General features: G+C 41.2%; 1 protein-coding gene across 4 annotated transcripts; it reads right to left on the bottom strand.

The window, feature by feature from the left end:
- Nucleotides 1-41,595: 41,595 nt before the first annotated feature.
- On the bottom strand, nt 41,596-123,146 carry PIK3R1 (phosphoinositide-3-kinase regulatory subunit 1). 4 transcript variants are annotated; one of them, XM_061189322.1, is made up of 16 exons: nt 122,947-123,135; nt 111,334-112,053; nt 66,755-66,847; nt 66,241-66,315; nt 60,557-60,688; nt 59,576-59,777; nt 59,288-59,367; nt 47,768-47,870; nt 47,097-47,195; nt 46,801-46,981; nt 46,421-46,546; nt 45,549-45,691; nt 45,163-45,339; nt 44,996-45,064; nt 44,103-44,273; nt 41,596-42,941 (listed from the first exon to the last, which is right to left on the bottom strand). In XM_061189322.1, the coding sequence occupies exons 2-16, from the start codon at nt 111,665-111,667 to the stop codon at nt 42,752-42,754; spliced, it is 2,175 nt and encodes a 724-aa protein (XP_061045305.1). In that variant the 5' UTR covers nt 111,668-112,053; nt 122,947-123,135; the 3' UTR covers nt 41,596-42,751. The 4 variants fall into 4 exon arrangements, with proteins under 4 accessions (XP_061045305.1, XP_061045307.1, XP_061045308.1 ...); XM_061189324.1 differs by lacking the exon at nt 111,334-112,053 and having other exon boundaries at nt 122,947-123,146; XM_061189325.1 differs by lacking the exons at nt 59,288-59,367; nt 59,576-59,777; nt 60,557-60,688; ... (2 more) ...; nt 111,334-112,053; nt 122,947-123,135 and adding an exon at nt 49,314-49,464 and having other exon boundaries at nt 41,598-42,941.
- Between the last annotated feature and the right edge of the window lie 21,033 nt (nt 123,147-144,179).

The raw sequence follows: 144,179 nt of genomic DNA, 5'->3' as shown, positions 1-144,179 counted from the left end.
CATCAGGATGAATTTGTATGACTTTTCCTCCTGCAGATCGTCCTTGATGTTATTCACTGTAACTGGAATTTATCTCAATAATAACAATAGAAAAAGATGAAGGCATTCATGTAATATAATGGGTCCTGGGTCCTGCAATCCCACAGGAGTGGCCTTGGACACGTGATTTTCTTTTGGGGGCCAGGATAAAACCAGGAGTGGGCCGATTCATGACATTGTAATGAGGGAGTTGTGAGAACTTTTGCTCTAATGAGGGCAACTTATTCCTGTGCGTTGCCAACAACTTAATTCCATACATATTCTATCTTCCTTCTCATATTGGGGAAAGATATACTGGCATCACTTCATAAATGTGACCTTACTCATTATCATAATATGCTTTCCCAAAAGCTAGAGAGGGCAAAAATACCTCACTGGGACTTGTGACTATTGATGTAACATTATCACATTCTATTAGAAACATGAAGACATTATACTGACACTTCATACTATTTTGGGCTGAGGAATGTAAATAGACAATGTTTCAAATAGAAACTTTCTGATATCAAAAATAACTTTACAACAGGCCATATATCTGGGGGTTCTGGTAACAAAGGATTTCAGAGTGGAATCTCAAACCACAGTGATGAAACATGGAGTCAAAATAACAGAGTTTCAGCTATTTTTGGTATATTTTATCCCAAGGAGGTCAACGTAATGAAGACCTTTGGTCATCTTCCCAAGCTGGGCTCTCTTTGAGAAGGTAGTGTAGGCAGGCCTGGGTCAGAGAATGGGTGGGAAAATCAACAATTAATTGATGAGCAAATATTTATTGAGTGACTCTTGTGTGCAGGGCATAGCATAGTGGCTAAGCACATAGGGTATTGGGTCTACCGGCTCCACCACTTACTAACCTCCTTTACCTCTTTCTGTCCCAGTTCCCTAATCTAATGTGGGGCTAATAATAGGACCTGCCTCATATGTTTGCTATAAAAATTAGCAATTAATTTTAGACATTAATTAAGTTAATTAGACATTTATAAAGTAAGTGGCACAAAGCAAACACCCAAATGTTATAGTAAGGGGAAATAACATATCTGCACATAAAAATACAACTGCCAATAGAAGGCAGCATATAATAAATATAGAATGGTAACTACAGCAAATTGAGAGAGGGAAGATCTCTGTGAATTAGAATGGAGGAATTCCTCCTGGAGGACGTAGGGTTTTACTGGAGTCTTGACACATATGTAGGAGAGGAGGTCATGGGGTGTATCTCGGCAAGACCAAGATACAAGTGTCCCGTATTCAGGGGAGAAGAGGATGCAATAAATAGGCCATTCTGGCTGGAGCAGGGGGTTCATGCAGGGGAGACATGGGAGGAAAAGTGGTAGAGGTGGTTCAGGGTTAGTTTAGAAGAAGCTTAGGTTTGGGCCAATAAAGGCTTTTATTGCCTTGGTGCAAGTGGTGCTGTTAGAAACATCATGGGACAGGGGCTGGCTTGCTGGCATGGAGGATGGGGATCCACTAACCTGAGGCTTTTGCAGTACAACAGTGGTCAAGTGTGAGGGTCTGAAGTGGGGTAAGGCAGCCGAAAAAGTAACTCCCCTGTGGATTCCGTCAGATATGAGGAGCCTCTGCTTAATTGGTGCTAACTGACCCCAAGGGCCTTCTGGTGCTCAGGGCAGGACAAAAGCCAATGTCCAGCCTATGTTGCTAGAAAGAAGAGGTCTTAATTAAATGACCTCTTAATGAAATGACTGGCGCTCGTACTTTCTTTTTTGTATTGGATTGTATAGCCTGAGCCTTTAGGCTTGACAAAATTATCCCAATTCCTAGGCCTTCAAGACATCAATTGACCACAGAGGTAATAACGAACTGGCTTTGTGGGACATTTATTGAGTAAAGAGCATTGATCATCTTATGATCCAGCCTTGCCCGATACCAACTCTGTAAGACAGCCAGTGATGAAGAGACATGGGGCTTAACAAGAGCAGGATAACAATAGCCCATTCCCTTCTTAAAACCCATCCCCTTAATAACAAGAATCACAGGAAACAGCAACACTGCCTTCCATGATACTAGAAGCCAAATGAAACCCTGAAACATGAGATATGGAGATAAAATCAGATGGAAGTTTGGTAAATGACTTAGCAAAACAGTTCAAGGTCAAAACTCAGGGTCTATAAAGGAAGAACTAAATTTAGCCAATTTACCTGCAGGACTCTGGAAAGGCATCAAAATTGGAGACACCAAATATTGCAAAATATGGGAAGAGATTGGGTGGGGGAGACTGAAAAAGATGAAGGGGGTAATTAAAAGCTACATAAAAGTTATTTGGACTATGCTGCCACTTTTTCAGGAAACTATGGAAGGATATACTGACCAAAACAGGGTATAAACGAATAAAGAGGAAGACGGGGGTTTTAGGAAACAGGAGATCCATGCAGGAAAGAGGTAAAGGGAATTCCCTGGATGATGGTAAAGGGAAGTTCCCGAACCACAGCTGTGTGGCAAGAATATAGAACACCAGCCCAAAGGGGAAAAGGAGAAAAGAGGATGCTGGGAAAAATGCCTCCAGAGAGATGTCGAAACTTAGTCATCTGATGGGCTTGAAGATGAGAAAAATTTTATTAAAAGCCATGGTACATAGCTATAGGAAGATATGGAAAGATTTTTGCCATTGATTAAAAAAAAAAACCCTAAGCAAATAAAAAATTAGGTAATAATTAACTACAGGAAAAACAAAAAGTTATACAACATAAGGAATGTAAATAGTGTACATTACTTGGCTTAGAAGTGAACAGTAGTCAAAAATAAAACACTGAATATGGATTTAACCAAAAACTATAATTATAATTATATTGAAAATATAAAAGAGCTAAAATGCTCATCTGCCATAATAAGAATTAAAGAGATTATAGCAAAATTATAAACCAAGAGATGTAAGTATATGAATATTATTTAGAACTACAGTGGTAGTTTTGGGTATACCCAAAGATACACTGCAGAGTTAAAAGTAGATGCCTCTCAGGAGTGGGACAGTGAGAGTTGTGTGTGTGTGTGTGTGTGTGTGTGTGTGTGTGTGTGTGTGTGTTTTAGGAATCTGGTGCTTTTAGTTTTGAAGACTCTAAACTTTTATTATAAACCTTCTTGAAGCAGAATACCATAATGTTAAATGTGTTGATTCTAGAGAAAAACTGTCAGAGTTCAAATTTTAATGCCACTACTTAGCAGCATCATGACCTTGGGAAAGTTACTGATGATACACCAACCTCAGTTTTAACATCAGTACAATGGGGATGACATAGTCATGGGGTGTGTTGAGAATTAAATGAGATAATCCTTGTAAAAACCTAATATGGTGTCTGGCCTATCGGAAGTCTTCAATAAATCTCATCCATTATCATTTCATTTTAAAACTTATATTCATGTATTACTTTGATAAGAAAATAATAATACTTTTTAAAAAAGCAGGTAGGACAAACAAATCCCTATCAAGGGAGATTTTGAGAGGCTTTCTATCCACACCAACCAGGAACCACATCCTAGTTCCTCATTCCCCTAAAAGGAGAAAGAGAGAGAGAGAGAGAGAGAGAGAGAGAGAGGGAGAGAGAGAATATGATGCTTCCTGGTTAATGTATCTATTAAAAATAGGTGTTTTCTACAAATATTTTGTCATTAGCCTTCCTCTCTAAGTCTTCAAGGTGTAGAAATAGCCCCCCTCCTAGGTCTGTTTCTTAGAACGTAGGAAAGAGAATAGTCTGGAGATTTCTCCTGATGAAATAGCTCAGGCCCTGGCACAGCCCTGCTATTTCCTTGTGATGGGGGTGCCTAATTCACAGGCTTGGGACGGTGGGGATTCATGCAGCCATGCCTCTCCACTTGCCTGGCAGGGGAAAATGACAAGTTAAGATGGGAACTCTGAGTTGTTTTCCTGAGTGCTGCTACATCACAACAGCTAACTGGTACCTTTTCCAGCTCACTCTAGGTGCAATTGGCTGAAAATCAACCATAATAGCTGATGGGGCTGGAACTTGATTTCGTTTCTCCTGGAGAGGTCTGTCTGCAGGGCTCTTATTAGGAGTGAATAGTGTCTGCTGACTCACTCTACTCTGAAGCTTTTCAGGCCAGTGCCCCCCTAAAGGCTGTTCTCCCTGGGAACCTATTGAACTGCAGGTATCTGGAGAAGAGCTTCTCTTACTCATTACCCCCTGCAAAGAGGTTCATTGACATCCATGAAACCCACGAAAGCTCTTCCCAGCACTGACCGCTGGAATGTAGTGGCTTCTCACTTCTTCCTGCCTGGGCTTGGACCTCATGGGCCCTCCCAACCTCCCTCCCCACCCCAGTCACTCCTCCCCCTTTGTGCACTTACCCTTGACCTAAATGGGTAAATTCTTCTTTGTCTATTCACCATCTCATGTTTAGGTTAAGTGGCTATCTTGTCCATGTCTTAACTCGTGAACACCCAAGGGTCAAGGAGTGCGTCTCTTTGCTGTTCTCTTGGTTCAGCATTTGATACAGCAGGTAGGGGCTTCCATAGCTGCTTTTGTAAGTGAGGAAGAATTCTAAAGTTCAAAGCATGTTTAGAAGAGTAAGAGAAAGACCAGGATTTTGGATAAGAGAACAAGAAGACCAAGTTCAGGGATCAGGAGGCATTTTTGCAGCTCATCCCTTTGCAGTGTGAAGGGCATGTTGAGAGTACCTCGTTGGAGAAGGAGTCAGGCCAGAGCTGCTGAGCCCCTTGGGAGGATGAGGGAGGCCCAGCCACTTACTTGCTGGCCCTCAGTGAGTCACCCATGCCATGGTCCTCAGTATTCTCAGTGAAGATTGACAAGAATAAGAGTAAATTACAGAGCGCTGAGATGAGGCTGAGGAATGCTTCTGAGAGCCCCCAAGAACTGAGGATTTAAACTTCAGTAGTATCATTTTTGGTAAGTCTGAGTGAGAGGGGAAAGAAGAGGTAATTGACTCAAAGGTCATTAGAAGTGGGGTGGCATTTACTGGTTCAGCCAGGGAAGCTGGAACACCAAACTGGAGGGAAGGTTAGAGGGAGTGTAAGTCAAACCTTCTCCTTTCAGCCATGGAGAGCCAGAGGCAGGAGCACAGCATGAGGCATCATTGCTTGTCAAAGCAAACAGCAAACACTCCCATGTGACTCGTGCCCTTTAAAGGGAACTGGAAGTAGCCTTCTGATCACTACTGTATTAGTTTCCCATTGCTGCTATAACAAATTATAACAATACAAATGTATTATCTTACAGATCTAGAGGTCAAAAGTCCAAAACATGTCGTAAGGGCTGCAATCAAGGTGGAGCTGCATTCCTTCAAGAAGCTCTGGGGAAGAATCCACTTCCTTGCCTTTTCCAGTCTCTAGAGACACCCTGCATCTTTGGCTTGTGGTCCCTATCGCTCATCACTTGAAACTCTGTTTTTGTCATCATATCTCCTCTCTGACGTGATCCTTCTGTGTCTCTCTTATAAGGACTATTGTGACTACATTGCCCTCCCCACCAAATAATCCAGGATAATCTTTCCATCTCAAGATTCTTAATTTAATCACATCTGTAAAATCCCTTTTACCAGGGAAGGTAACATATTCAGAGGTCTTCAGGATTAGGGAGTGGACATCTCTGGGAGCCGTTATTCAGCCTATCACAACTATGCAGTGAAGTTCATTCCCTTTGCTAAAGGCTATTTTTTCCCCAGTGGTAAAGCCATAACCCTCTACAGATACAAAATAAAATCAACACGTCAAAGATTTTATTTAACACACCAATTAATTAAGGAACTGGTAAAATGGCACAACTGTTTCAAAGGTTAATTAAGAACCCACATACATACATAGGCCATCGGGAATGCTGAAATGAATTTATAGATGGATATAAAATTGGTCCATATCTATAGGACAAAACTTGAGTACATCTCCACATAATTTGCATTTCTATGAAAAAATGGTTTCTATTACATTCTATCAATATTCTACAACTTACGGAGTTGTGGTTTCATTTGAAAGACAAAGATAACCCAAGGGGCTATCCTAGGCACCCAGTAACCTTTGTTGCCCATTTCAGCCTTTCACAATGTTTCCTGACACCTCTTACAATTGAAAAATTCCCTTTGATCATCAAAGAAACACTAGGCAACTCCAAAGTCTTGTAACAAACACAGTCAGGCATCAGCACTTCCAGCTTCCTGACTCTAGTTCTTCTAGAGTCTTTCCTCCCTTCTTAATGCCTCAAGTTCTCTCTGCCCTTATATCACTAGACCAACGACCTCACTGATATACATTTACAATGATCGGGTGCTTAAGATGCATATACAGGCATACCCTGTTTTACTGCATTTAAGTTTTATTGCACTTTGCAAATATTGTATTTTTTACAAATTGAAGGTTTGTGGCAACGTTGCGTTGAGCAAGTCTATCGGCACCATTTTTCCAACAGCATTTGCTCACTTCATGTGTCTGTGTAATATTTTGGTAATTCTCACAATAGTTCATACTTTTTCATTATTATTATATTTGTGATCCTTGATATTACTGCAAAAAGATTACAACTTGCTGAAGGCTCAGGTGATGGTTAGCATTTTTTAGCAATAAAGTTTTTTTGTTGTTAAGGTATAGTTGATTTTCAATGTTATATAAGTTTTAGGTATACAGTATAGTGATTTACAATTTTTAAAGGTTATATTCCGTTTATAGTTGTTATAAAATATTGGCTATATTCCCTGTGTTGTCCTTGTAGCTTATTTATTTAATACATAGTAGATAGTACCTCTTGATTCCCTACCCCTATCTTGCTCCTCCCCCCCCACACTTTCCCCACTGAGCCACCAGTTTGTTCTCTATATCTGTGAGCCTGTTTCTCTTTTGTTATATTCACTAGTTTGTTTTATTTTTTTAGATTCCACATATACATGATATCATACAGTATTTGTTTTTCTCTGACTTATTTCACTTAGCATAATACCCTCCAAGTGTTGTTGCAAATGGCAAATTTTCATTCTTTTTTATGACTGAGTAGTATTCCATTGTGTGTGTGTGTGTGTGTGTGTGTGTGTGTGTGTGTATACACACACACTGCATCTTCTTTATCCATTCATCTGGTGATGGACGCTTAGGTTGTTTCCAAATCTTGGCAATTGTAAATAATGCTGCTATGAACATTGGGGTGCAGGTATCTTTTCAAATTAGTGTTTTTTGGGTAAATACCCAGCAGTGAAATTGCTGGATCAAACGGAAGTCCTATTTTTAGCTTTTTGAGAAACCTCCATATTGTTTTCCACAGTGGCTGCACCAATTTACATTCCCATCAACAGTGTACGAGGGTTCCCTTTTCTCTGCATCCTCACCAACATTTGTTATTTCTGGTCTTTTTGATGATAGCCATTCTGACAGGTGAGAGGTGATATCTCATTGTAGTTTAATTTGCATTTCTCTGATGATTAATGATGTTGGGCATCTTTTCATGTACTTGGCCATCTGTATGTCTTCTTTAGAAAAAATGTCTATTTAGTTCTTCTGACCATTTTTTAATTGGGTTGTTTGTTTTTTTGATGTTGACAGGTATGAGCTGTTTATATATTTTGGATCTTAACCCCTTATCAGTCATATCATTTATTTTCTCCCATTCTGTAGGTTGTCTTTTTGTTTTGTTGATGGTTTCCTTTGAGCAATAAAGTGTTTTTAAATTAATGTATGTAAGCTGTTTTCTTAGACATGATGCTATTTTACACTTAGTAGACTACAGTATCATATAAACATAACCTTTACATGCACTGGAAAACCAAAAAATTCATGTGACTCACTTTATTTCATTATTCGCTTTATTGTAGTGGTCTGGAACTGAACCCACAATATCTCGGAGGTCTGCCTGTGCTCCTCAGTGAGTATTACACAAACAGGAATCAAAGTATTGTTAACTGAATGCAATAAAGCTGAAAGTGTAGGCAGCAGTTTTCACCCTGGTGAGAGGAACCTGGGGAGGTTTATTTAAAATGCCGGGGCTGGGGTACAACCTTAAACCATTTGAATTAGCATTTCTGGCGATGGGGCTCAAACATTGATAGTCTAAAAAATCCCCTCAGTTGATTCTCATGTGAATTCTTATGTGAATCACTGATGTGGAGCTTTGCTACTCAAAGTGTGGTCTGGAGACCAGAACATAAGCAACACCTCGAGCTCAGTAGATGTGTGGAGTACCAAGACTTGCTAAATCAAATCCTGAAGATTAACACAATCTTAAGTGCTTTGTGTGTACATTAACATTTAAGGAGCAGTGGTGTGGAGCAGTGATTCTCAGATTTTGCCAAGCATCAGGATCACGCAAGTGGCTTGTTATAAATTGCTGAATTCCTGATTTGGTAGGTCTCAGTAAGGTCCAAGAATTTTACTTTCTTACAAGTTCCCAGGGAATCACACTTTGAGAACCACTTATATAGAACATTGGAGAGTGTAAGGAAATTCTAAGGAAGCATCATTTCTTTCAGGCAAACCACACCATCCTACAGGCTTACCTATTCCACTGAGCTGATTGGTCCTCCAAGGAAATAACTAGACTCACATACCCTAAACTCTTCAGGGCAACCCTAAAAATAGTTACAAAGCCAGACAGGGGAATTATCTTGAGAGCAAGAATGTGCAGAATTCACCTTGGGCAGAATCAAATCACCTTTCCCTCTAAAGTCCCTCAGGAGCCCCTCACTCTTTGGAAAGCTTTCTTGGGAAGAGAAAGCCAATGTCTTCTTTCTCCTGAGGCTGGAGAGTGGGAATGAAGCCTGCTTATATGTGGAATTACCTTAGCCTTTAAAAAATTTCCCTCTTGTCTCTCTCTCTCTCCCTCTTTCTCTCCCTCTTTCTCTCTCCCCTTTCTCCTCCCATCCACCTCTTTGTCTCTTTCTCCTCTCTTTTTCTTTTTTTGTCCATCAGAGAGATTCATCAGATGAATCAGGATGGCTTGCAATTAGCTGACACCTGTCATCCCGAGGCAATTTCTTTTAACAGTTCACTGATCCATACCCCCTCCCTGGAATAACAGCAGGGGAGATTCCAATTGACTTCATTTTATGGATGTGGCATCTGCAGCTAAGTTACCTACCCAAAGTTTCTTAGCAAGTTGGTGCTAAGATCTGGTCACTACCCACAAATACCCCTAGGGCTTTCCAACAAATAAGCCATACATTCAGGCTTGCTTGCTCCTCTGTCCTCCTGGAAGAAGATGCTACTGAAGTGAGTGGAAGTGGGCAAGCCTGGAGTGTGACTCACAGGAGGGGTGAGGAAGAATGGGTCTCTGCGTCCTCCCAGGCCGAGCCACAGCTGCACCTGGGGGTCATCCAGCAGCCTTGTGGAAGGGGGTGTGGTGAATGCTAAGGCCCAGGGAGAAGAGAGTGGGGAATCCCAGGGCCTGAGCACCTGAGGGTGTACTCAGCCCTAGGTCTGCTTTACCGAGAGCCTAGTAAGAGGCGGGAAGCCCAGATTTCACTGCCGTCACTCTTGTGTGTTTCCTTCATCCCTTCCTGGTTTCTCGGACAGCTGACCTAGCGCCGCCTTCTCAGAATGGTTAGGAGGATAAAGGCTTTTCTCAGCTGCACAAGAGAGATAACTGGACCTGGCTCTCCCTTTCTCCCCCCCACCCCTGCCCTTTCATTGTGTCTACATCCATTCTCCCATATGCTGGCTGCTTCCCCAGATCCTCCCCTTACCGTGACCTCTATTCCCCCCCTTGGCCTGATCTGGCCTTTTTGTAATATTGTGTGGCCAGAACAACTTTTGATAAGTGCTCCACTTCTGACTGAAGGAACCCGCTTCCTCCATGGTGAGTCTTTACTACTCCGTAGAGATGTCTTGTTTCTGTGATTGTTTCTTTCTGATGGCTAACATTTATTGGGAGTTTTCTGCATGCCAGGCACTGAGCGAAGTTCTTTACGTAGTTTTTTTCCCTCATTTAATTCTCCCAACATCCTACGAAACAAATATTATTCTTGTACCCATTTTGTAGATGAAGAAACTGAGTCACAGAGAGGTTAAGTGAAAGTTTGTAGTATATGTGTTACGTGAAGGCCATAGCTGATTCCCATTGAGGAGGTCCCAAGGGTAGGTTACTCCCAAACCCGTGATATAGTCAATTCCTAAACTGTGAGCTTCAGGTACAGGGATGGCAGAAGAAGAACTCTTCTGAATTATCTCTTAGCAAGGTGAGTAGGTTATGGGTGAGGCTGAGCAATGTGTGATGAAGGAATACAAGACATAGAGCTACAATCCTGACCATGGTTAACCCCAGGTGCCTCTCATTATCCTTTCGCCCTTCATCTCTTAGCCTATAAAATGCAATGGTTGAGCTATATTACTTCCAAGAACATTTCCAACCATGAGAGCCTATAATTATACAAAAGCAATGTGTTTTAGAAAACAGAAGTCCCATGTGACCCTAGACATCTGCTCCCTGTCTGTGTTTGTAAACACGGAGCCAAGCCTTCCTGTTGGACAAGTGGACCCATGGGGGATGTGATCTGGGGTAGCCCAGAGGCTTTGGCTGGACCTTCCCAGCCACGATGGGAGAACTCAACTGCAGGAAGGAAAATTTTAGCTGAAATGGTTTGCTCACACCCATATGCCCAAATTTCTGTTTTATTTTCCTGCAGACAGGGATTGCTTAAAGCTCATATTTCCATGCTCCTTCTCTCTTTGTTGTGGTCTGTGTTGGGATAACATGTTCTACATCTGAAGCCTTGAGAGCTGCCCTCCAACCAGGGATTTCTAAATTGTGGGCCTGACTCAGTGGCCAAGTGCTATTTCCTACATCCTGAAACCAGGGATCTTCTGGAAATGGAGGTGGTATTGGAAAGAAGCTATGATGGGGAGAATATGGAAGGAGAAGTCATGGAAGGCATGGGGGTTACTTCTCTACCCAAAACTTTACTCCAAATAGTTGGGAAGCTCTTGACTCTTGTGAGAATGACATGCCACTAATATAACTGTGAGCTGAGACCAAGCGTCTACAGTCAAGATCTTCCCGTCGTAACTTCAAAACCCTCTTTGGAGAGAAACAAAGATGGCCAGAGGAAGACTGAGGCTTAAAAAGGGAGGAGGAAAAGAAATTAAATTTGGAGAGACCATGTGCATTTCCTCATGTACCTCTCCCAGCACAGGTAGCAAGGCTCCTGAGCTTGGGAAGCCCATGGCAGTAAGGTGACTATCTTTGATCCCAGTGAGAGGTTGGAGATCTAAGCTGATGTCAACTTGATTACAATTCAGGCTAGCAGTTCTGCTATGATGCATTACTCTGGGACAGGGAATGAAATGAGGACTCTCTTGTCACTTTCCTGAAACCCCACTGGTATAGCAGAGGGCTGAGGTAGAAAATATCCCGCACTAGAAATCGGACGATCAGGGTCCTTGGCCAGGCCCCAACGTGTATCAGCAATGTGAGACTGGCCACATTGCTCCATCTTGCTGAGCCTGTGCCCTCTCATCTGTGAAATGGAGATTGTTATACCTGTTCTTCCTTCTCTTATATAGGGTGGTTATGTGAATCAAATGAGAGTTAAATACTGAGAGAACGAATATATTAGTCTTAAAATTAGTGGCTTCCAAAAACAATAAACATTTATTATGTCACACAGTTGCAGTAGGGTCAGAAATTTGGGGGTAGTTCAGCAGAGTGGCTCAGGTTTGAGGATGCCCATGAAGTTGCAGTCAAAATAGCTGCCAGGACTGCGTCATCTGAAGGTGTGACTGGGGCTTGAGGCTCTGTTTCTCAGATGATACATTCACATGGCTGGCAAGTTGATGTTGACTTTTGGCAGGAGGCCTTTAGTTCTTTACCACGTGGACCTCTTGGTAGGACTGCTTGAGTGTTCTCATGACATCCAGCAGGCTTCCCTCAGCACAGGCTTTCTCTTGGTTATATAGGTCAGCTCTATTCAATGTGGAAGGGACTATATAGAAACACGAATACCAGGGGTCAAGACTCACTGGAGCCATCCTAGAAGCCATTTGATAAGCTGGATACTGCAGATGTCATCAGATGTATTGTTCTATCTGAGAATATTGCTGTAAGTTGCAACTACTTCTAGTTTAAGTGATGACCTTGGCTAAAATTCAGGCTTCCTCTCAGCCCAGCACCTCCTTCTGTTCTCTGAATTTTAGACTCCAAAATGCACTTCTTCTTCCCAAAGACCATTTGGGAGAGCAGGCTGGGTAAGGAGGTAGTGCAGATGATCAGAAAGAGAAGGCAAGGAAGTGTCATGGATACATAAAAAGAGCAGTGAATAAGGGTGGGTTGAGAGGCTCAGAAAAGCTTCAGGAACACTGAGCCTTGTCTTGCTCGGCTCCCGTTGTGCCTGTTGCAGGACAGAAGAGTAACAGAGTCAACTTTAACCAATAGTTTCAAATTTCCACCCCAGCAGAACTTTCATCCGTCCTGCCAACAAAAAGCAAATATAAGCTTGACTTCCTGTGCTGTTTCCTGCTCAGCCTCTGTAAGGGGGTTGGCCTGCACAGAAATGGTCAGAAAAGGGGCCAAAACAGAAAGCATTAGGTTCAGCTACCTCCCTTCTGCTCTGAGCATTGCATTTTTTGGTCACAACGATGAAATACAATCAAATCTTCACAGAATTGCTCAAAGGTTTTCTTTCTCTTTTGTGCGTCTTGATCTAGATTCTATGAAATTTAAAAAAGAATACCCCTTGTATTTCTAGGTATGCATTTTATACTTAATAAATTCAATTTTACAGGTATTTATATAATACCAACAGTGTGCCCCAGAACTTTGCAAGATAATGGTGAGAGTGGGGAGGGGACACAGTGAAAAAAGAACTAATTTTAAAAACTCTGCCCTCAAGAATCTTATGGTCCTTTTGGAGTGACAAAGCATTAAAGAAAAAGAGCTGAAAGAAACTACAAAGCCACAGTGGTAGACACCATTGACTGGCTCACCCAGCAGCCATTTCAGTACCTTCTCCTTGCCCCCCTTGCACAGTAGATGGAGGAGTGAGGTACTTGCTTTCCTGGACTTGCTTTCCTGGAAGCTAGGAGTGGCCACATAGCCCAGACCTGGCCAAAGAGGCATAAGGTCTGCTGGAGGCATTTGGGAAAATTTTCTTTCCTTATAAAAGAGACAGGTGTGAGGAGAGGTCTCATTAGCACTGCCCCTTCATCTCCTTCTTGCCTTGAATGTGAATGTGATGGCTAGAGTAGGGCAGTTATCTTGTGACCATGAAGCAACAAACATGAGGCCAGAAAACCCATATGCAGAGCAAAGCATGAAGGGAAACTTGGTCATGGATGGCACTGTTGTCTTTCCAAACTTCCACCAACTCCCTACCTCCAGACTTCTAGTAATATTCATTAAAGCCACTTGTGGGTGGCTTTTCTCTTGTTTTCAGATTCTTTCTAAGTGATATGAAAGAGAGAAGTCCAAATGAGAGTGTTAGAAAGTAAATGCACTGAAAGATCAGTGAGAGGTGAATTCAGTGAAAGCTGGGAGGTAAGAGAGGGCTGGTTGGAGGAATCAGGGTCACTGGGGCATGCTTGGATAGATGGAATGTAGCAGATGAAAGGAAGAATGGCATTCTACAGGGGATGCACCAAGAATCTCCACTTGTGGTTGTCACTGAATCCGTATCTCTAAAGCCAAGATTGTGTTGGTCCCTGTTCCCTAAGATGTGACAAGGCTAGGGACATCTTGTGTCATTGGAGGCAGTACAGTGTATGTGTCTAAGCAAGGGTTCTGGCATTAGGCAGACCTGAGTTTGAGCCCCAGCTCCACCTCAAATTAGCTGCATGACTCAGCACGTTACATAACCATGTTAAACTTCGGCTTCCTCATCTGTACACTCAGAGCAGTAAAAATTAACCAAATAATGTATGTAAAGCACATAGATAGTACTCAGTACATAGTAAACACTCAATAACATGAGTGGTAGTTATTATTATCATCATTATTGTGATCAGATATTATTTTGTACATCTTTACAAGCCACCATAGGGATGCTTGCTTAACCCCCTAGAACCCAATTGTTCCATCTATCATATGGGAATGTCATTTCTCAAAGGTGTTTTAAACGTTAATGAAGGTCCTTATGAAATCATGTTTCTTTGAAGCAAATTTGCTTTGAGTATATAAATAGCATATTTCATTTTATTATTTTTAAGCCTTTTAAATAGACTTTTAAGCTAAAATTCACCATGTGATTTTTTTCCCCAGCAGAAGATACAAGAAATATGTAAGGCAAGAAGATCAAAACTTTCAACAGTGACCTTTAGATTCTGTGATGGTTTCAGAGTTGCCATAGTCTGGAGTAAACTGGCTGAGACTAATAACGGACTTTAATAAAACTGAAACATCTACAAAAGATACCTGAAGTAACTGCTAAATCAAACTGCTGATATATTATTTCTTGACTTATTTTTAATTTTAAATGGAACATTAAGCAATTCGGAAGGATAAACTTCAGTTTTAAAGATTTTTCTCCAGCTTTATTGAGGTATAATCGACACATTGTATAAATTTAAGGTGTACAACGAGATAGTTTGATGTAAGTATAGTAAAACCATTACCACAATTAGGTCAGTTAACACACCCATTACCTCACACACTTACCTATTTTTTCCCCTTGTGGTAAGAACTTGTAAGATCTACTTTCTTAGTATACAATATGGTATCGTTAACTATAGTCACCGTGCTGTACATTATATCCTCAGAACTTACTCATCTTATAATTGGGAATTTGTACCCTTTGACCACTTTCACCCATTTCCCCCAACTGCTCATCCCTGGAAACTTCCAATCTGCTTTCCATTTATATGAGTTTGGGTAGATTCCACATATAAGTGATATCAGATTATATAACTTTTTAATTGCTGATGGTTTCCTTCTGATCTATACTATACTTTTATTCAACAAATTATTGTTCATTCAGATGAATTACAACATTTACCATTAAAAGGAATACATCAATAAGCATCCTTACTCATATATAAATACACACTTGTTCAGTTATCCATTCCCTCCCCCAACTCTCAGGATTATTGGAACAATTTCAACTTTTACATCCATATTGTTCTTTTTCATCTTAATTTACTTTTACATTACATATGTTCCTTATTCAATAATTATTTTGTCATTTTCATTATTTTTCAGAGATGTGTTAACAACAATTTGAATAATAGTGTTTTTATTGCTGTCATTGTTGTCTACCATTTTTTAAAGACAATTTTCCATGTAGTGTTCTTTCTTTTGCTTTCCTTTTCATTTGGCTAGAGGGTTTTTTGAGTAATTTTTTTTCAGAAAAGGTAAACAGTGGTCACTCTTGGGCATTATTTGTCTTGAATTTCTCTTGCCTTCAAACATGAACAATCATTTGGTGGTCATATGGCTATTATGTCACAATCCTTTTTCCTCAAACACTGTAAATATTCTTCCACTGTTTTCTGTCATTAAGTGGTAGAAGGAAAGTCATTATTAACCTTATTTTAAAAAATATTTTATTAGCATAGTCTGTCATTTTTGTTTGGCTACTTGTAAAATGTTTTTTTTTTTTTTCTTCTCTTGAGTCTTAAAAAGAACTACCAGCAGTTTGAGGCTCTTAATTATTTTATGCTACTCAGTGGGTCCTTTATATGTGTAGGCTCAATCCTTATTCAACTCAAGGAAATTTCCTTCTAACAATTCTTTCATTAGTATTTCTCTGCCTGCCCTGCTCTCCTGAAATTCCTAGTACAGTTGACCCTTGAACAAGGTGGGGGTTAGGAGTGCCTACCCTCCATGCAGTGGAAAATCCTCATATAACCTATAGTCAGCCCTCTATATAGGTGATTCTTCCAGTATGCATGATTCCACATCCTTGAATTCAACCAACCATGGTCTGTGTAGTACTGTAGTATTTACTATTGAAAAAAAAATCCACTTATAAGTGAACCCACACAGTTCAAACCCATGCTGTTCAAGGGTCAACTGTATAAATGTATTAGATCTCCTCAGTCTATTCACTAGGTCTTCTCTCTTTTCACTTACCTTGGTCATCTCTTTTCTCTCTTTCTCTGTATTCTGAGAGGATACCTTGTATTATTCCTCTAGTTCACTAGTATAAGTTTCTGTTGCATCCAATGTGTTTTCTACTGACAGCCCTCCATTTTATACTTTGCTAATAGTGTTTTTCATCTGATAGCAGTTAGACCTGATCTCAAATTATTTCCTTTTCACATAATGCAATGTTTTATCAAATTTCACTGAGAAAATAATCTGATTTTTTTGTTTTGTTTCCTATAATCAATTTTTCTACATGGAAGATGTTTGCTCTAACCCTCCGGAAATATCCCCTTTGTTTTAATTACTAAAACTTTTCATGGGCCCAGAGATTGGCTGTGAAATTTCTGCAGCAGGAAGACTGGGTGGCTTAGCACTGAGAACACATATGGATTCTGCCTGAAATTGTGGGGGATAGAGGGAGTTACCTACATGTTTTTGAACATTTTAAAGCTTTTAATTTAAAAAAAATAATTATAAAAATTTTAATAATCTAAAAATTTCTATTTTTCTAGACTAGGGGATCATTGTTTTGTGATGAAATAAGGCAGAACTCCTGAATAAAAATAGTCATTGCTCCAATTTGTTTTCCATGTTATTGTAAACATATTGTATTGTAGCCCTAAATTAGCCAGGACACAGTTCAGTCTACCTAACTGATATTGTTAGGAACCTACTATGGGGATCCTTCTGCTTTTCTTAGCAACCATCCTTCCAAGCAGAAGCTGAACCTGAGGTCCACAGCCAATTGGTGTATGTAGGCACCTGATGCATCGCCCAAAGTGCCCTTAAATTTAAGAGCAGTCCCTTCCTACTGCGAGGGGTGTGCTGGAGCTGACACAAAAATCCACTGGCTATGTTTTCTGGTATTTTACAACTTGGTTGTTATACACAGCTATTATTAAAAAGTAAATGATACTAACTGAAAATCATACAAATTATAATTACAGGTATCATTACAAGTTAAATCATATAAACTTACCATCAAATATACATTCAAAACTCATCACTTCCTAATTGTTTTACAACATTTTATTATCTGTGCTCTTGAGGGTATTTTTTATCTATTGTATCCATATGGTGGCAATGCTATGTATCAGTGTGCTCCTCTGTATCACGTCCCAACTCCATATTCAGTGACATGAGGGAGAGCTGATGGTTGACCATTTTCTACCACACGCCTGCTGGTCCACCCTTACCTCTAGCATCAATTTCTCTGAACTAAGGGGAGAGGGAGGTGTGCTATGGAGTTCTGAAGATTTACAGCTCCTTACTTCCCAGAGATGCCTATCCTTCTAATGCCTTTAATCATAGGCTGATCAGAACTTCCTTCCATCTTGTCCTGCGCTCACAAATGTTTGCAGAAATTTTTCAAAAGTTCTATGTGTTGATGAAAACTCTTCCTCTCGGGAAAAGTCCAGAAAACTTGGACTCGCAAAGATTCATGGGTGTTATTTTAGCTGAAATGTATCATTGAAATTGATCTTTGAGAGATGAAGTTAAAAAGAAAATGAACAGTAAAAATGAACTGAACTAGTATATCCTGTGAGAGAATGATGAACAGGATGTAGTGCCACATGAAGTTGGGCTCCAGACCAGATCAAGCTGATGTGCAGGTAAGAGATGGAAGCGTCTGGTTCCCCACACCTTTGAGATCTGGCACTGCCAGAGATGTCATAAGGACTTCTTGAAAAGTTGCATTAGCTTTCATCTTGCATTAACTTTTATTATCCATGTGCCAGAATGAACATTAAGTGGCAAGAGAGATTTACCACTGAGCTTCTGGCCTGCAACAGTCTAGCATGTAAGTTGTGGTCTGCAATTTTGTTGGCCTTTCCTCTGAAGAACTTGCAGATCAGCTTTATCAGGCATGCTGAAGTGAGTGCAGCCCATGGAAGGCTAGGAAATGGACACGTTGCACCATGGCTTTAGAGCTAAGCCACAGAACCCCCTTTTGAGAACAATATTTAGCTTCTGCCACAGGGTGAATAAGAAAGTACTATACAGGGAATATCTATGAAACAGTTTTTTAACATCAAGAACACTGTGTAAGAGGCACTATCATTTACAAAGTCCACTCTGACAGATTCCTCTCAAGTATCAGGGCAAGGGAAATGTTTATCTCACAATGAACTAACAAGTTCCTCCTATTGGAGAGTTAGGACTATGAAACCATTGTGTGGTCCTTTTTTTGCCTGACTAATAGGAAGCTCCATTTTCCTTCAATTATTGGAAATTTCCTTAAACTTAATTTTATTTTCAATAACTTCTCCCTTCCCCTTGCCCTTCACTACTTGTTTTGTGTCTATTTTATGCTGGTCCTTTTTTATTTTCCTCTTGTCATACTCGTAATTAATAAAATGTTATACAATATGTTTATCAGAATAAATACCTAAATAGAACAGCCAACCATATGTGGATTAGTGACTTTAGTGTGTTAGGTTATGAGTAATCCAATGCTGTGTACCACTGATCCAGTATAACAATGAAATATTTTCTGAAGTTGGTAAAGGTAAATATTTTAGAAGTTAAGTAAATACATTTCGAGTGGTCTACCAAATGTTCAGTCCTAGGCTAAAAACTACATGAAATCAAAAGTTATAAATATAGTTTCTTGAGAGCCTAATCTTATTGGATAGGGAAATCTTTCCAACAACCATAATTACTGCTTCCATTTATTAGATGGCAGCCATGTTACAGGTGCATTCTGTATATTATCTTATTTAATCCTCACCCCCTCGACACCAATTCAGTGGGTCAGGTTTCCTATTAAATTGCTACCCAGGTGATTCTAACATGCAGCCTGGGCTGAGAATTCCTAATTCAGAATAGAAGGAATAGGTGCGACTGCAGGCAGTTCACATCCAATGCCAAGGCAGAGCCAAATGACACCCTGGCATCTGGTCATGCATGGGGAGGACAGCAGCCTGCCTGGAGCAGAGGGTGTGATGTCAGCTGCTGAAACCACCTGCAGCACAGGAACCACAGATGCAGACGTTCAATTCTGGAGAACTTGCGATGGAGGTAATGCCTATGACAGTGCTTAAAAAAAAAAAAGAAAAAGTAAAAACAAACTACGTCTGAAAAGTGATTGTATTCAAGAGGTGCAGTGGCCTAGCCTTGACAGTAGTAGCTCTCATGAAGGCTGCGGAGGAGTTATCAGAGTAATGTTTCTTTTCCTCCAAATTCATCTGCTGAAGGCCTATCCCCCAGTGTGATGGTATTTGGAGGTGAGGCCTTTGGGAGGTAATTAAGGTTAGATGAAGTAACGAGTGTGGGACCCTCATGATGGGATTAATGCCCTTCTAAGAAGACACACCTGAGTGCCTGCCCCCGCCCACATGCACGCATGCGCTGCACGCACGCACAGAGGGCACGTGAGCAGACAGCTGCAGCCTATATGCCAAAAGAAGAAGCCTTAGAGTGAAGCCTGCCTTACCAACGCCTTGCTCCTCGACTTCCCAGCCTCCAGAATGGTGAGAAATACGTTTCTGTTTTTCCTTGTCTATAAGCTATGGTATTTTTGTGATGGTTGTCCAAGCTAAGACAGGGAGCAGCCAGGAGGAGGGTTGGTTTTTCTAAACTAGGTAACATTTTAAGATATTTCCTCTCTGAAGCTTTACCTAACTCGTTCTCCCTCTGGCCTCCTGAGGCTTACTGTTCATTCCTCTCTGCTGTATCTCTTATCACGATAGATGGCGGTTGTTTAAGAGTTTGCCTTACCCAGAGGACCGAGGTCTTTGAAGGCAGCCACCTGTCTTCTTTATCATTGGACTGCCTGAGGGACGCGTAATATCACGCACCTAATAGGTGCTTAATAAGGCTTTGTCGAATGAATCAATAAGCCATTATAGACATCTCATCCTCACTGGTCTGGGGGAAACAGAGCATCCCCTCTGTCAAGGAAACTAAAGTCCCAGATCATGTGGCACAGGGCCTCCCTTAAGATGACAGTAAACTATGAATTAAAGTGACCAGCACGTTTTCTCCATTGTGGTGAAGTTATCCATATTTTTTGGTTTGTCAGGGCTTGGACTATAAATCATTGAGCTCTGAAATGAGAGCTCCATAAATAAATTGATTCCAGTAGGTTAGTCATAGAACGTATGGTGTATTTCCCAGTCAAAACCATAATTCTAATGCGCAGTCTTGGTGATGAATGGACCTATCCTGTAACTTTGCTCTTAATGTGATAAATGGTGGTGGTTGGAGGTTGACTGTCCTAGTCTTGTCTTACAGACCAAACCTTTACACATGTCAAGCCAGGTACAGCTTTAGAAGTTTTTATTTAAGAGAAAGTTAAACCTGAGGTCATGCTTCAGACAGCTGTGATTGAGTGCTACACAGAGCAGGGAATTTCTGAATTTCCTTCTGGAAAGTAAATGCAGATAAGCATGTTGGTGGTTCCTGGTTTATCCCCTGCCCCTCCCTTTTACTTTCTCCCAAAAGCATCTCAGCAGTTTTCTGTTGAGCTGATTTATGACATCAGTACCAAGCTGGAGGTAGAAAAACTGCTATCTTTTGAGAAGATTATCTGAAGCTTGGGTGGTTAACAATCAATTATATATCTATTTAAGATAGCACAACAGGATTCTTGCTATTTTTTCTAATTTTATTGAGATATAATTGACTTACAGTGGTGTATAAGTTTACAGTATACAGCATAATAATTTGACTTATATATATTGTGAAATAATTACCACAGTAAGTTAACATCCATCATCTCATATAGATACAAAAAGAAAAAGAAAAAAATGGTTTTTGTGATGACAGTGCTTAGGGTTTACTCTGTTAACAGCTTTCAAATATACCACACAGCATTAGCTATAGCCATCATGTTGTACATTACATCCCTCATCCTTACTTACCTTATAACTGGAAGCTTGTACCATTGACCGCCTTTAATACCCACCACCCCCTTTCTTGTAACCACAAATATGATCTCTTGTTCTATGAGTTTTGCTTTTTCTTTTGTTTTTTGTTTATTGTTTGTTTAGATTCCATATATACATGAGCTCATACAGGGTTTATCTCTCTCTGACTTATTTCACTTAGCATCATGCCCTCAAAGTCCATCCATGTTATGACAGATGGCAGGATTTCCTTCTTTTTTTATGGCTGAATAATATTCCAGTGTGTGTGTGTATGTGTGTACTGTGACAATGGGGTTGCAGATATCTCTTTGACACAGTGTTTTTGTTTCCTCTGGATGTATTCCCAGAAGGACGACTGCTAGACCATATGGTAGTTCTATTTTGAATTTTTTGAAGAACTTCCGTACTGCTCTCTGTAGTGGCTGCACCAGTTTTCATTCCCACCAACAATGCACCAGGCTTCCCTTTTCTCCTCATCCTCCCCAGCTCTTGTTATTTCTTACCTTTTTGATAATGGCCATTTTTTTTCCTATAAATTTATTTATTTATTTCATTTTTGGCTGCGTTGGGTCTTCGTTGCTGTGTGCAGGCTTTCTCTAGTTGCAGCGAGTGGGGGCTACTCCTCATTGTGGTGTGTGGGCTTCTCATTCCGGTTGCTTCTCTTGTTGTGGAGCATGGGCCGTAGGCACACGGGCTTCAGTAGTTGTGGCACGTGGGCTCAGTAGTTGTGGCTCGCGGGCTCTAGAGCGCAGGCTCAGTAGTTGTGACGCACCGCGGCATGTGGGATCTTCCCAGACCAGGGCTCAAACCCATGCCCCCTGAATTGGCAGGCGGATTCTTAACCACTGCACCACCAGGGAAGCTCAGTAATGGCCATTCTTTTTTCCCCCAGTTTTATCAAGATGTAACAGACATACCTCACTGTATAAGTTTAAAGCGTACAGCATAATGGCCTGACTTACATATAATGTGAAATGATTACTGCAATAAGTTTAGTTAGTATCCATCATCACATATAGATAAAATAAAAAGGAAATGAAAAAAATTTTTTTCCCAGGTGATGAGAACTCTTGGGATTTATGCTCTTAACTTTCATACATATCATACAGCAGTGTTAACTATAGTCATCATGTTGTACATTAATCATCTTATTCATCTATTACTGGAAGTTTGTACATTTTGACCACCTTCCTCCAATTCTACCTACCCCTACCCTTCACCTCTGGTAACCACAAATATGATCTTTTTCTGTGAGTTTGTTTTTTTCTTTTTTTTACTATTAGATTCCACATATAAGTGAGATCATACAGGATTTGTCTCTCTCTGTCTGACTTGCTTCACTTAGTATGATGCCCTCCAGGTCCATCCCTGTTGTCACAAATGCCAGGATTTCCTTTTTTTTTTTAATGGATGAAAATATTCCATTGTGTGTGTGTGTGTGTGTCTGTGTGTGCAACTTCTTCATTCATCCATCAATGCCATCAATGGACACAGGTGGTTTCTCTGTCTTGGCTATTGTAAATAATGCTGCTATGAAGTGTGGGTGCAGATATCTTTTTGAGTTCGTGTTTTCATTTAGTTTGGATATATTCCCAGAACTGGAATTGCTGGATCATATGGTAGTTCTAGTTTTAATTTTTTGAGGATCCTACATCCTGTTTTCCATAGTGGCTGCACCAGTTTATAATCCCACCAACAGTGCATGTTCTTGACAGCATTTGTTCTCACTTTTCTTTTTGAGGATGGCTGTTCTAATAGGTACGAAGTGATATCTCATTTGTGTTTTTTAAATTTCCTATGGAAGTATAGTTGATTTACAATGCTTTGTTAGTTTCAGGTATACAGCAAAGTGATTCAATTATACATACATATATATCCATTTTTTTCAGATTCTTTTCCCTTAAGTTATTAAAAAATATTGAGTAGAGTTCCCTGTGCTATACAGTAGGTCCTTGTTGGTTATCTATTTTATATATAGTAGTGTGTATGTGTTAATCCCAAACTCCTAATTTAGCCCCCCCCTCCTTTCCTCTTTGGTAGCAATAAGTTTGTTTTCTATGTCTGTGGGTCTATTTCTGTTTTGTAGATAAGTTCATTTGTATAATTTTTTTTAGATTCCACATATAAGCAATATCATATGATATTTGTCTTTTCCTGTCTGGCTTACTTCACTTAGTAAGGTAATCAGTAGGTCCATCCATGTTGCTGCAAATGGCATTATTTCATTCTTTTTAATGGCTGAAAATATTTCATAGTGTATATGTACCAAATCTTCTTTATTCATTCGTCTGTTGATGGACATCTAGGTTGCTTCCATGTTTTGGCTATTGTAAATAGTGCTGCAATGAACATTGGGGTGCATGTATCCTTTCGAACCCTGGTTTTCTCCAGATATATGCCCAGGAGTGGGATTGTTGGATCATATGGTAGCTCTATTTTTACTTTTTAAGGAAGCTCCATACTGTTCTTCACAATGGTTGTACCAATTTACATTCCCACCAACATTGTAGGAGGGTTCTCTTTTCTCCACAGCGTCTGCAGCATTTATTGTTTGTAGATTTTTGATGATGGCCGTCCTGACTGGTGTGAGGTGATACCTCATTGTAGATTTGATTTGCATTTCTCTAATAATTAGTGATGTTGAGCATATTTTCATATGTATTTTGGCCATCTGTATGTCTTCCTTGCAGAAATGTCTATATAGATCTTTTGCCCATATTTTGTTTGGGTTGTTTGTCTCTGACATTGAGCTGCATGAGCTGTTTGTATATTTTGGAGATTAATCCCTTGTTGGTCACTTCAAAACTATGGACTTTCAAAACTATGTTGAATAAAAGTGGCGAGAGTGGACATCCTTGTCTTGTTCCTGAACTTAGAGGAAATGCTTTCAGCTTTTCACCGTTGAATATGATGTTAGCTGTAGGTTTGTCATATATGGTGTTTATTATGTTGAGTTATGTTCCCTCTATGCCCACTTTCTGGAGAGTTCTTATCATAAATGGGTGTTGAATTTTGTCAAAGCTTTTTCTGCATCTATTGAGGTGATCATATGGTTTTTATTCTTCAATTTGTTAATATGATATATCACATTGATTGATTTGCATATATTGAAGAATCCTTGCATCCCTTGCTAATATTTTGTTGAGGATTTTTGAATCTATGTTCATCAGTGATATTGGCCTGTAATTTTCTTGTGGCATCTTTGTCTGGTTTTGGTACCAGGGTGATGGTGGCCTCATAGAATGAGTGGGAGTGTTCCTTTCTCTGCAATGTTTTGGAATAGTTTCAGAAGGATAGGCGTTAACTCTTCTCTAAATGTTTGATAGAATTTGCTTAGGAAGCCATCTGGTCCTGGATTTTGTTTGTTGGGAATTTTTAAATCACAGTTTCAATTTCAGTACTTGTGATTGGTCTGTTCATATTTTCTATTTCTTCCCGGTTCAGTCTTAGGAGATTGTACCTATCTAAGAATTTGTCCATTTCTTCTAGGTTGTCCATTTAATTGGCATATAGTTGCTTGTAGTAGTCTCTTATGATCCTTTGTATTTCTACAGTGTCAGTTGTAACTTCTCCTTTTTCATTTCTAATTTTATTGATTTGAGTCCTCTCCCTTTTTTTTCTTGATGTGTCTGACCAAAGGTTTATCAATTTTACTTATCTTTTCAAAGAAACAGCTTTTAGTTTTATTGATCTTTTTTATTGTTTTCATCTCTATTTCATTTATTTCTGCTCTGATCTTTATGATTTCTTTCCTTCTGCTCACTTTGGGTTTTGTTTGTTCTTCTTTCTCTGATTGCTTTAGGTGTAATGTTAGGTTGTTGAGATTTTTCTTGTTTCCTGAGGTAAGATTGTATTGCTATAAACTTCCCTCTTAGAACTGCTTGTATTAATTTTCTGTCTGCATGGTCTGTTTATTGATGAAAGTGGGGTGTTAAAGTCCCCCACTATTATTGTGTTACTGTTAATTTCTCCTTTTATGGCTGTTAGTATTTGTCTTATGTATTGAGGTGCTCCTATGTTGGGTGCATATACATTTACAACTGTTATATCTTCTTCTTGGATTGATCCCTTGATCATTATGTAGTATCCTTCTTTGTCGCTTCTAACAGTCTCTGTTTTAAAGTCTATTATGTCTGATGTAAGTATTGCTACTCCAGCTTTCTTTTGACTTCCATTTGCATGGAATGCCTTTTTCCATCCCCTCACTTTCAGTCTATATGTGTTTCTAGATCTGAAGTGGGTCTCTTGTAGACAGCATATACATGGGTCTTGTTTTTGTATCCATTCAGCCCGTCTATGTCTTTTGGCTGGAGCATTTAGTCCAGTTATATTTATTGTAATTATCGATATGTATGTTCTGATTGCCATTTTGTTAATTGTTTTGGGTTTGTTTTTGTACGTCTCTTTTCTCCCCTTCCTCTTTTGTTCTCTTGTGACTTGACGACTAAATTTAATGTTGGTGTTTGAATTCCTTCTTCTTTTTTGTGTGTGTATCTACTGTGGATTTTCTGTTTGCAGTTACCATGAGGTTTTGATATAGCAGTCTGTATATATACAAGATTGTTTTAAGTTGCTGGTTTTTAAATTTCAAATGCATTTCCAATATCCTGAATTTGTACTCTCTTCTCACAATTTCTCATTTTCATATCGTATTTGTGTGTGGATGATTTCCTGTGTTTATTGTATGTTTGCCTTTACTGGTGAGCTTCTCCATTTGTAATTTTCTTGTTTCTAGTTGTGGCCTTTTTTTTTCCTAGAGAAGTTCCTTTAGCATTTGTTGCAAAGCTGGTCTGGTGGTGCTGAATTCTCTTAGCTTTTGCTTGTCTGTAAAGCTTTTGATTTCCCTGTCAAATCTGAATGAGAGACTTTCTGGGTAGAGTACTGTTGGTTGTAGCTTCTTCCCTTTCATCACTTTAAATATATTGTGCCACTGCCTTCTGGCTTGCAGAGTTTCTGCTGAGAAATCAGGTGATAACCTTATGGGAGTTCCCTTGTATGTTTTTGTTGCTTTTTCCTTGTTGCTTTTTAAAAAATAATTAATTAATTAATTTTTATGGCTGTGTTGGGTCTTCGTTGCTGCATGCAGGCTTTCTCTAGTTGTGGTGAGTTGGGGCTAGCTGCTCTTCGTCGTGGTGAATGGGCTTCTCATTGCAGTGGCTTCTCTTGTTGTGGAGCATGGGCTCTAGGCATGAGGGCTTCAGTAGTTGTGGCACGTGGGCTCTAGAGCGCAGGCTCAGTAGTTGTGGAGTACGGGCTTAGTTGCTCTGTGGCATGTGGGATCTTCCCGGACCAGGGCTCAAACCTGTGTCCCCTGCATTGGCAGGTGGCTTCTTAACCACTGCACCACCAGGGAAGTCCCTTCCTTGTTGCTTTTAATATCTTCTCTTTGTCTTTAATTTTTGTCAGTTTAACTACTGGGTGTCTAGGTGTGTTCCTCCTTGGGTTTGTCCTTCCTGGGACTCTTTGCGCTTCCTGGAATTGGGTGACTGTTTTCTTTCCCATGTTAGGGAATTTTTCAGTTATTGTCTCTTCAAATATTTTCTCAGGTCCTTTCTCTTTCTCTTCTCCTTCTGGGACCGCTATAATGCGAATGTTGGTGTATTTAATGTTGTCCCAGAAGTCTCTTTAGACTGTCCTCATTTCTTTTTCATTCTTTTTTCTTTATTCTGTTCCTCGGCAGTGATTTCTAACATTCTGTCTTCCAACTCGCTTACCTATTCTTCTGTCTCAGTTAGTCTGCTATTGATTCCTTCTAGTTTGTTTTTCATTTCAGTTATTTATTGTTCATCTCTGTTTGTTTGTTCTTTAGATCTTCTAGCTCTTTGTTAAATATTTCTTGTTTCTTCTTGGTCTGTGCCTCCATTCTTTTTCTGAGCTCTTGGATCATCTTTTTTTTTTTTTTTTTTTTTTTTTTTTTTTTTAAACATCTTTATTGAAGTATAATTGCTTTACAATGGTGTGCTAGCTTCTGCTTTACAACAAAGTGAATCAGTTACACATATACATATGTTGCCATATCTCTTCCCTCTTGCATCTCCCTCCCTCCCACCCTCCCTATCCCACCCCTCTAGGTGGTCACAAAGCACCGAGCTGATCTCCCTGTGCTATGCGGCTGCTTCCCACTAGTTATCTATTTTACATTTGGTAGTGTATATATGTCCATGACACTCTCTCACCCTGTCACATCTCACCCCTCCCCCTCCCCATATCCTCAAGTCCATTCTCTAGTAGGTCTGTGTCTTTATTCCCATCTTGCCACTAGGTTCTTCATGACCTCTTTTTTTTTTTTTTTTTTCCCTTAGATTCCATATATATGTGTTAGCATACTGTATTTGTTTTTCTCTTTCTGACTTACTTCACTCTGTATGACAGACTCTAACTCCATCCACCTCATTACAAACACCTCCATTTCATTTCTTTTTATGGCTGAGTAATATTCCATTGTATATATGTGCCACATCTTCTTTATCCATTCATCCGATGATGGACACCTAGGTTGCTTCCATGTCCTGGCTATTGTAAACAGAGCTGCAATGAATATTTTGGTACATGACTCTTTCTGAATTATGGTTTTCTCAGGGTATATGCCCAGTAGTGGGATTGCTGGGTCATATGGTAGTTCTATTTTTAGTTTTTTAAGGAACCTCCATACTGTTCTCCATAGTGGCTGTATCAATTTACATTCCCACCAACAGTGCAAGAGTGTTCCCTTTTCTCCACACCCTCTCCAGCATTTATTGTTTCTAGATTTTTTGATGATGGCCATTCTGACCGGTGTGAGATGATACCTCATTGTAGTTTTGATTTGCATTTCTCTAATGATTAATGATGTTGAGCATTCTTTCATGTGTCTGTTGGCAATCTGTATCTCTTCTTTGGAGAAATGTCTCTTTAGGTCTTCTGCCCATTTTTGGATTGGGTTGTTTGTTTTTTTGTTATTGAGCTGCATGAGCTGCTTGTAAATCTTGGAGATTAATCCTTTGTCCGTTGCTTCATTTGCAAATATTTTCTCCCATTCTGAGGGTTGTCTTTTGGTCTTGTTTATGGTTTCCTTTGCTGTGCAAAAGCTTTTAAGTTTCATTAGGTCCCATTTGTTTATTTGTGTTTTTATTTCCATTTCTCTAGGACCTGGGTCAAAAAGGATCTTGCTGTGACTTATGTCATACAGTGTTCTGCCTATGTTTTCCTCTAAGAGTTTGATAGTGTCTGGCCTTACACTTAGGTCTTTAATCCATTTTGAGTTTATTTTTGTGTATGGTGTCAGGGAGTGTTCTAATTTCATACTTTTACATGTACCTGTCCAATTTTCCCAGCACCACTTATTGAAGAGGCTGTCTTTTCTCCACTGTATATGCTTGCCTCCTTTATCAAAGATAAGGTGACCATATGTGCGTGGGCTTATCTCTGGGCTTTCTATCCTGTTCCATTGATCTATATTTCTGTTTTTGTGCCAGTACCAAACTGTCTTGATTACTGTAGCTTTGTAATATAGTCTGAAGTCAGGGAGCCTGATTCCTCCAGCTCCATTTTTCGTTCTCAAGATTGCTTTGGCTATTCGGGGTCTTTTGTGTTTCCATACAAATTGTGAAATTTTTTGTTCTAGTTCTGTGAAAAATGCCAGTGGTAGTTTGATAGGGATTGCATTGAATCTGTAGATTGCTTTGGGTAGCAGAGTCATTTTCACAATGTTGATTCTTCCAATCCAAGAACATGGTATATCTCTCCATCTATTTGTATCATCTTTAATTTCTTTCATCAGTGTCCTATAATTTTCTGCATACAGGTCTTTTGTCTCCTTAGGTAGGTTTATTCCTAGGTATTTTATTCTTTTTGTTGCAATGGTAAACGGGAGTGTTTTCTTAATTTCACTTTCAGATTTTTCATCATTAGTATACAGGAATGCAAGAGATTTCTGTGCATTAATTTTGTATCCTGCTACTTTACCAAATTCATTGATTAGCTCTAGTAGTTTTCTGGTAGCATCTTTTGGATTCTCTATGTATAGTATCATGTCATCTGCAAACAGTGACAGCTTTACTTCTTCTTTTCCGATTTGGATTCCTTTTATTTCTTTTTCGTCTCTGATTGCTGTGGCTAACACTTCCAAAACTATGTTGAATAATAGTGGTGAGAGTGGGCAGCCTTGTCTTGTTCCTGATCTTAGTGGAAATGGTTTTAGTTTTTCACCATTGAGGACAATGTTGGCTGTGGGTTTGTCATATACGGCCTTTATTATGTTGAGGAAAGTTCCCTCTATGCCTGCTTTCTGCAGGACTTTTATCATAAATCGGTGTTGAATTTTGTCGAAAGCTTTCTCTGCATCTATTGAGATGATCATATGGTTTTTCTCCTTCAATTTGTTAATATGATGTATCACGTTGATTGATTTGCGTATATTGAAGAATCCTTGCATTCCTGGAATAAACCCCACTTGATCATGGTGTATGATCCTTTTAATGTGCTGTTGGATTCTGTTTCTAGTATTTTGTTGAGGATTTTTGCATCTATGTTCATCAGTGATATTGGCCTGTAGTTTTCTTTCTTTGTGACATCTTTGCCTGGTTTTGGTATCAGGGTGATGGTGGCCTCGTAGAATGAGTTGGGGAGTGTTCCTCCCTCTGCAATATTTTGGAAGAGTTTGAGAAGGATAGGTGTTAGCTCTTCTCTAAATGTTTGATAGAATTCGCCTGTGAAGCCATCTGGTCCTGGGCTTTTGTGTGTTGGAAGATTTTTAATCACAGTTTCAATTTCAGTGCTTGTGATTGGTCTGTTCATATTTTCTATTTCTTCCTGGTTCAGTCTCGGCAGGTTGTGCATTTCTAAGAATCTGTCCATTTCTTCCAGGTTGTCCATTTTATTAGCATAGAGTTGCTTGTAGTAATCTCTTATGATCGTTTGTATTTCTGCAGTGTCAGTGGTTACTTCTCCTTTTTCATTTCTAATTCTATTAATTTGAGTCTTCTCCTTTTTTCTCTTGATGAGTCTGGCTAATGGTTTATCAATTTTGTTTATCTTCTCAAAGAACCAGCTTTTAGTTTCATTGATTTTTGCTATTGTTTCCTTCATTTCTTTTTCATTTATTTCTGATCTGATCTTTATGATTTCTTTCCTTCTGCTAGCTTTGGGGTTTTTTTGTTCTTCTTTCTCTAATTGCTTTAGGTGCAAGGTTAGGTTGTTTATTCGAGATGTTTCCTGTTTCTTGAGGTAGGCTTGTATTGCTATAAACTTCCCTCTTAGAACTGCTTTTGCTGCATCCCATAGGTTTTGGATCGTCGTGTCTCCATTGTCATTTGTTTCTAGGTATTTTTTGATTTCCCCTTTGATTTGTTCAGTGATCACTTCGTTATTAAGTAGTGTATTGTGTAGCCTCCATGTGTTTGTATTTTTTACAGATCTTTTCCTGTAATTGATATCTAGTCTCATAGCGTTGTGGTCGGAAAAGATACTTGATACGATTTCAATTTTTTTAAATTTACCAAGGCTTGATTTGTGACCCAAGATATGATCTATCCTGGAGAATGTTCCATGAGCACTTGAGAAAAATGTGTATTCTGTTGTTTTTGGGTGGAATGTCCTATAAATATCAATTAAGTCCATCTTGTTTAATGTATCATTTAAAGCTTGTGTTTCCTTATTTATTTTCATTTTGGATGATCTGTCCATTGGTGAAAGTGGGGTGTTAAAGTCCCCTACTATGATTGTGTTACTGTCGATTTCCCCTTTTATGGCTGTTGGTATTTGCCTTATGTATTGAGGTGCTCCTATGTTGGGTGCATAAATATTTACAATTGTTATACCTTCCTCTTGGATCGATCCCTTGATCATTATATAGTGTCCGTCTTTGTCTCTTGTAATTGTCTTTATTTTAAAGTCTATTTTGTCTGATATGAGAATTGCTACTCCAGCTTTCTTTTGATTTCCATTTGCATGGAATATCTTTTTCCATCCCCTCACTTTCAGTCTGTATGTGTCTCTAGGTCTGAAGTGGGTCTCTTGTAGACAGCATATATATGGGTCTTGTTTTTGTATCCATTCAGCCAGTCTGTGTCTTTTGGTGGGAGCATTTAATCCATTTACATTTAAGGTAATTATCGATATGTATGTTCCTATTCCCATTTTCTAAAATGTTTTGGGTTTGTTATTGTAGGTGTTTTCCTTCTCTTGTGTTTCTTGCCTAGAGAAGTTCCTTTAGCATTTGTTGTAAAGCTGGTTTGTTGGTGCTGAACTCTCTCAGCTTTTGCTTGTCTGTAAAGGTTTTAATTTCTCCATCAAATCTGAATGAGATCCTTGCTGGGTAGAGTAATCTTGGTTGTAGGTTTTTCTCCTTCATCACTTTAAGTATATCCTGCCACTCCCTTCTGGCTTGCAGCGTTTCTGCTGAAAGATCAGCTGTTAACCTTATGGGGATGCCCTTGTGTGTTATCTGTTGTTTTTCCCTTGCTGCTTTTAATGTGTTTTCTTTATATTTAATTTTTGATAGTTTGATTAATATGTGTCTTGGTGTGTTTCTCCTTGGATTTATCCTGTATGGGACTCTCTGTGCTTCCAGGACTTGATTAACTATTTCCTTTCCCATATTAGGGAAGTTTTCAACTATAATCTCTTCAAATATTTTCTCAGTCCCTTTCTTTTTCTCTTCTTCTTCTGGGACCCCTATAATTCGAATGTTGGTGCGTTTAATGTTGTCCCAGAGGTCTCTGAGACTGTCCTCAGTTCTTTTCATTCTTTTTTCTTTATTCTGGTCTGCAGTAGTTATTTCCACCATTTTATCTTCCAGGTCACTTATCCGTTCTTCTGCCTCAGTTATTCTGCTATTGATCCCATCTAGAGTATTTTTAATTTCATTTATTGTGCTTGTCATCGTTTCTTGGTTCCTCTTTAGTTCTTCTACGTCCTTGTTAAATGTTTCTTGCATTTTGTCTATTCTATTTCCAAGACTTTGGATCATCCTTACTATCATTATTCTGAATTCTTTTTCAGGTAGACTACCTATTTCCTCTTCATTTGTTAGGTCTGGTGTGTTTTGACCCTGCTCCTTCATCTGCTGTGTGTTTTTCTGTCTTCTCATTTTGCTTATCTTACTGTGTTTGGGGTCTCCTTTTCACAGGCTGCAGGTTCGTAGTTCCCGTTGTTTTTGGTATCTGTCCCCAGTGGCTAAGGTTGGTTCAGTGGGTTGTGTAGGTTTCCTGGTGGAGGGAACTAGTGCCTGTGTTCTGGTGGATGAGGCTGGATGTTGTCTTTCTGGTGGGTTCGTCCACGTCTGGTGGTGTGTTTTGGGGTGTCTGTGGCCTTATTATGATTTTAGGCAGCCTCTCTGTTAATGGATGGGGCTGTGTTGCTCTCTTGCTAGTTGTTTGGCATAGGGTGTCCAGCACTGTAGCTTGCTGGTCGTTGAGTGAAGCTGGGTCTTGATGTTGAGATGGAGATCTGTGAGAGATTTTCGCCGTTTTGTATTACGTGGAGCTGGGAGGTCTCTTGTGGACCAGTGTCCTGAAGTTGGCTCTCCCACCTCAGAGGCACAGCCCTGATGCCTGGCTGGAGCACCAAGAGCCTTTCATCCACACGGCCAAGTACGTGGGGACTTTCTTGCCTTTTGGGAGGTCTGACGTCTTCTGCCAGTGTTCAGTGGGTGTTCTGTAGGAGCAGTTCCACGTGTAGATGTATTTCTCATGTATCTGTGGGGAGGAAGGTGATCTCCGCGTCTTACTCTTCCACCATCTTGCCCCTCCCTCTCTTGGATCATCTTTATTCTCATTACTCTGAAATCTTTTTGGGGCAGATTGCCTATCTCCACTTCATTTAGTTGTTCTTCTGGGGTTTTATCTTGTTCCTTCATCTGAGGCATGTTCCTCTGCCATCTCATTTTGTCTAACTTTCTGTGATTGTGGTTTTCATTCTGCAAGTAGCTGCGTTGTAGTTCTTGCTTCTGCTGTCTACCCCCTGATGGATGAGGCTGGTCTAAGGGCTTGTGCAGGCTTCCTGGTGGGAGGGACTGGTTTCTGCCTACTGGTGGGTGGAGCTGGGTCTTGTCCCTCTGGTGGGCAGAGCCATGCTCTGAGGTCTCCTTCTTCTGATGCCAGACCCCTATGCTGGGGAGCCTGATGTGGGGCTCAGAACTTTCACTCCTGTGGGAGAACCTCTGTGATATAATTATTTTCCAGTTTGTGGGTTGCCTACCCGGTGGGTATGGGATTTGATTTTATTGCAGTTACATCCCTCCTACCATCTCGTTGTGGCTTCTTCTTTGTCTTTGGATGTAGGATATCTTTTTTAGTAGGTTCCAGTGTTTTTTGGTTGATGTTTGTTCAGCAGTTAGTTGTGATTTTGGTGATTTCATGCAAGGAGGTGAGCTCACATCTTTGTACTCTGCCATGTTGTCTCCCAATCCTGTTTTTATTATGTTAATTAGCATTCTTCTATCCACTCAACGAACTCCCTTTATCATTTCTTAGAAGTCAGGTCTGGTGGTAATGAACTCCCTTAACTTTTGTCTGTTTGGGAAAGTCTTTTTTCCTCCTTTGTTTCTGAAGGATGGCTTCACCAGGTGTAGAATTCTTGGTTGATAGTTATTTTCTTTCAGTGTGTTGGATATGTTATCCCATTTTCTCCTGGCCTGAAAAGTTTCTGTTGATAACACTGTTGATAGTCTTATGGGGATTCCCTTTTATGTAATTTCTCTCTTTTCTCTTGCTGCTCATAAAATTCTTTGTCTTTTGATAATTTAATTATAATGTGTCTCTGTGCAGTCCTGTGCAGGTTCAATGTATTCGGGGTCCTTTGGGCCTTTTGGATCTGGATATCTATTTCTGTTTTGGGAACTTTTCAGCCATTATTGCTTTAGTTTTACTTTGTCCCTTTCTCTTTCTCTTCTTCTGGAATTCCCACAATATGAATATTGTTTCTTTTTATTGTGTCCCATAAGTCCTGTAGGCTTTCTTCTCTGTCATTTTTTTTTTTTTTGTCTTTTTGCTCCTCTGACTGGTTAATTACAAACATCTTATCTTCTAGGTCACTGATGTTTTCTTCTGTGGGGTTGAGTTTATTTTTGAAGCTCTCTGTTGAATTCTCAGTTCAGTTATTTTATTTTTCAGCTCTAGGATGTCTTTTTTTTTTTTTTTTTTAATGGTTTCTGTTTCTTTATTGAACTTCATGTTTTGGTCATGCAGATGTCCTAATTTCATTTAGCTGTTTGGCTTTGTGTTCTTGTAGTTCACTAAACTTCTTTAAGAGGACTATTCTGAAATTTTTGACAGTTCATAGATTTCCATTTCTTTAGGGTTAGCTATTAGCACTTTATTAGTTTCCTTTGGTGGTATGATATTTACCTGATGTTTTTGTGATCCTTGATTCCTTAAACTGGTATCTGTGCATTTGAGTATGTGGTCTCCTCTTCCAGACTTTGCATGTTTACTTTGGCAGAGACAGTTCTTCACCAGTTAGTTCAGTTTGGGTTTCTGGACATGTCTCCTAGTAATGTTCTTGGGCAGGTTGAGCCTGCTATTAGCGTTTATTTTGGGGTGAGGCAGCTGTTCAAGCTGAGGTCAGGGGTGGGGGTGTATGCCACTAGCTGAGAACAGCTGGAAAGGACTGCTGGCTTGGTTCCTTGCCCATGTGAGGCTATAGGATGGGCTCCACAGTTGCCTTGATTCTCTGGTCAGGCTTACTAGATGGCAGGGACTGGGTAATATACTCAAGAGTAGGTGGGGCTATGAATTAGCTTCCCTGCCCTGTTAGGACAGCAGGATGGGACCCAGAGCCTGCACAACTCATTGTTTGGGGACCTGAATCAGGCAACAGTGTGCACTGAATATTCTGGTCAGGTGAGGCCACCAGTTTTGCTCTGCAGACAGGGAAAGCATGGGCTATGCTCTGTTGAAGTTCCAATGTAAGCAGGACTGTTGGATGGGCTGTGCAGCTTCCTGTGTGCTCTGGTTAGGTTCCCTGGTCAGGCAGGCTGAAGGCTGTATTCAGCAATGAGCGGGGCTATGAATTCATTTCCCTGCCTGGGCACAGTGAGAAAAGCAGCTCCAAAACCACTAAGGCTCTTTGTTTGTGGTCCTGACTCAAGTAGACCCATGCCCCAAGTTCCCTGGCTGAACAGGGCCACTCGCTTTACTCTGGGGGCGATCAGCTCTGTCCACCTGCCTCTCAGCTCAAGTGTTGCTGGGTTACACAGCTTCCAGATGTTCTCACCAGCCCTTCCTGTCAGATGGGGATGGGAGCCATGTTCTGCAGCTGGTAGGGCTGTGACTCAGCTTTTCTGCCTGGGAGTGGTCAGACCAGGCTCCAGGACCAGCAAAACTCCTCCACTGGGGACTTGAATCAGATAGACCTGTACCCTGCCAAGTACCCTAGTCAGACTGGGCCATAGACTTGGTTCTACAGATGAGCAAAGCCACTGGTTGGGACTACTACTGAAGCACAGGGGGGTGCTTTAGCCTCACTCCCTTGTTCTAGGATTCTCTTAGTTGTGTCTTGTCCATGAATTGTTGTTAATTGTTCCTCTTGTGAGGGGGAGTGAAGTCAGGAATGACCTATGTCACCATTTGGGACATGTCACTTATCAATAATAGCCATTCTGTGGTGTTAGCTCATTTTGCATTTCCCTGATGATTAGTGATGTTGAGCATCTTTTTCATGTACCTGTTGGCCTTTTCAGTATCTTTAAAAAGAAAGCCTATTCAGGTCCTTTGCTCATTTTGGATTATTTGTGTGTTTTTTGCTATTGAGTTTCATGAGTGTTTTACATATTTTGGATATTAACCCCTTATCAAATATGTGGTTTGCAAATATTTTTTTCCCATTCTGTTCATTGTATTTTCATTTTGTAGATTGTTTCTTTGGCTGTGCAGAAGCTGTTTAGTTTGATTCAGTCCCTCCTGTTTATTTTTGATTTTGTTGCTTGTGCTTCAGGTGTCATATCCAAAAAATCATAGCCAAGACCTATATAAGGAGCTTTTTCCCTATGTTTTCTTCTAGGAGTTTCATGGTTTCAGTTCTTACATTTAAGTCTTTACAGGATTCTTATTTTTAGATATATTTTTTTAAGGGACAAGTTCAGAAAAAAATTTTTGAGTTGACACAGTATCAAGCAGTATCAGGTCTTTTTTAAATTAATTAATTAATTTTTGGCTGCGTTGGGTCTTTGTTCCTGCACGCGGGCTTTCTCTAGTTGCAGCAAGCGGGGGCTACTCTTTGTTGCGGTGTGCGGACTTCTCTTTGCGGTGGTTTCTCTTGTTGCGGAGCATGGGCTCTAGGCATGCGGGCTTCAGTAGTTGTGGCACGCGGGCTCAGTAGCTGTGGCTCGTAGGCTCTAGAGCGCAGGCTCAGTAGTTGTGGCGCACAGGCTTAGTTGCTCTGTGACATGTGGGATCTTCCTGGACCAGGGCTCAAACCCGTGTCCCCTGCATTGGCAGGAGGATTCTTAACCACTGCACCACCAGGGAAGTCCCTAAAGTCTTAATGTACTATACTTACCTCACTCCCACCATGTCCCAGAGGATTTGGTAGGCCAAGTTCTCTGACTCCGTGCCTCGTGCTTTAGATAGGTGGACAAAGTGTCATTTCCAACGTACTCCACATTATCGAGAACTTGGCTTACCATTTTGATTCTCCTGAAGTGTACCTTTAAGACATCAGCAAGATAAGGGGACTCTAATTTGGCTAATGCTTCTTGGCCATTGTCACTGATAAAGGGCCGGTACTACAACTTCAGTGGTCTGTAGTCACAAGTCACGTTGTGGGTTATCATTTTGGCCAAATTAGAAGTGGAGAACTGGGGGATTGAGTTGTTTCATTCAGTACACCAGACCACAGTATATGCTCTAGGAGTCCTGAAGACTTTCTGGACTCATAACCTTCACAGGTACTTCACAGGTACGGAGTTGGAGGTCTAGACAGGTAAACGGAGTTGGTCAAATTCCCATCACTGGTTAAAGAAAGAGCTAAGACCCAGCTAGGCCTTCCTAAGCTGTAAATGGGTCTATTATCTTTCCTGTATAGAATCTATACTGTGAGCACAAATTATATCATAAAGTAAAATATATATCACTCATTAATAGTAGTGGCTTTTAATTAAAATACTAGAAGTAATATTTCAACAATCTGGTGATATTAGTGATTCTCAAATTTTAGTGTACATTTAAAATCGCCCAGAGAACTTGCTGCAACAGATGGTCTCACTCTGAGTTAGTAGATGGGGCCCTCGAGTAGGCCTTTATAACAGGTTTCCAAGTGGTCCTGATGGTAATGCTGTTAGCCTGGAGACCACACTTTGGGAACCTAGGTGGTCTAAAGCAAACCCATGCCATTTCCTGCTATTTGTTATGTGCCACTTGTATACTGTCCACCAATTGACAGCCACAGGGTTAGATCCCCTAGCAGGAAGAGCAACTAGTGAACTTTTCTCTGACCCTTCCTAGTGCCTTTTCCAGCACTTGCTTAGGGGTGGAGAGCTCTGGCTTGAGTCAAACGGCCTAGGTGCTCTATTCTGTGTTCTAATGGCTGCATGATCTTGGATAAGTCGCTTAGCCTCAGTGCTTCAGTTTCCCGATTTGTAGAACGGAGATATTGTCTTCTAACTCATAATTGTGGAAGGATTAAATCAGATAACACATACAAAGAGTTTAAATGAACAATAATCACTTGGTCTATCAATCAGAGACCAGTCAGGAAAAAAGAAATGACTCTAGCTCTTAAAGAAAGACCTGAATAAAGAGGATTGGTTACTCAGGTAATGGAAGGACTCAGAAACCAAACTGGGGGTGGTGAGAGAAACCAGAGGTTTAGCAACAACAGAAAACTGCAAGTACCCTTTGGCTTAGAATAAAAATGGGAGGCGGCACTGTTGCCAGAGGAACAGAGAGGGAGAGAGGAGCATAGTAGGGCTGCTCAGATTCCAAAGGGTCTTTCTGGCAGGAACTGGAGCCACAGGGGAGATTCACTACCTAGAAGCCAGAGGGCAAGAGACCCTGAGTATATAGTTCTCTGTGATACAGAACAGAGCAGGGGAAAAGCAGGAAATGAATCTCAAGAGTTACTGCTATACACGGTATATTAGTCATTGTTGCCATGACTATAATTACTTATGTGCCCCTCTCATCGCCATCACTAGACCATGCCTTCATGTCTAGGACCCTCACTGTGCTTAGGTGTTGAGTGCCATGTACATGCAAAGTGGCCTCATTATAAATTCATTCAGCAATCAAAACAAATGGGAAAGTTATTTTAGATTAAGAATGGTTTGCATATATTGACTAGATGCTAGAGTGTGAAACCAGAATCTGTAGTGAATCTTTGTTCCCTGTCTAGAACCCCATGTCACACCTCTGCCTGCTACACAGTGCCTCACAGTGTCCCTGCACTGTGCCTGTTTCAAACACGCAGCCTGTAGAACAGAGAGACAAAGCCAGATACCTTCACTAACCATAGTTTGTAGAGAACAATTCTGAAGGTTTGGGGATGGATGGTGAAGGGGAGGGATTGAGGGACAGTGGATATCACATTTTCTTGGAGCAAGAACATGCCTTGCAATGACATCACCTAGAGCTACTTCTTTTCATCATTAAGGATATAGTGAAATGATGTAAATGACACTGAGCCATCATTCATGTGTTCTTCTCACTTGACAAAAATGAGACAATGTAATGACAGTGAAAGGGGGTGGGTGGGAGACTACAGAAGGAGAAGCAACATTATTAACCGAGAGAGCAAGAGAACGTATGTCTTCGGTGATCACTGAAATTTCAAACCGTAACCTAAGTTTCAAAACAAACTTTATTCTGTTTGAAGACCTAATACAATGCATTAAAGCAACTTATAACAACAAGACATAGCTCCATTGAATCTATAGCTTGAACAAATGTCAAGGAGGCACAGTCCCCCCGCCCCCCGCCCCAGGTGCCTTGTAAAGGCAAAATTACAACTGACCATGACATCCTCCCTCTCGTCAAAAGACCAACTTTATTTTAACAATGTCATAGAAACAGATTTGTAAAAACATCGAAGAGATCGTAGCTTTAAAAAATACACACATATAAATGAGTTTTTTTTGTTTGTTTTGCCTTTTTTTTTTTTTTTTTCTTTTTTTAAATAGCAGCATCCTGGGCAGCTAATGCTATCTCATGGTGACAAGTTCAATGTTAAGTTGGTTAGTGTTTCCAATGAACCCAATTTTGTTCATAATACTAGTAATTTATATAACGAGATTTCTAAAAAATAAGAATTTGGCATTTCAGAACTTTGTCCCCTGTGAGGCATTGTGCTATAAACCGCCCCTTTCTTAAATGACCCTGAACTCAAATTTCAGGGTCTGCTCTCCAACTGACTTGGATACCATGCATAGCAAAAGCACAGTTGTTAGAACCAGCAGAATTTTTCTCCCAAAAAGGAACATCAGTAGGACTTCCCAAACACGTTACTAGTTCATAACCAGCTATATGACAAAGCAATTGGTTCCCCACAGTGACAGCTCACATAAACACATTTTGACTTGACACACTGAAAACGAGGATTTCCAAGTTCAGCGAGTCACACAGACCAGCTACCCAAAAGGAGTAACTTTTAAACAACAGAAACAAGCCAAAGAATTATGAACTTCTTCTCACTTCACTTGCAAACACTTTTCACCTTTATAAGACAAAACAAAGCAACTTCAAAGGAAAAAAAAAACCCATACACACATACAGGAATTGTACTAGACATTGGCTTGTTGTGTACTTGAACTCAACGACTGTGGATCTGTTTTGGCTGAAAGGTGTACTGGAAACACAGTCCATGCACATATACATATATACACATATCAAGGGCCGTGAAGTTGTCAGATGTTGCAGACACAGCCTTTTTGCCTTTTCAACATGGTTATGATTTTTCCCTTGTGTATTATATCAGATTCCAGTGCTCCCAGTTCTAGAGCCCCATCACAGCCTCTCTGCAGCTTAGCTTCTGGCTTTTATCTTCAGGATGCCGCGTTGGGTGGGGAAAATCAATGCATGGATGTAAGCATGTATCAGGAGGGGCTCTGCTGTATCCATCCCTAATCATAAGCCGCTCAGTGTGGTTAGGAGATGAATGATTGGACTCAGAGCCCTGCTGGTCAAACATCTACAAGGACAGATGTGATGGCATGCCACACGCTGTCAGAAGGGTACTGGGCACAGGCGAAGCATCATAGGTAAGTTGTGACTCATGGTGACAGGAAACAATGAATCCTGCCTTTGCTGGTCAAAGAAAAACCTATTGCATTTCTGCTCGTGAGATAAAGAAATAAGGCAAGTGCCTAAATACCATGCCATCTTGTGAAGTGTTGAAGCAAAAACATGAACAGAATGGTAGCTTTTTAATGCAATATTCCATCTCAGATCTTATATTTTAGAAATTAAAGTTCCTTAATAGCATACATGGATGTGCTACTAAAAAAAAAAACCACAAAACCTAGTTGATAAACTACTATTAACTAATGGTTGGGCTTCTGTATGACGTGGAAGGATAGTTGTAAAGGAGACACTCGGAGAATAAAACCAGGGGAATCATCAACTGTCTGGAGATGTGAGGGAGATGGTCAGGTCAGTACAGTCAAGTTTGAGGGCTGACAGTCCGGCTGTAAGACTGACTATTGCTACTGATATGAGTAGCTTCATGTAAAAAGGAAAAAAAAAAAAAAATACATTCTACAGTTGATTAAGTCAGCCACTAGACTGATTCTTTCAAAAGAATTTTAAAAGGAACATTTAAAGAACAAAACAAAACCCCCTTACCGCTCCCCCCACCCCCAGTAGTTGAAGGAAAGAGGAATAAAGCTGTGGTGAATCTAATATTGAGCAAGGAAAACTGAAGTTGTTAAGAGTCCATTTTAATCTTCCCTTTATTCCTCCCACCACAGGTACAGTTCCCACTGAACCCAAAGGCTTTTGCATATGTAAATTGGGGAGAGAGATCTCTTGCTGTTGCCTTCAGTGGAAAGAATACTCTAACAACTCCTTCCTTTTCCCCACAGTGAAGTGTAACACATACAATTATCTGGGTGAATGAATGAGGACTGTTACTATGATTCCTACAATGGCCATGACTTGAACAAGCTCCCCACAATCAGGGCAGGAACGGTTATGACCATGTCTGTTTGCTTTCTGATCTAAGAAGTTGAATGGAAAGCTAGGAAAATAGCAGATATCCAGATAAAAATATCATCTTTTCAGATCATGCTTTTTCTACAATGGATGTTGGTTGGTTTTTAACGGGTAGTCTAAAGTTAAAGAGAGACAGACAGGTTTTCTAAATGCAGCAATGATACTTTGAAATCAGTGTTTCCAACAAGGGTGAACACTGCTCCAGGACCCTGCCTGCCTGCCTTCCTAAGAAAGACCTAGCATTCCGGTAGGTTTGTAACTGTCATGAGGGTATAGTAAGTAAAGTAGCAGATCAAAGTGGGAAAAGACTTCACTTTGCAGTGATCCACTTCTCTGTAATCACAAGAAAGAGAAAGTGCATGCCATCCTGCCACCCCTCCCCCCCCCACCTGTACATCCCTTTGCTACATTCCCCTCCCTAGATTCAAGAAGTTCACAATTCTTTATGAAACAAACATTGCCAGGTACCGTATCTTAAGTCTTGAAACAACATTGTTGAACTCAGCCATACTTTACTTTGTCATATTCATATATCTTTCTCTTTTTTTTATTGAATAAAGCAGCTTTGAAGCTTATCAGGCACTGCCCAACAAAACATTTAGTCCAAAAAAAAAAATCTGTTATGAACTTTTTAACCTTGGGCTAACAGCCAAGTACTCTGTACAAGAAAAACTGTAAAATATTTAATAGTTTTAAATCTGAAGCCATTTTTTTTTTTAAACTGGCATCCTGTACATTTCGTCTTTAAAAAAAAAAAAGGTAACAAGTAACAAAATGAATATTAACAAAAAAAAAAATCAGGGACAGTATTTTCAAGCAACAAAAATTGGGGCAGGGGAAGCTTATTCTGAAGGTACGTTTAAAACAGGTAACAACGATGAAAATTAAGAATTGCATAGCACTGTGAATTTAGCCTTCAGCACAACAAAACAGAAGCTATTTGGTATTGATACAAATCCATCTATTTGATAGTTAGTCAGTCATTCAATATTATGTACATATTTTATATACTAAATGTCATTTTGAAGTCCTATTTTCCAAGCTCCATTTTTCCGTTGGTGGGTTTTCTTGGTTTGTAGAGTTTTAACGAAACACTTTCTGGCACTTTGCTACAACAAACAGAATTTCCTCTGAACGTACATGAGCGGACGTTCCCCAAAGTGTCTGTCCCCTGTGAGCGGAAGTGCCTTTCTGCTACATATCGGTTCATTTCGTTAGAAAATGAAATAATCCACAGTGCGATGTGTCTGGGGCCACCGTGCACGGCACCACCCAGGCTGGACCGAGCGACCCCAGGCCAGGGCTCGTCAGCCCATCCCCGCTCCGGTCTCCAAGGTCCCAACTCTTGAGCTGGTAAAGCTTCTGAAAGCACGAACAAGCACCATGGTTAAAGGCCTCTTTGTCCCTGCACGCAGAGATTTTTGCATTTCTTTTTCTCTTGGTGTCGTGTGTGGTTGTGACTTCTTTAAATTAATCCAAAAAACAAAACCAAAAAGAAAGAAAGAGGAAAGAAAGGAAGGCTAATTAAGCACTCCAGACGAGGAATGGTGGTGGTCGTCGCCCAGTGCGAGCCCGCCGCGTATGTGTCTTCCCCTACTGCCGTGTGACCGAAAGCTCGAGTCACATCTGAAGACAGGCGGCTGGGTGTCCGCAGCTCAGTTCCCAGGTCAGGCTGCAGGGGAGCCCTGTGCTTGCTGGAGGCCTCGGGGAGCTGAAGGTGAGGAGCAGGCGGGAGGGCGGCCCTTCATCGCCGCTGCTGCGCGTACACCGGGTAGGCTAGTGTGACGTTGAGGGAGTCGTTGTGCTGCACGAGGGACGTGTGTTGGTAGTGGAGCACCAGTTCCTTCAGGGAGCTGTACAGGTTGTAGGGCTCGGCGAAGCCATAGCCCGTGGCCGTCTTGTTGATGACGCAGTGCTTGACCTCACCGTCCACCCTGCACACGGAGAGAGAGCACATGGGCCTGGGTGAGCTGGGCCAGGATGAGGCGTTTTTTGGTAAAAGCATCGTGAAAATCCCCGATGCAGGCCAGCCTCCACATGGGGACCAGTCCTGGGGGAGCCCTAGACTCGTGGAGTTGTCCCTTGTCACTTACTGACTGAGTAACTTCGGGAGGTAACCCAGCTTCACTGAGCCACTGGATTGTCATGCATGGATTAAAAGGGAGACAGTAGTAACCTATCTATCTGTAAGAAAGAGGGGAGCTTTGAGAAATGAGGCGCTGTATGGGAGGGGCTTGCTGGATGCCTAGAACGCGGTGAGCAGGCAACGGGTGGTGACTTCAGCCATTACTATGAGTGCTGCTGCCCAACCAGAGTGGTACTGGTACTATTACAATTACAATAATCATAATTGTACAATCCTGTTACAATTATTAACAGGATTCCTCCTTTCAGGCAGGCCTGGAATCATCCACATACCTCTCCATCTACTCGCTATTCTCCTATTCCCTTGTCCTCACTCAAAGTTCTCACTTCTTTCCTGTAGCAATATTTCTCTGCTTAAATGGACGGCGATGACGGGCTATAAAATACTTGGAGGCCCTTTCTCTCCTAGAGGACATTCCGTCTCTGAAATAATGTCAGTGATCCAACCTCACTCTTCAAAGTGCCCCCAAACTATTACATAAACAAAGGAAAATAGGCCATAGGATGGAAATGACTTCTCTTGGGTGTACTTATCTCAGGGACAGTGACCAGGGTCCTTTCTCTTACTGTTTTGACCTGTCCCTGATGGGGACCTTACCTGTGGGTGGTGCTTCCATGTGAATCACCTCAGATTCTAACTATACAGAAGCCCCCCAAAAAGCAGCAAGTGTGGCTATTTATTTCCATTTAAAAGAGGAAAAAGAAAAATAATAAGACTTCTCCCAAGCCCTAGTCTTCCACCTAAACAGCAGGTTTCTTTCTATTCGACAGCTATTCCTGCCTAGAATTGAAAATATTAGGTTTGATTTCCTCTTCTCCACCCTTGTACTACTGTAACACTTAAAGATTAGAACGTTTCCAAATCCTTGCCCGCACGGTTGGCTGGCTGAATGAATGAAACACCTCCTTGAGATGTCTGACGAGACAAATAATTGGTTGGAGGTACATACACTACTGAGCACGCGTAGCAGCCCTGTTTACTGCTTTCCCGGACAAGAAAAGTGCCATCTCGTTTCCCTCGCAACAGGTTTTCGGCTTTGTTTCGGTTGCTGCTTCCAACATTCCACGTCTTCTCATCATGGTGGGGCAAATCCTCATCATCTTCCACCAGCGAATATTGGCTAAAAAGGTAGAAGAGAAGGTTTCTAAATGAAGTACATGGCAGCCACCAGCCTGCCCCTCTGAGAAAGGGCCCCTCTCCTCACTTCGATCTAGTTCCTGCCCCTCCTCCAAGCAAGTCAGGCCAGCAATTGCAGGTCTGTCTCAACCAGCTTCTCTGGCCTGAGTTTCCTCATTGAGTTTAGCCTTCAACCCCAACCCCCCCCCCCCCCCGAACAAAGAGTTTTAGTAGCACTAAGTGATACTCTTCCTGTTTTCAAGTCAGCACCTATGCTCAGCTACCTGCGGCAGAGAGCAAGGTATTAAACAATCCCGTTTGTCCAGTTTAGATCAGGAAATTGATTGACTAGGAGGAACACCAGTTCTCAAATAATTGAAACAAAACATATACTTAAGCTTTAAAAATATGTTAAACAGGGTTGTCTCCCCCAACAACCCCCCTCCCCCCGCCCACATTGGTCCCAAAACATGGGATTTTTCTAGACGGTTCCAGGACGTCATCACGGACACAATGTCACTTCAAAGCCCTATGGGGGGAAAAGGAAATCTGCATTCTCCTTTGCTAAACTTTCCTTTTTTAACATGCTGGTTAATGAGACTGATAACATTTTCTCCTACGAGACGTTCCATTCCTCACTTGCTCTGCAAACGAAGCAAGTTGTGCATTTTCCTTAAATCAAAAAACACCCTCGCTACCTCCCATCTGTGCTAACTAACTACTTACTCTTCAGTGTTTTCATTGCCCAGCCACTCGTTCAGCTTCTTCTGCCGAACACCTTTCTGAGTCAACCACCTGGAAAAGAGGTTTAAAAGGAAAATGCGTTAAGAACCTATCCTTGATTTTTGCAATTACCAGTCATGCACGTGCAGGGTTCCATTTCCAGTACGTACATCAAGTATTGGTCTCTTGTCTTTCTCAGTTGAATGAGGTCCGGTTTAATGCTGTTCATCCGTTTGTCAATCTCACGATACTCGGCAGCCTGCTTCTTCAAGTCCTCCTCCAGTCTCCTTCTGCTGTCGACAATTTCGCTGATTCGAGACTTTAACTTTTCATAATTATGCATAATCCTGCAGGCAAGAGAAATGCATCCACAATTACCTGGAGCATCATGAAAGTTCCCCCAAGGTTGCAGTATTGATTCCCAGCAGTTTTCCTCAGGTAAAGAATGCTTTCTCTCCCTGTCATTTCACAGAAAGCGTGGTCACCTTTAAACAGTTTAAGAGAATTGTGGTGATCGCTAGCACGTGGGCAATGGAAACCCTCCTGGGTCACCAACCTTTGGATTTCCTTCTCATTGCCTTCACGTTTAAACTTTTCTATGTATTCTTTGCTGTACCGCTCCTGGGTTTGGCACTGTTCTTCAAATATTTTTATGGTTTCATTAAATGCTTCAATAGCTGTTCTTTTCATTTGGATTTCCTGCAACACAATTTTAATACGACAAGGTCATTCCTTTCACAGAAAAGAAAGACAACTTCTTATGGCAAGACACTACCGGGACATTTGATCGGCGCTACTATCTGGCACGCAAGTATTTTGTTAGCAAGGTGGGACTCAAATTCATAAAACCCCTTAAAATAGTATCACAGAAGCACACATTTCCTTTGGAGAATTTTCCCAGTCTACGGAAGATGACTGCTTGACAGTTTTCTACAGTTTTCATCTCTTTTAAAAACCATTCCACTTTATCAGCAGTTTATGCCATTCTTCTGCTCCCTCTGGCGGTCCCAGATACGTGATGGCCTAGAGGAGATTAAAGCCTCTAGGAAAACAAGGCAGTAAATGTAGCCTCAACCTTTCATAGTAAGGGCATATCAGGGTTAAATCCCCATTTCAGAGATTAGACAAGTCTGTGGAATTTCCAGTTATTATTAGCTTCCACTCCAAAAAGAATTCTTCAATCTGCAGTTATGCCAATCCAACTTACTTACTTTATTATCCTGATACTTACAGGCTTCATTTAAAAGGTTTATAGTAAGTAATTATTAGAATAATCAACGATTCACAAATAAATGATCTCTCTCCTCACTTTATTATTGGCAAAAACTCAACCTTTTAAATTCTTTCTCTGAAGCTGAATATAACATGCATTAGCTTCTAGTAACTAAGAGCTCTACAACTTTAATGTGATTTTCAAAGAAAACTCACCTGGGAAGTACGGGTATAATCTTCATATAATCTATCATATTCCCGACTTTTTTCTTGAAATTGAGTGTTATATTCATGTAATTTTTTCCCTACAGCTTCAATATTATCTTCTTTGACAACTTGATCCTGGAAGGATTAGAAGAAAATGGAAAAAATATAAATTCAGTTGATAAGGTACTTATCTGACATGGGAAAATCCTCAAACAATGGTCATTTATTTTGTGAAAGTATTTTATTGAGCCACTATACACTTGTGATCACAAAATTACACAGTTTGAAAGTTTTTCAAGCTTGAGTACATGCAATTCATCTGCTTCAAAATATTTTCTAAACATCATTAAAAGTATCTTTTTAAAATATTAACATGAGTATGTGATTACCTGTTGGTATTTGGATACTGGATAAAGTAATTTCACATCCAGTTTGGGATTATACTGAGCTAGAGATTCATTCCGGTAGTGGTTTATTAGTTCAACCACAGAGTTGAAGGTTAATGGGTCAGAGAAGCCATATTTCCCATCTCGGTGAAATATTTTGATTAATTTGTTATTTCCTCCTTTCCTGCAAATGCAATATAAAAACAATGGCATTAGAATTCTCTTTTAAAAAAAAAAAAAAAAAGCATGTTCTCCCATCACCTTTAACACGCCAATTTTAGCCACACGCCCTAACTCACCTTAGTGTAAGAGTATAATCACCATGCATTTTAGTAGATGCATCTCGTACCAAAAAGGTCCCATCAGCTGTATCTCGAAGTTTTTCATTCACTTCTTCCCTGAAGTGAAAAGAACATGAGACAATGCTCACCTAGTGGATTTGGTGATTCTCGTGTTACATTTTCTTAATTGTATTTTCAGAGCTTAAGAATTTTAACACACAAGTCACTCTGACAAATCAGCACAGAAAGTCGTGATCCCCAAAAGGTTTCCTCCCAACTCTTCATTCCCCTCAAAAAAAAAAAAAAAAAAAAAAAAAGCTTAGACTAGAAATGCCACTTTAAGCTGATAACAACATTAATTCTTAGAGTTTTTGTCTAATAAAGAGAGTGACTGACTTTTTACACTCTGCCTTGAGGCAGTGCCACTTCACCCTGCTGCCCCCCTGACAGCTCTGTCAGTAATGAAACTTCTCGGGTATTTAATTTCCTGTGGCATCCAGCACCCACAATTCCCCAGAGCTCAGTGACTTCTGTGGTCGTCTTTGGAAGGGAACCAACTGTGCTTCATGCTTATGTTGGATGATAGCCTAAAAATGGAACTTAGCAAGCTGGTGCGTTTTGCTTTTCTTTCTCTTCATCTAAAACTCCCTAGCTCTGGTGAAAAACTCAAAGAGTCTCTGTAGCCTTACCTCGAAATATCTCCCCAGTACCATTCAGCATCTTGTAAGGACATATTGTTATTCATACCGTTGTTGGCTACAGTAGTGGGTTTTGGTGGTTTAGGAGGCAGTGCTGTAGATGAAGGAGAAAGAAAAAGTTTTTTGCAGTCCCAACTACAAATAAACGTTTAAAAGTCGACCCAAGTTCCTTTAGATAAGTAACATTTTCAACCGTGAAACACAGCAATAATGCACGAGTCCATGAACCTTTTCTTAAAAAAAAAAAAAAAAAAAAAGAAATATTTCTTTGACTATAGACCATAATTGAAAAAAAGAGAAGCGCTTAGAGACCAACAAATAAAATGGGCTGGCCATGTGAATGAATTTCAAAGTAAATCCAGAGTCAGTCAGTCAGTCATGACATTTTCTACTTTCAGGTTTGAGTTGAATTAAAGTTTCATATCTGGTCAAATCTATCTGAAGTAAGAGACCACAAAGAGAATAGCAGGAGGAATCACATGGCTTGGTTTTAATTTCCTCCTCTTATTTAATTATAAAAGACAAATTTGGTTTCTGTCCTCCACAAATGCTGCTGCGGTAATAAAAAAGCTCATCTACAGGAATATGTTTTAAGAGGCGGAATTGGGTTTCTCTAATCTTAGTATTTCAGGCACTGTTCTGCCAAAAGCCACTTTAAGAAACTCCTCTGTGACCTCAATCTCTTTAGTATTCATGATAATATTCTATTGGATAACTGTGCTCTATATTATGCCAAGAGTGATTAAAAACCATATCCCTCTTCCTCAATGTCAAATCAGTATTCATGTACCAACTGGTGACAAATAAAGAAAGACTGCAGTGTTTCTGAATTTCTTAATTGGGAGGAAGGCGAAAATAATTGAGAAAGCCAAATAAGTCTAGGATGTCTAGCTAAATTCTAAGTCATAAGTTTTAAAGCACTGTTATTATTTTAAGCAAAAATTATTTCAGGAGTCTAGCAGGTATATTTTTATAAAGACCGAGACGCAATTAATGGGAAGCCAACGTCTCTCACTGCAGTATCTTAATAAAAGAGAGAGCAGACAAAGTCTCAACATTTGATTCAGAGTAGTTTCAGGGCACCTAGCACTGAGTTGCAATCACTGCTACATTCGACAGCAGCACTGGTACATGCTTTCTAAAGTACCCAGTGTTATCACTGCCAAGTGCCACACTGTCCTCATCCACTGTCAACAGAGAAAGCAGCACCAAGGTTGCATCCTTTTCATTAAAGGAACGACATACAACAATATACCCCAAACAGCAAATGAGCTCGAGTAACAAAACACACCAGTGAAAAACTGGAGTCCAATTTATATCCATTCAACTGAGAATAAGCATTTACCCCACACAGCCTGACTTGCTTCCACAGGCAGTCAAACCATTTGTTTCATTTTCACGCTATGAGCAAACTCCTCATTAAATTAGAACAAATGAATAAAAACAGACCTCCAAAGAGGAGCCGTTAACCGTAGTTGTCAAAAAAATTAAATGCCACAACATTAACCAGCTTTCCACAAGAATACTGCAGTATTACCTGGTGGATCCATTTCTATATAAAACATCAAGTCTGTGCCACAATTTATATCTGGCTTAGCATATTCTAAATCCAGGTCTTCCATATTCCAAACAGTGTTGTACATTTGTGCGAGAGTTTCCTTGGCTGAGCTCAGTTATAAGAAAAGAGTCCGGCTTTCTTTGTAATGGTGTCTTGGAATTCATTTCAAAACCTATAAGGGGCTGCACTGTAACCTATGACATCACACACTCCAGCCAATCAAGTCAGAAAAATGTCACCAGACCACTCCTGCTTCATCATTTCTCTTCTCTACCAGCCTTAACACAGCCCCAATCTCACGAAGATCCTGCATTTAACAGAACTGCAATGTATACACGCTCTTCGTTTCAAAAAGGTGTTTAATCTGACTGTTCTTCTCTAGCCGTGAGTTTTCTAATTCCTTTTTTATTGCTCCGTGCAGCATGGTACGCTCCGCTCTTGGCAGGTTGACAAAAGCTGATACGCTGCGGCACGTAGCTTTTTTTTTTTTTTTTTTTTTTTCCTCCTAGTGCATCTGGGTTTATAGATAGCCCGGTCATTTCTTGGTTTAAAAATCTTACAAAGGCATCCAAATAGTATACTCAAGATATATTTTACAGTCCTAAAATGCCTCCGATGTTATATATTAAAAGCAGGAAGGATCAAGAACTCTGGATATTTAATTTCAGTCCTCCATAATTCACTGCAAACTCAGAACTTATACACTGTCACAAACGTGCTACATTATAGAAAGCACAATTAAAAAAATGTAGAGGCAAAAATCTCTATTAAACACTGCAGTTAAAACTATAGAATATGGAATGAAAATCCAAAAAAAAGAGAGGCCATATATCAGAATGCAGAGTACAGGCAGAGCTATCTTTGCTAAGTATTTCTCATTGATGAGCCCATCTTCAGATTTACTGGGCTAAATACTGCTTGGGGGGGGGTGATGTAATCACTTGTGTGTGTGTACAGAGGGGGGAGCTTTTGTCCTCTCCATCTCAAATGCCTCACTTTGGGAAGAAATGTTATTATTCCTTCTTAGCAGTATTTAATGTGAAGAAATAAATTCCCCTATAAATCTAAATTAATGTTAGTTCTCCTACAGTGAGAGGGGAGGAAGGGAGAAAAGGCTCCCCCCACCCATGTAAATGTAGTTAATTTAAAAAACTAGAGTGGGCTGTGTGATCTACGTACATGTGCATGTCACATATTTCTGTGACAATTTAAAGAACACAGAAGCCCTTGAAATTTATTCTTAGACGTTCTGTCAAATTTGGCATCATAAAATATATAGAAATAGAGCAAAGGCAAGACAGCCTCTGAGCACTGTTCACGTGTCTCTCTTCCAGTTTAATTCATTTTCCCACTAAGGAGGAAGGCAGATTCAACCTATACTCTCCCACCCTCTCCCAACTCACAGGCTCTCTTTGCCTAAAGGCTGAAGTAACCCTAAATGCAAAGAAAAATGCTGGTGGTGGGGATATGTCCTCAGAAAAGATTCAGAAAAAAAAAATCTTAATTTAATACAAATGTTAACCCAAGTCCTCCCAGCAGCTGTGGACAGCGCGACAGCCCGGAGGGGACCCGTCCCCCATGCCTTTGGGAGCATTTGGTGCAAACCGGTCCTGCTGCTGGAACCCATGTGGTAGACCCCGGGAGGAGGGCAGGGAGACAGGTGACTTTCCACGTCTCTCCCAGGCCTGGCCAGGCCCCAACTTCCAGACCAGCACTTGGTAATTTCCTCCTTCGCCATTTCCAACCGAAGCCCCATCTTTCCCTCACATTGTGCCCCTCGAGGAAATGGGGGAGTGTCTCCCCTAATCTCTCATCTGCCCTCCCCAGGCAGCGCTTACTTACTATCTCTCCCTCTCTCCCTGACACACACACACACACACACACACACACACACACACACACACGACAAACTGCAGAAATGAACAGCCAAGGGGCAGAGCAGTGCCCAAACGAAAGGCAACTTACTTTGCAGGTTATGCATTTCAACGGTTTCCCTTAGAAATGCCTGTATCCGACAATGGAAAAAAAAAAAAAAAAATCCAAAAAGCGATTCCTCCAGCCTGTGCGGCGCAGGACCCCGAGCCTCGCACGCACCGCCGGCAGCAGCGCAGCTCAGCGCCCGCCGCCCGTGCAGAAGCCGAAGCCGGCCGCGCGCCGGGGCCGAGGCTGCGCCGGGGAGGGAAGGAGCCCGGGCGCTCGCACGTCCCTCTCAGATAACGATCGCGGCTTCATGATTAACTTGGGCAGGTTCAAATATTTGCTGAGCTAGGGATTTCGGGTGGGGGAGGGGAGCCCAAGTCCAAGTCGAAGTTGTCATCATCGTTAACAAGTGGCCAGTGCCAGCCCGGGTCCTCCTCCTCCTCCTCGCCGAGGAAGTGAGAAGGCCATTGTCAGGGGACCTAAAATAGGCTCTCGAACCGGCTGCGGCGGCGCGCGGCTCGCAGGCTCGCGGGGCTCAAGTGGCCACAGTGCAGCGAGGCACTAGGCGCTGCCAAACACAGGAAGTGGCTGAGCTAGTTCAGCAAAAAATAGAATCAAAGCCTTGCTTGTAAAGGCCTGAACCTCTCAGAGCTGCCCAGAACACCGTGCCTTGCTCGCGTCCACCTCCTCCCACATACCAGCACAGACAGCCCCGCAGGTGTCACAGGAGAGCCCGGCAGAGCCACCCTGCAGGGAACAGGTTTACAAACGTTTCTCAGGAGGAGGCTCCTAGGGAAGAGTATTGCGCCTCGGCATGGGTACACTAAGCTCCATTGTATTAAAAATACACTCCAAGATAAAAACTCTACTCTGCAGCTGTTTTTATGAAGTCAATTTCAACTCCTGTTAAAATGGCCATAAAAGGTCTGTCTGCACGAGGCTGGTGCAGATGCTACATGGAGCAAAGGACGGGAGGGCAAGGAGAATGGCACACCTTTCTAGAGGATTTTTTTTCCCCTTTATTCGACAAAGTTGCAAGGAACCAAACTTAGGACTGTTGGCTACTATTTAAAGAACTAAAATTTGGCCAAAGAAAATTTCCACTCACATCAGCATAGATGGCTTTACTGTTATCCCAAGAACCTTAACCCAATGTAAAATCACAAAATCACTAGCTTTAAAACCAGAAAAAAAATTTAGAGATCACTTCAATTCCCTCGTGCTACAGACACACACACACACACACGCGCGCGCGTACGCTTCTCACCCAGAATGAAGTGGTTTGCATAATATTATAGCACTAGGACCAGAACCCAGACTTCTGATGTTCGGTCCTAAACTCCTTTTTCTCCACCCACTTGCCCTGCTCTTTACTTGCCTCTGCCAGAGAAAGTAAAAATTAACAAGTGAAACTGAAGTTAATTTCTTTTAAGCCACATGCAAAAAATTTCACACCTACAACAAAACTTTTTCTGTTTTCTATTTTTAGTTTAATTTTTTTTTTTAAAAAAGCTGCTTTCTAATTATCTTTGAAGAAACACGGGTTCTGTCTATAATACCCTCAGACTCTGTATGACAAGGTGACCCAAAGGTCACATGCAGTGACAAAGGAAGATCTAGGTGCTGACACAGAGTCCACACAGGCAGGAACCAGCTTCAGAATTACTTGCAATATCTGGGAAGTGCTGCTACACTCACAATGAAAGCGATTTTACAAGCTCTCCTTTGGTGCAATTGAGGTAATACGAAACACCTACTTTTCCAATTGGGAAAAAATTAGTCTATAAGTGAATAGACTCAGCTCCTGCCAGCTGATCACAGACATAGGGTTAGTTCACAGAATACCCTTGCCTCCTGAGCTGCATAATCTTGCCCTACTTTAAAAAATAGTCTTTCTAAAGCTGGGAACCTTGGAAACATCAGTCACTTAAGCATACCTGTCTGGATTCACAGGATATGTCATGTCAAAACCTTCTAAGATTAAAGTGTTCTCTTCTCTGACAGTCTATTTCCCGTTTCAGAAGAAAATTATCTACTGGGAAGTGGCACACTCTCTACTTAGAGAAAGTCTTAAAATAGATTTGAAAACTTTGCTTCAAATTTCTCACAATATGTACAATCATTTACCCTAGAAGTTCTATTATATTATTCAAAGTGTGAGCTGAGTCTTTTCCCAATTTTAGTCAATTTAGTGATCTGCAAAACACATGCTCTTCATTAGCTTAAAAAGGGAGCCCTCTGCTGGTAGAACAGAATCAGTAACTTCTGCTCCAGAGAAAACAATCAACTTTCTGCGTATTTCATTGATCTCCCACTATGTCCAGAAGTTCACACAAAATAAACATAATTGCCCAACTGTCACTTAATCTATATGATTCACTAAGAAATCACTAATAAATCAAATGCACAAATGTCATAACAATCTTGGAAATATTTTTCACATGCCTGCTAATAAGCTCTTGTAAGAAAACTTGTATTTTAATCTCTGAAACCCAAAGCCTCTACCATACTGGAAAACTTACATAATTGAAAACTATCTTTACCTTCTAGATTCTTCAAAACACTAAGTCTTACTACTTTCCTCTCTCTCAAAGTTTTGCAAAACTCATTTCAGAAGCAAAAATAGGCCATGTGTCACTTCTCAGCAGGTGTGATCTAGTCAGGAAAATGTCCCTTAATCATTAAAATAGTGTGAAAGTTACAGACTGAACACTGTATCTCATACGTGCCAATCACCATCAAGTAGCAAATACTCCATGAGCAGCTTCCATCCTGCACAGCTTCTTAAATGGTTTTTTGTCAAGGGCCACGATTTATGAACAAAAGCCCATTTGAGAAAAAAATAAATGAGCCAAAATCTTCTTTTAGGGGTTAAATTAATGCCGCCTTTCATAATTTTAACTTAAGACAACTTAGGCCAGAAGGGCCCTTCAGGATGATGCCAATTCTTTAGTCCACATCCAGGGCTCTTAATGACCCTGCACTAAGAAAAATGTCCATTTGAGTTTATAAATAAACTCAGGTTTACAGATGCCTAAAAGTGATACACTCTACAAAGTATCTGAAAAGGTGCGCCCATTGCTTAGCAGAAAAAAGGACCCCTTCTCCACAATTTCCCTCTCAGATGTCCCTTGAGAGAAAGAGAAGGCTGCACTGTGAAAACAAAAGTAAAACTGAACTATACCCTCCAATACATGCTCCTTGTTCAGAGCACAAATAAAACTTCCTATTTTTTGACAAAACCTAGTACACGCCTTGCCTGCTTACTCCTGCCGCTCTAAACACGTGCAGCTTTTTCAAACTTTCACTTCTCACCTTTGAAACAACCTTCTAATGTCAGACCACATTTTAAACCCAATATAAAATAAATCAGAGGAGAGTAAAACTCTTTGAAAGTCATTTCCTTCTACCTTAGTGCTTGCTTTAGTCTTGGTTGCAAACTAAGCCCAGAGCATTTAAAACAAGATTCATGAATCGGGCTCTTCAGGATGAATGTTTTGCAAATGCACCAGCGGTTAAAAATTAACTCTGACAGGTGTAGAAGGGCAGGGGGGAGAAAGAGTCATTTATTTTCCCTCTGGGCTTGAGGGTGCAATATTAGACTTCAATTATGCTACATTAATATTTCTGAATATATCCATGAAATCTGAAATATGTAAATACACTTATAATGGGTTTCATTCAAAGGCACTCAGTGTTAAATGGCCCGTTTTTACCTTAGTTGCCCTATAGAAATCTACTTTAGCGACCTAAGGATCAGTAGGGTAAATATAACACGAAGTGATTCAAGAAAACCTGCTGTTCAGCTTTAACCCGTTTAAAGACTTTTAGTAACAAAGAAAACAGCAAGCTGTCAACCAAGTTCCGAGAACTTACTCTGTGCTTAGCCTTTCAAACCTTAGTTTCCCTCCCTACACGGGGAGAAGCCTTCCTTCACAGGTGTGCTGGATGCATTAAATGAGCTGGTGTGTGAGAGTTCTTTGAGATTTCATTTGGATGATTATTATGCTGTGCCCAGTTCTACGCTAAGAAGAGCTGAAAAGGAGAAGCCTTTGTCCTTGAGAAATGTAGCTAAGCTGATGAAACTACCAGAACAACTACAGAACAGTTACGTATAAGAGGACAAGGGGCTTAAGGACATAAATGTAGTGAATGGGTCAAAACCCTGCACCTCAAGCAGGGGAGGAGCCCCCTGGGTGCAGATGAAGAGGATGGCACTGTTCGGGCCACTGGGGACGGCTGTGCATCGTGTGCACTGCGTAAAGGCACCTGGGCAAGGTGCGGGGGGCGGGGGGGGGGGGGAGGCGGCGCTGCGGCTGGTGCTGAGAGCCAGGCGCCTCCACTCCCTGAGTAGCACACGGAGCAAAGGGCGTCAGACAAATGCATCCTCCTCCCTCCAAGCAATGCGCCCACGGGGCAGCAGCTGCCCACTGAATGTCCTTTTCAGATCTGCGTTAAGTCCCCTCCAGGCATCCTGAGGCCGGGCTCCGCTGGTCGGGAACATGGGAACGTGGGGCCAGCGGGGAGAATGGCCTGGTAGGATTCAGACGGCACTCACCAGGAAGGCGGCTCGAGGAGATGGAACCCTGAACGAGGCCAGCTCCGGCAGGGCCTTAAACACCAGAGCTGACACAACGACACTAAGGACATACTACAGGGTCGTGAGCTTCAGTACTCCTCACCTCATTTAATGCTCATAACCACCCCAGGAGAGAGGCGTTATTCCCATTTCACAGACTGGAACACGGTCTGGAAAGGCTGAATGACCTGGTGATGAACTCGGCAAGTAAGCAGCAAGAGTTGGGATTCACACCCAGACGTGACTTGCACTGTTCTTTCCATTGCATGACACACGATGGAGCGACTTTGAGCCTGACCCCCAAAGCTACAACTGCACTGGGGCTCTTTACTATATGTGACCCATAGGAGCAAACATCACCTATCCTTGGTCTATTGCTTGCTGGAAACTTCGGAGGACTTTTTGACTGGACACTACAGGCAGTCCCGTTGCCCACGAAGGTTCCAGAAGCCCAGGTGGCACACAGAGCAGCAGCCCTGGTGTCTGGGCCGGGTGCCCCCACCCCCGGCAGACCCATTCCAGCTCACACTGCTTGGGGTGGCACCAGGTGAAACCGTCAAGCTCTGTGGTCTTCAGTTTCTTCACATGCCAGCGGAGAGCTGGACAATGCATTCAGCTCTCAAGTGATGCTTTTTATGACGCTGTCACCTAAAATATTTACTGCTTTTTCAAATCCGGTAAAAATATCAAGCTGTTATTTTTGTCCTTTCCAATTTATTTTGAAGAAATCTTTGAAACTCCTTGAACTGAGATGCTATTTCTCCTTCCCCTTTTCAAATTGTACCTATTCTTCGCAGCCCACTTCAAGTCCTTTTTTTTTCCTATGAGCTTTTCCTGTCTACTAAAAAGTCACCAACCAGATCTCTCGAATTCTTTTTATACTTACAGTACACACCCTCCCGCCCAGAATTTAATGAGACACTGTGTGCTAACGGGGCTTATTGCAACTGACACGCTGCCTCACACATCATTAGTCCTGCCTATCATCGCAAGTTCTAACTGATAACAACTAGAAAAGGTATCTGTTTGCCCCATCATAGTCTTGCTCGTCCTCTACCCCCCAAATATCATTCAAGCACTCATTTCTATTCATGACAAAGTTACTGCAAATGAATGGTTTACGAGTGTTCCCTGGAGATGCATGGTGCTGTGCTTCCCAGCCCACTGGGATGAGCACGTGCAGGGGTAATGATGAAAGACTCCATGAAAACATCCCATTCCTACCAGGCCAAAGAAGTCATTTCTCTAACCCAGGGTGCCCTGCCAGTCATCCGCACTGGAGCCATTCCTGAATACAAAGGGGTTAATGAGGACGTTGTCCTGGGCTGGGTAGTCTGTTTTCACCGGTGAGAGACGCTGAAGCAACCTTTTAATTCCAAAAGTCCCATACGATTTGCAGAATAGTTGACAGAGATCACACAAAGGGGAAAATGCCTCCAACTAGGATTTAAAAATTACTTGGATGCAACTGTTTGGAAGAGGCTGCATGTGTTCTGGGATAGTCTAGCAACGTTCAAGGCTTTATGGATCATTCTTCAACAGAGCTGATGGGACTAATCCATCTGCCTTTGAAACTGATACACCAATTTCTTAGTAGAAGGATGTAGGTAGGGTCTATGACATAGCAAGCAGTCTTAAGTGTGCATTATCAAAACAGATGCAGATGAAGTTTTTCTTGGGTGGAATTCGGCTGAAACTGAGAAAGGCGTTTAACCAGTTTACACCAGAAGCATTAAACTCCACCACTGATTCTACTACACCCCGTGTAGCAGAAATTCTCAAAAACTCCACGCGATAAATTCGCTTGTGGGTATGTGTCAAGCCCTGTCTGCCTTTTAGCTTCCATGTCTCCCCTCTCCAGAGAGCTGGCCACTGAGAAGACTGGGAACCTCCCCCGCCTTCCCTGCAAGCAGGGCCCAGCTCTCCCTGTCTCTGAGACGGACCTCCACACGGGTCAGGAGGAAGTGAAAGATCGTAGCTCGATCCTTTGGCCGAAGTCCTGTTCTGTTCTTGCTGGTCTTCTTCCTTCCCACCCATGTGATCAGTCTAGGAGTGGGCGGTCAATAAACGGCTCCAGTGCCACGTTCACACCTGCCCCCGTCCCCTCCCCACAGGGTACTTCTAATCTATCACTGCATCATTTCCTACTGAGCCCAAAGGCAGCCTCTGAACACCGACACAGAGCTCCCAAATCCATTATCGAGTGACCCAAGCAGTCACACGATATGACACCTTTTGGTCACCCTCTGGGACTCCAGTCCTGGGCCGTACCCGTTGACAGATTTCTCTGATGCGGTTTACAATCCAGGGTATCCCTGTTACATATCCTGCTTGCTGGGATTTGGAACATTTGGAATGGACCAGGCTCGCCTTACGTAGTATTTATGCTGCCACCCTTACCTGTGGATCCCGTATTTTGGATCTGTCGACAGAAGCCCTTCCCAATACCTGTATCATGAGTGGTTACCCATCCCATCCTTTATCCCATCCCTACAGGTGGGTTTTAAGTCTAGGCCCTCACACCTCTCTGTCTGCCCCTTCCAGAGGCAAACAACTAAGCCTAGCTATGGAACACCTTAAAAAAAAAGCACAACATAGTCCGCCATTGCATGACTTATATCTGGGTCCCCACGTTTGCTCATACAGAGATGAGTTTGGTAATTTGCATGAGTTACTTATAATAAATAAGAAATTCATGATGTTTTAATTAAATTCAAGACATAAATTCAGACTACAAGCAACACCTTCTACTGGTCCTGAAACTCCACTTCTAGGGCCCTCATCACTTTCTAAATGACCAACTCACTTTTAACCAGTATACAGCAAAGTAGGGTTGTTTAGACTTTCCACAGTAGAGGAAAAATACATCAGTTTAAATGAAATCCACTGCTAACTCGGTCTACATTTCCCGCTTTGTTAAACGGCTAATTGAATGCCAGCCTGCTTTCACAGAAGTGTCTGGCTTGCTCGAACTTGTTGCAGTAGACCCCTAGTTTCATACTGCTTGCATTATTAAAAATGTTTATTTTGACAAGACATTTCTCAGCCTACCTGCTTCCAAAAAACACATTCCAAAATACTTTAAATTATATAGTAATTATAAATCCCCTACTTTGTAAGTACGAGAAAGAAAAACAAAAATGTCAGCAACGAAAATCAACGCCATAATTTATGCAACAACCAGAAGCATCAAGTTAAGGGGGTCGGGGAGCTCTCCCAGCAACCCTCACCTGAAACCAAGACCATGTAAAATCCACAAATATCAAAAGCTGGATAATACTGACCATATGTGCTGCTGCCCAGCTATTTTTCCCTTAAGTCATAAGGTAACATGTTATTATGGATCTCAATTCCACGAGAAACTTATGGCGCTTCAGAGGAGACTGAAAGCCACCATTTTTCAGGCTCTAAAAAACGAACAGTGAGGGAATTTTAAATGTTCCGAAGGCATTACCTGGTGCAGGCTGGCGTTCATTCCATTCGGTGGAGATTAAAATTTCTATAACTTTTATGAGGTGTTCAGTATTCTCAGAACTACAAAAAAAAAAAAAAAAGAGATCCATTAGACACCTTTTTCCCTGAACAACAAACTTATTTTCATTTCTGCATATTCAAGCGAATGTGTCTGATGGAACTATGGACATGCATTTGTGAACTGGTATCTTCAGAAGAAGCTTAATGACCCATAAACTTCGGACCACCCTCATCACCCCAAAACCCAGGCTGCTCTTCTATCACTTACCTGGCTGCTGGGAATCTGAAAAGCAGGGGGCTGAAGAGTTCAGAGAGTACTCTTGCATTCAAAAGATTTTTGCTGGACGTTTGAGAGAGCTTGAAGAAATGTTTTAGCAAATACTGCAGCGTGAGCCAATACTGATGAGGTATGCTGGGCGACCTAATGAGCTTCTTCAACAGCTGGATGTATTCTTCAGAGCTTTGCACTTCTACAGGTTAAAAAAAGAAAGAAAGCAAGCAAAAGGAATAAGAGACCGTTTCTAGCTATTAGTGAATAAACACCTAGAAAACTCCTGTTCTAGCTACAGAGGGATCATTTAAAACGAAGGCATCAGAAACAGCAGACAATACATTTGCTCTTCTCATTAGAAAAGGCATGATGAGAAAGTCAAAATCTCAAGTCAAATGGAAATGCAAGAAACTCTTGGTGTACAAAACCACAAGAAGTTCTCTGTGTGCTGCCGTCCATGGAGCAGCTTCAAGTGTGATTGGCTAATTCGGAGGAGCATCAGATAAGTATCACAGGTTTTAACTTTGAAGGTTACGAACCACAATTTCCTGTCCCCAAAGCACTTTAACTGAGCATTAGCTCCTAAAACGGAGAGTCCTCTTCCCTCAACTCATTTTCTAATGGCCACTGGAGGAAGGTGATGGGAACATCCCCAGTCACTGGATCCTAGTCCGGTTCTCTGAATCCAGTGATGGCACTTGGCACGCTGAGGCATTCGCTGATGTAGTGAACCTTAAAATACTGATAAAAGGTTAACAATTAGCCATTTCAACATGTGGATGGCCTTCCTAAGCAAACTAGAATCTGGCTCTTCTATCGGATGCCCTGGTAAGGGAGGGAATTTGTGCTGATGGGGGTGGGGGCAGACCCCTCCTAACATTTTCTAAGAAATCTCTCTTTATCTGCAGCCCTTGAGTTGACAAGTACATCCACATCTCAATATACAGTTCAGGGAGGTTCTCAGAAGACACAACACACCTGGGGCTAAAGAAACCATTTCATTGTAAATGGCTACTGGAATGACAGGATTTGGTAAGTCCAGGAGATAGCGTTTGAAAGCGTCTGCTAAGACGTGCACATCGATCATTTCCAAGTCCACGGAGGCAGCATCTAGGATAGAAATATGCAAAAAAATTTTTTCAGACACTTCATGCATTGGTTGGGCCGATTTTCTGAATGTGCGACTTCAATGTGACACACGAAAGGAAGAGTATGAGGACAAATGTAAGATGCTTGCGTATTTATGAGCAGTGTTTCTTGCAGGGGTTGCTCCTGGCATTTCGAATAGAACATTTTTCCCTTGTGTAGGTTTGTCCCCCACCCTGTCAACATTTAGCATGAAGACCCCTGCCCACGATGCCAGGAACACATTCCCAGACTTCGGGGCAACAAAAAAGTGCTCCTTCTGTGAGCCTAACTGTTCCCCCTACAATTCGTATGTTGAAGCCCCAACTCCCAGCACCTCGGAATATGAATATATTTGGAGACAGGGCCTTTAAAGCGGTGTTTAAACTAAAATGGGGCCATTAGAGTGGGCCCTAATCAATTTGGCTGGTATTATAAGAGGAGGAAATTTGGACAAAGAGACACCAAGGGTGCACGTACAGAGGACAGGCCACATGAGGACACAGCAAGGAAGCGGCCATCTGTAAGCCAAGGAGAGAGGCCTCAGAAGAAACCAAACCTGCCTTGATCTGGGACTTCTAGCCTCCAGAACTGTGAGAAAATAGATTTCTGTTTTTTAAGCCACCCAGTCTGTGGAATGTTGTTATGGCAGCCACAGCAAACAAATGCAGCCCCCCACAATGACTGCAAGTACGTTCTGGACGGTGGTTCTGCCCTGATTGAGAAGGGTTCTGTTCTAGGGATGGTGAATCACACAGAAAATACTTCCTAAAATTGCAACAAGAAAACGTGGCGTGCAAATCCATAGATTTCCTAAAATTTGAGTTGCTCAATACTGCATGTCAGAATTAATATAAATTTAACCCAATAAAGTACAGACTGATTGATTAAACAGTAAGCTATTACAGAATTTTAGCAGTCAATCTCAAGAATGGCCATAAAAATGATGTGAACATCTTTAGCATGTTTCTCCCTAGTTCTGACAGGGTATTCTGATTAAGGTATTACTAATCTAACTGGTGGGCACTGAACTATCTCAGAAGAAAGATAAGACATGCAGTCTGTCCAGAAAATCCTTCATCTGGAAAACAGGTCAGGCAATTCAACCCTGGGGTAGTATGAATCACAGCCGCTCTCTGAGTACTTGGGGTAGAATGAGGCACACTGCCCGGTGGAAAGAAGGGGTGCTGCGGGCAGGGAGGACCACGGTCACTGCTGAAGGATGCACACTATTGACAGGAAAGATGACTTGAGGGAAATTATCTGGGGACTCGTGCATGTACTCAGTGGAGAACAGGGGACCTGACGAGCAAAATGCTGCATTTCTAAACAGCTTTATTAATCGTGGCGTTCAACATAAGTCGGAAAGGAGCGCTGCTGGAAGTGCTGATACCACTTGTGGTAATTTGAATTTCAGGACCGTTAGAAACGTGTGAGACATTATCAAGAAGTAACCTAACTAGGAGATGGACAGGACTGGGTTGTGGCCTAGGAGAGGATGAGAGAGAATCAAAGTTTACTCGCAGGTATTCAGCATGAGGAGGAGAAGTGGCATCCTGGATGCCCATGCACCAGGTGTGATATTATAAAGCACTTAGGCTGAGTTAACAAAGCTCCTTGGATGCATCGTCATCATCAGCCAAACCTGTCCCACTAACCAGGCAGAACTTATGAAAGATAATCGTACAATACCATAAAGCTCAGGAAAGTCCTGAGCTGGTAGCAAATGTGGATAGGTTAGTTTGAGGAAAAGAATGAACAGGTGGAGAAGCAAGGGCTTAAATCACTTAAATATCCCACAACGAACAAACCAGAGGCATATGACATCTCTAATAAGTGTGGGGAAGGGCAAGACTGGGTCTTTGCATAAAGGGTCCACGTGGAAAGTAATGCAACTACTAGTGTGACTGTCACACAAAACTGCGTGCATCTCTGTTGGAGCATTCCATAGCCACCCACTCTACAGCAAGCTGCTGCCCCCTCCCCCCAAATTTGCCCCTTGTATACTTCATTTAATATCACTTTGCCCAGCCAATTCCTATTACTTAATTTGCTCATCCTAAAACACCATTTGGCGATGAGGTATAAACATTAAGATGCTAAAGGTTCCACACGTCCCCCCTGCAGGAGTCATCTCTCTGTGACACCTGACACTTCCCACTATGGTAACTGCGAGTCTCTCTCCTAGAACTGACAGTCCCTCCAGGGCACGGACTGTGGCCCACCTGCTCTTCTCACATCCCTCAGTGCTCAGCAGAGAATGTGCTGGTTGAATGTTTGTGAGCTGAGCTACACAAGGTCCTGAGAGCAATGTTCATTCACTGAAGCCCTTCTCCAACACACGAGGTGTATTCCAAAGAGCCTTTATAACCTTTGAATGAAATAACCTTATTTCAAGTCTTTGGATCAGCTCACCTTATGTCAACTTCCACTAGAGCCGATGTAGTATGTTCTATTTATTTATAGACAACTTCCAAAGCTCCTTGGGGTTTCTGACTTCTATTCTAGCAGTCTCCTTTTCTGCATTAAAGCTATGCTAATGTGCTCTTCCAAGAGCTAGACACATCTGTCATGTGATGACAGTGGAAGTTAGTTCAGAGAGAGCCACCCAATCTTTAGGTCTGGGTTGGGGCGTTTACACCCTCTTCTACCCTGCTTTTCTGAGTCTACTCCTGACAGGCAACCAGTAGACTCTCCAACACTTCACCCCTTCTCCCACTGGAATGGAGTCCCCCTCCCCGACTGATCTCTATCTAAGTAAAGGGTTCTCAACTGGGGTCCTCAGTTTTGCTGCCCCACCTCCACCCTTAGGAGACATCTCTCAACACCTGGAGACATTTCCGATTGTCACAACCGGGGGAAAATCTCACTGGCGTCTAGTGGGTGGAGGCCAGGAGTGCTGCTGAAACCCTACAACGCACAGAACAGCCCCTTGACAACAAAGAATTATCCATCCTAAAATGTCCACAGTGCTGAGGCTGCAAAAGGCTGATTTTTAAAATTGAGGTATCTTGGGACTTCCTTGGCGGTCCAGTGGTGAAGACTCTGTGCTTCCAGTGCAGAGGGGTGTGGGATCGATCCCTGGTTGGGGAACTAAGATCCCACATGCCGTGTGGCACGGCCAAAAAAAAAAAAACCTCTACCGCTTCTTTAAAAAAAAAAAAATAAATTAAAATTGAGGTATCTTGACATACAGCATTATATCAGTTTCAGGGGTACCACATAATGATTTGATATTTGTATAGACCATTGTTAAACCATCACCACAGTAAGTCTAGTTAACATCCATCACCACACAGAGTCACACACATAGGTTTTTCTTGTAATGAGAACTTTTAAAGGAAAAGCCTGATTCAGGTAAAGAGAAACCAAAAGAGAGAGAGAAAGAGAGAAAGAAAATAATTCACACCATTACAATTAAAAATAAAAAAACAAGAAAGAAATATTTTATTTTAGGGCAATATAGTGGGGGAAAAACAAGAATAAGGGCTTTTAGAGTCAGAACAATTTGGATGCAAGTCATGGCTTTACCATCAGCAGTTACTAATATTTATATCACAAGACTGATGTGTGGATGAAATAAAATAACTTAGTAGGTGCTAATAAATGTAGGCTGTTGTCCTCCACCCCCGTCTGTCCTTTTCAGACATTGGTTAATTCATGGGGTTGGTTAAAAGCCATACTTTTTGTTTTTAGTGTAAGTGACTTATCTTTGAGCTTCCTCCAGGATATTATGATTTTTTTATAGACTGAAAAATCCTCAAGCTGGAAACAGTCCTGGAGGATCCTCACTCCTAAATTGAGATAATGTTTACTCTCTTTGTTTTGCCACAAAATTCACTTTTATAGCACAGAATCCAAGGGAAACCAGTTTTCTATGTGTGTTTTGATCTCAAATGGGGAAAGAAAGCTGTCTGTCAAAATATCTTGTTGAAGTGAATTTGGGTTATTTATTCCATCTCACAGGTGGTGTGAAGATTTTTTTAAAGCCCAACTGCATCATTTTGTTTTTGGTCACGCTTAAAAACGTAACCGCTCTTTCGCAAATAACTCCCATTTCATCAGTCTCTGAAGTCTAAACATTTCCTGTGACTTTTAACATGTTTGATTTGACCAATTTTCTGACCAAAACATGTATCTCTATTTCAATTGGCTAGGACAAAATTTGGTGTTTCCTTAACACCCTGGTAAAGCTGTTAGAGATAAAGAAAAACAAGTCTTTTCACCTTGATTTTTCTGCCAGTCAACTTCTAATGACCTACTCTGGATGTGTGTAGGAGGATGTGCCCTGTGTGTGTGTAAGACTGATTTCCATGTACAAAGGAAAAATGAAAGTTAAAAAAAAATTTTTTTTTTAAGCTTCACACATTTGGGCGGTGCATTTCAAGTAAAACTATCGACTGATAAAGATATAATCTCCTTTTTTTTTCCCCAGCAACATCTTTTCTAGAAATTTTCATAAGCTGCCTCATTTTGAAGCTGCCTCACACTTCAAATTTTTTCATTTATTAAATGTCATGTGGGCATTCTTTGCATAACTGCACATCTGAAAGTGCTTCTTCCAAAACTGGGTTTCACTCCTTTTGGTTCAAACACCCAAATTCAGTTAAAATAGTGTGAGGCAAAAAATTATTAATAAAAAGAAAAATACTGGGAGGGAATGAAGGATCTGAGAGATTCTAGAAGTTGATGTAGAAGATGACTTGCTAGAATGATGGCCAGTAAATTTACATTTGTACAGTTTTATTCCATATGGCAAAGGAGGGAAGGGACAAATAATAAAGCCACCACTTGGTTAAATTAATTGATGTCATTTAACCAATGGTGTGCTTGAGCCGACTTGTACTGGATCACAATTCTTCCCAAGAGTTCAGTGATAACACATTGGTAGCTTGAAATTAACCATGGTGAGAAGATTTACACCACAGAAGTGGGTAAATGCTACAAACCAGGGCTTTTTTTTTTCCCCCCCAGAGAGTTGGTTTACCAGCACATTACAGAAGATAACAATATCATGATGTTACTTGATGTAAATATGGCATGAAAAGGCAAGCAAGCAAGGAAGGAAGACAGAAAGAAAGGGAAAAGAAAAGGAAAAAGAGAGAGAAAGGGAAAAAGGGAAAGGTCAGAAGACACCTTTGTTAAATGACATAGACTTACAAATAATTTTTTAACTGGTCCAGATGAATTAGATGTAGCCAATGGCAGGGTCAGAGAAAGATGGTAGATAAGCAGAGGCAGAGAAATCCCAAGATGCTTCTCTCCTCTGCAGTTTCTACAGCACCAGAGGCTCATGGCTGTGATGACAGCCAAGTACCTGCAGGCAGGCAGCCACACACACCCCAACCCCAACTCAGGAGACAAACATCAGAGGTCTGCCCTCTTACCATAACAGGGCAGAGGGAAGTGTGCATATTTCTGAGCTCCCTTCAAACTGAGAATGTTGCACAGTTAAGCTCACATGTTTTGTGCTTTACCTGAAAGAGAAAGGTGAGAATCGTCTTTCCCATGTGTATTTCTAGCTCTGTCACACTCACCACAATCAAGGAGCTGTCGTAATTCTGCTGGGTTGCTGGAGCTCTGTGTTCTGTATAGAGTTGGACATTCCAGACCTAGGACACAAAACAGACCGAGTATGCAAAACACAGCTCTCTGGAGAATGCGTGAGCCTGAGGCCAGAGAGACATTCCAGTTTCCATCCAGTGTCTATTCTAGATGTGTACCAAGTATTCCTGGAAGTCAACTCCTACTATTCATCTTATCTGGCATGTCAATAACTTTGGCAACATCACCTGGCCACTGAGGAGCAAGTTAATTCTCTTTATTAAAATAGGGAGAAGTTAACGGTTTCCATACAGTAACTACATGTTAGTGTAGAGTCAGAAGTCAGACCAAGATTATCTCCCCAGGTCACTGCAACAAACAGCTTGTGGGTCCAGCACAGGTGGCAAGGAGTGTATTTAACGAACGTCCACGAGACAAATACAAATGATAACACCCACGAAATCAGGCCATAACCCGTTAACCGATCCCCTCTACCAGCTGGATTACCTTTCTTTTCAACGGCTTCCACTAGCTTGATAAGAAGCGGTGGAGCAACGTCAGGAGGGGCGAACTGCTCTGCAAGGTCTGGAAGAGTCGAAGCTGCAAATAAACACAATTGCGCGGTTATGTTTAATCGGGGGTAATCCAACGCAGTAAACATCAGTGAAGATGACTGGAACACAAGGTCATGTAGTTCTACTGGGATGGCAGCAACCTCAGGCCGGAACGAGAGAGAGCCCGTACTGGGCCCTGTGTTTAGAAGGCTCCTTGCGGGCCGCCGCCCAGCTGTGCCTCTTCCCACAGTGTGATGAGTTTGGGGGGCCAAGGGGACATGCCCACTGCTTCTCCCCTAGGACACACTCAGAACACTTCCCAGAAGCTTGGAATCCCTTGCCCCAGTGGCCTCTCGGGCCTATTCCCCAAGTCCATCCTCCCCAGGGCAGACCTCCCTGCCGGGGTGCCCCTTTGGACCTGGGGAGTGGGGCTCAGGATGGAACGGAGTCTGGACGTGCAAAGGTCCTGGCAGCGCAGGGCCAAGCCAGGGGTGGGCTGGGAACCAGCTCTCCCCGTATCACCACACTCTCGGGCAGAACTGAGAACCCAAGAACTCTAAATTCAAATCTGGCTTCCTGGTCATTGTGAAGGAATAACTGTCCAGGTAGGAGAATGGAACATATCTTATTGAATAGTCTGTTAACAATCAATATATGATTTATAACTTTAAAATATTTAGACACAGGCTGCTTGGGCTTCCTTTTGTACTTTTGCCCCAAGCCCCACAAATGGCAGGGTGGACTTAATATCAGATCCGAAGCCAGGACAAATGATCCCTGGCCACTTGAGACTCAAATTAAATCCCCATGGACCTACTCTTGAAAAGCCTTTATTTGCTTACATATGTCTTGGTCAGTTAATATCTTAAGAAATGTGATGCTTTCATGAACTTGTTTCCACGCTTTTATTTACATGTTTTACCAAATGATACAAAGGAAAAAAAAAGTCTAATTGGATGACACAAATAATGCCCTTCAACATAACATTGATAACTGTATTTTCACTCCAAAAATATATGAAAGTAAAGTACAAATATTTTTCTCATAATATACCAGAAGAGGGAGCTAAATATACTCATCTCAAATTTCTCAAAGTACAAAATATAGGTGAAATGACAGTCTTCATGAAAATACCTACATGGGCAGTCTGTTTATCAGCCATCAATAAATAATTTGTAGACACTTAAGGTTCAATGCTGTGTATATACTCTCACCTAGGAATAGTTAATATAATCTAATAAGAAAGACTAAATATTGACAATTTTGTTTCAATGAGATTTTCGTGGTGTGATTTTTATTATAAGCCATATATCATGTTAAGCACGTTTCTAATGAAGCCCATCTTTCTAACAGTGAGTTAGCATAGAAAAACAACAGATTCACAAGACAATAGTCAAGTGAGGTTATGTTAAATTTTGACCTTAGAGAATTAAGTATGATTTACATCATTTCGGAAACCCAGACCCTGTAGTAGAAGACCCTTTTAGGTGGCACTATTTCCTGAGATAGACAGTAACGTGATCTTGCCACCTAACGCTATTAGCCATTCCAAGTACCCAGGATAAAAGGAGAAGAGCTAAGTTATGGAAGAAAATCCTATAGCAGCACTCTCCAGAAGAACTTTCTGTGATGATGGAAATGTTCTATTAGCTGTGCTACCCAACAAGTGCTCCTGAGCACTTGAAATGTAGCTATTGCAACGGAGGAAGTGAATTTTTAATTTTCGTTGATTTAAAATGAGATAGCTGTATGTAGCTAGTGACCACACTATTGAAGAGCGCAGTCCTATAGCCTGAGCAAGGGCAAGTTTTGTCAACAACAGATGAAAGATTCCTGAGTTGACTTCATGCTACAAAGACCCCACTAAAAGCTGTCCTGGAGGACATGGCATCTGGACACGGGGCTTATCAACATCTGAACGCAGGGCACACAAAATTTATCACTCAGTTTCCTGGGCCACTTTGTCCTACTGCAACAGCACTTGAACACATTTCGCACTTCATGAAAGCAGGACAGATATGCCGCGGACTTGCCAGACAGTCACGATGCAGACAGCTGAATGGACACTTCATCTCACTGGTGCTTCCCCCACTGGCCTGTGCCTATGGATCATCTGGAGAACTTGCCAGGAAGACAGAATGCTGGGTATGACTACAAACCCCCAGAATCAGAATATCCAGGAATGGAGCTAGTCATCTGTTTTGGGTTAGTAATAACTTTTAGGACATGCTATATATGATAAGCAAATCCATGCGGGTGACCCCCACCCCATGCCTGAAAAAATCCAGCAATGATGTCGCCCAAATCTGTTAAAATATGAGTATACCCGAAAAGCACTTAAAAATACAAATATCTTGGGGTGGGGGGAGGGATAAATTAGGAGGTTGGGATTGACATATGCACACTACTTTATATAAAATAGATAACCAACAAGGACCTACTGTACAGCACAGGGAACTAGACTCAATATTTTGTAATAACCTATAAGGGAAGAGAATCTGAAGAATATACATACGAAACTGAATCGCTGTGCGGTATACCTGAAACTAACACAATACTGTAAATCAACTATACTTTAATAAAAAATACAAATATCTTGAAAGTTTCATAGTTTTTTTTAGTTAAAAGCACTGTAAAATAAAAAAAGAAATACTATAAAATGAAAGAGCATATCATTCCTCTGATAAATTATAAACTACTTCCCTTTGCCTTAGATTATCAGCTTACAAAAATAGCCTCCCTCATAGATGCCTTCTACACTGAGCAAAATGAAATATCATCCTATCAGCACATGTAACAGAAGGAAAACATAAAGGTAGAGATATGGTGAAGAGAAATATTATTAATTAGGATTCACTGGAGCGTCTCTTCTTAGCCCTCTCAAACTTACAGATCTCAGCACAGCCAAATGCAAAAAGCTAAAGATTAAACAGTAAATGCATGAACCCACATATCCACACGACACTCATCCAACTAACATGCCTCGTTCCTCTTTTCCTTCCCTCATAAATTACACAGGCATTTTTTTAAATTAAAAAAAGAAAAAACCCCTTAAAGTTGGCAACTAAAAATGGAATTACTTAATAAAGGGTTATCTCCTTTCAGAATCTTATCAACACGATCATTTCTGCAGGCAAATATGAAAGTTAAATTAAGTGATAATTAAAGATTTCACCTAATTGTGATTGAAATATGCACCCAAGAGTTGTTATATTACTGGGTTGGCAAATACGACATATAAAATTGTTTCTGCCACTCTTATTTCTTCACTTCAGCTTGAAGAAGGAGGAAAAAAAAAGCCTGTCCTTAGTCCTTTCAATGTTTCTTTGGCAAAACATGGTAGTTTACTTTCCATGCAGCATATCCTGAGCTGCAAAGTATCATTTGTTTCACTCATACAAGTACTACATGAAGTTTCTAAAAAGCATTGTGATGGCTATCAGGTATCTATAACAACATTTTTCTCAAAGTACACCCCAGAATACTTTAAAAAGATAAAAACTAGACATATATATTAGGAAGTACAGGTACTCCTTTGTAACATATTGAGTGAATTTACCACTGAATTTTGTTAATATTGAAAAAAGCTTATTACCCAAATGTATAAAGCATCATAACTGATCAAAGTTTTTCAATGGGAGTTTTAAAAGGTAAATTTTACAAAGAGACAAGGTTTTTTAAAATAACAATTCAAGGATTTCCTATTCTCTAGTACAATATCTATGATTCAATCCATTTCCCCTTTAAAATATTTAAACATATGGGACGTGGAAGCTTCACCCAGTAAGCTTTTAAAGTTCACATTTTCTACTTCGGGCAATAGGATCAATTAACAGTGAAAGTCTAAAAAGCATTCTAAAGCAAAATATTAATTATTTCAACAATCCTAAAATCAACTATTCCTTTCATTTTATTAAATACACAAGGTCAATATTTATGCTTCCGTTAGATCCCATTTTAAAAAATTCCAACAGGAAATGACAATGGCTAGGAAGTACCAAATTTGGCAAGTTGTTCTTTGAAAAGTGCATGATAAAGTACCACATCATACAGTTCAATAAACTAAAACATAATGGAACTAAATATATATATATAGAGAGAGACACACACACACACACACACACACACACACACACACACGATGTAGAGATTGTACATGGTGGCTATTAAACAAAACACAAATTAGCAGAGCATGATCCTCATCAAGTTTACATGTAAATTCTCATTTGATTTCACCTTTCAGGCAGATTTTTATATCTGAATGAGGAATGCTTTTTGGTTTTTGAATCCTGCTGTAGCCGATGTACACGTCTGGAGAGCCAAGTCCACTCTTAAAACTGGGTGAATTTTAGATTCCTCTATGACAAGCCAACACCAGTTTTTCACTTAGCTGAATCGCTTTTCATCAAAAGAAATCAGTATTACTTAAGGAGAAAGAAGATAAGAAAGAACAGCAAAAGGGTCTAAAAGCGGTGGTGAAGCCAAGACGTGTATTGTTTCAAAAAAAGAGAGGAATCAGTCTTTAACAGGAACACCAATGAAGTAGGTGTCCCAGGTTGTAGAAAGAATTTTTGATGACACATCATCAGTGCTGCATTTTCCACGAGTTCTATTTTCCCCCTTTGCCCTGGTGACAACGAGTCACACAGAAGAGAGCCTTCTCTCCTGACTTAGGCCCTTCCCAAATCACTAACATGGACAGGCCTGAACAGTCCCTGGGCACCAGTGGTGTGTGGGAGATAGTGGCATTCCTCACGTTAAATGGTGCCAACGCCGCTACAAAGTGCAAGATGAAACCAGCACACAGCTGCACCTTTTGGAGGCCTTCTCCATAAAAAAGGATATTTTAGAGTTAGTGCCTGGAAGGGACGAATGGAAAGTTTAAGCTGAAATTCTGGGACTCCAGAGACTGCCCAAGCCAAGTATTCCATTAATGATGGAAGCAGCTTGGACGTACATAAAAAGCTGCCACTTACCTTTTAAAATGTAATACAAATACACAGAAAAGAAAGTATATGCAAAGTTTGGATCAATATTAAATCAAGATGCTTGTCTATTAAATTGTAGCTGAATCAAAACTTTAGTGCTGCCTAAAACAGCCTCTCTCATTCTTTCAAATGAAAAATGTACATTCTGGTGGGCAAAAATCTAACAAATCCCTATACTTTTTAAAAATAAACCTTACAAGCATGTTCATACTTTATGCTTATAATGGTTAATACTCTGAAGGTTTAAACTTCTCAAGTTCTATGGGCAAAGCCAAAACAAATGCTGGCTAAGATAATGCAGCTAAAAACTGAAACAAAGCAAAAAAAAAAAAAAAAAGAAAAACAAAGAAAAACACCACCACCACCAATTATGAGTTTCTTAATTTTGGAACACACCTGTTTAATCAGCAGTAGAGAAATTATTAAAACCACAGGTTTAAAGCCAAAGAGACCTGGGTTTTAATCTTGGTTTTGCCACTTACTGAGTGTAATCTTGGGTATGCTAATTAGCTTGAATCCCAGTTTCTTCATCTGTAAAATGGGAATAATTTTAAGTGTAACAAGGATTAAATGAATACTGTATAAACAAACATGGGTAAGCACAGTGTCTAGAATGTAGCAAGCACAAACTAATGGGTAGCTATTATTAATTGAGAATTATTCATGTAATCTTTTTCTTTATTATTCACAGATTTTTAAAATACCCAATTGCAATGGCAAATTTTAACACCAGAAATTATTATAAGACTGAAAGAATTCTCAATACTTTTTTAAGGTGGCAAACAGGAAACATTTAATTAGGGTAGACATCTGCATTTTGCCTTTCTACATATAAAAACACTCAATATCTTTTCAGAAGTCATATCTAAATTATCACATGATTTTCAATACATTGCACTTTCTCCTATAAGGATTATCTATTTGAGTTATTATACTCCAGTTTTCTGAATGTAAAGGAAAGATGAAGTTGGAAGGATATTGAACTTGGTGGAAACAAGGATTTTTCTTTTGCAGAAGGAAGGAAAAAAAATAGGGGCAACTGAAAATGGGAGTAGAAAGAGTAGATGTGAAAGTAAATCTTCAGCCATAACTACACTATTTTCAGGGATAACTAGTCAGAGGGAATTAATAAGAGTTGTCAACAGATTTAAACAAGAAGTTTGCAAATCTTTTCAGATACCCTAAACTAATTAGTCTTTAATATCTTTAAGTTTATCTTCTCCCGTTTATCTCTTCTGCTTCACAGCTTAAAAACAAATAAAAGGAATCTGAGATCCTCTGCCCATTTAATTTATTTCTAGACAAGAGACTATACAGGAAACAAACAGCAGGCAAAGACTTTATTAAACATAAGCAGACATTACAGCTTCACTTCTGATGACCTTGGTTAAAGCCTCTGCGTGGAGATTGAAATGCAAGAGTACACTTAATCTTTGACAGGCTAGCCTAATTGTGATTCTTATCACCTAAATTGGAGTCTGATTTAAAGATTACAATTTACAGCATACAGCAAATTAAGATTCTGGGCAGGAGATAAATGGGGAAGAGAAGGGGACACCCCCCTCTCCCCACCAGGAAAATAATTTATAGTTGAGTCCCCGGCGTTTTGGAGGCTAATGGTTTATAAGGCAAGTTGATCCTTTGGTCTGTTGGCTTAGAAAGATTTTGTATGAAGTGTGACTGAGAGGCCCCAAAAGGGAAAGAAAGAAGGGAAAATCATGTGACACATACCCAATGGGCCCTTGAGTTTCTTGGGTGAATGACTATTACTGAACATCAATTAGGACTCACACCTCCACACTCAGTATTTTACAGACATGCTTTCACTTATTTTTCATAGCAGTTCCTTATCACCCTCAATTTAAAGGTGGGGAGACTGAGATAAATTAAGTCATTTGGTCACAAAGCTCATGAATAGTGTCCCTGAGTTCAGCCTGGACCTGTTTCTCTCCACCAGAGTCTACAAGTCCCAGTCAAGGAGAGAAACCTGTGATAAGTTTCCCCGAATTTCCCACCAAGGCTAATTTAAGGGTAACTGGCAAGGGTGTCACATGACACACAGATACTGGATGCTCCATCCTACAAGTGGGCAGCCATAGTACTTTACGGTGTGTTCAAGTAAAATGACCCTAATAACACGAGCTTTTGAGCTTCCCCCCAAATAAATAAGTCAGTACATTGTCCCTCACTAGAAAACATCTTGAACTGCAGATAATTAAGGTCATAAAGAGAAAACAATGGGAGCCCCACGAACAACAAGAGGGAGGTTGGGGCCCCAGGTGAGCCATGCTCTCTCCCTAGGGGCAGAACATGGCACTCACTTCTCTCCCACTTTTATCTGACAACAGATTTCACAGTCAAAGGCAGAAAATAGTAGAAATGCTTAAAAACAATACAGCAGGCTCTTCCAATGTAACTTGTGAAACCCCAATCTCACAAGAATTGAAGGATCCTCTGATCAGGAGAGGGCGGAGGTAAGACAGAAACTGGACAGAAGGACACTACTGGGGAAACCAGAGACCAGAAAGAAGCATTTCAGTGGAGGCTGGAACCTCACTAACTAACAGCGAAGAAGCAGGACATTGGCTGACCAAGGAGAGAGGGCAGAGGGGGGCACTGCCGAAGAGGCAAAGCTGTCCAGTGAGGCAGTTTTAAGAAAGCCCGGATGGAAATCAGAGAAAAGAACCACCAGATTCTGTTCCAGTAACTAAAGAAAGAGCAGGGCTTTTTCTCTGGCAATTGTAAACATACTAGAAAGAACTGTACAGTGAATGTCCATATATCCTCATCCTAGACTCTATAATTAACATTTACTATATTTAAATATTTACTATATTTATTACATATCTTTCCATCAGCCCATCTTACTTTTTTGGATGCATCTCAAAGTAAGGTGTAGAAATCAGGTGCCGTGGACTGAACTGCATCCCTCAAAATTCACATGTTGAAGCCTTAACTCCCAATGTGAGGGTATTTGGGGATGCGACCTTTGGGAGGTAATTAAGTAGAGATGACATCATGAGGGTGGGGGCCATCACGATGGGATCAGTGCCCTTATAAGAAGAGACACCAGAGAGCTTCCTCTTTCTCTCTCTGCCACATGAGAACACAAAATGAGGCACTGTCTGCAAGCCAGGTAAGGGCCCCCACCAGAACTCAACTATGCTGGCACCTGGATCTCAGACCTTCAGTCACATGAACTGAACTGAGAAACCAATTTTTGTTGTTTAAGCCACCCAGGATATGGTATTTTGTCACGGCAATCCGAGCTACCTAACACATCAACATGTTATACCCAAAGAGAGGAAAGAAGCTGTAAATCTAGAAAAAAATTAATGCCAAATACAAATTCTACCGGTATTTAGTAAACATCCTCTGTGTCAGACAGAATACTCCCAAGGGCAGCCGTTTAGGGCAGTGCTTCCTAAACTTTAATGTGGATTAATAACCTGATTCAGTAGATCAGGGTGAGGTTCAAGATTCTGCATTTGCAGCAAGCTCCCAGGTGATGCCCAGGCTGCTGGTCCTCAGACCAGCACACTTTGAGTAGCAAGGGTTAAGAATGAATCCACCAATCAGAGAGAGGAAATCCAGATCTCTGCAGGATATCTTTGCAGGATACTGATGGTGAAGCACTTGGCAACAGGAGACACCCACAGCTACAACCCTTAGTGACAAGAGGTGCGTTTGTTCAACCTGAGCTTGGACTGGAGGGCCAGCTTCTCGCCATCACCTCGGCTTTATCAGGATTAAACTCTTGCCAGTCAACTCAGCCAGGCTAAATATTTTCAGGACAGCATTTATTAAATATTTTCTCATAAGGCTAAACTAAGCACATTCTTCCCCAAGGATGTAATGGGTTTTGTTTAGCTAAATATAGCTGGCTAACATCACTTTCAGCAAGGTACAAATGGACTTATTTTCGTTAATCATCAGATGCGGAAAGGGCCCAGAAAAAAATTTACCAAAAAAAATTTTATATATATATATATATATATATATATAGTAACTTATATTTCAAAGATTCCAAAATGAAATATTAATATGATATGCTTAGTAAGTATATGAAGGGAGTTAAAATGCTCATGATCAAAGAGGCAGAGAAAAGGAAAAAGATGACGTGTCTATAGGATTGGAAAGAAAAAGAAAATAAAGGCGAGAAAGACAAGGGGCCTGAAAATAACTGAAAATTCCCTATCAGCCAGCAAAGAAAACTAAGAAGGGAAGATGTATTTAATCATACTTTTTGATTAAATGTTTTTAAAAAAATCACTGATAGAAAACTAACCTATCCACATATACAATAAAGGGTAGCAATTGTGAGATAAAAGTAAACACAACCATTAACAATTGTGTGAGGAATCAGAGTTTTTAAAAAACAGAGCCATACTTTCACTACCTCAGACAAATGTGAGTAATTCTGGTGGGCTAATAAATTCTCTCATCTCACAATGTACAAAAATCAATAGTGAAATGAACAAGAGGCTATTCACCTCTCAGCTAAAGAAATCCATGGACTTGTTCTGGATATGATTTTCTTTTTAAGGATAACAATTTTACATGGGTCAATTTGGGCAGCAGTTGGATCATATCATTACATTCTCAAAAAAAAGCACAGGGTAATAAATAGCACTATGCTATAAGACTTATTTGTACCAGACTAATCTACCCTTTTTTTTTTAAAACTGTGATAGACAGGAGGTCCTATAGATAGACCAGAAGCAAAATATAAAACATATTGATTTTAGAAAGATATCTGACTATGTTCCCAAAAAGATGATCAGAAGTGAGCTAAAAAATATAGATAGGTGACATCTGAGGAGTGGGTGTATTTTTATAATTGCTTAAAAGTCAGCAGGGCTGACTATATCATAGTGGCTATGTCAAATATAACAAGTGGTCAAAGAAAAGGAATGAAGAAAAAAGTTAAGCTTGCCCCAGATACAGAAGTATTCAATGAGTCATTTTCATCAGCCCTTTAGATTCTTGATAGAAAATACGTTGGTAACAATTTGTAGGTCGCACCCTGTTCAAACTTCCAGTGAAAAGTGGGAATGGTCAGAAAAACGCTGGTTTCCTACAATGGAAATATTACAATACCTGTGATGTTGTTAATGGAAAAAGGACCCAGTCGCCTCTTTCTTAACCACCAGAACAACCTATACTTCACTTTGTTGCACCACTTCTGTCTTCAGTTAAAAGGGAAGTGATAGGGCCTGAACCACGGGAGCGAGTTTTGTACATTTTGTTCTGTTAGATTAGGCCTCAGTAACTTTATGAATTATGAGCTGTCAACTACTTTTTCATCTGCTATAGAATATGCTTCTTAGAAATTGTGGCTATAAATAAGTCAACAGATGTTTTTTGCTGGCTTCAACAGGAGCTTGGGTAATTTTTTAAAAGGGGCTAGGCAAAGTTAAGCAAATTAATCCAAAAGGCTGTATTAGCTTTCCCCCCATTGGTCACTTTTTGCATTAGCCTTTTAAAGACTAAAGACTTTCATTTTAGTCTGTAAAATACTTTTTGGCTATTACTTGAACGTAATCTATTGGAGAAACTAAAAATCAGGGTCTTTTAACACATTGCATCCTTTCTGTGACTTCTGTTTAAAAAAAAAGTGCTATTCAATGCCATACCTATGCAGGATTATTATTGTATCATATGAAAAACAATTGAAAAGCCACTGTGTCATAGTAGAAAAAGAAATAGACGATAGGTAAGGACATGAGTTCTAGATCTGGCAATAACAGATTGGGGAACTTTGGGGAAAACATTTAATATCTCTGGGTCTTGAAGTGGTAAAGTTTAGACAAGAAGTTCTAAAATAATTTCTAGTTCTTAAAATTCCATGATTTGAAGATTAAAGTCAAGGAGATCACATGGCCAATATAAAACACTAAATTGCATTTAATCATGAATTACTCTAAAAATAACTCTATATTCCCTTTAGCCACCATATTGTTGCAAAGCTGGCAAAAATCACAGGCACCTGGGGATGGCTGGTGTTGGCATCAAGCAAAAACTTAGTTCAAATATGGGGGGGGGGGTTTAAATTAAATAAATTAAGTAAGTGGGAAAACGGCAAAATTTACTTATATTTCATTAAGACAGTTTAACCTATAATTTCTAACAGGGAAGGGGAAACTTTTTTGAAAGTGTTTTTAAGTGAGATACAAACTTTCACTTTGCCAGAATGAACAGTAAATTCAAAAGAACTAAAACCTTTCTCACATTTCTGTACGTGGATCTAACGGAAGACAAGTAACCACATGTTCTTAAATGTACTCCAAAGCCATGGCTGCTACAAGTCAGGGAATGTAACACTAATTGGCTTCTATATACCATGATTTAGGGGGGTGGGGGGGAGGGCAGATCAGGAAATTGAGAGTGAGGATGAGGCCAAGTGAGGAAGGCGGGAGGGCTGAGCAGTCACTGGCCTAGATACTGCTCTAGTCCCTTAGGTCATTTCCTCGAGTCATGGTAACAGCCTTGCAAAGTCCATCAGTCTCTTCGTGTACGTGGGAAAGACTCGGGAGAGGTTAGATGGCTACGGCAAGATCGCTTGACTAGTGTTTGCCAGGGCAGATACCACGACCCACTCCTGTGTGAATCCAAGGGCCCTGCTCTTTCTACTTCACCTGTGATTTCTCCTACAGGGAGTTTTCTCCTGTTCACCCTCTTCTGAGTTTCTGAATCAAGTTGCTTGTAAATGCAGTTCCTTTCAACACTTTGAGATTTCCGCCCAATGCATGGCTGGGTTCTAAGAGATGGGCGGGTCCGTGCAAAATGAGCTGGTGATCTATGCTATGCAGTCAGTGAGTACAAATATCAGTGATAAAAGAGGTAAAGGGGTGAATTAGATACTCAGAGGAAACTGCTCTGTTCCCCAAACCCTAGATCTTTGGGTTTGGGGAACAGAGCAGTCCCAAGTCCAGTACAACCTCTGGACTTGGGACTGGGACTGGCCATTCAGTCATTTGAAAAATAATTCATTCTCAAAAATGTGGCAGTAGGAATAATCCCAAATCACACAAGACCAGGAATAAAACATTCAAGACTGCCCTTAGTAGCTGAGGCTCTCATTACCACCATAGTAATAATAATAGCGGGTAACATTTGTGATGTGTCAGGTACCGTGCTAAATTGCTTTACTGAAATTATTGGATTATGAGGAAGGTTCTATCAGCATCCCCATTTTACACAGGAGAAAACTGAGGCTCAGAGAGGTTAAGTGCTTTGTCCAGGCTCACACAGCTGCTCCAGTCAGAGCCAGGACTTAACTGGGAGAGGTTTAGAGAACAAAACGGCACCTTCCGTGCAAGGGATCCTTCTGTACTCATTGTGTGTCATTCCCTCTGAGTGCCATAGGGCACGTGTTTTCTTCAAAGACTGCACCTTTCCTTGGTGCAGCCCAGTGCACTACTCTGGAAACTGGGATGGCCAAGAGCCAGACCACAGAGTTAGGAAAAAAACAAAGCTGACTAGAGTTCTCCAGTCAAAGGACAGACCTGGAAAGCAGAGAGCTCAAGAACAGCACTCCCTAAGGACTTTCCTGGTGGTCCAGTGGTTAAGACTCTGTGCTCCCAATGCAGGGGACCCAGGTTCAATCCCTAGTGAGAGAATTAGATCCCGCATGCCACAACTAAGACCCAGCGTAGCCAAATAAATAAATATTAAAAAAAGAAAGAGAGAGAGAGAACAGCACTCCCTGACTGGCCCATGTCCCTATTAACCACATTTTTTGAATTCTGTGATATTCTACAGGATGTTGAGCATATGTGCTCCGTCCCACATAGGAGAGAACACCCCAGGCATGGCGAACACTAACCCTCTCCATCGCTGAAAATCACAGTATGAGATGGACCATTTCCAAGGTCCTGTCTTTGACCAGGTAACAGTTCATTTTGGAAGAAAATACACAGATATACATGAAAAGAAATCCAACAGAATATGCAAAATAGTTGAGTTTATACCAGAAATTCAGAGAGAGAGGGCTTTCAGTACCTTTAGTGGTGGGGTCCAAATGTAAGCCATGTACATTAAAATTTTCTAGTAGCCACGTTACCAGCAAAAAGAAACAGAGGAAAGTTTAATCTTTTATTTAATAATATATATCCAAAATACTATCATTTCAAAATATGATCAGTATAAAAGTTATTAATGAGCTATTTGACATTTGTCATTTCTTTTTTTACACTCACAGCACATCTCAATTTAGACCAGACACATTTCCCACATGTGACTGTGACATGTGGCTGGTGGACCCTGTACTGGGCAGCACAGCCCTAGAAGGACAGCCTTCAGTTTGTCTCAGTGTGAATTTGGTTATCTGCAGAAGATGTTAGCTTTGGGATCAAAACTAAAAAGATATACAAAAAAGAACCATATTCCTTATATCCCAAAAGATCAAATAAGAGTTCTGAGTTCTTTACTTTTAGTGTGTAATGAGTACAACCAGCTTTAACCCTACTGTGAAGGCACTGAGTCCAGGTTGACTGGGAGCTGGGGCACCTGCAGGGTTCATTATACACTAAGAACCTTCTGGAAGACTAGGCAGCAGAGGCCTGGTGTCCATCACAGTGCCTGGCCTGGGGTCAGGACATTAGGCAGACCTATAAGGCGGTTCTTCAGAAATGCCATGATTAGTAAAATTGCTTCATCTGGTGGCTCTCCATCTGTTACTGGTTACCCTGAAAATTTGCATTCAATGTGTCTGGGTACCTCCTGTTAGAGACAGGCTGCTGACAGCAGCTGACAGAAGCTTCCATTATCAGGGAAAGGCTGCTACAGTCCAGCTATTAAGTCAGAAAATATGAGGTCTGCTTAGGTTCACATCCTGACAGCGTGAGCTGCAATCATTTCATTTATAAAATTTGGGATCGTTAACATGCCTGATATTTGCTACAGGATAAATGAACAGAAGTCAGAATAAAAGGGTGGAGGTCAAAATGTCTACCTACTCTCACAGACACAGGCAGGCACCTTAGGGAGAGTTCTTTCTGATAAGATGGTCCGATGTGGGTATTTTTTACAGCCCAGCATCTTTATGTTCAAAGTTTCTAATACAACCACTCCTTCCAGAACATATAATTTAATGTATCCATTCTTATAAAACCTTGGAGACTATTTGTCAGCTGTGTGGGTTTTAACAGTAAGTGTGTTCTGGACTTCAAACTTCTGCTAAAACACAGGGCTGTGGACAAGGGTGGAGAAACTTAAGAGGAAGCTTGTGCTGTCAAAGGTTGTCTCTCCTAAAGCAGGGGCCCATGCTGCTTGCTTCTAGTCCTAAATCTAGTCCTAAAACTTGACTTTGTCCAAGTACATGGAACATGACGTTTCAATCCAGCTCCAGATACTTCTTAAAAAAAACAAAAAAAAGTTTCACAGCTCAGATATCTGCTTTCAGTTTGATCCCAGAAGAGAAGCTGTTTCCTTTAAAAAGTCAAGCTGCTATTGTTTTCTCCAAATGTGAAATGTTTTATGGGTGGCAGAGGCTGGAAGTGGCAAGCAGCTCCTAACTCAGATGATGTGATAACATTAGAAAGAGCTAAAAGGCACTGAATCAAAACTTCTTATTCAGGAAAGGGGACGAGAAAAGAACAGAAATTTGCAGTGAGCATCCCGCTGAGACCTCTGGGCTCCTTCTGGGATAAGGCCTCTAGGCCTGAAGGCAGCGAGGGGCACCATGCCTGAACTTCTAAGGAGAGGTTTGCAAGAGTTTGCCCTTTGTGAGGCAGTTGACACAGAGTTTATCAAGGTAGCATGGCTTTTGAGGTGTCAATGTGAATGGTTTTAGGGTTTGACTCTGCAGGTGAAACTGGTAGAATGTGCAACTTTATGGCGATACCCAGGAAACTGGCTCTGAGGAGGAAGTGTGCGGTTTGTAAAATTGGGTCCATACAGCCAGAGGAGCTTCACTTCAGATGTAAACCCATATTTCAAGGAAGTGGCTAAAGATCACCAAGAGAATATAAGCTTTGGGAGATCACTCCTGGAATGTGCCCCAAACTCATTGTACCAGGACACAGAGGATGTGATCAACTGACTGAATGCATTTATAAAGGGGTCCATTTCACCCCAAATGTTCAAGAATTTTTGTTCTAAGAGGACAACTGGAAGATGAAACTTAGGACAGATTACAATCCATTTGAGGTGCTTAATTAAGAGACCTTAGGCAGTTTACTTAATGTCAATGAAAGAGCAATCACTTTAGAATTAGCTTGACTCAGGTTCAAATGACACCTCTGCCTCTTTTCCACTGGGTGGTGTCTCTAGACAGGGATCTAGAGCAAGGATGTCAATCACTGGACCCTGTGATTTGTCAACTGCCTGACACATAAAACCTTTTAATGAATGAATGTTGGACTCCTCTAAGTTGACTCTTTCTGGACCTCAGTTTTCTTAGACATAAACTATACGGAGTGGCTTAAGATCTTTTCTAAGATTTTTTCAAGTGCTCTCTGAACAATGTTATGAACTGAACTTGCTGTTTGAAGATAATTGAGCAACTGTGTTATCTATTTCTGTTAACAATACTGAATATAAACCCTAAAGTAACGTATCACCACGATTTTAGCAACCATAAGTAATAGATCTTTCCTTACCCAGCACCTGAAGATGGTATATAAATAACTCAGAGATTACTGATGAACAATAAAAAGATGTTATGGTGTTAGAAAAAATAAAAAACAAACCAAACAAACAAGCAAAACCCTAAGTAACACCATATACAGTGAATGTTTGAAAATGTCAATTAATCTGTTCTGCAAAAATAGTCTAACAAAGGAAGGAGAATACTGTTTTGCAGGATGCAAGTAAAAGTATCATAACTTCACAGAGCAGCGAAAGCCCCCTTCCCCAGCCTACCCGACTGTCAAGACTACATTGCTCCCTTTTAGGGTCTTTCACAGACAGTAAGCCAAAGGCATGAAAGGACCAACATTAAATTACTAAAGGTCAGGCCTGTATTATTGGGTTACTCCTTCATGGTAATGTCTGCATGGTAGATGAGAGGGGGTGAAATGTGCAGGTAGACGGAACTTTGGGAACAGCTTCTACTGTCATCTATCACATTTCCTTGAGTTATGAACCCCTTTACTTGCTCTTATAATTCAAAATACTGAAGAGGAGAAAGATGAGACAGGATGTGGAGGTGAGCCGGGCTTGGCTGGGCCCTGCAGCCTGCTGGGCCCTGCAGCCCTCATCTCTTTCTGGGGCTCACACCTCAGACTGTGAACTATGCAGTGGCCTATGTCCCTGGTGGTACGTATCACAGTGCCACATCTGCTTCTCCCTGGTGTAGCCACGCCCTGAGGAGGTCGCTCTCTACGACAGGACAAGTGCAACCCCAACCTGGCCGGTCATCAAGCTACAAGCGGCCAGGTGGATGCACTGACCTTCTTCAACAGGGCAAGGCCTCGACACAGCTGAAAACCAGGAGGCTTGTCCTGAATGTCTCCATCTTCCCTTCCTAAACCTTCTTCCCAACTTGGCAATATTTTTCTTCCTCCATTTTCCCACTGTCTTGTTAAGCCTCCTCCCCAAGCCATGAGACCACTCAGTGCCCCGTGGTCTCTCTTGTCGTCCACCCCCTTCAACCCCCTTTCACTCCCCCACTCCTCCCTACCCCTCCCACCCCCGCTCAAAAACCAGTCTCTTATAAGGGAAGGGTCTGATAAACAATCACACTGAAATGGAAATGACAGACAAAGAATCGTGTGTCACATCAGAGGGACACGGCTGATTTTAAAAGGGTCTGCTTGCAAAATTCTTCTATAGAATTCCAGGCATAATCTTCTCTGAAAACATACACCCACATGTATGGTCCTTTAGTACTTTGAAGGGATCTATGAGAATGGGTCTAATTAAGATCATTAAAATGCTCCAGTTCATGGTGGATTTTGCAAAGCTGAGACCAGATGATCATTTAAGACACCCAACCATGCTCGTTGTTAGTGCTTCAACAACAATCCACTTCACACCACAACAGTAAAAGAAGTGTGACAATAATGCCTTCAATTTCTAGACCCCTTAAAAGATTACAAAATCATTTTATATGTTTTTTCTTTTTTTTCTTTGATCCTCGAGAGAGAAACTAGATAAAGAGAAAAGCAGAGGGGAGTGGTCAAGGAAGGCAGAGAAAGACCGGGTTAATAAATAAGTTCAGGGTGTTCATTTAAGACCAGAAAAACATCCAGTTGGGGTCATCAAAGTTGTTTTGAACGATGTGCTATATGGAATAAACAGCTACTTGGTTTTAAAGATTTCAGTGACTACGTCCCTATGAGTTCAGTGTCCCACTACTTGCAACCAGGTACTTCAGAAAAAAGAATAAAACCACACCACAAAGGCACTCAGTTACCAAGCCTGCAAAGCCCATGTCTTTGTGGTTTTTGAAGATGTTATCTGCATTTTAATGCGAAATGTCTTGTAGACCAAAGTCTCAAGCACCACTCTTGGGAATTCTGCAAAGCATAAATAACGTTCCAGTCGACATAAGAACTCTGATGAACGTGTGTATTATAATCTCTCCATTATAAGAGTGATTAAAGACACAGACACCAATGCTAGAAGGGGAGTAGCTGCTTCACACTGACAGCCAGCATGTTTCGCTCTTGCCCTCAGTTTCCAAGTTATAAGAAGCAGCGCAGTGTGGACAAGTCAGGCTGGGATCCTAAAAGAACACTATGAAAGTAGTGAGGCTGAGAATCAAAATGAAGATACATACAATCATTGTAAGCAAGTTTAGGTGTTTTCCCCAAACCCTACTATCATTATAAAATCACTAACCCATTTCCCCCAAGGACTATTTCATGGAGCATGGCTTCAAATTAATGCTTGATCCGTTAGGGTCAGGAAGAAGTAGCTAAAAAGTGACATTTGTTTACTCCATTGCTGAAGTAGATGATGAGGCTGAATCAGAGGCTGACCCGGATAAAGATGCTATTCGCATATAGCTGGGTCAAGAATGAATACCTCCAAAGACTCTGGAAAAGCCCTGAATTCACTGTTTGTTCCCGTCCAACACTAGCTTCCCTTTATCAGCAAGAGTGGGCTATTCCTTCCACATCTGTGGCACGGAAAAAGCTTTTATCCGACAAAAATTTTGAGAGTACTATAAAGTGAGTACTTTGCAAATCAGAGGCCGATACCATTCTCCTTTGGTAATTTTAGAAAATTAGATGCTGTTAAATTTCACCCCCCTTTAGAAGCTCAGAAGTTAAGCTCTAAAATGTTTGTGGAGCCACCCAGCGACTAACATTCCATTCTAGATTTATTTCCCTTGAAGGATTTCTCTCCTCAGCAAGTACAGCCTCAGAGCAGCATCATATCCATTCGTGGTACAAACCGTGGCCTGACTCGTGTCAACTAGGGACAGAGGCAAGAGAAGGATTTGGAGGTTACTCAGTGGAAAATTTAGGAGTAAGATTCCGGAACCTCAGGAAACCCTGATTTAATTTAAGATACTGCTTCATTTGCCTCGTTGAAAAACAAAGACTGTACTTATGCAATCTACTTTTCTGTATTATATAAAGTTTTAAGACCAAAAAGAAACATGATTGATTATAGGTATGAACCATAGCTAAGTACTTCCAAGGGTGTCTTCCCTTAAATCACATTAAAATTGTACAAAGTAAGTTACAGATGGTGACTAACTCAAACAATTATCAGTCTATTCACACCAGCACCAAGGTAAGAATGACTTAAATATTAAACTCATGTTCAGGAAACATACTCATAACCCTGTCCTTAAAATTCCTGACCCAGGGCCACTTTTTTAATTGAAGACTTCACTAAAGCAAAGTCTTTGTAAAGATACCCTTTTGGATACAGGTCTAAGATGAAAACACCTTATGATGACGCCTGCTTTATGAAGAGATTCCAGTATCCCAACACGACATCTTTCATCCTCTTTGGATTTTTTTTTTTTTTTTTTTTTCCAATTTGGACTAGATGATCCTTATGGTCCTTTTCAAATCTAAAATTCCACTCAAAATTCTGTTCAGTAAACTTTCCATTTTCCACCCTAATTAAAAAGGGGAGAGGACAAGAGAAGGGCACTGACCATACCAAACACTGCAACATCTAAATAGTGTACGTTTAGAGTTAGGACGCAGATCATTCTTTTGTCAAGAGCAAATCTCTCCTGGTCCACTTCCTACTTGCTGACGGTGCCAGAAGAAAAGGCATTCACAGAGCCATCCTCAGAAGCTCGCCCCAACGCTGGTGGGTCAACTGCTTTATATCACATCCAAGTGTGCAGGCTCCCACTCACTCGCCACATTTATGACCAAATGGCAAACGTCTCAAAATCACTCAAGATTCTAGAAAGGTTACAAAAACAAACCAAAAAAGGGATTCGTGGGAAAATAAAAAGAAGACATTAATAGCTCTTTCTTGGAATGGCTATCGATGGGTTTAGACTTCATTGTTTTCAGTCATTCCTCTGACTAAATAAACCTTCCACCTGCTTAGTCAACCGCTGAGAGAATCTGACTACACTACAAGTAAGTATGAAGCACGCGCTTTGTTTACCATAAAGAGCTCGGACAAGGCAAATGCGTGCAGTTGGAACTAACTTCTGCCACATTTCATCCATCCCCCAACTCCTGAAGATCTCTGAAAACACCTCCATAAGTCCCAGCTGTTTTCAGTGAAGTGCTGATGTTGAGAGCATCTCACCTAATTTACTGAACTATCATTTTATTTAAGACAGGATTCTGAATCTTTTTTTTTTTTTTTTTTTACTAAGGACTAGATCCATTTATTTTCAAGTCAGATAAATGACCCAAAGATAAATTTAACTCTTTTAAAAACAGTAATATTCCACATTGAATGTGCTCCTGAGGCCAGGGGAAATGTTCTTTCCTTTCCGAAAATTTCTCTCCAAGTACTAACAAACCCAGTTTCTTCCCAAGAATATTTGTTTTCTATCTCTCTGAGTCGAGTTTTAAAAGGGCTGGAACCTTTCACAAGACAGAATAATTCCATTTTCTAGTTGGCTCTTTCTCCGAGTCCAGCTCGAATCCTATGGGACACATAAAACTTTGTCTGAAATGTAGGACAAGTGTCATGAAACATACTTGGGAACTGGGAAACCACAGCTCAAAGCATAAACACAAAGATATAAGTGAAGACCCACTTTGAATTAAAACTATAACAAGCAGAAATACCACCAGCCATAATTCTTTAGCCAAGGAAACAAAAACATTCAAGGAAAAAGTATGCACATTATCAGTAATTTGGGGAGGAAAAACAGCAATGCAGATAAATAATTAGTATTGCTAGGAAGAAGGGACAAGGTAAGTAAATGCACATTAACCCTGAATTACTGAAGCGAGACATATAGTCAAGTTTCCCCATCAAATACTGTGTCGGGTATTATCTGGGGGAAAAACCCCAAACCAGAAGCAGCAGAAAGATGGACGCTCAGGAAGGGAGAGCAAAACGAGGTAGATTTTACAGCTACTGTGCTGTCTGGCAGCTGCCACTGGATGGCAGCGGGATGTCACATAAGTAAGAACTGCTACGAGTTAGGATGGGTCATTCAACACTCCTAACACGCTCTGCCCCATAACCCAAGGCTTCAGGAAATAAAAAGTACCTCCTCTCCACAAAAAGGCTGGGGACCTCTGTCCTAGGAATTGCTAACCTTTGTTCTCATCATCAGCAAGTCCTGCAAAAAAGACTGACTCACTATAGTATAGAATTGGGGACTGAAACAAATTAAACCTTCTAAGTAACTTCTAGGATTTTGAAATTCAGAAAACACTCTGTCTCTCTCTCTCTCCCCCTACAGTTTACTATTGAAACATTATCATCCCAAGCCCAGTACAACAAATTGAAACCACATTTTATTCTACTTTTTCTTGTTAACTTGATGGCTTCACCACACTTTTAAATGCTACACACTCCCCTCCCTCTCCCTTGGCATTTGATCCCTCTTTTTTTTTTTTTTTTTTGGTGAAGTCAGTAATCTCACCAGCGACAAGCTTTGCTTTCAATAAGTCTATCTGCCAACTTAAACAGCATCTCCTAAGGCAATGGAATAATGAAAGACACATGTAGGTACTTGCCTGTCATCAGACACCAACTCCTCAAGTCGGCCTGAAATTGGGCCTGTAATTCTGAGGATCCTCAGGTTCAGGACAGTGTGCCAAGAGTGGTCTAACAAGGTCTAGGTCTTAGTCTAAACAGCAAATGAGAGATGCAAGGGGCCGACCTTTTTCATCTCTGCTGGACTTACTGTGGGACAAGGCACAGCTCTTCCCATCCACGGGAGATGTGAGGCATTGCTCAAACACTTGGCAAACTTTAAGGTCTTAAGACACCACATCGTGAATTCTGCCTCATTCCTGCCGGTGAACTTGAGGCAGGGCTTTCCAAGCCCAAACGCATGATCCAACCGGAACATCTCCATGGTCAGCCATTCCTTCTGCACACAGCCAAGGCTCCACCAAGCCCCCAGCAGGGTGGGCCCCTGCAGACCTCCGGATCTCAGGCCCTCCTTGGAGGACACCGAGTTTCCTCCTCTCTCTCTATCAATGCTGTCAACTTCGTGCCTTTCTCTGGAGAGAAAAGACTCGATTTTCAAACTTGCAAAGTCTGAAAAATGGACTAATGAAAAGGCTGGAAGATTTGAAAGAAAGTTGTTCTAGCCCATAAGAAAGGCCTCCTACTTTTGGCAGCTGGTTCTACCATCCAAAATCAGCGAATGGATGAATCCAGGGCTCCCGGAACTCGCCTCTCCACACACCCCAACCTCAACCTACAGACTGACTCTGATGCACTTCCTGTGAGTGTTAGTCAACGGCTCACGAATATCCAGCCCGCTAAGTTCAGCCAAATAAGTAAAAATCTCGAGGACTAGTAGGGCTCAGAAAGACATTTTCATTATAAAAAAAAATTTTTTAAACATAGCAGGATACATTGAAAAACCAACTCAGAAACACTGTTTACACCTTTCATCTGCTGAACCAAGAACCTCTGGGTCATCTCATGCACAGCAGGGCTACCAAAAAGGTTTTATCAAGAATACATTTCCACCATACATTATTAAATAGCTATTTTAAAATCAAATCTAGAATCCAGGAATTTTAACCGACCTTAAAGAATCACCTACCTTAAAGAATCTCCCTGGCAAAAAACCTAACCAAACAAACAATACAAACCCTAGGATAGTTTAAATGGGATCCTTATCTGAAAGCAATAGCAGTAACCCATTGTATGCCGAGAGGTTTTGAAGATAAATCTTTAATACCCAAGAGGTGATTATTGTGTCAGGAAATTAATCATTCCCCTCGCTTCCCTAGTCCCTTGGAGAGTCACAGGGCAACAAGGTGATGGAACAGCAGGTATATACATAAAAGGTAAACACACACACTTCTGATTTAAAGGACCTTTTCGGATATGCATTAGGTTTCCTTTAGCTCGGTGGCACTGGTAAGCAGGTTTTGAATTGTGTAACCTCAAGAATCCCAGAGAGTCAATTCAAAATCCCCAGCAGCATTGCTTTTAGGAACAGAAGGCTGGGAACACACAAGCACTAGCAAAATCAAACTCTCCCAGCGCAGCTGAATGTCAATACAGGAAGTCTCCGACTTACATATGGATTGTGTTTCCCAAGCTCATTTGTAAGTTGGTTGTGCAAAACTTGGAACACATTTCCCCCCAGAAATGTTATAAAAGGTGGTTAGGTCCCCAGATTAGACCACCAAAGTCTATTTCACAAGTTATTTTCAATAGCTACATTGGTGCTGACTACAAATGAGCATATTTCAGTGGCATCATGGGTAATTGAAATTTTAGTAAATAAACACGGAAACCTAACCCATTTATAATAATTTCTGTATCTAAGTATTTCAAGAGCAATAGGAATAATCCAGTCCTCCCCTCTTTGTCAATGTTGTCAGAGGCGCGGGCGGAGACGGAGCAGGGGGAATTACGACAGGTGGGAAGCAAGAGTCAGAGGAGACCTGGCAATGCCAGGAAGCAACACGTGGGTTCTTCCCATGCTGGGGACTGTCACTGAGACCCCAGACTCTGTGAGAGGCTACCCACTCCCTTCTCTTGCTTGGACAATCTGAGGAGGGGGCACTGCAGCCCAAGCAACCTATATCCCAGAGAGAAGGGCAGTGATGCAGGAGAGGAGCTTGTGGCAGAGGTGAAGGAAGGCACCTCCTTCCATTTCTGAGGTTCACTGTTCACACAGCGGGGGTGGCACTCAGCTCATGCTTTTTGCTTCCCTCTACTAGGTTTTGGAGCTTCACTGCAGGCGGTGAGGATGCTTTATTCATTATGGTGACCGCAGCATTCAGCCCAGTACTTGGCATAAAATAAGCGTATAATAAATGACTGTGAACAGAGGCACCCAGGGAATCACCTCCAGTTCTCTAGGGGAACAACTGAAAGTCACTGGCCTGAGCTGGGTATTCATTTACCCATCTGAGTAATAAATATTATTAATTGGTAAACAAATACCATCTGAATATAAATGACTATATTCATTTACTCACCAAATTGTCTACCAACTGCCTTCTATGTAGAATGTTCAAATGGTGGCCTGATTGAGAAAGTATCTGTGTTAACTTTTTTCCCCAGTAGTTTCCATTCAAAGAATAGTTGAAACGCTTGGTAAGTGATGCCTATAAACACCTATTAAAATGCAGCTTTATGGGAGGTTAAATCATTATCGTAGTAGTGCAGTAACAGGAGCTACTGGGGAAGCAGAATTCCTAGAATGGACTAACATGTCCTTTGGAGAAAGAAACTTTAGTCATGAAGTCCAACTGCCTAATACAATATTCTTTATAAATGAATTTGAATTTAATTAGTTTGATTGTGTGTGTTTAAGTACTGGATTCTGTGACAGGACCTCTTAGTGCCAAGGCAGATCATTTGGGCAGCATTGAAAAAGCCCAGTACATCTGCTTTCATGGGAATAAAGTACAAAAAAGACCAAGGAGAGGTAACCACTATACAGAATTGATGGTTGAAAGAGTAGAATTTTAAAAGGGATAAAAGTTGGATAGTTGGAAAGAGCACAAGTTCAGGAGGGAAGAGTTTCACATGTACCTAATTCCACTCTTCTTTAATGGTAGGAACCCCACCAACTGGAACAGGAAAATGACTCTGAATTTTAAATAATGAGTAAGCATATATTCCTTTTCCTAAAGGAAGGGACAAAAATAGAAGAGAAAGAAGGTATCATTACTGGTAAATGGGCAGGTCTTTACAGAAGGAAATTACACAAACTGACTGTAACAATGTATTTCAACTTTCCTACATAAAAACACTCAGGTCTTAAATTTTTTGACAATGTTCACAAAGCAACCTTTTCTCCTCTATCTCAGCTTTTCAAATTATATAGCAACACCAGGTATAAGCCTATTACTGATGTCCATAGGAATCAGCTGGAAAATATAAATATGTTTTACCTCCTTCAAAAAACATTCCTTGATTTATTATGGCCTCACTCCAACCACTCTTCTGTTTGGTTTTTGTTTTTATTGTGCCTACTTATTTAAATTCATCAATATGTTGCTTTATAACAGTTTATATATATATTTCACACATATATAGGTGTACTATGTACAAATTAAAGCAAATAACATATGGTTCTCCCAATTTCCCTTGTACCACCTCTTCTTTAGCTGTTAGAGTACTTAGTTCCCAGGCGTGTTGGGGGGAGGCGGGAGGGCGGTGTTGGTGGTAAACAGGCTTTGTCAAATTAATTAACCAAATATATAATGCCAACAAAGGGCATCAAATGATTATTTGGGAAGTACCTAAGATAAAAACGCTTAAAATTTCAAATACAAACAGACACATGAGCAAAAAATAGAGAGAGAACACAGGAGCAGTGATGGCCTTAATCCTGAATTTGTTAGGATATATATCTACATATACACATGTACACACACAATCACTGATAAAACACTCACCTATGTAAATTTTAATAATCTCAAGATGTGAAGGATGTGTAGATATTGAGGACACACAGAGAGAAGGTGGATTTAAGATGGTATACTATTAACAATAAAAAATTGCTGCACTGTTGTTTTATAATTAAATACAAGTATTCCTAAAGATTGAATTTATATACACATAATATTGGGGAAAAATTACTAAAATGAACGTTTTCCCAGTGTGCAACCACTTGAGACTTTTCAACAACAAAATATGAACTTTTTTTTTTATTATTATCAAATGTACCTTAAAAGGATGTTTGATGACACTGGAGAGAGAGCATCCTCTATATAGCGCTCGTCATCTGGGAAAAACAGATCCTGGCACCAAGAGGCATGAAAGGCCCATGTCACCAAGCCCATCCCATTTCGGTTGGACAGGAAATGCTGGATTTCAAAGCCTGGACTGAAGGGAAGTCCAAACTAACAATAGAGTTAGAAAAATGTTTTCAAAATCAAGCTTCCAACATTTGTCCAATTAAAAATGCACTTATCCACTTAATATTCTATTACAATGGAATTCTGACGGTCTCAAAAAATATGCTTTCAAAAGGGATCCTGAGAGCAGCATACCTCCTCTCCTGAAATATCTGCTACAATTTAATGCTACTGGTGATGCGAAGTTCAAAGCACAGAATAAAGATTCTCATCAAATCACACATTTTCAAATACCTCAACCCAGAGCACCATCGAAATAATTCTGTTTTGATCACACTCACTACCTGTAAGAGTGGCAAACCTTTTTTTAGTTTTAGTTCTTTTCTTTAACCAATAGGTGGCAATCTTTATTGCTAAGACTACTTAGGCAAGATTCAGTTGAGAAAGATTGTTTTCCCTTCCTCCTGTCAAGGCTCAGAATTTTTTTGTTTTTTTTTTTTAACTAATGAGCTATTTGTTAAATGATCAGCAATTATAAAAGTGAAAGAGTTGTAATTTACTAAGGTACTGTAATTTTGGCTTCGTAAGAGAAAAAGACGACCTGAAAACTTCCTCACAAAGAAACACCAAAAACACAAGACTTTTTTTTTTTTTTTTTTTTGACCCAGCATGGTTTTGGCAGTATTATTACCTCCAAGTACAGCAAAGAGAAAGTACACAGTATACCCAGATGGCATATTAAAGACTGAAACAGCTCTCAACCAAACGGTACAGGTAATGAAGACATACAAATGTAGAAAGAATGAAGGAGTTAACTAGAAAACATCTTCAAAGCACTATTCCAGTGTTTTTGTGGTTTTTTTTTTTTTTTTTTTTTTTCTTTTTGAGGCAACACGTACACAGCTCTTTGGCAAATTCACTGCCCTTTTCATTGAAACTGAAGCGAATTCAAGTTTATGTCTTACAAAGAATTGGTAGCACTACTGTTGCTATCTAACTTATGTAATTCTGCTGTAATTGAACCTCATTTCTTCTTTGCATAGCCTCAGAGAAGCTAAAAAAGAGTTCATTACTATGGAGACAAAACACTTCTTCAAATAATTTTCAACTGTTTAAATCGGCCCCAGGTCTTTATTTCCTGCAGCTAAACAATCTCAATTCCTTTCATTTCCTTCAGGTCTAAACACATCACTTAAGTCTAAGAAACAATTTTGTATGTGTGTGTGGCAAATGTGTTTTTTATGTTTTTGACTGGCATAAATGAGTATTTGGTTTTCACCGAGAATATTTCCTTTTTAATACTCTAATTAGTATTTTAGGGGCTTGCTTGTGATGATGATGCCTCACTGAAATCCTTGGCTTGGTAGAGTGTCATTAATTGTTTTACAGATGATAAAACCAAAGTTAAGTATGTTACTGTCTTTAGGTCACACAGCAAATTAGTCACAGCAATTAGGACTAACGGTTGGCCAAGGGCATTGTTCAAAGCCCCGAGATGCCCAGCCTGTACACAAGGGCTCCACGTAAGCAAGAACAATGAAAAAGGACCCTGAACAAAAGTGTGATGGTTGCTTTGGTGCTCCTGTAACATCACTAACTAACTCATTCTCCTGTGCATCTTACACACACCCACAAAGGCCAAAACTTAGCAGATGCAAAATTCAACCATCTTAAAATTAAAAAAAAAAGAAAAATTATTAGAATTCCTAAACTTCCCAAGAATTCCTAAACTAGCACTGTTAAATACATTCATCTACAATGCAATAAATAATGATGAAATATAATAAGGATTTGCACTACAGTAGTTCAAAATTTTCCTCCAATCCAGAGGCTACTTTGATCAGAAAACAAGAGATAGTTAACAAGGCCCGTCACATATTGCACGCTATGTTCTTTTCGGATGCTGCAATGTATTTCTTCCTTTTGAAGACAGCAGCTGAATCTCTGAGAATCTACCCGAAGCAGAGTGACTTGGATGCCTGATTTAATCCGGCAATTAACTGTGAGTCACTTCACCCCTGTTTTGTCCGCTCAATAACAAAAATAATTCCTTGTGCTACAGGGATGCAGGGTGGTTAATAAAACTGCACACTACTTTGAATTCTTAGAAATTGTAAGACACATGGGATGTGTCATGCAATGGAATATTACAGAATTTTAGATGATGTTCAGTTAAAGCTATTATTTCTTACCTCTAGTCCCACTGATTGCCAGGTTAGAAGTTCTGAACAAGCGCATTTTTCTAAAACATACAGTCTTAAGACTATTCTTAGAAAACAAGAAAGAAAACTTAAAATTAACAATGGATCCGACTGGTCAACTACTCAGCGAAAAGTAGCATTGACATATTCAGCATGAGCTACAATTACGGTTACAGCAAAAAACTCTTTTTTGTACCACAGAAATTTATGATTTGACATAAAATATGCAGTTAGAAGGAAAGTTTTCATAAGGACTGCTGAGTGCGCTTCATGTTCTAATTCAAAAAAATAAATCCTAAAGTCTGTAATTATGACCTGTTTAGGTGAGAAACTTTCAACACATGCTTCCTGCTAAGTCCCATTGACTGAAGAACAGTTTTCCATCCCTCAATCCTGCACCCATGCAAACACTCCTCACAACTGTGCTCCGTGCCGATTCTTTTGTTTTTCTACCTAACTAGAAGAAAAAAAATCTAGGCGAATTATTCCAGTGTTACAGGTTTTTATGTAGAAATAAAAGATCATCAAGGCTCAGTGGTTAACAGGATCTGGGTTTGCCCTGGATAAGCCACACCGCTGCTTATACGCTTCTGCCAAATCCACAGGAATGCAATCTTAGTAAAGATATAATTAATGCAGCCACAGAACACTCCAAATTAATGCTTGAAGTTAAGCTACAGCTGTTTAATCTTCTCATTGTAAGAGACCAGAATACCTTCTAGAAGAGCAGGAAGTAAACAAGAGTAAAGAGAGGAAACTGAAGTTACTCAATTGTCCATGAAGTTTAAGGAACCATTTTATGAAGTTTCAATTAAACAGTCTCTTGTCACTGGTCCATGAGGTTGTTCAATGGCAGACTCTTTAGAATCTGGATCCCCAAACTAACTTGCTTCTCTCCCTGAGCCACCAAAATTAATTGAGCACTTGCTTTATGCTAAAGCCCTGGGCTGGGAGCTAGTCTTAATGTAGCTTCTTTTTGGTCAGCAGATCAAACTGCCCCTAAAGCAAAAGAAAGGCTGCACAATGGGATACATGTGTTTACCACAGTTGGTTGTAGAGTCCCACTGAATGAAAGAACAGAATTTTCCATCCCTCAGTCTTGCACCCAAGCAAATACACACTTTTTAATTGTGCTTTGAGCTGATTCATTTATCTTCTACCTAACTAAAAGAAAAAAGAAAAAATCAAGTCGACTTGATTTCCATTTTAAAAGGTTTTTATGTAGAAATAAAATCACTGAGGATCAGTGGTTAACAGAATGTTCTCCAGTGAACATTCTGGGGAAGAAAGAAAGGTACAACTATTAATATGAATTCCTAGTGGGGCCCCAGACCACCTCTCTCCTCCATGATAAACTGTAATCAGTGACCTCTGTTGACAATTGGCTATAAATTACAGAACTGCCCAGGCTCCAGAGTGAAATGATTTATTTAGCTACAGCTATGGTAGAACAGAACTTTCTGCTTCCTAACCCCGCCCTCTTTTAATTCACTGAAACTTCCCTTCAAAAATGTTCTAGGTTACGACCTTCGTGGATGGTGTTCCCAGAGCTGAATATTCTCTGAGGAAAATCCTCTCATCTAGTTGGAGCTCATAAGAGAGGATACATTTAAAAAAAAAAAAACAGGAAACAGAACATCAAAACCTTTCAAAGTTTTATGTGTCAGAGCAGAGGGACAAATCTTTTCTTAATCAAAATTATACTTTACGAGTTAAGAGGACCTAGTAGGTTTACAAGCCTATCAGAGAAGTTCAAAAATTACAATTCTTCTGATACCAAGAACAGAAATAAAAGTTACATTTCACATAACACAGAGGCAAAAGGCTCAAAATGGGCCTTCCTCTTTCATCGTGGCCTTTTGTAAATATTGCGACAGTGGACCAGTGGGAATTCTGGCAGGAAAAAAAGTCCCATCAGAGACTGGCTTTTTGTTTAAAAAAAAAAAAAAAGCCTTGCTCATGCAGAAAATTCTTGCTTTTTCCATTATGTGGTGTCTGGAGGAGGGTGGGAAGAGGAAGGCTTCTTTCTATATCTGTAGAGCACTGTAATTTAAAATGAGTCATGTAAAACATAAATGAAAATGTTAACCTCTGAGAACAGGGGTCAGTAAATTTTATTCCCGCTTAGATCCAGTTTTCTCTGGCAAGCTTGACTAAACCCAAACCAGGGGCTTTCCCTACAGATGTATTGCTACTTACCCAGAAACTGAGGGTTAAGTCTGAAAGAAGACAAGCTCGAGAAAGAGGCCTTGTGAATTTGAGAAATCCTTGGCTATAGCTCAGCTTTGGGCTATCTGGTCAACCCAGCATACCTCCCATTTCATGGGAGTGAATTTTCCCCAATCACAGCTACAGAGGATACCCTCACTTCTAAAAGGGGAGGATTTTTCTGCCTTAGGGCTAAGCCATATTGCAGTAGTGGACACTGGGAAAGCATCTGAGGGCCTGTCTACCATTGGAAGACCTCTCTTTCTGAGTACCCAGCTGTGGTTCACTGGAAGTAATGCTTCAAATAAAATCATTAAATCTATCCTGATGACTTAACAAAACCACCTAGCACCAAGGACTTTTCCTTTGGCTTCCTACACCATGACTGACATGAACTGAAGTTTGACTGCTGTGTTCCCTGAGCAAGACTCAACCAGAGGCCAAATGGAAACGTTCAGCCCCCTGATCCATGTTCTAGCTTCAAATGCTCTCAGTCAGAGCTGCTCTCTTCTCTGAGTAAAGATTAAACTTTCATTTAAATGATCCATTAAAACACAAACATTCTTCTGGACTGGCACTGCTATCGAGGAGTCCAGCTCTAGGTTCAAACACTGATACCGCTCTGCTAGCACAATACTTTTGCGTGAATGGTATGAGGTCACTGTTTTAACTTATACATTACATATTCTTCCCTCTTTATTGCAAGAAAACTGTTAGAGAGGTTGATGATTTCATACAAATTGTCTAATATAAGTCTCTGGTTTGACATATGGTTCAAGCACATGATCTTAACAGAAACAAAATATTGGTCAATCAAGTATTTTTAATATCTCTAAGATTTTTCAATTAGTTTGAGGGTAACTGAATTATGGGGCAAAAATTACAAAGATGTGAGACTGTATTTAAAAAGCCTACAATTTATAGGCCACTACTTCCTAATATTTATTTAATTGCTTTCAGAACCTGTGGTGGCTTTAATATGACATGACCTCTGGAGAAGTTAATCCTACTAGAGGTTCCGTCCTCCCCCATTTCACTTTGAGGGTGGTACAGTGTGGTGTTGGCAAGCACACGTCCTCAAGTCAGAGAGTCTGCATGCAAGTCTCAGCTGTCCACCATCTACTAGTATTTGCCCCTGGGCAGGTTGCTTTTTCTAAGCCTCAACCTATAAATAGCACTAAATAAGATAATGGAGGTAAAGCACAGAGCAAATGCTCATGCGTGCCAGCAAACATATCAATAAAGAATAAACTTCAAAATTTTCATCTCAGAGGTAAAACATTTCATCTGACACGTATTTAAAAAAAGAAAAAGGCAGCGTTCAGATGCAATGAACTAAAAACAGTAATATTTTAAAAATTGCAAATACAACCTTTTTAGCAAATCAAAAATTCATGTAATCATTCAGCTACATGCCCATAAATAAAAGGTCCAGAATAAGGTAACAAAATTCATCAGAGCCTACACCACCTTTGCCTAAAACACTCAATATCAACTCCGTGAGATGGATTTCTGGGAAAAGGCTAACATCAATCAGTAATGGTCTCTTCACCTCCTATAAACAAAAGATTTTTTTCCCCTTCATTTTAAAAAGGTTTAATTACTCTAACTATTAACCCCCACCCTCTCCATTTCCTCTTCTTAGGAAATTATACATGAATGTGAGACAACATAATCTGAAGACTACTATATTTGCTAGGATATAAAATTTAGAACATTTCAAAATGTGAAATAAACACAGCATCTGACACTGGCAAAAGATGGTCCCTTAGGGATCCAGTGAATCAAGAGACGCTAAAGCAAAAGCGTTGGCTATATTTTAAATTGTTCTAGAAAATAGATTGAGCAGGGGTTGCCTGAGAGGTGGGAGTGACAGTGGTCTTGTATTTTGGAAAAAGATCATTGTGAAACTGACCCCATCCTTCTCTTCTAGAGTGTATGAAAGGCAACTAGCCTCACAGCTAGACTATAACTAACCACCACCTCCCTCGCAAAATAAACTCACAAATATTTTCACTCTTATAGGTAAAGAATATAAATTACTGAAAATATTAAAGGGACGTAATAAGTAGGTTGGAATTCACCAAAAGCAGTTCAGGGGATGAGAATAGTTAACTGGTGACAATTGGCTTATGTGACCACACTGCCTTTAGATAAGAAGAGGTCTCAGTCCGCTGCACAGGCTCAGGAAGCTGGTAAAGAAAACAAGAGTAAATATTTTGTGCATCTTGTGAAACTCTTCCTTAATTCAGGCCAAAGTTAGACGATTCTAATCACAGAAGAGCTGGATAGATGTGGTCTGACAAGAAACGGAGTTTTAACCTAAACAACTGTAAATTTTATGTTCCAATATGTTTAAACTTCCTCTAAATGTTAAAGCCAACCAGGTTTCTCAAGTTTCCCTTCAGGGGAAGATTAGACCACAAATGACAGTTACAATATAACTGTGCATGTAACTACAAACAATGATGGCTAGTAAAGGAGCAAGTTAGAGCTAGCTTTCAATCCTCCTTTAGTGAAGTAGCAAATCAATTATATTTCCACAATTAACTCAATGATGACTTTTCTATATTGCCTTATATACTGTACTAGCAGATAGATGTTTACATAAACATTATCTATATAAATGTTATTATATATAAACATATTTATATAAATTATATAACTTTATATAATAATGTATTTAATATATAATCATTTATATAACTTATATAAATGATTTTATATTAATGTCATACCATGTTATAAATTTATGTTTTCATATATATATATATATATATATATATATATATATATATATATATATAAGCATTTTGAGAAGCACTAGCCACGTGAGGGCTAACTCGAAGGTTAATATTTTAACCATTTAATAAGCCCCATAGCTTCCAACCTGCTGAGGGAAGGAACTGTCCCTTAAAACTAATCACCTCTAATCAGCCTGTTCTGATGAGGTTCTTTTGCTGGAAGCAAGAGTAACTCACGCATCTGTTTCGTTCTCTTTAGATTTTCTTGGGTCTATTGCCTGAGAGTGGGAAAATCTGGTTGTTTAACTCATTTTTTTGCATATCAGGCCGCTTCATAGGTCACTGGCAAGCCAGGGGATGATCTGCCCTCCTGGCTAACAGACTGTGGCCAGAAATACAGTAGTGTCGCACAGCACGAACATGACCACCCAAGGGCCCTTCCACTGTATCACACTGTTGCTTAAGAATGCTGGGTCAAAAGTCACATGGTTGGGGTCAAACCCCAACTCCTGCCTGAGTTGTGTGACCATGGGCCATCATCTAACTAAGCTTTAATCTCTTTATCTTTACAACAGGTATAATAATAGCAAGGCCAATGTCATACAGTTCTAATGAAAAGTAACAAGTTAATGTAGCAAAATGTTAGCATAGCATCTGACACAAAACTAGTATTTGTTGAACGCACAAATATAGGTAGGTATAAATTCAGTTTTATATTTATGTATGTATATATATGTTCATATATGTATTTCTGTAAATTTTCATACATAGTAATAGTATTGACATTCCCCACGTCAATAATAATTTTACCCTTTGTTGTCTGTTTTTTGGAATATGCCTTGTATTTCTAGGTATTTGGAAAATATATAACTTACAGTTTTATTCTATTCTTTAAGTTAATCAAAATGAATTCATTTTTAACCTATGCCTTTCTAATTATAAAGCTTAACAATGAAACGGCAATTTTGAAGTTCACCCATGTGACATGAGAAGTTGAATATATCTCACTGCGCTCTTGCTTATCAGAGAACGCCTCTCAATTCCTTCCACATGATATATAAGGAAGCAACACATTAAGGTCTTGAGTCACCTTCTTTCTTCCCCAAAACTCTGCATCCACCATCTTTCGGCATTTACTGCTACAAAAGAGAAGGAAGCCTGAATTTTGTTCCTTGATAGTTAACCAGATATTTTGGAAAGATGTTTAATAGCATTCTTATAATTTAAAAGAAAAAATTTCCAAAACATATCTAGAGGTGGCCTTTCATTGATTTCATCTAAACAATGTAGACAATGCTTTCAAATCTGCACAAAATGCATGCATGCTTATTTTTAAAATGTTTGTTCTTTTTCATTTGATATGACTTATTACTCATTTATCAACACTGAAAATCCCCATGTTATACCTTCTTACTACGTATCTACAATCTTCTCCTTCATTTTTATCTCTTTTCTCTTTCGATTCTGGAAGAGCTTTGAGTTTCTCCTCCACAACATTAATTTTATTTTCAGCTGTGTTAATTCTACTCTTTATTGCCTCTCCTATGGATTTTAATGTGCTATACTGCATTCTTAATTTCTTTACAATCTTTTTTTTTTTTTAATGGTTCCACTCCCATTTCATCCCATCCAGTTCTTTTCAGCTCATAATCATCTACTTTCTGCCCCTCTTTCATTTGGGCCATTGCTGGAGGTCTATTCTTCCTTCAAATCTTTGATACAATCTCTCCTTTCCTTTACAGAGCAATGTTTTTCAGTAGGCACAGCTATTTTTTTTTTTTTCCCCTGTTTATTGATCACTATACAGGGAGATATCTGCCCGGACCTGGTGTTTGCTCTGAGCTACTCTTGATCCACGTGGGTGCTGGCTTCAGACCAAGAGTTGGTAGGCAGGTTGAGGTGAACAGTTCTCAGGCCAATTTCCAATGTGATTTTCATTTCAATACAGTTTTGCTGAAAGCAAACCTTCTCCTACCTTTACTGCCAGGCTCTGAATGATGGAGGACTCGAACAATATTGAAACCCTCAGGAAACACTGGTCTAACTCTACCCCACCTCCAACACTTTACTTTTGTGGAGTAAGGTTCTCAAGAGGTAACAGTATTAGTAAAGCCCCTACCCCACCCTCCCAGCTCTGCCTGGTTATTTTCTGAGTTATGACCTTCCACTGAATAAAAAGGCACTGTTGGGGAGATCAGAAAGAGGAAGGGAAGAGCATTCTGGGGACAGCTGCTAGGCTCTTTCTGAATTATAGGCAGAGTTGGGGAGGACATGTCTCTGCCTCCCTATTTTTAGGTGGTCAAAACTTATTCTGCCTGTGTTTTTAAACCCAGTTCCATTTGGTTTACAGTAGACATTTCTCTTGCTAGTTCTAGTTTTTATAACTGTTTAGAATTTAAGGACTTTTCTCTACCTTCTTAGAGACTCTAGTGAGAAGTGTGTCAGGGCTACCAGGCAGAGACCTTTTTAAATCAGGAAACTTTTAAATAAGTTTCTTTTTTAACTGGGGGGAAAAAAATAACAACAATAAAAAATAAAAGCATCCAAGAATTTTTACTGGCACTCGTGTCCTTGGAGAGACTCTCTGTGCAATGTCACAGTGTCTTTTTAAGTTCAACACCTAGGATTAAATTCACCTGTGCCTTTCACTTGCCCTCATCTACCCTCTTGTCCTTGGAATTCAGGTAACAGAAACACAATGTTTATGTTATAAACTTGGCAGTGACTAACTTTCCTGAGAAATAAAGTTTGACATTCAATGGAATTTAGTCATTTAGCCAAACTTTGAAAATGGCGTTTACTGCTAATTTTGACAAAACTCAGGTACAAGACTTCAGATTCATGTGAGTCCACCTCAGATTTCTTATACTTAGGGATTTTAAGCAGCTGCTGTCCACGTGCCAAAACGCATAATTTTTATGCTGGATATCCTCAGCTTTTGGCTTTTAAGAAGCAAGTAATAACCTGCTCAATTTTAATCAAAATGTTTTAATTATGAATCAGAAGTAAGAAAATATGAAGCTCAGGGAAACATTTGAAGCAGACATTTAACTTCTTCAAAAATAACAGAAATGGAAGGAAAATCACTTATCAATGGTATATAACTTTTGAGTATTTGATCAAGGTGTATTTGAGAAAAACTGCACATACACACATATAACCCCAAACTTTGTCTCAGGTTCATGGCCTTATCAGTCTCTTTGTAACGCAACTCTTTCATATATTTAGCAGACATAAGAAAATGCTATAAGTTGTAGGTAAAACAAGATAATTTGTGTGATGGTATGACTGTAACAGCCAATGAAACTTAACAGATAAAACAGACATAATTACAGACCACCCAAAAAGCAGAAAATAGTTGGTTCCTTCAGTTACTGATAACTTCACAAAGGACTGCTTAACAAGACCCACACGACTGCCTGCTGGAGTGTTCTTGAACCCTCTGAATGCTCCTCCTAGGGAGCCCCCTCCTTTTTAAATATTTACACAATCTTTTGAGCTTTAGTTTCTTAATCTGGAAAATGGTTATAATGCCATATTTGCAGGGTGGCTGTAAGGATCAAATGAAAAATGTCTTTAAAATGCTGAGCAGAATGCTTGGCAAATAGTAAGTCAGCAAATTTTTAGGGTATATTTGGAAAAAGCCATTTTCAATATTTAAACAGACCCATGGGGAAACATGGGAAAATGACTCTACTATATACTTTGATATGTTCTAAGCAAATTCATTACATCTCATTCCTTGGTACTTTGTAGATAATCACGATTATTTAGCAATAAAGTCACATCTTGCTCAAACTTCTTTGAACCTGTCTCCTTTGAAAATGGAAAATTTACTTTTTGCTCCCTGAAAAAACATGGTAAGACCTAAGTAAGCAATGTAGTAAAATACTCGGAAATTATAAATTAATAATGATACAAATATTCAACTACGTTTCTATAGTTAAGAACAGGAATAGAAAGATATTTCAAATGAACTATTTACTGATAAAGAAGCAACATTCTTAAACATTAGAAAATTTTTAAACAGGATAAAGAATAAAGCCAGCAGTGTTTAATGCAGATTCACAATAGATTATCTTATGAACAACCTCAAGTCATTTTGCAAATTGCATTTTCCAAAACCCAGTAGCAAGTTGGAACCAACGCTGACTGTCTCTCGCTGTCACGGTGGTACCTCGTGCAGTCTGAAGGCACTATGGCAGTTTTGCTCCTTAGGGTAAAGTTTGGAATATAACACTGACCACCCAACAGTCCCTCTGGCTTTACAATGCAGACTCACATAATGCCTATGCTAATGTGTTATCTCTTGGGTACATATTTTAACACTGCTATCACATAAATTTGAAGAGGTCTGAATAAATAAATCTTTATAACCTGAATAGGCAAATGTTAAAAACATCACCTTCTATCTGCCTTGGAAAATTTAAGAAAAAAACCACTAGAAAAATCCCTAGGAACTCTGAGCACATATCATGTCAACAAATGTAGCTATGCCACACAGACACAGTCCAAGGGAGGCATTCCATCAATGTCTTTGAATTCGCTGATAAACTGCAATGTGTAAAACGGGAAGAATCTCAAATCAATTTTGATATCAGCAACTGCTGAGTGCCCACCAATAGAGTTAGAGCATAAATTCTCACACTTGGTGAAACAGATCTTAAAATCATACACTATGTAGATTTGCAAAAACTTGGTACCAATTTGGCGCTTTCATTAGCAACAATCCTATATCATCCCAAGGACCAACCTCCAATCAGATCTTACAGTGAGGTCATGTGAGCACATCTGCCCAACCATCCTTGCTTATTTCTCTGAGTTCCTTCCTTATTTTCCCTTCTAGCTTCTGGGTTGCACTACTAGGGAAACACTACTAGTGAGAACTTATACTTTCTGGGTTTTGTTTCTCCAACAATTCTTATGAGTAGGAATGGAGAAACTTTTACTGATCGAGTGTCAGTAACAGGTTAAAATAAAAATACAGCCAGAATTCAGAAGACACAGCATCTACTTCTTGTTTTCAAAGTAGAGAACACTGGGATTAGAAGGGTTATGGAATTTACAGAAAGCAAAGCAGAGTGGAATTTCTGATTCAAATAATATACCACAGGGATTTATATTTCACTTATGCCTACATCTTTACCATCTTGGATATCAGATTTGATCATCAAATTACAAATAGTCTTCTATAATACAGTGTAATAAACTCACAGTGGGAACTTCAATATGCATCAAATTGTGATAGGACAGGAGAATCTATAGGCATTGCACAATACAAGCTATCAACTGAGAAGGATAAATAGATGAATACAAACACCCCCAAGCAAGAAACAGAACAGAGAAGTTATTCCTGAAAATGACAGCCATACTTTAGGTGGCATAAAGCCACTAGGACAAAGTTCTCCATGCAAAATTAAACAGAAAGATCTGCTGCTTGTTTCTTTTGTTTTTAATTGCAAAGTTATATTTCATCAGAACATTTTTTAAATGTACAGTGTATGGAATTATTGTAGCAGAAGCAAAATATCACGGTCTTTTACATAAATTAGTAAGTAGGAATGATGCATTTATAAAGTATTCTGACAACATTTTGTTAAACTTGATATTTTAGGGAAACTGTACCCAAGTAATTAAAATACAGTCAATTTCTAATTCACTTTGACCTCCTCTATTTAGATTAGTTTATTGAAACTGAAAACACTGTTTTGATACTGAATGCTATAAACTCAATCAAGACCTCAAAAATTAAGATATAATCCATCATGCAATTATCCTTCTCATTTCTAGTTAAAATACCAAGTTATTTTCTCCTATTTTAGCCTTCAAACCAATTTTACGTCCTTCCTCATGGAAATTTGTTAGCAACAAAGACACAAATATGCAACAGCCAGCTGTACTGCTAACATCTGCTTTCTTTTACTAAGAAAAACATGGATATGTAAATGGCATCTAATACTTGGTATTCTTATTTGCCAGAGGTACCAGATTCTCCCCTTTTTGGAAGCTACTTAGCATATAAGGCGCCATTTGTTGTTGGATTTCAGAATTTTGAACATTTATTTTCTCAAACCCTGACTTAGTGGAGAAGTGTTTGTTAATCAGAATTTTGCCTGTTTTAGACAAAGATGCATTCACCTACAAACAAGGGAAGACCGACTTCAAAGTTATCAAAGGATCTATTGACAACTAAGCTAAAAAGTTAAATAGAAACACTTTTAACATACAGAATTCTACTTTCATGACAAAGAAAACTGTATTAGAACATCAACATTACCTTGGTTGCTAGTAAACAAAATAGGATCACTCACTCCACTTACACAGCTCCTGCTCGAATCAGAAGTGTGAGGGCTTTATTTAGGTTATACAGATATGGACATTGGACCCTTTACCCATTTTGGAAAAAAGAACACAGAATGAAATCTCTAGAGCCAGCAGCCTTAATGAAAGCCTCTGAACATATATCTCACTTAAGTAAAAAAATATATATAATTTGCATACTACAGCTGTGATCCTAAATGACACATGCCATGGTAGCCTGGCAGAAAAGCTTTTCCTCAAATAATGTCTTATCTGTAACCCTGAACTTAGCTGTCACCGCAGCTCCAGGAAAGAGAGAATCAAATCCTTCCTGTCTAATAACAGACTGGAGGAGGGAGGGAGGAGTCCTCTCCTCTCTGGGAGGCAAGGGGACCTTCCTGCCCATCCCACCTCTGGGCGCCCTGTAAATTTCTAACATGGCTGGGCCAGCTCAGGGCAGAACCTTCCTGCTAAAAAGCAGCAAAGGCGAGAATACTGTCTCTTCTTGTCAATTTTCTCTTCAAATAACTGTGGATATGGAAATTGTTTCTTAGGGTTACTTTCTCCTTCACATTTCTGGGGAAACAAAATAATTAAATTTAAAATTAACAGGGAAAACGTCTTAAAAATCAAGAATTTAGTAAGAAGAATAGAAACGCTGGTGCTCCTGAGAGGGAGAACTCTGGTATAATATGTAACCAAATGCCTGAGTGATACAGTCTGTCATAAGAGAACTGGTTAGGCTCATCTGATTTTATCAAAAATGATTACCACATTTGTTTTTTTCAGGCCTGCTCTTTCATCAATTATATTGATGACATCTTTCAGATGTCACTTCCTACTAAAACACAAAGGGCAAACACTTACATGCTGGGAGTTTCCTGGTAGTCCAGTGGTTAGGACTCAGCTCTTTCACTGCCGGGGCCCGGGTTCAATCCCTGGTTGGGGAACTAAGACCCTGAAAGCCTCGTTGTGTGGCCCAAAAGAAAAACAAACAAACAAACAAAACCCCCAAAACAAACAAACAAAAAACAGGTATATGTTTAAAATCTCTACTGTTCTGATTAATTTTTCTGGTGGGTCAGAAATTAAAGACAGGAGTCCAAGGCCCTGATCTTCAAATATCCTGCAACCAGGCTTGCTTGCTCCCCAAAACAGTGATCGATGAAAAACAGGGAGTCAGCACCAAAGTCAGAGGTCTCACCCCATCACTGGGGGCGGTTAACCACAGTCCTCCCACTTCACAGCAAAGTCTCACTTAAGCAGGAGAAAAGGTGAGGAAAGTTATGACACGGCAGCTTCTGAACTAAAACAGAATTCATAAAGGCAGGAATTCGTGAAGCAAAGCAAACTACTTTCACAGGTACTATTTCTGTGAGTCACAGCAGTACGTTCTGACCAGGGGGCTCAGCAAAGGTGTACAATTTGGGATCAGGTCACCATCCTCTGCGGCCTCTGTACAGTGTAGTCAATTTATGTGATTTATTACAGCCTTGCTTTCTAGACAGGGGGCGACAACCGTGGAGGGACACTCAAATGCTGAGTGTGAGAAATGGAAAAATCACGTGGCTGGGGAGACCGTGAAAGCAAACACAAGCTGCAGGCTTTTCTCTTTTTCTGTTTAGAAGGAATTTTGATCAAAGTTTAAAACAGCCCACACCAAATGTGTGCTTTATGTTTTATATGTAGGACCAGCTGGGACTCACTGTCAGGGTCCAGAGTGGGAGCTGGGGGAGGGGTGTGCAGATGCGGGATGGAAGCGGGGATGAAATCAGATTCCTAAGTGATCTCTCAAGCTAGCAGATTTCAACATCCTATACAAACTGACGTGGTCATGGAATCTCACTAGTCTAAATATTCTGGATTAGTGTGACTTTAATCAAAGGATCTCAAAATACTGTCTCAAGAAATAGCCCCACTGGACAGCTTACTTATGAAAGAAATACAGTTTGATTCTCTTATCCCTAAATCCCCACTTCCATCAGCTCATTTCCCTGTGTCAGGGGAAATATGGAAGCACCGCTGAATGCAGAAAGAGCAGGAGGATGGCCTTTCAAGAGCTCGCCTCCCCTAAGGAGCATGTACCACCCATTGTGTACCCCCATCACACCGTTCATCTGCACCAGACGGGGAAGAGGTTCTCTCCAAAGAAGGTAAAACGGGGCTTTACTGGGTTGTGGGAAAATGAAATGCGATGCTCATATCTGTGATTTTAGCTTCCATGCAAGGAGGAGATAAAAGAGGGGGAGGGACAGCATAAAATCTGTGCCCGAGGACACTTGCTGATCTTGACACGTGTTCTATTAACTTTGCTTAAGTGGCTGACAGAGTACACTCTCAGCTCAACATGCTTTCCCACCCGCAGAACTACCAGTCCTAGGAAATGGGGTAAAAAATAACAGCTTTGGAGACACAGCATGCGACGGTCAAGGCCAGGTCAAGATTCCTCAGATGTGAATGATGTGAATAACAATAAACCGTGATGTTTAAAAACAGAATGGGCTGTTACAGCCGTGTGCCTGCACGTGACATACCAAGCACATGGCTCACTTCCACAGTCACGTGGGATGTGAAACAGCTGGATGATGCGTTTCCACAGCAAGCGTCTGTCCACTTGCTAAGCACCTACGATGCTGTTCTAGGTACTTGGGATAACGGAGAGACATCCAAGACCCCTGCCCTCACAGGGCTTACAATCTACCAGAGGGAACAGATAATAAACGAACGATGTGGTAAGTAAATCCTAGAGTAGGTTAGATAATAAATGCTTTGCAAAAGCAGAAGGGCAGGTTGTACGTGAAACGAGATGAGCAGAGCCAGCCTCCTTGAGAAGAAAGCTTTAAGCAAAGAGTAGAGAGTGGGTCAGCTAAGAGGATGGCTGAGGAAGAACTGTCCAAGCAGAGGCCCGAGGTGGGAGAGGAGCCGGAAAGGGCATCAGAGGGCACACCGTCTCTCTCGGGTCCTGACTTCATCTTTCATCCCTGCTTTCTAGCACAAGATAGGGGCTCGGTTCATATTTACTGAATGATTTAAACTCCAAGAAATACAAGATTATCCAATATACAAATTCAATCCAAACTAGGCCAGGGCTTCATAAGAAAACTGTACGCAAACTGGATTGGTGGAAGGTACATTTTCCTGAGAGGAGCTGGGGGATCAGATCTTCAAATGGGTTTTTGACTCTCTTTTCCCCAAAATGTGAGACATCACAGCTTTCTTTCCAGGAACATGCAAGAAAAGCAAAAAGTGGGTTCTGTCATCAGGGGGAACTCCTCACACAGATGCTACTTGTGGGCAGAGTTTAAAGACAACTTTCTTTTAAATACAAAGAGGGAAGGTGGTGAGAGGGGCGTAAAGGTAGGTTTATCCCACCCTCATCTTGGGGGCATGCCCACTGTCCCCATAACACTCCCTCCGCAAAAGAGACCTGCATGTCACTGGGGTAACCTTCTCAATAAAATACAGTCAAACATGAAAAACAGGTTAAGTAAGGTGAGGGAGTAAAAAGGAAAAAAAGGCGAAAGAATTCAATTACAGTAAGAAGAGAAAAGTACTATCCTTTCTCACCTTCACATAATTTGTCCCTGCAAACACTTTTCAAATAAACACACCCTCAGGCAAAAGAAATTAAAGCCCCACAGGTTCCAACAAATAAGTCTGTCCTTACAACTACTTTCCATATCAATTTGACATGCAACTAGCAGGAGCTGTTGAATCCTCATTTCATAGGAATCATATTAAAATGAGAATGCAAGATTAACATTTCTAGAAAATCTAATATTTAGTACCTCAACTCCCCACCCAACCCCCCATGCTGTCTTTTCAACCTTTCAATTGCTCCTAATTTCTCATTTATATTCAGGCCTGCTCTAATACTTTAATGCACATTACCGTGGGTCTCTTTCTTAAACTCTGCTAAAATATTTCATTTTACTCTTTCTATGTATTAAAAAAAAAAAAGAAAAAGATGTTAAAAATCTCAGTTGTTACCACATTATGTGAGAAAGAAAGCGTTATAAAATAGTTTAGATCCTACAAAGAGAAAACCATTTTTAAAGAAAGACTTGCTTTTCCGTATACTATATCCAAATGAAAATATCAAATGCAATTTTTGTTTAGAAGCTATTTTTACAAAATCTGTTTGTCCCTAATCTTGACAAGGTACCCCTTTTAAATAATCTTTTCTAACCTGACTCAGATATTTTTATAAGTCTGTAATCTTTTGTATGCCAGGAGAAATTATATCATTTTTCCTTTTGAATTAGCCTACATATTAGGAAGTGTATCTAACTTAAAAAATCAAAAGTCAAATTAAAAATATGTAGTTTGGTAGGAAAAAACAATTATGTATATACCTCCCCTTGGCTAAGTGAAACTATGCAAGAAACACAATGGTTGACAAAATTATATAATTTTATATATATATGCACATATATATAAAACGACAAAATTGTATATATATTACTTATACACAAAAAACTTTCAGAGTCAAGTTTTTTTGACTCATCTAGGAAAAAAACTAACTTTTGCTTTTGAACTGTCAAGTAAAACATATCATTTGAATATTATTTCTAAAGTACAGTATAATGTTTATAAAACAAGCATCCCTTTTGGGTTGGGATGGGAAGAGAAAAGCTCTTCCCTTCAAGTATCCTTAGTGAGTTCTTCGACATTTATAAAATATTCCCAATTCCATTTACCCTTGCATTCTGCTTCTTCATTCCCGGTACCTCATTCATTTGTGCTAAAATAAGCCAACATTAAAGAAGACACAATAGTAACAGGATCTCTTCCAGAAATACACTGTGATGCCCACAGTCAGTTTTGACACATACCACCACAGTTGAGTCCACCCATTTGAAACACATCTTTCCATGCCTTTCTCATTCTCTGGGAAAAGATTATACAGGGGGAACAATGCTTGAGATTTACCAGTGAAGAAATGAATGATTTGACAAGGCTGTTAATAGCAAAGCAGAGTAAAAGGCTTGCCTCTGTGTGAAACTGAACAGAAGAAATACCTTAAGGAACAGCTGTGCTCAGAGCTGAAGTGGGGACCATCTCCAATGAACAATGAGTGGGTTTTGGATCAAGGTGTTTTCCATTTGAGAAAAATATTCAGTGATTTTTTTTCTTTTTTTTTTCTCATGAAGGCCAAGCACACTATTGGCATTAATGCTACAGATGACACTACCCAGGCAGGAAGAGGACTCCCTGTGCGTCTACACTAACTACAGGATAGAGTTTCAGCTTCAGCCAGTATTCCTGGAGAGGAAACCAAGAGGTAGACACCAGGTTATAAAATCAATGGTTTCTTCTCCGTTGAGTTCTGTGGTCATTTTATTACTCTCTCCATTTTCCATGCAGATCATATTAATGTTCAATATACTTACATTAGACTTACCCTCTACTTTCCCAAAATGATTACTTAGGTATATAATACCAGTTACAAGAATAAGAATGCAAAAGGTGTTTAATTCCATGGCAACTCTAATAATAGTGTTTAGAGACACTAACTGAAAAGGTTCTCAGATATCATCACCCTAGTTTTATAACAACTCTCCACCCCACAAACACAAATTTCTAGCCATGTAATGATTGACCAAACTTTTATGCACCATACATAAATTCAGGTAAAGTTGCCAAAACAACTTCTGCCCAGAGCGTTTCAGCCCAGCTCAACCAACGTGAGACTTTTCCTTTAAAAAAAAAAAGAGTCATGAAGCAATCACTCATCAATACTGACCTTGTTGCTCACTGTCTGCTTCAGTTTTTGAAGAACCTGGTGCAACAGGAAGGGGTCGAGGTGGCCGGGGCTTTGGTGTGGGCGGTGAGATCTTTTTCCTTCCAATGTACTCTACGTAAGTTCCCGGAAAGTCCCCCCTCTCCCCCGTGGTCTCGTTATAGCCATTTAACCAGCCGATTTCTTCAGGCCTGGCTTCTTGTCCATCACTGAATCCAAGAGCTACTAAGGACCCTTTATTCACAGTCAGTACGTCCCCCAAGTGCAAGTCAATGTCTTCTTCCCGCTCCTTTTTATAGTCGTACAGCGCCCTGTACTGGTACCCCTCGGCACTCATGGCTGCAGACCTGCGACCATGCGACAGCTGAGGCCAGCTGCACACTGCAGTCTAACCTGACGTTTCTATGGAAAGTGAATTCAGAGAGTGTGTTAAGATTCCTAATACACGTCCAGCAGGGGATAAAGGATAACTCTCCAAAGGTTTAAGAGGAGAGGTGATTGGCCATCCGGCCGTCCATCTGTCCTCCATCAAGGGTGTGACTGAAGTCAGGGCTCACTTCCTCTGTGGCCGCAGTCTTCCCACCGGCTTCCTTTTCAGCAACTCGTCAACACATTGACTCGGGGCTGACTCTCCCTTCGAGGCCCGATCCTTTCTGACACTCTTGTCACACTGTCCATCTGTCATCTGATTTGACTATGGCACACACCACATGCGAGCTGCACCTAGCAAAGGGAAAACAAGACTTATGAATCAACGGCACACTTGGCCATCTGTGTGAATCTGAATTTCGACTTCCATTCAACAAGTACTTAATCAACCTGGCAGACATACACAGGCCAGTATGCTTTTGCTTGACATGGTATACACAACAAAGATTAGTGAGGCAGGCAGTTCCCGCCTTCTAAGAACACTCGGCAGGGTGGGAGGGATGCTGACATGTGGCAACATCTCAGAGATAAGACAGGACACAAGGAACTATAACACTAGGTAAATGTCATAAGAGAGCAGAGACTGAACGCTAGGGAGTTCAAACAAGGGAGAGACCACATCTCACTGCAGGCATCTGAAGACAGAAGAGAATGTGTGGCATGATCTTAGGTACAGGTGTGATGAAGCACATGTCATATTCTGGGAAGAGCTAGAACAGGCAGACCAGTATGTGTGAAGCCAAAGAGGGAACATCACATCCGGGTTAGAAAGATAAGCAGGGGTTGTATAACAAACATCAAACACGCCCGTGTCGAGTTTATGAGTGATGCAATCTACAATGGGGAGCTGGAAAAAGCCTTGGAGAGAGGGGAACAAGACCAGAGCGGCACTTGAAGAACCTCAATCTAATCCTGGTGCGTGGAAGGGACTGGCGTAGGGACAGAAGAGGAAAGCCATGGAAGGTGTTTTGCAGCCATCTGGGCAAGTGGCCATGAAGGCGTGAACCAAAGTGGCAGCAGAAGGTACGGAAAGGGGAGGACTGAAGTAAGGGAGAAAGAAGCATGTGTGGGACGTGGCAATGCTGAAAAATGGATCAAGGAAGAGAGAAGCACATGGTACTGGGTACTGGATCCTGGCTGGGGAGATGGACAGACTGCAGCGTATGAGAAACAGAGGATGGCAGAGAAGCCAAGAGGAAGGGGCTCTTCCCAGGCTGGAGGGCTGAGCCAAGGTTCAAGGTACTAGCTGACTGCTGGACCTTAAAGATCATCCACTCCGCCAGCTATTTTAGAATTCATTTCTGCATGACCTGAGATAATCAAAGAGATACATTGACCTGTGTGTCTGTTTAGCAACATATTAGTATTTTTAAGCCAAAGAAATAAAGACACAAAACTCAGTACATAATAGCAGAGCATAGATCATTTTGTTGGTACCTTCCTAGCAAAAAAGTAAAATAGAAAATATAAATTGTACAGAAAATACAAGTACAAAATAAAAAGGAAAAACTTCTCTCTCTCGCACTTTCTCCTTTATCCCAAAGTTGATTACTGTTTTAATTTTATATTGATTCCTTTCTTAAAAAGCAATAAAAATGATATATATTTTTAAAAAAAGAAGAAGAAAAAGAAAGAAAGAGAGAAGCAAAAGGTGCCTGATCCTGAGTTCACAAGAAGAATGTAGCTACCAATATCAGGCAAAGGGAAGCCAGGAGGCCTGATGGGCTAATGGTGATGCTGGGCATCCAAATGCAAGCATGGGTCGTTGAAAACCTGGTCTGTGATTCAGGAGAGGAAACACACCTGAGGTTTGGTAATCAGCCGCAAATAAGGCAAGGCCAAGCTCAATGGAATGAAGGAACTCAGAGGAAAAATATTAAAAGTAAAAAAAAAGAAAAAAAAGATCCAAGGACCAAACATCGAGGTTCAATGAATGCCACTGAGAAGGGAAAGTCAAGGTCTGAAGACAATGCAATGTCCTGGAAACAAGGGATAAGAGGGTTCAGGTAGGAAAAGGTGATCTCTAAGACTAAATCCTGCAGAGGGCTCTGGAAGTGTGAAACAGGCAGGGCTAGGTCATCTGGGGCTTTTGTCCATAGTGGAATCATCACGGACTTGAGAAAGCCCACTCTAGTCTAGTAGTATTGAGGATAGTAACCAGAGTTTAAGGAGTTAAGGAATAAAGAGAAAGTAGAGATGGCTGCTGCAGATCACTCTATGAAGATAGCTCAGTGGAGGGGGAAACGGAAATGCAAGTTTTTTTTTTTTTTTTTTTTTTTAACTAGTAGAGGCAGAGGGCTTAGAGAGTCAGAGGCTCTTTAAGTTAGAGAGGCAGTAAGGCAGCTTGGATAGCCGCTAGAACAGTAGAGAACAATGTGCACACGGACACACTATGCGCTCCGTTCATTTCTCCACGTTATCTTTGTTAGAAAGAGGAAAAGCAAACTAAAGGTTTCAGTTAAGCTGGCTGAACAATAAAGCAATAAAAACAATAGCCTCACAATTTCGGTGTGCTATGTCAAAGAGAGCTTTTATAAGTTTTCAAGAATGGAGCCCTTTAGAAGTTTATTATTATAGGCACTCTGCGGTGTAGGCATCTTAAGAAGCAAATCTAATCACAGATTAATTGTTATGCTGGCATTCAGAAGTGTAAAGTATTCAACTTTACATGGCTAAAGCCTCTTAGCTGTAATACAATAACGCTCTTAGGAGAGTTACATATTAAAAGAAGGAAAAACAAACACTGGAGATCTTTGTGTAGCAAGAATATTAATTTGCAGTAGTATTCTACTTTGTATTTCAGTTGGCAGAGAAAAAAAATTAAAGCAGCCAGTAGAGCATATGAGAAAAATAAACTATGTTATGTTTGAAGACAGCCTCTCCTTTTGCTAGATCCAGAATCAAATTAAATATTCACTGCATAAATTCACAAGAAAATGTAGAACTAGCAAATCCCATTTTTAGTACTAATGTACTGTTACAAATGAGACACAGAACATGAAAATTTACATATCCCTAAATGCCTGGAAACCAGGCAATATGCCTGAGAATAATTTAATTCCTCCAAATCTGCCTTGAAATTTTTGTTAGCTTTTCCTGGCAATGTATGTTTTTTTGAAAAAAAAAAAAAATCCTCAACTAGTAGGCTGGGTAGATCTTTCCGCCAGCTGCTGCCTATGGCTTCCTCTATTTCAACAACCCAGGAGGCCAGTTTGGTGAGATTCTTAACAGAATTGGGAGTATAATAATTCCTCTCTCTCCCTCCTACTCTGTCCCCCTCAATTCCTCCTCTCCCCGCTACACGGCTCTCAGCAACCGCCAAGCCCTGCTCATGGCACACCTATGTAGCTATGCATGTCCCTCACCAGGGGACGCTGCAGTAAGAAAAGATCCAGGTCTGCTCAAGGTTTTACAAACCTAAAAACTGTGTTTACATTGGCCTGAGGCTAAATCCCTGCAAGGAGACAAAGAACCCTGAGGAACCCAAAGACTTTAGCAAGACCAGACTTTAGAGTAACAATTCCCGCCATAGATGCCAGAGATCTACCTGTCTCTACAAAGTCCCCCTCCCTCACCGTTTGTAAGAACCACCTTACTTTCTGTGCAGAAGAATCCTGTGCAGAACTCTGGGCCCTCAACTGACCAAGAGAACCCCAGATCTTCTATGACTCTTGGACCATAAGCAGCACACACCACTCTTTATCTTCCGGGACTCCACCGTCAAGGCCAGGAAGACCAATCCAAACAGTCCAAGGTCAGCCATGATTCGGTGCCAATTAAGAGGGAGCGCTGACTAGCCATGGGGTGGTGAGTGGAGCGCATCCCATGGGGAGGTGCAGAGAGGCCTTGGCTAGAGGGAGGAGGAGGGTGGCCCTCCCCTGCTGCACACTGCACACTTTCTCCTGATGGCCATGCCCATTTTAATGGCTGCCACTGTTGTCGTCACCAAATACTGGAAGCTATAGGTGTATTAACCCATTCAATCATCACCATCGAATATTCAGTGGGAGCTATAGGTGTATTAACCTGTTCAATACTCAAGGTAACCAAGAGATGGGTACTATCAACATTCTCACTTTACATAGGAGGAAAACGAGGTGTGGAGAGTTTAGCGTCTTGGCTGTGCTATCTCGGCCATGATAACACTCACCAAGAGCGAGGTGTAACTAGAGTTCAGATCCAGGCAGTCTGGCTCCAGAGCCACCACTTTTAACACCTTAAAACCTACTGCCCAAACTCAGCTTGCTCGGATGCCCCAGGGCGGCCCAGATATGTCCATGGGGTCAATGGTGCAGATTCCTTGCTCGAACACTCTGACCTCTCAGATTTATCTTGAAGGTCTGCTTGTTGCTCTCAGTGACAGTGGCCTTACCGACAGTGCTTGTGGCTCTTTCACAAAAACACCTGCACAAAAAGAAGCCATTATAACTCAGCAGGAGTGCCCTCAGTCTGAGACTCAGCAACTTGGACCACGCAGATTTTCTTCCAAAGAGACTTCATTAAGATGCATCCCTGCCGGGGTCTTCCTGGTGGCACAGTGGTTGAGAGTCTGCCTGCCGATGCAGGGGACACGGGTTCGAGCCCTGATCTGGGAAGATCCCACATGCCGCGGAGCAACTGGGCCCGTGAGCCACAACTACTGAGCCCGCGCGTCTGGAGCCTGTGCTCCACAACAAGAGAGGCCGCAACAGTGAGAGGCCCGCGCACCGCGATGAAGAGTGGCCCCCGCTCGCCGCAACTGGAGAGAGCCCTCGCACAGAAACGAAGACCCAACACAGCCAAATATAAATAAATAAATAAATAAATAAATAAATAAATAAATAAACTTCTTAAAAAAAAAAAAAAAAGATGCATCCTTGCCAAAGAAGTCCATGAACCAGTGAATCAAAGAATACGGGGCACATCACTTCTGGAAGGCCGCCCTCTTCTGGAATCCTGCCCATTTCTGCTCTACAAGCTTCAGCTTCTGTCACCTACATGCTTCTTGGCATCTATGCCCCCTGCTGCTACCCCAGGCCCCTCACCGCACGCACAATTTCTAACAGCTCAGCTCCTCCCTGGGGGGGTATGTGAAGCATCGTCCACAGTCACCAGGGCTATCGCGTTCAGAAGACTGGCAAGTTCTCTTTTCTCTCACCCTCAAATTTCTCTCTCACCCACAGAGCAGAAGACTCAGCAGACCGGGGCACTGGTAGTGCCTAGATCACTCTCCGGTGATCAGCGTGGAGCCAAAACTACATGGTGCCCAGATTCACGCGCTTACCCCTCCAACCTCTTTGGCTACATACACCTGTTCATTGAAATGTTTCCAGCCAGCTTCAACAGAATTATTTCCACAGTTAAGATTTTTATATGTGGATAATCTAATGTTTTCAAATAACCAAGGCAGTTTTATGACGTATGCTCCAAGACAATACATAACCTAAGTTACTGTAACAAAAGGTATAAAGGAGTCCTAGGAACAAATAACAAATTAACTTACTCATACAGAACATCATATGCAACAGTTCAAAAGTTCCTTCACGGGAATTATTTTGCTCCTGTCTTTCAAGGCTTTCAAAGACTGCCTGCAATACCATTACTTGGAAGACAGATTTTTCTCTCCCTGCTAAAACACCGACCAATTCCCATTCTGTTCCTCAGAATAAAGTTGTTTCTGATGCCCGACAAGGAGCAATCCATGACTTTTTAATGTACAACTGCTTGAAAGTAAATTTTCGATTTAAACCCTCTAACCCGCAGGCATTTGGGCAAAGAACCAAACAAAATTCTTTGAAAAGTCCTCTGACTTTGTTGACTTACTCCTTCCCCTTTCACAAAGGACGGGGATTTAGCAAACTTGGTGGGGAGGCAGGAATAAAGGATATTTTCAAATCACTTTAAATAAGTCAAGAATATAACCTGATCGTGTGATTCTATCCTGCCATGAAATCAGCAGTTTGGCCCTGGGTCCCAGCACAAAATGGACTTTCAATCCAGCTGCAAAGCTACAGAGAGGTTCCTGGGCCCCCAGACCTATAATTCACCTCTCCATCTTCAGTGTGGTAGCTCTGAGTAGGGCAAGCTCCCTAACTAAATTCACACAGCCTTTTTGAAAATCAAAATGCACAATTCATTATTTAAAACTCTTTTTACCTTTCAAATAGTGTCCTGGAAATCATGAAAATCAAACTGAACAGTTAAAATTTCCTACTAACATAATGAATTTCAAGCTAAAATGATGGGCTCAGGGTAAAATTTTATGGGATGTAAATTTTACCTCCATTAAAACAAAATAAAATGATGGGCTCGGAGGAAGCCCCAAGCCACAGTCCTCAAGTATCTCCATTCATTTTTTCAAACCAACCAGAATGTGTCCCAGGCTGCTGCGCTCAGGGCTGGGTCTGCACTCTGGGGAAGCAGGGCACCTAGGGCACAACTCCTGCCCGCAAGCCCTCTGGGGGTTGGGGGTATGGGGGTGGGGGGACAGGACAAGCCCCGGTCAAACAACAAGGACACAGGGCTCTCCAGAAAGCAAAGTGATGGGATAGCGGAGCACTGCCGAGGGGCAGAGACACAGGCCCAGCTGGAGGCAGTTCTCAGGCTCGGTGGTCACCACAGGGAGGCTGTGGCTTCCAGAGCCTGAGAAACATATCCCATCACCCAGAAAAGGCCATGGGATGGACCATTCTAGTTCTCTGCATCATCCCGGGGAAGAAGCCCTGAGGAGGCGGCCGTGGAATGGGAGGACTAAAGCAGACAATCTAGAGTCCCCCCTCTTGTGAAAATACAATGCTACTGTGTAAAATTCTTAGCAAGGAGGTGAGTATAGCACTGGGTTTCACACTCAAAGATGCTTGTCCCCATTGGTGCCTAAATTTTTAAACTTGGGCAAGTTACTTAAACCTCTCTGTGCCACGATTTATTACAAAGATTAAAGGAAATTATTTATACAAAGACTGCGCTCCATGCTTGATCATTAGAGCTTAATTAACACCAACATAGTGCTTATTAGGGGCCAGGCACACTTCTTCCAGTTTTGCATATGTCAACTCATTTAATCCTTACAACCATCCTGGGTATGATTATCATCTCCATTTTACAGATGGGAAAATAAGCACACAGAAGTTAAATAATTTGCTTAAGTCACATGGCTAGTAAACCACAGCTATAGTAGGATTATTGTTACTACTATCATTACTATTAATATTGATTGCCACTTACTACCACTTATAGAATTCATTTTAAAACCAGAACATTTGCCAAGAATTTTCTTTTGCACTGCTTCTAAATGCTGCAAACTCTACTGAAAGAATCCTCAAGCTAGCCAAAATAAACCTCTCCACTGTTTCTTTAACTCCTTTTCAGAGTAAATAGATAGACAGATAAGGGCTGCTTGTGGACTTTGCCCATCTAGTCCTGAGGCAGAGGGTGGCTCTATAGAGGTCAGGGCAAAGGAGACCTGGGAGGGGCCAGGGCTGTGTGAGAGGGGGGTATGAGGCAGGGGGTGGAGTTAGGGGACAACACTCCTCTCCAGCAGGGTTTGGTGGCTGCTCCCTAGCTGCCCTCAAAGAGAAAAGGTGACAGCACTCACGCAGTCCTCCAGGGACTGAAGGCAGCAGCGTCCTCCTGTTACAGCCCTAGATCCTGGGGCTGGGCGCCGGGGCTAGACCACTGGGGGTCCAGCAAAAAAGAAGAGGGGCAAAGCACTCCAGCCCGGCCCAGGCACCTTGCTTTCTTCACTCTCTCCACCCACTGCTGGAGTCTCCTCACTTTTGCTAGACTCCTGTGATCGCAGTACTCACAGTACTCTCTGGGTGATCGCTAACATGAAAACTATTTTGATTACAGGTGCCTGGGGGTACGTATTGGATTTACTTTAAGGAAAACAATGTTGGGAGGATACAATCTCCAAAGATGTTTTTATAGATTTTTTTTTTTAAAGCAAAAGGTACACTACACTCATTCTATCCTTTCAAATAAATAAATAGACAAAACCCCTAACATCACCCAAACAGACAAGTTTAGGAGTAATTACATAGTCTATTTTCAGCTGCTTTGGCATAATGTACATGAAATGGCCTTTAATTGCCACTCTCTTAAGCAAGTAATTCCAATAAGAGAGTTGGCAGAACCATGGCAGGTAATCACATTAGGGTGTAGGTGGAGGAGACGGGGAAAAAATCAATAAATAGGATGAATATTTTTAAAATTAATTACAACCTATGTTTTTTATTAAAAGCTGTTATATAGTTGATATTATGCCTTCTAAGGTAAAAACGAAGTGATAATCCCTTCCTTCCATTGATAAGTAACTTCTTGTTTTCTGAGGGCTTCAGTAAGATGCTCCATTCTCTTGCCTTCACTGGCAAATCCCTGTATCCTCCAAAAGACAGAAGAGCTGTGGGGGGCCCGTCTAAATGTATAATATACTGAAAAAGGCACTTCCCTTTTTCTTCTGCATTGTGTATGCCCCAGTTGTGGGAGAATTAAAAGCAAAACACCAAATGCAAACATGATCTCAGCTTTCTATATTCTACTTGACCATGAAATCATTTTATTTTCAATGTGCTCACTGACCATCTCTCTAGTCACTAAAACTCATTTTGCATATGACAAAATGCAAACACAATGAGAGCTGAACTAGAATTGTTTCTGTTTCAATGAGTGTGTGGACAATCTTTCAGAGTGGATGCCTTTTTAGAATACTCCCTTGAACTACCTAAGAAAAAAAGGAGATTCTGACGAACATATTAGCCTAAGAATTACGGGGCATTCATGGAAAATTTTAATTAAATATATGGGCAACACTCTTAATAACACAAAATTTGAGTAAGTGGAGCAGGCTTGCACTGAAGATACCAAAACCCTTCAAAAACCAGCTTAGGCGCACTTAACATTTCCAGCAAATAAATGGGTACTACCATCATCACTGTCAATAACCAAAATACGTATCACCTGTGACTTATTGTACCACTTCTGTTTCCCAAAACCAACTTAATTTTGCGGGGATTTACTGTTCTTAATAAAGTGAAATTTAAAGAAACAGCTATGGAAAGACAATATAATTAATCAATGGGAAGTGAAATGCTTTTTCACATTGGCTATCAGCATCACAGAGGTGAAAAGACACAGTGATACCATCATTTTACAAAAACAGATAAAACAGCAGATAGCAGTGTGTACAATGCAAATTATCTGCTATGCAACTGACAAGAACAGGTCCCAAATCAAGATGAAAGTTAAAAAGCAAATGCACATCACACTTTGAAAGCCAGTATCAGATATATAAAACTTTCTTCCAACCACAAAAATCTATACACTTCTATGGAAAAAGTACAACTCTCTAGTTGCAATTGTCATATAAAAGCTGAAGAGGCCAGCAGTGACATAACCCAACACTTCTGCAAGGCAGGGAGCCTCCTCCACCAGCCTTTCCAGTTTAAGCCTGATTCTGAACCAAACACACCTTCCCAAACTGAAAAGGGATCCCCCCAAAAAATCACTCAGGGTATTTTCTTTGTAATGACCAAAACACTTGCTTCCCAAAGTTTAAGAACTTTTGTTTCTAAGAAAACTATCATCTATGCTTTTTAAAAGCTGTTTATTTCAAGACAGTGTAATCTATCAAAAAATTATGGCTAGGAGGGTGCTTTTTTTTTTTCCTCTTCCAACGATAAAAGATGTTTGTGGCCTTCTGTGCAGAAGTCACCAAATTCCTGATGATTTGCCCCATTATTGATAGCCTGTCTCAGAAATAAACTTGTCTTCCTACTCTGACCTTTTCTAGCTAATACTTAACCATCTTTTAAAGCTGCCAAACGCAAGACAAGCTAATGAAATATTAAAAAGCAAACAAACAAAAACCATTCCACATAACCCCTGGGTCACTTACTTTGTGAATGTCCCGCCTAACAACTAAAACTCCAGCCCCATCACACTGAAATGACAATCTTATGCTGCATTCAAAACCCGGAACTGCTTTATCCATTCGTACTTCGCACTGACAAAGAGGAAAAGAACTGAAAAAAAAAAAAAAAAAAGCCCCCCAAACCCCTATCACTTCTAAAGTCACAAAACCCCCAAACAGAGTAAACTCATACTCAGATACCAACAGTGCTGCAGCTCAACCAGGGATTAACGGTATAAGTGAGACCTTTCTGATCTTAATTGCGCCCAGAGAAGCAGAAGAATTCCCCCAAATCCAGTCCACACACATTCTGCATTCAACACGTAACAGCCATTCCGCTCACACCCTTACATTTCATGATCGAATTCTGGTTACCAAAGTACATTTCTGCACTGGAGCGGTTGGCCTGAGCTTTCCTGTTCTCTTTGTCTTGTGATCTGCGGGGCAGTTTCTGCCCTTGGGAAGTGAGTGTGAGAGCTGTGGATTCCAGACAATTCCCCACGATCTTTCAGCTGGGGTTTGCACGCTCTCTCGCTCTCTCTAGCCGGCTCCATATTGCTGGGCCGGTCCCTCCAGCCTCGCCCCGCGTTACAAAAAACCTGGATTTCCGGGCTGTTCCAAGACCCCATTAAGTCTGCCTCCAACAACCTGCCCAGGCCCGGTCGGCACCACACGCCGAGTTAGGGTCCCAGTGACCGGCCGCCCCGAGGCGCACTTCCCCCACCCCGGAAGAGGAGGGAGGCGAACTTCGGAGGGCGGGGGCCGGGGGCTAACTCCGGGGACCCCCGCCGCCCCGCTCGCCCCAGGGAAGGGCCCGGGCAGCGACCCGGGTGCAGCCGGAGGGCGCAGGGGAAGGCATAGCTCCTTCCCGCTAACGCAAAGGCAGAGGTCAGGGCGCTCTCCTCTGTTGAAAGGCGCCGGAAAACTGCAGCAAGGCGACAGTGGGGACCCACAGAAGCGTGAGGTGACGGAGGGGTGGCGGAAGCCCGAGTTCGCCTGCAACTCCAGGGACGAATGCGCCCGGCGGCGCGCACAACCCGCTCGGAAGAGGACTAGGGAAACGGGAGCCGCGAGGTGGCCGGGAGCACGCAGGACGCTGGCCGCGAGGAGGGCCCGCGGCTGCCCGGCGGGCGGGAGATGCCGGCGGCAGGGAGGACGGCGGCCGGCTCGCTTCCCCCGGCTCGGCTCTGCAGAAGGAGAAGCGGCTGCTGGTGACAGGAAGAGAGCGGCGGTGGCCGCGCGCGCACGCACCGCCTCCCCCTCCCGAGCACACACCCGGACCCGCTGCTGCCGCCTACCTCCCCCGCCGGCCGGCTTCCTTCCTCTGCGGGGCCCAGGCTGCAGCGGCAGCCTCTTGCGCGCACGGCTCCGATGCGCCCCTGACCAGGCTCCGACCCGCCGGCCGTTCCCGACCCAAGCTCGCCGTCTCCCGACCCGCTCCCCGCCGCCCCGGCCGCGGCCGCCGCTTCCTCCAACTCCGCTCCAGATGCTCGCGACTCCTTTCCGTGCGCCGGCAGCTCCAGCGCCCGGCGGCCGGCCCCGCCTCCGACCCCGCCCCGCGCGCCCCGCCCCCGAGCCCGCGCCAACCAGCGCCCGCGTCTCCGCCCCTCTCCGCTGGCCCCGCGCCCTCCGCCTCTGCCGTTCACTTTGCGGGCCCCCGAGCCCGGCGGCCAGCGGGGTGGAGCTCCAGCCCTGCGAACCTTTCCTGCTGCCGGGCTCGCCTTCCGCCCCCAGCCGCGGGGATGCCCTGGGCTGCCGGGCCGAGCGTCTGGCTTTGCGCCCTCCGGGCCGGCCAGGCTGCTGCCCGCCTGCGGCCGAGCCGGCTGCCGGGCGTCTTCGAGACCAGAGGCGGCGGGTCAGGGGAAGATCGAGGACAAATTCCGACTTAGAAGCTGCGTCTCTAATCGCAGTGTCTTGAAACAAACCCCAGCCTCTTTCGAGCCCCCAGCGCCCCAGCGGAGTGGCTGGGACGGGGAGGACTCGGATTCCAGGCTCGCCAAAGCCGCGAGGCCCTGCAATTCATGGCCTCGCCAGCGCGGCCGCGGGAGTGGGCGGAAAATCCTCGCCACCCCGCGTAGCGCCTGGGGGTGAAGGAGGGGTGAAGGAGGGGTGAAAGAGGGGTGAAAGGGTGAACCGGAGGGACGAACGCCCGCAGCCTGCCTAGAACTCCAGGAGCCTGGCTGGCACTGCCGCCACCGGGAGCCGGCCCGGCCCGCCAGAAGGGCAGAGTTTTATGAGGAGGGCGCACGCTGGCTGATCCCTCGTAGTCCTGAGATGACAGAGCAAATGTAGGTCGTTCAGGCAGACCATGGCCCCTTGGTTGCTCATGGGGTCGGTGGAGGAAGCTCATGTGAATTGTACGGTTCCTTAAATTTGTTAATTTTCAAATGCACACTCTTCAGCTAGTCGTCATTATTTTAGTTGCTCAAGAAAAATCTGACGTTGATTCAAACCTTCCTCTGACAGTAGGATGGGATGCCAGCACCCTCTGTTCCTCTTTCGCCCGTGAAAACATGTTGAGTCCGCTTTTTAAAAAGCTCTTCCCAGATTCCTCTTTCTGCGGTTTTGAGACCTGCACCCGCCCAGCCTACTTGCCCTAGAGCCCTTTTCCCAATTTCCTTGCAAGAATATTACTTTTTTTTTTTTTTTTTTTTTTTAACCAAGCACTTAGACTTTTGTCAGACTTTGAATTTGGTGGTTTATTCCTCTGGGCGTTGGAAGTAAAGAATATCCTGAAATTTATTGACTGTCCTAAGGAAATATAATCATTCTTAAAGGTGACTCACATTCTAACGGACAAGTTAGTTCTACTTTAGGGTCTTCAGGCCCTGGCATTTTTGTTATTACAGCATATTTCTTGAAGTGGAGTTACAAAAGCAGACAGATACTTGTCTTGTTTAAGAATCCACTTCATCTAAAAGTAAATATGAAGTTTACTAAGCTACATGATTCCCACCCATCCTGTGAAATGAAGGACCTCATATATTGTTTGCCTGAGATTTATAAATGAAATGAGGGGTCTCACCCTGAGATAGAGTTATTTTGATCCAGTCCAATAAGCTGAGATGTAACTGCTGTGACGTTTGCTGTATTTCCTTTAGGCTTGCGTCTGAAGAAACCTCACCAGCTGTCTCCTTTTATACACGATGAATTCCTGGAAAGACATTTATATACTGCTATAATGGGGTTCTATTCCCCCCAAACCTAAAAATAGCATGAAATCCTTAATCAAGCTTCCTTTTCTAGATAGACTTCAACAACTTATTTCCAGTATATGTTGTTTTTTCTTTAATATTTTTCTGTCATATTTGAACACATAGCGTAAGTCCTAAGAGTGTTCCATGATAGGACAATATGGTTTTCTTTCCATAATTGAATAAGTTTAGTCTTTGTTTCATCTTTATTAAATTGATACCTCCCCGCCATATCACTAATATTCAAATTTTTATTTATTTTTATTTTCTATTAATTTCTATGAAATAATTAAAGCAAAAGTCACCAAAACAGCAGTATTCAAAATTTTTAAAAATAATCTTTTCCTTTAATCAAATCTTACCTGGACTCTAAAAATGTAACTGTTAGGAGAAGCCATGTGGTGACACCAAGGGTGCCTCTAGGTCTTTGGACCAGCCATGGCATTACCTCTTGGGAATTTGTTGGAAATGCAAATTCTCTCCTCAATGAATCAGACATACTGGGGATGGAGCCTATGGATCTGTTTTAATACACCTTCCAAGTGGCATGCTAGGGTTTGAGAACCATTGCTCCAGGCCTAAGGCATCTGGGAACACAAACTGAAACCACTGCAATAAAATGCTCAAATAAACGCACAAACACTACCGTGCAATCAGTAACAGCGGAACTCATGGGTGACAGCGGTGCCACCATCAAAGAGCTCAAAATGTCAAAGGAGGTACAGTTTGCCAAAGGGAGAGAGGGTTGTCATGTATAATTGGTGACAGCAAAGGTGGTTTGGAAGGCAGACCTATGGGAGTCAAGGACCCCCAACACCAAAAGGTTTTCAGTGGGCACAGCAAGCTGAGCTGTACCCTCCCAAAGAGGACCAGTAGTACATTCTCATTTGCCACCATCACTCCAGCTACTTCAATAATGTGAGTGCTAGAATAAGCTTCCATTAGACTTGAAACCTAAGTCTGTAGTTTAGGCTTCAAAATCAAAATAAAGACAAATGCCTTCGAGCCTTACTTCTCATAGACCAGCAGCACTGACACCATCTAGGAGCTTGCTAGATATGCAGAATCCCAGACATGCATGCTGAATCACAATCTGCAGTTTAATAAGGTCCCCAGGTGATTCATATGCAAGTTAAACTTTGAGATGCTCTTAGACAGGTGTCCTCAATTTTGGAATTGCCTGGGGAGCTTATAAAAATCCCAGTGCCTGGATTACACAACAGATGGATTATATCAAAATCTTTGGGGGTTGCAACACAGGCATCAGTAGCTTTTAAAGTTCCTCACGTGATTCCTGACAGTTTGAAGCCAGGTTCAAGAACCACCATCTTGAAGAATCCAGGTAGGAAAGGTGCCATCAGGAAAGCCAGCTGGGGAGAGACTGGAGCCCAAATGTCTGGTCTTAAAGGGAGCAGCTGGTACTGGAGTTTAGCTGACTGTGGCCACGCAGGAATGTGAGCCCAGATTTGCCAGGCCTTCCAATTCTCAGAGAGAAGCTGGAAATCCAGATTTTTAATGGGCAATTTCCCAATTATTAAATGATGGCAATTCATTCAACATTTTTTGAAACCTGGGTTAGGCCACGTAAGCATTATGACCACCAGTAGTTTATAGTTTTAGGATGCTGTACATCATAAAATTAAGTGGGCCAAAAAAAAAAAAAAAAAAGGAAGCACACCCAAGAAGAGAACGGGCTTGTTGGAAGGTCAAACTGTTGATCTCAAGGCTCATGTATTTTGAGTCTTCTGTTCTCTACAACATCAAACACTGCAGGCCTTCAATGGCTGAGAATTGGTAATGGGTGAGATACCAGTGCTAGCAACCCTGGGGCAAAATACTCTGGGATTTTGTCCAATATTTTTATTTCCCCTATCTCCTGCCCTGATAACTGAAATGGGAGAAAAATCAACCTTTGTATTACTTAGCTTAAAAATGTCCCCTCTTTGTGAGCTAACCAGGTTAAACACATATTAAGAGAAGCATGAAAAAAATTATTGGCTGGAATAGTGCTTCCTAGGGGAGGGAGAATTCAGAAGGCCAACAGTTTTAGAATTCTCATTCTGTTATTTCTGAGATTGTACATGCTGTTAACCATGTGGAGGTATTAGAAGGAGAGGCAACTTCCTGACTGTACCCCCAGAGAACACGTCAGATCATAATCACCTGTACTCAGAGTTCTCTAGTCATAATCTGTGGTCTGGGCATTCTTGTTTCTTTCAGCTCTTCAGTCCTCATACTTTGGGAATAAAACTAGATAAATCAACCAGCAAGCAATGGAAGTAAATGAACCACCTTAGTGATAGTTTCAGTTAATTCTACTCATACTTGCTCTCAAAATCCCCTGTAATAAGAAGCTGGATTTAAAAAAAAAAAAAATTACAACACAGTAATCTCAGTTGATAAAATATGAGACACACAAACAAAATTTTGTGTAGTTATTTTCTTGAATGCCAGGGCCACCTTTATTTTTGTATAACTCCGGCAAATAATAGACTTCCTGGTACATAGTGGGCACTCAGTAAAGGAGAATGGTCTGCAGGGTTAAAAGAAACTCAACATGAAATTCTTATATGTGCAACTGTTAAAGCAATAGAATGCAAGTGTTGTTCAGATAGAACCTCTGAGGGCCTAAGTCAGAGCCAGACTTGAGGACGGGGCAACAGGGTCACAAATGCTGCCAGTCTACGAGTGCTGCTAAAACATCACCAGGCTGGGAGCAACTGGAAAGCTATGTGCAAGGAAAAATGAACCTTGATGCTGGTATCCTACCGTATAAAAAATTTGACTGGAAATGGATCATAGACCTACATTTAAAAGCTGAAACTATAAAACTTCTAAAAGAGAATATAGGTTTAGAAAAGATTTCTTAAATATTAGGACACAAAAAGCATGAACTATAAAAGGAAGAAAACCAGTAAATTGAATTTCATCAAAATCAGAAACGTTTGCTCCTCAAAAGCCACTGTTATGAAAATAAAAAGCCACATCTTAGAGAGAATATTTGCAAAATATATATCCAACAAAGGACTTGTATTTAGAATACATCAGGAACCCTCACAACACAATATTTTCTTAAAAAGCAAACAGTTTTTAAAAATAGACAAAAGATTTGAACACTTTACCCAAGAGTATAAACGGGTGGCAAATAAGCTCATGTATAGAAGAAGCTCAACAACTTTAGTTATTAGGGAAATGCAAATTAAAACCACAATAAGAAGGGATTCAAATAGATACTTGTATGCAATGTTCATAACAGCATTGTTCACAATAGCCCAAAGCTGGAAACTACACAAGTATTCATGAACAGATGAATGGATGAACAAAATGTGGTACCGACATGCAATGGAATATTATTCGCCCTTAAAAAGGAATGGAATTCTGACACATGGAGTTCTAACCTCAGAAACATCCAGAGTACATGGTGGTGGGGAGGCTTGATGGATGTTTCATCCTGGCTTTGGAAAACCTTACTGAAGTGTCCCAGGCACCTGCTGGAAGGTGCCCCTCCCTAGTGAGCAGTGTTTATAAGTCCCACCTCACAAACGTTGCCCCTGGTTCTATTTCACTCTTACTCTCCGACTCGCCTTTGTGTAGGCTCCGTGAAGCTTCCCCATTTTGATTAAAAATCTTTTACAAAGCTTATAGTATGCTTAGTTAGCTCTCAGCTTCCTGAACTAACATCATATTCCAGTCCTTCCAGTTTTAGAGGCTAAAATTTAATCACCTCATTTAGACTTTAGATTTTCTCCATCACCATTGACAGACTCTCCCTCTCAGACTGGTTTATCATATGTTCATTGTTAATATGGATTTCTCTTTCAGAGGGTCACCTTTTCCCAAAGTTCTGGAGCCACCTTTCTCCAACAAAATCAACCCACTTAGATCCATAAGCATGTATCAGTTAAGCTAAGGAAGCAATTCTGAAACATTCTACTATTTTTTTTTAATTTAAAATGGGCTTGCATTTAAAAAATGACAAAAAGTGTAAATATGATGAAAAGCAAGCTGATAAACTATATTTCTTGGTGATTCAATTAATTGGAAATTTCACCCGTAGTTGATTATATTCTACACCCAAGCTTTGAGCACTGGCACAAATTGTTAGGGTGCTGTTACAGCTGTCTGGGTAAAAGGATTGGCTTAAATATGCTCATGTTGGCACTGCCAACATAAAAATTAAGGGCAAAGTCACACCGATAGATAATGAGCCCTTTATCAAGGAAACTGTGTTGGACAATCTCACTGCTCAGAAAGAATTTTTCAAAAGAAACCCCAGCCTTTGTTCCCTCCACTGGAGGGGATCCAGAACTGTCAGTGCTTCTGACAGAACTGAGCCCCGAGTATTCAGACAGCCTCGCAGAATAAAGGAAACCCATTGCCATCAGCCTCTCCAGACTAGCCCCTACCACACTGCCTTTTCTCTGGGTCTTGCCAAGCTGTGTATGCAAAGAAAACGCTTTAGATCAGGTAAGGTTATCTTCTGACAGTACCAATTTTCTAAGATTCTTAGAATCTTTTGTTGGGTGACTGTATCACAATGTTAACAAGGATTTCCTTTCTTCAGTTATGAACAAAATGCATTGTGAAGGAATGACTACTCCTCACTTAGGATGTTTTGTAGGGCATGAGTTTCTTTAACCATGAATATATTTGAAAAATACATTTTAGGTTTTCTGTTGTAAGAAGGGAGCCGTGCTTATGATGGCTTTTGTATCGGATTTTAATGCTTCAAGAGAACTTGGACATGAATTCTTTTATTTGCTGCATCATTCCTGGGTCGTAGGCAGAGCCTGCATCCTGATTTCCATTTTACAGATGAAGAAACAGACTCGGGAAGGCTATGTGATTTGACCCGAGTTTCATAGACTGAGAGCAGTAGCATAAAATCTCTGCTGGGGCTTTCTGACTCTAGGACTGCATCATGTGCTGCCTCATTGTTCAGTGATACCTCCCTTCCGGTTAATGTGCTCCTTACCCTGAATCTGTGATCGGCCACTTCTAGGCAACTTTCAGTCTAACGATTGCAATTATCAGCTAATCTATCATCACTACAAATCCAGGAGAAACTTCGAAAGGGCCCAAAAGGATCTAGGCTGATCAACAGAGAACTTCAGACCTCTGAGACCACCTCCTCTCCCTCCTTGGGTAACCCTAAATCACAGAGTTGGCAAGTGCCTGCCTCATCTAGTTTAACTCTCTCTTTTTCAGAGAAGGAAACCGAGTCTCAGAGAAGTTAGATAACTGTCTCTATGATACAGAGTTAGGTGATGCTCCAAGTCACACGGCCAGTTAGTGACAGAATCATGAAAAGAACCTACGTCTCCTAAATCTGGCCGTAGGCCTCACTGGTCTAGCCCGTGGCATCACGGTACGATTCTGGTTTAGCTAGTGCCTGGTAAGCACTTGCCAAATATAACAGGCACCGCTGACTTATGGAAGACAAGATTTATGACTCGTATACATGATTACGGGTCTGTCAACAATGGCCTTGTAAAAGATTAATAATCTTGTACGCAATTTAGGCACTGTGCCACGTGAAAAACAGGAGGAACCGTGCAGGCTGATGATGAACTTTAAGGACAAAACTTCTTTAAACCTGAAATGCTATAAAAGACTCTAACACCCAGTTCCATGGCAAAGAGATGGCAATTCCTGCTATTCTCTCAGTCACTGAATTCGAGGGGAAAAAAGAATATGTACCTGTTTCCCAAACCATTTACCTGGCCATGAATGTCGGCACACACACCCTCCAACCAACACCACCTCCTTTCTGCAAGCCATGTTGGACCGCATTAGAAGCATGCCCTGGGGCTTCCCTGGTGGCGCAGTGGTTGAGAATCTGCCTGCCAATGCAGGGCACACGGGTTCGAGCCCTGGTCTGGGAACATCCCACATGCCGCGGAGCGACTAGGCCCGTGAGCCACAATTACTGAGCCTGCGCGTCTGGAGCCTGTGCTCCGCAACAAGAGAGGCCGCGATAGTGAGAGGCCCGCGCACCGCGATGAAGAGTGGCCCCCGCTTGCCACAACTAGAGAAAGCCCTCGCACAGAAACGAAGACCCAACACAGCCATAAATAAAATAAAAAAAAAAAAAAAAAAAGAATTAAGGAATTAACATTGGAACACATTTAAAAAAAAAAAAACTTACTTAAAAAAAAAAAAAGCATGCCCTGATATTCCCCTCATGTGGGGAACATTCCCTCACCAATCCCTGTGTGATACTAAAAACCTAGTATTCTACCCATCATGAGGCTCAGTACTTTGACAGAGGTGGCTTTGCCAAGCTTTTCCTTATTCATCCTTTCTTGGAAGGGGGTTCAGAAACTTCTTGGCTTACCAACAGGCTACCCTGCAGAAGGCTACAAGACCATTTGTCTTAGAGTCAAAGTAGTATCCGACAAGGGAGCACAAGAGCCATTAGTTTGAGGCAGGCCAAGTTCCTATGCTTTTGCTCTAGTTAAAGAAGCTTTGGAGAGATTGATGACTGTTCACCAGTAGAAAGTTCAGAAGAGAGAAGTTTCTCTACGGGGACAGGTCCTCACCTGGCAGGCGAGTGCCTCTTGCCTTAGTACCATGTCCCTGCAGAAAAAGTTGTTGTGCCATACTCATCGACAGAAAAACAGTGTGCAGAAACACAAAATGAAGTTGAAAAGAGGGAGAAGAATAATAGTTAACCATACTAATTACCTAATCAAGCACTGGTCCAAGTGCTGCACATATATGAATTCATTTAGTCTCCATACTGCCATTCCTCCCACTTTACAGATAAGGAAACTGGCACCAAAAGGCTAGGTAGCTGGTAGAGCTGAGCTTTGAACTGAAGCAACTTGGTCCCAGACAGCATCTTCTAAACCAGGGGTTTACAAACTCTACCTTAGGGGCCAACTCCGGCCCATTACCTATTTTCATAAATAACTCCCATTATCTGTGTGGCTTTCACACTCGCTTGGCAGAGTTAGTAGTTGCAACAGGGACCGCATGGCCCACAGAGCCTAAAATATTTACTGGCTCTTTACAGAAAGAGTTTGCTGACCCTTGCTCTGAATTATACTGGGGAAGGAGAGAGACTGTCCCTCTCACACCTTTTAGAAGTACAAACACATCTGAAGGCTGTTGTTATATACACTAACAATTTAATATCTGGGAGATAGTTTAGCATCTATCTAATTCTTTCCCATTTGTCTTAAAGGAGAGGAAACTGAGGTCTGGGGACATGAGAAAAATGACCCCTAGATGACACTGATAACAGCAGATGCAGGTCCAGAATACAAATCCCCAACCCACTGTCCTGCTGTGTTTGAGACAGCCCCTCAATTTTCAGTTAGTGCCTTAGCAGGAATTAGTTGAAGATGAGTTGAGAGCAAGACTGGAACAAATCAGAGGGACCATCCAGCAGATGGAGAAGGAAATTAAAGGTAAGTACAGAGAGGCCAACAGGGAGAAAACCCAGTCTGTGCTGATAAAGGTGTACAGAGGCAGCTACTTCACAATTTTGTTGAGGGCCAGCCAGGGCAGGGCCACTCAAGCCTGCCTGGATTCCCAGCCCTTGACTTCTCTCTAAACTAGTGTAGACTGTCTATTGGACACTCAAAAATAGAGGATTTTATAAACATTATTAACCATGTCTTCATTTAGTCCTAACTGGATTGTAAATGGCTTGAGGGAAATTCCAAAGGTCATGAATACATGAGGTGTAGAGTCTGCAAAGAGGGCCCCACCCTGAGAAGTCAGAATGGAAATATAGACCTGATTATTTCCTAGTATTTTTCAAGGCCCATCCATAAGAAAGCTCAGCTGAGATCTTTATTTCTGTTCACTGTCATCACCAGTCATTTGCAAAGCCCTCATTTTATCTTAGAGCTTCAAAAGAATACTGTCAAAACCAGCTTCTTCATGACTTGTCACTTAATATGTTCTCCTTCATTTCCGAGGGAACAAAGTACATATTTTCCCAAAAGCAATTGAAATCACAACCCCTGCTCCTTCTTTTAGGGCTTTGGGGAGTCAGTGTTAATCAAATACTAATGAGAATCAAAAGAGCTAGAAATCGTTATATAATTTTCTATCTACAGAAATGCAAATGACATTTAAAATCAACATAATTTCACAACTAGTGTGCTGCTTTGTTGAATCCGTTCAAAACTTCATAGTCCAAATCATATACAAATGCAAATTTATTGGCATACATCACTATCTAATATGAAATTCTAGAAATTTTGGAAACTTCAGATGCCATAGTAACACCAGGCCAGAAAGAGCAAATATTTTGTAAAATTATCAACCTTCTTGGGACTGTTTTCAGTTAGAGGTGATGGCTCACGCATGTTAATTTACTCATCCGGATGTATTGGTAAACTTGCACTATTTGCCTAGCCCCTGCTTCTCCAGGATTTGCAACCCGGTCCCAACGCAATTCCCAAGGGTTATCATAGGAGCATCCATTTCGGCCACAGTTCAGTGGGGTATATGAATCAATGTGGGATGACCATCCCTTTTTCCTCAAATCTTACTTTCTGGCCATGGCTGTTTGGTCCAAAGGAGGACATGTGGCTCAGCTGAGTCAATGAGTTCCTTCCTCAGGATTTTGGATTTTTGTGTTGAAAGAGTTAGTCTGAGCTCTAACACTTAAACCTCAGAAGCTGTCAGTTGCCATGTTTCCTTTTATATTGACAAGAAACGTCATGAGGAGAGAGAAAGAAGAACAAAGCAGATGCGCAGAGAGAGGAACTGAGGAGAGCTACCATGAAGTCCTGAGTTCCTGATTTCAGCTTTTCCTGCAGATTCATCTTTGTATCCATGAGATACGTTTATATCCTTATAATAAAATGTTCTTTCTGCCTAAGCTTATGGGAGTGGGGCTTCTGTCACTTGGCAGGCACTAAATGTCTTAAGAAATACACAGCATTAAAAATTTTTAAGAAGATGAAACAGAATTTTGCTAGGAAAATATGTGTATTTACTAGGAAAGCTTATTTACTCGTTAGTAAGCTTCTTCGAGTTACACTTGAAAGCAGATTAATCAGGCCAATGACTTGAACTTAGTTAGCGCTCAATAGTTTTTTGTTGTTGTTGTTTCTGTTGTTTGTTTTAATGAATAATAAATAGCAAGGACTAGTGAGTGACATATTGATGACCTGGAGAAAAGAGAAGTAAAGCATGCGATGAAGGAAGGCATACTCCACAGGCTAAAATTGAAGCCCCACCCTCACTCTAACCTTGTCTCAACAAATAGCCAATTATCCAGTCTGTTGTGTAAGCCAAACCCAGGTAATCATCCTCTCTCTTTTCTCCTGTACCAAGTCCATCATTTCACCATTCCACCAGTCCCAGTGGTTTGACCAAGTAGAAATCTCTTATCTTTATCCATTTCATTTCCATTGCTGCTACCCTAATCCAAAGTTGCATCATTTAGTTGTCACTTAATTGGTCTCCTTTCTGAAACCTCTTAAGTCCTAGCATCCCTAACTCCACAGTTCTGGCCAAAGGATGCTTTTTGAAATGTAAATTTGATGATGACATCCATCTCCCCCCAAACACACACAATACACATATCCTCTTTTAAACATTTTATGGTTTCCTCATTGCTGTAGGGCAATGATTCTCATTCCTGGCTTCACAGTAAAATCACCTGGAAGCTTTACAACAAACAAACATACAAACAAATAAACAAACTTATGCCTGGATCTCACTTCCAGAAATCCGGATTTAATTGTTCTGGAGTGGGATCCTCTTATCAGCATTTCTAAAATGCTCCCCAGGTGAGTCTAATGAAAAGCCAGGGCTGCAAGAACTGGTCAAGGTATATAGGCCAAAATCCTTCACATGGGCCGGCCATGGTCTTGTCTCTGCTTCCTTCTCTGCCCTCATCATCTGCCACATCCCCATCCTCTGTTCTCCAGCCATGCTGGTCTTTTCTTGGTTCCTCAAAATCCCCACACTCCTTCCTGCCTGAGTCTAGGGCCTCTGAGCAGCTTCTACCTGTGACACACTCTCCTTTTTCTCCAGATCTGCTCTTTGTATCACCTTCTTAGGGAAGACTTGCTTGACCTCCCCAAGTAGGTCAACTTCCCATTCTGGGCCCATCGAACTCTGAACCCTTCCTTGATAGCACTCGTCACAGTAGGCTTTACATTTATGTGTAATTCTTTGAATCACATTTGTGTTCCCCCATTAGACTATAAACTCTGTGAGCAGGGGCCATGTTTGCTTTGCTCACCACGGCATCTCCAGTCCCCAGTCTACCTCTGGAAGAGAACTCCCTCCTTCTTGGTTATGAGGACCAAGGGAGGAAAGGGTGATATTTCCTGAGGGCAGCCCTACTGCTACAGAGGTTAAAATTCAGCACCAAGATTTTTGTTACAAAACTAACAAAAACTTCAGAGGGAAACCCAAGTCTTGAGTGGAATGGGCAGTACAAAACTTTAAGGGGCATGTGGTTGATGGCAGATGGAGGGAGTGGGGTGTAAAAGACTCAGGACAGGTGAAGGGTCTGGAGGAAAGGTCTCTGACCCCACCGGGTCTGGTCTTCCATTTCATCCCCATAAACTTCTGCCTGTGGCTTAAGTGGCATGGCCTGAAAGCAAAAAAGGAGAACGTGTGCCCAATAATCCCTGTGGGGCTTGGCAGGACAAGGCAGCAACCATGTGGGGTCACTAGGGCAGACTATGGGTTTGTTTGAGTTACAAGGAGAGGACCCATCCAACCACAGGACATCTAGTTTGGTGATTAGACTTGGAGCCAGACTCTTTCTTTTCAAACCCCTACAGGGAGCTCTGCTACTTACTTGCTATGTGACCTTAGGACAAGTTACTTATGTTCTCTATGTTTCTGTTTTCAGACTGTACCACGGGGAGGATAAGAGTGTGTCCCTCACAACGGGTATATAACATTATATAGATATAATCTCTTTAGAGATTCATTACAAAGACAACAGATTCTAGCTAACACAAGCACAAATTCTAGCTAACACAAGCCTTCTTCAGCTATTGTTTTTATAATTTTATACCTACTCTAAAACTCTGCAAGGTTCCCCATTTTTGCTTCTGTGTTGGTGGATCTGCAGTAGGTGCCCTGGTAGTTGCATGCTCTGAACCACTGCAACCCACACCCCCAGCCGCTTCATTGCAAACTTTCTGCTATCCAGTGAGAAAAGTCTTCTGGTTTCTGAATAAGACCAAAGTGAAGCACATTTGCAACGTCTGAATCTTAGATCAATCATAATTGTGCAGATGATTTGCCTTCCAACTACGTGCACTAAAATGTCATTTCTGTCCGCGAATGTCTGTGAAGTGTGCTATAATCTCCATGCCCTGTAACACCTCTCAAGGCAAGTCTCTCACCTTCTAAAGGGAAGATGGAGAGCTTGCATCGGCATCCCTTCCTGGGATAGTGATAGAGGCAACTCTTTACATAGGACATCCTCCTCCGTCTGGCCTTGCATTATCCCTGTAAATATGTTCCCAGGGACAGGGATGGGGGCATCCCATTTATTCACATGCCCTGGAATGAAATGTTCTGAGCACACAGTAATACCTGACGGCACAGAGAATTGGATACATTACACATCCTTGGCAACACATCCATTTTAACTGGAAAGTCATTTGTATTACAACCATACAAATTTCATCTCTAAGTTCAGTTTGGCTAGCACTCCTTGGAAGAGGAATGTGATGGTTCATTTCATGTGTCAACTGGACTGGGCCATGGGGTACCCAGACATTTGGTCAAACATTATTTTGGATGTGTCAGTGAGGGTGTTTCTAGATGAGATTAACATGTGTGTAGGTAGACTGAGTAAAGCAGATTGCCCTCCCTAATGTGGGTGAACCTCATCCAATCATTTGAGGACCTGAATAGAATAAAAAGGCTGACCCTCCCACAGATGAGAGGGTATTCCCTTCTTGAGCTGGGACGTTGGTTTTTCTCCTCTCTTGGGCCTCAAACTAAAACATTAGCTCTTCCTGAGTCGAAAGGCTGCTGGCCTTTAGACTGGAACTACGCTGTTGGTTCTCCCGCTCTTAGGCTTTTGGACTCAGATTGGAACTAAACCATCGGCTTTCCTGGGTCTCCAGCTTGTTGACTGCAGATCTTGGGACTTGTCAGCCTCCATAATCACCAATTCTTTCCCTATGTACATATATATACATTTTTTTTTCTATTGGTTCTCTGGGGAACCCTAATACAAGGAGCTCAGAAGATTTTTCTGCCTTAGTAAGGTCAGAAGGCCAAATATTATTGACATTTCATTGCTAACAACGATTCAGAAGATTTTAGAGAAACACGAACACTGTGAACATGAGTCAGTCACTGGACGGTCCTGAGGGGGTGGAAAAGGGGGGTTAACATGTACTGAGTGCTTGCTATGAGCCAGTCTCTTTCACAAACATCAATGTAATGAATTAAAGGAATATTGACTGACCCATGAAATTAGTTTAAGAACAAGTCTGAGACACCAGTTCTATTGTTTGCCTTTCCCTATACCTATGGAATTTATTAAATTGAACAAGCCTTGAACATGGGCCTGACAGAGGCTAAGCCAGGAGCCTTGTCTTGCTAAGGGGAGCTGCAGACGCGTCAAAGGAGCAGATGTGATTTCCTTACTTGTGTGAATTAACTGGGTGGTCATTCTAAAAATACTGTTCTTCCTGACAAAACTGCATCTTTGTGATGCAAAATAAGTGGCTTGACTTTCTACCTCCAAAGACCCCAAACAGCTAGGACGGTGTCTCACACTATCACAGTACGCTGTGTGGTCACTACCTAGAAATACAGTCAGTCCCTGTGACAGGTTTTAGGCAGTCTCAGGGACATCTCAGTTACCTCACGGCTTTTTGTAAATTGTAGGAAGCCTTCCAAACTCAGCACTTCCCCAGATATAGAAACCACAAGATTTTATTGCAAGACAGGAGGAAAGTGTCAGGAAGTTAGGTTTTCTGACCTGCGTCTGAAGAGAGTCACTTGGAGTCCCGGGGCCTCCCAGTGAAATCTTTCTGGGTCTTTTCTTTATCTGCCCGATGGAATGGATAGAAAGGTCCAGGAGGAAAGGGACTCAGGCTGAGGTCAACAGGTGGGCAGAGTCTCCGTCTCATTCACCTTCATATGTAAAAAAGATCTAAACCTCAGGGACCCTGCAGTTTGATAAAGTCATAACCCCAAACAGTGACTGACAAAAAGTATTATAATGGAAAAGAAGCAATCACTAGAACTTACGGCTAGAGACTCAGTCTCTCTCTGTTACGTCACTTAACTTCTCTGGGCTTCAGCTGGAAGAAACTGGGGTGGGGTGAGGAGGGCTGGGAGGGAGGAGGGTGGGACCACAGGATCTCTGAGACTCCTTTACCTTTAAAACCCCCAGCTTTTCTGTTATCTCTATATAGAGTGGTTTTATCAGCATGATAAGCCTTGCAGCTTACCAAAGGTAAAAATTTGGCAGCCATGAAGTCCTTGGTTTGGATTGGGGGGTCTTTAGCTTGTCAGCCTTCTGTTTAGTTTAACAAGTACTTTGGAGCTTTCACTACAACACAGTGCCTGAGCTAGGTTCCAGAAGTACAAAATGAACTCACAGACTTGTGGGGTCTTGAGGAGGATCCAGGTTGCTAGGTTAAGATAATACACTCTAAGTTGTTATTTTTAAAGAAAAACACAAAAACACACATCTGGCAGTTTAAGAAGGTGTCTTTGATATTCCTCCCAACAGGAGGGGCCCAATCTTAGTGACTCGCTTGTAACCAGCTGAGTCTTGTGACAGTGATGCTGTGTGATGTCGGAGGTTAGGTTGGCAAAGGCTTCTGCCCGGTTCTCTTGGGACGCTGGCTGTGGGGAAAGCTGTGCACCATCTAGGAAGTCTGAGTACCGCAAGACTGCCATGCTGGTGTAGGTGCTCTGTTAACTAACCATGCTGAGCTCCCAGGGGGATGCTGCAACCACGGACTCAGGAGAGAGCAGAGTGCAGCCTTTGATGGTAGGAGCCCCAGCCAACACCTGACTGCAACAGAATGAAAAATCCACAGCAAGACCTGCCTAGGCTGAGCTCTTTCTGAATTCCCAGCCCACAACTGTGACCAAAATAAAACGGTGGTTTTAAGCTACTGGTTTCAGGGCAATGTGTTAATGCAGCAATAGCAACCAGAACAACATCATCACCAAAACTATTCTTAATTCCTCCAGAATCAGTTAACATTGAAACATTTATATTCCAAGAATTTTTCCAATAAGTATAGAGTGCATGCTCAAGGAGAGAAAGATAAGCATGGTACAAGTGACCTAAAACCCACATAAAACAATCATGCAATGTTCTACAATGTCTTATTTTTTTAAAGTATAGCCTTGAAAAGTAGTTTATTTCCTCAAACTAGAAACGTATCCATGGAACTTTATATTGTGAACAACAAAAATTCAATTTAAGAAAAATGAAACCAAGATGATACCTTAAATAACAACCCCAGTTGTCCTCTTTTATATTATCAGGGCTCTTCAGGACAAATAATTTTTTGTGTGTGTGAAAAAAAAAAAGTCACCTCCTGAGTCTTTATTTACTCTAACTGCAGTGAAACACACTCTGGCCTGGGGGTCAGAGGAAAAATACAGGCAGACTGGAACAGACTCCTATCTCCTCTCCCTTCAGCTAGTTCGTGGGGCAATTGACCATCCCACCAGAAACTCACAGCTATTTTCAATACCATCAAGATTTGAGGGCTCTGATTAACGTATAGGGCACCATCCATCTCCTAAAAAGGACTGCGTCATAACTCAGCGGACCTAGAGCTTATCTGAGGATGCATCCTCCAGTCACTGCAGAAAATACCTCTATTTAACGGGTGACAATCTAAAGGCCTACCTGGGAGAGCAGCTAACAGCCAACCTGGCCTCTTCATTTTGGTTTCTCTACTTGCCAAGTTGTAATTCTAGTCCTGACCTACCTTAACTGTCACTGCGTAGGTTGGGGGAGGTGGCAAACTGACTGAAAAAAAAAAAAAAAAGCCTGAGAATTAAAACTCCCACTTCAGCTTTGCCAATGTGGTAGTTTTCAAAATCAACTCAATTTGTTTTTTCAAAAGAGGTTAATCTTTAAAACTTGCATTCACCCTGGCCACGTTTGCTGGTGCTGTTACCTGCCTCTTGTCACCTGAATTTTAATACGCACTATATAAGCTGAGTAAGAAAATGGGTATGTGTGTGGGAGAAGGGGTGTCAGAAAATAAACATAAAATTCATTCAAGGTCCTTTTGGGTTTGGAACTAATGAATGAAACAAGTGGGGAGACATCTATCTTCACGATTGCACTAACTGCAGGTGGTATGTAAGACCCCATATTAAAAAACCCCAGATGAATAAGGGGTTATCTAGATAAACAAATTCAGTAGGGTTTCTTTAAATGGCTGTCCCTTTGTTTATTTGGGATATGCTTAAAATTATCAAAGTTTGTCCTGCGCAAAACTTTTCAAGAATACTTCAGAATATTTATCATTTATTTATTCTGTACATATATTACAGAAAAAAAGGGCAAGTCTTTATCAAATAACACTGGGTCCCAAGACTGTGACAAAAAGACATTTTAAAATAGAGTTGTTTTTCTTTGCTAACTCGACTGTTCCCCTATGATTTTTCCTTTCCTCCTAGGTTTGTAAGGTCTCATTCTTCTCAGCTTGGCTCCAAGGCTGCATCTTCTCTGAGACCTTCTGATCGCACGTGCACCTTCATCCCTCTGCTTCCGGGCTCCCCCTGGGCTGCCTTAATTTTCCGTCCATGCAATTCTCATGTGGAGCTGAAATGACTTGCTTATATCCTGTCTTCCCCATTAGGGTGGGAGCTCCACGGGGCCAAAGACTGTGGCTTATTCTTTCATATTCGTATCCAATGTATGGCTCTATGTGTAGCAGGTGCTCAGACAATGCTGGAAAGCCGGTCCTGGGATCTGCCTGCCGTCACTTCATTTGCTCTGCATCTCTAATATGTAATATGTCTTTTTCTCTTAATCTTTGTTATTTTCACTGGATCCTTTTGAGTTTTGATTCCAAAGTTCATAAGAGACAGACATCCCATCAGCTGGTGCACGGTCTGCAGAAGTCGTGTGTGTGTGTGTGTGTGTGTGTGTGTGTGTGTGAGCTGAGTCACCGTCTCCCATTTCTGGCTTCACTCCTCACATCCACAACCCGCTCTTGTGCTCTGTTTCCATTTCTTTTTCTCATTTCCCTTTTGGAGCACATCTGAAGGTGAGAAAACTCCATCTTACTATTATATTTGTACTTGCCAAATACTATGCTGAATCCAGCTGCTATTCTTAAATTATTCTGGAGAAAGTGGTATATATCTAGTGCAAAATAAATTTCCTTATAACCTCTAGCTATAAAAATCCTGTTCTATTTTTTTAAAGTATGGCATGGTATAAATAAAACTCTGTTTTGAACATTTTCTGGCATTGAGAAACATAGGGTGAAAATATTCCAAAGTAATTACGAGTCATTCTTTTAATAATAACTAATGGTATGGAGAACAGTCATTAGAAGTAAAAAAAAAAAAAAAAAAAAAAAAAAAAAAAAAAAAAATGCACAGTATAAAGCTAAATAGAATTGGATTCCATTAAAGTGTTAAAAATTACTTTTTTCTCTTTCTCTCTTTCTCTCTCTCTCTGTGTGTATAAAGATTGAAAGGAAATACTAACAAGTTCTAATTCAAAGATATGGGGCTTATATTTTCTTCTTTATACTTCTTTTCTGCATTTCTCAATTTACCACAATGATAATGTACTTTTTTATAACCAGAAAAAAACAAAATCCGGACGTGTTATTTAAAGAAAAAAAAAAAACCTGAAAAAGTTAAAAACACAGAATAAACTGGGACATTTAAAAGACAATTTATGTTTTGTATTGTAGCCTGGATAAAGGAGAGGGGCGAAGGGTTTTTTTTATCGTAGCATTTTTTTAATGAATAAAATGTCTAACTTCTCGAGAGTAGAGAAGTGTTATGAGGTCCTAAACTTCCATCCTGCAGCTCACCCCATTAACCACACTGCCATCCTTCTTTCCTCTCATTTCCCCTCCCCACTTTTTTTTCAAAGCAGTTTTTCAAAGGATCCCAGTTATCCTTTCATTTGTTTGGATATATTTTATTTTATATAGCTTGGGTTTTCTCTGTGGGGATGGCTTCCAAAGCCTCAAAGCTTCTGAACGCCCACTCACGTGAGACAGCGTCTTGATTCCGCAAATATGTGCCCTTCAACCCCGCCTGGAGACGAATCCCATTGAAGTCCTTGAGAGCAAACATCTATGAAAAGCAAAGCGATCTGGTATTTACTCAACTCCACTGCTGTCGGGTGGGTCGGAGAGCAGACTCCAGTGTCCAGGATAAAGCCGGGCCTCGCCGGGCCTTGGCAGCTCAAGCCGTCCCATTGTGATTCAAGATTCGGGGTGTAAACACATGCCGTGTTTAACCATCGCCAGTTTGCTTTGAATGTTTGATAGCCGTGACTGGGGCTCAGGAAGAACACAGTAGTGACTTCTTCGCCGGAGCTGAAGTTGAGGCTTTATGTAGTATTTGGGCAACCGGCACCGGCAGCTGCAAGCCCTCAATGGGCGCTTTCTAGTCGCTGAGTGAGCTGGGCGGCGTTGCTGGGAGCCGAGGGGCTGGAGCTGCCGCCGGGGCCGGGCCACCCTGTCTCACTGACAGGTGCTGAGGAAGAGGAGAAGGAGGAGCCCCTCCTCACCGGCTCCCAAGCCTGGGCTCAGTGTCTGCCACTAAGTGCCATTTTTATTGCGTTTTTGTTTCGGGAACACAGGACCTTGGCAGGCAGAGATGTACCCTGTGGCTTGGTCTTTCTCTGCTCAGTAGCGGTGATGAAAACAATAACAAAGACTCTGACTTTGCTAAGTGACCAAGACTCACTTAGATAACAAACCACTGCAGCTGCTGGCAGAGAGCCTTCTAGATGCTCGATGCAGAGTGACCTGCTGCGGTGGAAAAGAAGGATTGGAAGGGAAAACCTCTGAGTCATATTTCTGTGCAACCAAAGGCGATGCTCCCCTCTTGATGTGGATTGATGACCCTGTTTATTGTTAACTGTCGTTTACTGAGAACTTTTATGTGCTGGGTACTGAATTAAGTACTGCATGTTGTCTTGCTCGCCATAATCCTGCAAGGTCTTGCTTTTTTTTTTTTTTTTTTTTTAACAAAGGAGAAACCTGAGTTTCAGAAATGTTAAGTGATTTGTTCAATATTGTTACACAGCTTATAAATGGTACAGCCGGGAATCCAATCTTGGTATGACTATAAAATAACTTTTACTCTTTCTGGGGGAAACATATAGCTTATGCCTTGTAAATTTTAAATTCAAGGTGCCAGGTGGCTGTGACCTAGGAAAGGCAAGTTGGCCATGGGAAGACAGAGTAAGTCAATAATTTATATATTCTTTTCATCACAGAGAATTTCAGGAAAATTCAGATGAGGTAGAATCATTAGGCAGAATGGCAGAAGGATCCCTTCTCAGTATGGAAGGAATAAGACCCTCGCCTCCACCCCCCACCCCACTATGGGCTTGGTAAAGCCTGTAAAGAAAAAATTTAATGTCATTGTCCTTATTTTAAATAATTGCTCCTGAATTTTTTAATAAAAAAATAGATATCAGTTTTTAGAACAATTTAAGATTTGCAGAAGAAATTGAGAAGATAGTACAGAGTTCCCCTATACCCTGGCGCCCAGTTTTCACTATTATTAACATCTAATAATTAATGCACCTTTGTTATAATCAATGAGCTAATATCGAAACATTATTAACTGAAGTCCATAGTTTATTCAGATTTCCTTGGTTTTTACCTAACGTCCTTTTCCAATGTCAGGATCCCTCCAGGACACCATATCACATTTAGTTGTCATGTCTCCTAAAGCTCCTCTTGGCTGTGAGAGTTTCTCAGGCTTTTGTTGGTTTTGATGACCTTGCCAGTTTTGAGCTATACCAGTAAGAGGTAAGAGAATGCCTCTCTTTGGGGATAGGTCTGATGTTTTTCTCATGATTAGACTAATTTAATGGGTTTTGGGGTAGAGGACCTCAGATGTAAGGTGCCATTTTCATCACACCATATCAAGGGTATATACTATCAACATGACCTATGACTGTTGATGCTGACCTTGATCACCTGGCTGAGGTAGTGTTTGTCAGATTTCCTCACTGGAAAGTTACCTTTTTTCCCCCCTTCCATAGTGTGTTCCTTCAAAGTCACTATGCACAGCCCACACCTAAGCGGGGCGCTCACTGACTTTTAAAATAGTCTTATACGTTTTCCCCCATTGCTCAAAGTGATTTCTTCTTGTTTAGCCTGATTTGTTACCATTTATGTTAATTAATC

Source organism: Eubalaena glacialis, chromosome 4, assembly GCF_028564815.1.
Source record: "Eubalaena glacialis isolate mEubGla1 chromosome 4, mEubGla1.1.hap2.+ XY, whole genome shotgun sequence".
Classification (NCBI taxonomy): domain Eukaryota; kingdom Metazoa; phylum Chordata; class Mammalia; order Artiodactyla; family Balaenidae; genus Eubalaena; species Eubalaena glacialis.
Note: the sequence above shows the minus strand (reverse complement) of the source record. Positions and strands in the feature narration are given on the sequence as shown.

Excerpts from the sequence above, each read along its gene's own strand:
- PIK3R1 (XM_061189322.1), bottom strand. The coding sequence starts at position 111,667 with ATGAGTGCCGAGGGGTACCAGTACAGGGCGCTGTACGACTATAAAAAG. Across the intron at positions 60,689-66,240 it reads ACGACAGCTCCTTGATTGTG|ATGCTGCCTCCGTGGACTTG; the intron begins GTGAGTGTGACA and ends TTTCTATCCTAG. Across the intron at positions 45,692-46,420 it reads ATTATACCCGTACTTCCCAG|GAAATCCAAATGAAAAGAAC; the intron begins GTGAGTTTTCTT and ends ATTGTGTTGCAG.